Source organism: Akebia trifoliata, chromosome 5 (genome assembly GCF_017979445.1).
Source record: "Akebia trifoliata isolate Shusen 1 chromosome 5, ASM1797944v1, whole genome shotgun sequence".
Taxonomy (NCBI): Eukaryota; Viridiplantae; Streptophyta; class Magnoliopsida; order Ranunculales; family Lardizabalaceae; genus Akebia; species Akebia trifoliata.
In genome coordinates this window covers 7,658,436-7,795,994 of record NC_141379.1, presented here as the reverse complement: position 1 = coordinate 7,795,994, position 137,559 = coordinate 7,658,436, and the positions used below count along the sequence as shown (strand labels likewise).

At 34.7% G+C, this 137,559-nt stretch overlaps 4 protein-coding genes and 1 pseudogene across 8 annotated transcripts in view; 3 read left to right on the top strand and 2 right to left on the bottom strand.

Moving 5' to 3' along the window:
• The first annotated feature begins 16,912 nt into the window (after positions 1-16,912).
• Positions 16,913-31,725, top strand: LOC147401369 (uncharacterized). Its single transcript, XM_086442648.1, has 5 exons — positions 16,913-17,116; positions 18,074-19,414; positions 27,451-28,270; positions 28,438-31,243; positions 31,350-31,725. Exons 2-5 carry the CDS (start codon positions 18,094-18,096, stop codon positions 31,377-31,379), a joined length of 4,977 nt encoding a protein of 1,658 aa, XP_086298774.1. The 5' UTR covers positions 16,913-17,116; positions 18,074-18,093; the 3' UTR covers positions 31,380-31,725.
• Positions 31,726-36,700: 4,975 nt separating this feature from the next.
• LOC147401368 (transcription initiation factor TFIID subunit 8 pseudogene) lies at positions 36,701-41,677 on the bottom strand (annotated as a pseudogene). Of its 2 annotated transcripts, none has more exons than XR_015178449.1 (2): positions 39,908-41,677; positions 36,701-38,421 (listed from the first exon to the last, which is right to left on the bottom strand). The product of XR_015178449.1 is annotated as a transcription initiation factor TFIID subunit 8 pseudogene, transcript variant X1 (transcript). The 2 variants fall into 2 exon arrangements; XR_015178450.1 differs by lacking the exon at positions 36,701-38,421 and adding an exon at positions 38,433-38,779.
• Positions 41,678-45,370: 3,693 nt separating this feature from the next.
• Positions 45,371-53,562, top strand: LOC147401367 (actin T1-like protein). The gene is made up of 3 exons (XM_086442647.1): positions 45,371-45,610; positions 51,943-52,021; positions 53,329-53,562. Exons 1-3 carry the CDS (start codon positions 45,459-45,461, stop codon positions 53,395-53,397), a joined length of 300 nt encoding a protein of 99 aa, XP_086298773.1. The 5' UTR covers positions 45,371-45,458; the 3' UTR covers positions 53,398-53,562.
• A 3,269-nt stretch (positions 53,563-56,831) lies between these two features.
• Positions 56,832-59,262, bottom strand: LOC147401366 (transcription factor TCP5-like). Its single transcript, XM_086442646.1, has 2 exons — positions 58,978-59,262; positions 56,832-58,437 (listed from the first exon to the last, which is right to left on the bottom strand). Exon 2 carries the CDS (start codon positions 58,382-58,384, stop codon positions 57,224-57,226), a length of 1,161 nt encoding a protein of 386 aa, XP_086298772.1. The 5' UTR covers positions 58,385-58,437; positions 58,978-59,262; the 3' UTR covers positions 56,832-57,223.
• A 76,098-nt stretch (positions 59,263-135,360) lies between these two features.
• LOC147401365 (nuclear transport factor 2-like) overlaps positions 135,361-137,559 on the top strand; it is an 8,139-nt gene continuing 5,940 nt past the window's right edge. Inside the window, exon 1 of one of the 3 annotated variants that reach the window (XM_086442642.1) lies at positions 135,361-135,518. In XM_086442642.1, coding sequence (XP_086298768.1) covers positions 135,434-135,518 — 85 coding nt within the window. In that variant the 5' untranslated portion in view covers positions 135,361-135,433. Of the gene's footprint in view, positions 135,519-135,571; positions 135,677-137,559 lie in introns of those variants that run through there. The other 2 variants (XM_086442645.1, XM_086442643.1) reach the window with 2 other exon arrangements.

Sequence of the window (137,559 nt, the reverse complement as noted above, 5' to 3'; positions counted from 1 at the left end):
CATAAAGAAATGTTATAGTAAGTACTGTTGATTGATGTAATGTCAGTTTTAAAATATTTAGTTACTCATCCTTGATTATATGTACCAGTTAATCGTAATTTATTCTGTAAAATTTTATATTGTTAAAATGATTTAGTATACTTATTTGTTTATGCTAGGAGGGGTTATTGACAGAAATTGTTTGTTTTCCTACTGGGTAACCATTGTTACTCATCCTTTCCTTCTTCATTTTTTTAGTTTTAGATCCGAAGCTTAGCGAGGCAGGTGTAGAACACGAGTGAGAATCATCTGGTGGGTCAGATAGACAACTAGAGTCCGTCACCTGGTGAGTATTGAGATTATACTCGATTTTTCCAAGAGTGTTATAGATTTGTGCTGAGCGTTAGGACTTTTGTTAGAGTGAGGAATTTTTTGTATAATCCCGTATATAAATTTCTTCTTCCGTACTCTGATCTATCGTTCGTTATTAGATATATATAGGCTTTTGTTGTTATTATATTTTGTATATATATGCAGGTTAATGTATGTCGTTTATCAGGTGCAGGTTGAATGCTTTGGAATGTTAACATAAACAGAGGAGACCATGCCGAAATTTCGAGGTGTCTCGAGATCTGACATGGGATTTTGTGTTAGCGTTTGGCGGGGCGCCACATGAGACATATTTTTCTTACTAACTTTATAAAGACCTTAAGTCTTAGTCAGGGTTGTTTTGCTCAAATGGATTATCACATTAATAATCCAACACCATAATCCATTTAAATGTCATCGAAAAATTCACGTCCAAATTTTTTATTTTTTTCAAATAACAATATTTTTTGGGCTCGATCCAAGGTATTACCGTTGATTTCAATTTTTTTTTTTGTAAAGGATAAAATTCTATCAATTTTGAATAAAGAAAAAATTATTTTTCATTTTTATTTTTACAACAATTCTTCGTCGACTTTCATGGTATTGAATACATGAAAAATATATACATATTTTTATTTTATAGTATGATTATAATTTGTAACCATTATTAGCTTTACTTTTTAAAGGAAGATGGACATACAACATCGCAATAAAATAGCAGTCATGGTTATTGTGTTTTGTGCATATGCAAATTTCTTGCATGTTAGACGCCATAAATTATTCCAAAGAGAACCGATGTTAAATCGAGATTACGAAAGAGCCAATATCTTGAGAAAATTATATTGTGAGAGTGATATAAATTGTTATGAAAATATTTGGATGAATAAAATTATGGTTGTCAACAGATAGATATCTGATAAGATAGTGCTATATTCGAATTCAAATTCGAAAAAATAGTGATATCCGAGTTAGCAGTTGAATCCAATCAAATACCACTAACCGATATTTGAATTTGCTTTCGAATGAATAATCAGATATCCGATATTATTCGATTCAAATCTGATTAATATTTGAATTCGCATCCAAATAAACTATCGAATATCTAATATTATCCGATCGAATTGTGATATCCGATATTATTCGATTCGAATTCGATTGCAAATTAAATTCGAAAACTATTCAAAATTTAACTAATTTGTTATGTTGAAATATGATGTTTTTCTAATCAATATATCAACATGTAAAATAAATGGATAAAAAAAATACTTATAGTGGAATGATCGGCACAAAAATACCTGTGGTGTAACCTTGATCCATTCATCTACCACTTACTACAATTCAAAGTAAAAAAAAAAATATTTAACTCTAACGAAATAATTCCAAAAGTATAATAAATAAAAAAATTCATATTTGATTCAATTAGTAAATCAGCAAGCAATTTCATATTAGTATCCATTCATCAATTCAAATATTCAATTGTAGGTTGGCGAAGGGAATATACAGAAGAAATAAACGCAATTAATTAAAATGATGATAAGATCATTTTATTTGATCATACATGATTAGAGTCTGAGAAATATTACGAATATGCTCTAATTTGTGTTTCTTCTGGAGAGAGTTAACAACATTTCCAATATCTGTATCCTGCAAATTAAATAATCAAAAAATTAATTAAAGGAACTCTATGCATGCATGAGAAGTAATCCACCAACTTCTCTATACATCAAGGAAGGAAGAAATAAAAAAAAGAAATGAATTGATCAATTAAAGAATCCAATCCAATTTCTTAAAACAATGAATACAATTAAAGCAAATCCATATCAACAAACAAGATTTATTTTTAACAAAGGTTTTAGTTTTAGTTAAGGATCCAAACCTGGGGAGTCTAGACAGAGATAGCCATCAATTGAAGTCTCTTTAAGGATTTGAACAACACCTCATTATTAGACTGTTAACAACAACCAACAAAAAATTAGAACCAACAAAAAATTAGAACCTACAAAAAATTAAACTCGAAAAATTATGTGTGTACGTAGACAAAAGATAATAAAATCTTCGATCTATAAACAACAAAATTTAAAATTGTAACAAAATAAATATGGAGAATATTATTGGATATATAGACTAGTTAGTATATTTGTAAAGATACAAACCTCATCTTTATTATTAGATAGAAGAAGATGTTTTTTGATCTTCAGAACCTCCCTAACAATATTAAAATTTTCATCATTTGATGCCATGATCACTTGTTTCACATTCTTCTTCTAATTATGATTATGATCATCACTACTATCTTTCCTTTCATTATCATTCTTATGATCAGACACAACAAAAATAGAATTTAGTCATGAATTTGTACTTTGAATAATTATAATTAATATATGAAGAAAAATTATGATCACTACTACCTTAGACTAAGATAGCTCTATAGTATTAGGAAAATCTTTTTTGTCATATTTCAAGTGATTTTGACAGTTAGGAACCCCTTCTTTGTCAACAACAACTGATGTTTTATTAGCAAAATCGACAACATAATCCAATATAATAGCTGGTGTAATCTTGATCCATTCATCTACCACTTTCCTCCACCTACTCCAATATTCAAATTTAAAGTTGATCATTAACAGATAATTCAAGAATTTGAAAAAAAAAAAATGAATTAATAGACAAAAACAGAGTTTAATAATTAGTTAATGTAGTCTATTATGCATTAGAAGTAGTAGTCATTACATTAAAATTGAAGGAAATTAATTAAAAAGATATATAAAGCCTTAATTAGTTGATGGAACTCTCTTTCGAGAAGATGCTCTTTGATTCCATTAAAAATATATACATATTTTTATTTATATGTATATATTTTAAATAGATTTGTAACCTTAATTATTATTAAAACCAATTCAAGATAATAGTGTAGACACTACACACAAACGTTAAAAATATGATTTAAAATGCTAAGCTAAGAAAGTCCAAAAAATGTAAAGGGATTGAGCCACTCGATATAACTTTCGAAATACATCCAACATATTTTAGTATTTTTTGTATTTATTTTATTTACTCATTTCAATATTTATTTTTTCTTACTTCCCAAGGTAAGAAAAAAGATAACGAAATTTGTCAAACACCATCAAAAGTATATTGTTTAAAGGATATAATCATATTAAAACATCCTTAAATAAAAAAAAAATACAACATGTTCAAACTTTAAAAATACTAAAACAAAAAATTCATATGGACCTATAACAACATAACTCAATCAAATAAATTGATATCATCTGGAAAAAAATTTAATAGGAAGAATATGCACAATAAAATATAACACTTGTATTTATCCTTAAAGGATGACAATTAATCTTTTACGCAAACTAAGGCATCCACAATTTCGGGACTTAATGAAAAATGAGATTCAATGATTATTCAACCCCTACTGTTAAATGTTGATTCCGATGCTACAGTAGATACTAAAATCGCTAGGATGTCACGAGCTATCCTTGTAAATGTGAGAAATTTTGGACTACTGCTTTTCCACCAAAATTATATATTAAAACTATTTTCATCTTTACCCAATAGAAATAAGTCTTCATGTAGGTATTTATCCAAATTTTTTTTTTGAATTTGTGAATTTTGATAACGTTTTTGGATAAATTTTTTGAATTACTCTTACATCCTTGAGTTTCCAATATTAGAACTTCATTCACTAATTGTTCCCAAACCACCTCCAATTAAACCACTAGCTAGATCAATAAAAGAAACGTCTAAAATGACATATTTGAAGTATAATTCATTTATTGATTCCTTAACTTTCTTGACATGTGTATTAACATATTTTTTATAAATCCTAAAAACACAAACTTAATAAAGTTCATTTTATAACATGGATCAAGGATCACAATAATTCTCACTAACAAGTTGTTATTACTCCAATATTTATCAATTTTTTTAATTATTTTGAAAATCATTTGACACAAATAATCGTGTTTAGAGACAAACAACTAAATGATGTTATCATAAACATCACATACACCCTTGAATATAAGTTAGTCATTGGATTTTTGGCTTTTGAGAAATGAAGAGTAGTATTATAAAATACTTTAAAATAATCATAAATAACTCTCCCTACTTCCCATTTTTTGAAGATAATAAATATTTGTAATCGGGAGTCAACTCTGTTGATCGTTTATATGTTGAACGTATGATCAAAATACTATCAAGCATCAAATATGTAGAATTTTATCTATTTGATGTTAAACCTTTATAACGTGTGATCGATTGACCTCACGATTTTATGGTTTAATTACACAAGGATTCTATATAATAAAAGATATCAAGATTAAAATAATCATAATTTTGTTGAAATTAGATAGTGTTCTTTAAGGTTAGTAAGAAACTTTGATGGATATGAATCTTACTAAAAGAAAAATTCTAGGTCCTCAACCTTTATCTATGAAAGAGGATCGACGACCCCATATTGGTAACTAACTGAAGTGTGAAAAATGTACATAAAAAGAGAGTTTTAAGATCAGTGATATCTATCAATCACTATAACCCTAGCCATTCCACTTAGAGAAAACGGATAAGATGAGTATAGATCGCAAAGATCAATTAGATTGGGATTTGAAGGCTTTAATGACACGTGAATTTTAAGGCACACCTCCAACAATTTTGAATCAACGACTTTATGATGGCACAAGGTAAGTACCATCAACTTGATTAAATTGAATGAATAATTTACTTGAGGTATGTGATGGATTAGATTATATTCGGAATCATAGTTTATTAAAGTTATATTTAAGATTTTGAATATGTAGAATCTAACATTTGACACATTCTTATACACTCTTTTTTCAGTCAATCTATTATGGGCCACTAATGCACTAGCAAGTTCTTGACCTCTAGATGCGAAATTTTTTATAAATTTTACACTTTTTTTATCTTATTCAAAATTTTGTTGATCTTTTTTAATCCATCTTGAATAATTAAGTTTAGAATGTAAGCACTACATCTTTTATGAAACAAGTCACCATTAAGTAATAACCTCTTTAGAGCAAAATCAATCTTTTAGGTCTCTTATCATTACATCATTATTAGAATCATTATCAACTATGATTGAAAATATCTTTTTATCAATATTTCAATCCAATACTTTTGATTTTGATAAATCCACTAAAAGTTTTATTAGAATATAAACCTTGAATTAATTCATAAGATATGATTTTCTTATTTAATCTCTAATCATTATCTATGTAATGACAAGTCACGTAAGAATAATTGAGTTCTTGATGATCAGATGTTTATAGATTTGTTGTGAAATTATATCGAGAAGACAGTTGATAAAATAAGTTTTATAACCCAATTTTCATCTCGTTATAAATTTTCATTAAATCAGCACGTTTATATTTCTAGAATTGAAGTTAATCATGGGATTAACGTCATTGACGAACAACAAAAAAATACTCGTGTTCACCCATATTGAAGTAATAATAATGCTTCACAATTATTTTCGTAAAATCCATTATATTTTTTTCAAGATCATACTTTCAATTTCTTAATTTTGTGGATTTTTTGTTATATTTTGTAATAGACAACAATTGTTCTTTAACATTTTATTTGATATTCCTATACATGTCTTTGTATAATTTATCAAATGTGTAGTTCCTTTTGAACTAGAACCATTAAATGCATCTTATAGTATACAAAAATTGCTTGAATGTTTTCATCTCCCAACTTCTTTTCATCAAATTCTAACTATACTTTTGACCTCCTTTTTTTACTTTTAATTTCTAAAGATGTTGTCTCATCTATAGATTGAATTCTGAAATCATATTATTTGTATGTTCATCATCATTAAAATCGCCATCAATCACAGGAGAAGGGGCAAATGCAACACTAGGAGTTGTATTAGCTAATAGAGCAAACATTTTCTTTATAACTTATAAAATACCTACATGTATATCCTACTTAGTTATTTGTATTAATAATTGAATTATTGAACAAAAACTAATAATATTCAACAAAATGGATAAAGCTCAACAAATAAAATATCTTAAAGTGACACATACCATCATGAATATCAAAAAAAGATAATAATATTCAACATTATTTCTATTTCCTTTCAACAATTGAAAGCTATCACATTATATGATGATTTGTTATTCCCCCAACAAATAAGGATTTGAGTTTCGATACCGTTACGTCTTCGACTTGCAAATTAAATTTATAAAAAATTAAGAAAAATAAAAAATATTCCAACACATTATCTCTAATTTATCATTCCATCAAAAATCAAAGTGATGCAAATAATCCTGAATAGGAGTGATAATGGGGGTTGGGTCGTGTTGAAGTAAGGGTATTATAAAAATTTTATAAATCCAAACCCAACCCATATATAACTTATTTAATAAAATTTTAATCTTTATTTGAAAAAATAAATTCCATTTTCACTACCAAAAATAAAATATCATTACTAAAAATAAAGTTACACAATCGTGAATTAAGTTCAATAATGAAAAATAATTTTTTTATTTTTTTTTTCAAAATTTATAGAATTTTGTACTTTACAATCATGGGACATCAAATCATATTTTTGGATGACATAAGGTGATGTGGTAAGAAAACTTTCCTTAATTAGTAAGGAAAGTTTGTTTTAATATTATTATTGTTGGCTAAGCAAAGTGTATTTCACTATCACATGAGACATAATAACTTTACTTGAGAAAATTTTAAATCTTATTGAGAGTTATTTTGCCAATATTATAAATCAAACACTACATACCTCTAGATTTTAACGAAAAAATAGAGTAAAAGAATATAAATATAAATATAAATAAATAACTTATTAAGAAAAATATTTTTTCTTTCCCAAACTAAAGCTTAACCATTTATTAATTTAAAAATATTTTAAAACACCCTTTATATTTTATAGAAATTGTCAAATCCTCACTCAAATTTGTAATTTACTTGATTTTAACATATTATCAAATACCTGATATTCTCATTTGTTATCCATCAAACAATTATCTCAGAGCATCCTAATAACAATATATAGAACACTATATCACACACAAACTATTCAATTAAAATATAAAAACAAACTATTCAATTCAAATAGAAACCTTCTTCAAAGTACAACCCCAACATGAATACTTCAAATCATCCATAACTTCTCAATTAAAATAGAATTAACAAAATTATAAAATTAGGAAAAACTTACCAAATTTGTAGATGTGAGGTCAATAGAGCAAGTTGATATGTTCTCCAAATTAAGTCTATTGGGTTGGGACTCGAGATGTTCTCCAAGTTAAGTATACTGGTTGACAAACTTGAAAAAGTAAGGTTTGATCAACAAAATTCAAGAAACATCATAAAAATCCAACACAACCACTGTTAGGTGTGTTGGGTAAATCTTTTATCATTTTTTTTTAACAAAATTCAAGTAAAAAAAAAAAATAATTTAAAACATAACAAATAACACCAAAGTGTAAACAAATTAAATGAAATTATAGAATTTTCCTTTTGGTACGTTTCAAAATTGTCATCATTTGGTTGTATTACAGGTGATCATTTTCCATGTAATTTATGTTAATTTTTATCTAAAAAATATTTACAAAAATGGATAAATTATAAGTTCTACAATTAGTCTTAAATTTTATCTAGACATGTAATTGTTGAAAAGTTTGTCTGTTGTCAAAATAAATAAATAAAACGATATACTTTTAAGTTTTTGTCATTTCTATTTAAAATAACAATAATTTTTAAAATCAAATAACATAAATTGTAGATCCCGTGTTATTTGGAATATATCTTTTTGTTGCAGATCTTGTGTTTTTCTCATCCTACGACAAATATATTATCTATTATCAAAATAAATAAACAAGTGAAATACTATTAAAAATATAAAATAACAATTTATTCTAAAGGTTTTTTTTAGTTTTTTTTGTATTTTTTGAAAAAATTCTTTAAATGAGATTATCCCTTCTTCATCATGGAAGCTTAAGATCTCATCATTTTGTAGTACCAAAGAAGGACAAATGTTATTGGAAGGATTTCCAATTTTTTTGAATAAAAATTGAGACCGGAAAGATTAAAAAAATGGAATCAAAGAATATAAATCTAAGAATAAATTTCGTAATGGAATCAAAGAAAACACAGAAACATTTAAAAGAAATTTAATAAGAAAATCAAATAAAAAAGATAAATTTTTAATGGAATCAAAGAAAACAAATCTATATTTTTAACAGTCCTAACAATTATTTTGAAAACAAACAGAGAGAAATGGAGATAAAAAGAGAGAAATCTTTGATCTTACATCCTTACTTGTAAATTCTGATGTCGAAGACAACTCTAACGAGTTGTCGAAGTGAAGAGTAAGGAGTGAGATCGTGAGGTGAGGGGTTAAGGGCGTTGAGGGCTAAGGAGACTCTATCTCTCAAATTGAAAAAATTAATCATAAAATAAAAAATACAATTATTTTAAAAGAAAAGAAATTTATATTTATTTATTATCGAATCAGATCATATATTATCGAATTGAATTCATCGATATCCGAATCTATATCCAAAACTCTATCGGATATTCAAAATTACCTGAATCCAAATTTGATATTTGAAAATTTCGAATAATATTTGATTTTTTATATTCGAATTCGAATTCGGATTTCGACTATCCATCAATAGTCCTAAATAGAATGATATTTTGTAGATTATGTATTTATTTGAAAAAGCTTGGGTTAAAGGATAAGACGTGGGTAAATGTGTTATAATAGGTTGTTATTTTTCTCATTACTAATGGGCACAATTTGAGAAACATGCATGCAAAATTTAAATTCATAAGATTTGGAGAAATAATAAGCCGGCACTTTCATAATATTCGTAGAACAATTAACATGTACAACTTTCATTCAGAAATAATTCCAGATTTACAGATTGAACTTGCATCGATGATATCTAAGGCTTCCGATAATGAAATTGAGTGAACTCAAGTTCTAAATTAATCTACTCGATGAGATCTACGTTTTATTAAGAAGCTCCCAGACTTAATTCTCACTAGAATATTCTATAAAAACGTTTTAACGTTGCTGTCCCAACTTTCATTCAGAAATAATTCCAGATTTACAGATTGAACTTGCATCGATGATATCTAAGGCTTCCGATAACGAAATTGAGTGAACTCAGATTATAAATTAATCTACTCGACGAGATCTATGTTTTATTAAGAGGTTCTCAGACTTAATTCTCACCAGAATATTCTCTAAAAACGTTTTAATATTTCTGTCCAACCTTCATCATTTCATCATTTTCATAGGTCAATTTGAATCTTTCATTATTTAGGGGTCATCAAAAAGTGATCCTTAATTAGAAAAAAAAATGCAATACCCAAAATCATCTACAATCAAGACAAAAAATAAATAAAATAAATCCAACTAAATAATATAAAAAAAAAACTAGGCCATCTTGGCAATGCTCCCATACTTGGGGTTTTTCAAGTTTGATCCTCAATAGTCCCCAGTGGAGTCGCCACTGAAAGCACCCTCGATCCGCGGGGTGCGCGGATCCGCTTTTGACTCTTGAGGTTTGGGAGTCGCCACCTAGTTATTGTGGTCTAGGAACCAAACTGACTCTAACATGGATAAAAAGAACTAATCTACCACAAAAAATCTGAATTCGGGGATCATGTTACGGGGTTGGAAGGTGTTAGGCACCAACCCCGCCCGGCCAAAGCCGGTCTCTACTAACTTCTCAAATATATCACATTGCTAAAAATCTAGATTAAAATAAAAAAAAATTACATACCTTTCCGATAGCAAGGATTTTGTTCCCTCAGATCTGACAAAAAGAGCTCCTTGTACTGTACTCCCTTGCTTCGTTCTGTCTTCGAATTTGACTTCGGATCTCCTAGATCAAGGTATCTCCTTATTTTTGGATCTGAACTCTTCAAGTTTGTTGCGGATTTGGGAGTGTTTTTGGAGGGATTTTAGGTGTTTTCTAGATTAAAATTGAATGAGGGATGTTAGGTAAGGAGTTGGGACTCCAAAACTAGGGTTTATGGGGGGCTAGGGGAGCTTCTAAACCTACTTCTCTTAGGGTTTATGATTTGATACGAAAATAGGGTGTGAGCACCTCTATTTATAGAATTTCTTTAAGGTTGATTTGGATAGAGTTAGTGTTTAATTAGAGATCTTTTAATTAGAGTTGTGTTTTAGTTAAAATTGTTTTAGGTAGAATTGTGTTTTAATTAGAATTGTTTTAGGTAGAATTATTTTTAAGTTAGAACTCTATTAGATAGAGTTATTATTTAATTAGAATTCTATTATGACTTTTGGTCTTATTTAATTGATTTTTAATGTTTTGACTTTAGTCTTAATTGATTGACTTTTAATATTTTGACTTCAGTCTTGCTTAATTGACTTTAATTTTGACTTTAGTCTCACTTGATTGACTTTAACACTTTGACTACAGTCTTGCTTGATTGACTTTAAATTTTGGAGAACCCCCTTCCATTATTTCTTTAATTCTTTGGACCCCCAAATGGAGGGGTCCTTAAGGAAATATCCCACGAACCCTCAACAATTTTACCCGAAAGTCCGATTGATCGATTTTTTAGGTTCAAAATTTTAAATTAATTTCATCAATTTTTCACTTTAATTATTTAATATTTTATTTATTAATTTCAAATTTTTTAATTATGAAAATTGTAAAATTATATTTTTTCCCCCGGAGAGGACTTTTCATGTTTCAAGTCAGTTTTTAATGTTCTAGGATGTTTTAGAATCGGTTTTTCGTAAGGAATTCAATGAGAATGTTGGTTTGTGTCATTTATGAAAATTTTTATGTGAAATGATTGTGAACTTTATGAGGGGCATTTTCGTAATTTTGTCAAATTTTGTTAAAATTGGTGAAATGATTTATTTATTTCCGATTTTTCATTTTATGTGTTCGAGAAAATTTTCCTAAGCGTAACGTAGGCTCTAGGGTTGTTTTGAGGTTAGGGGTATTTTGGTAATTTGATAATTTTTTAGTGATTTTTATCGTGAAGTTTCTTTTTGATCTACAAGATGATGATTTCTATGTTTCTGGGATCGTATTTTCCTAGCGTAGCGTGGTTTCTAAGGTTTTGTCAATTCAAGATACCTCATCCGAATTTCTGAAACACATCCTGGTAACAAAATAAAGCAACGGAATACACATCCATCATTGGGAATCATTGCAATCGGATTGACGAGTTGATTAATCAGGCGAGTGCAAAAATGGGGTGTCTACACTCAGGCGGGTCGTTTGACGTGACCGTAAGCAATGGGTCTATTTTTGATTTGTTAGAACGTTCGACTACTACTAGATTGTTAGTGATCACTGACCAATCATCTTCATCTATGCCTATCAGGCGTGCATGTGATTCTCAAAATAAATACTACATTTGTATACGACCACCTTTACTATATACGTTCACTGGTAAGAAAGAAAGGAATGGACCCGAATTCTAGTTGTGACTTCACTCTTATACGCGTCCTATACCACGTATGAGCTTGGTAGTTCCTACCGCACATCCTAGGATAGTACATCCCTCCGGATGATGTGACGCACTATTCAGGCATTCACAGACCATTTAACAGCTCACAAAATAGTTATATATATATATATATATATATATATATATATATATATATATATATTGTTTTTCATTTAAAACAAAAGAGAAATTAACAGAACAAGGTTGAGAATGGATATTTAGTTCCTACCATGCAACTGTGGCCACTTGACTTAAAATAAACAACACTACTTAGACCTTCTGCACCAACATAAATTTAAATAAACATGTAACCCCTTCATTAATAATTGGATATCCTTTCACCAACCTACATACAACATACGATATAAAATGCAGACATCACCCCTTGGTATGATTCTGATATTTTACCGATTCATCCATTTTTCATTCTACTGTGTTTTTACTTCTCGACTTTTCAAACCAAATATTTCTTTTTCAAGCTTGTAAATACACTTTGATCATTCGATCGAAAAACTATCCAATTTTTGTTAAAACAGGGTCTCAATAGGTATGGGATGGCAAACTGTCAAAACTGGAAAAGTTGATGAAAATTTGGCTAAGTGTCGAAAACTCAAATTTTCAAAGTTGTCAAAATTAGAAACGAATTTTTGCAAATGAAGGTCCATGAAAACATGAAAAGGGCCATGAAATTTTGTAACCTAATTCAAAGTAATGCGAAAGATATCACGCGAATACTTGAAACATTTTCGTCGTGATGAAATTTTGTTTATTTTTTTCTTTTTTTTTTGAAGGAGTTACGGAGGGGCATAAGTAGTCATTTTGGCATGTTAAAAGCATGAGGAATCCAAAAAAAATATCAAAATTTTTTTTGGGCACTTTTTGATTTTCACGGTGGCACTGTGAATAGTGTACGATGGCACCGTGAATAGAGCACAGTGGCATCGTCAGAACGCTAGAAATTCATGAATTTTTTCATTTTTTCTTCGTTTTTCACTCGTTTTCGATTTTAATAACCCACCCATGAATTAAATATTTAAATTACGATAAAACACATCAAACATAACGATTTCTAGCATGAATTTGACATAATTTAAGCGACATTCTATAAATTTAAAACATACACAAGTTTCGAAACATCCCTAATTGTAATTTTTTGAAATCTATGGTTATTAATAAGAATCAAGAGTCTCTTACTTGGTTGTGGTTGTCGGACATGCTTAACTAACTCGAAAATCAAGGATTGGAAGCAATGAATCGAGGTTGAACGACTTCGGGGCCCAACGGTCGGATTAGTTGCAAAATCCTTTATGAAGGTGTCCCTCTTCCCTCAACAACGATGGATCACTCTTCTTCAAACTAGATGGAACTCCAAGTGGGTAAAATCAAAATCCCTATTGCTGGTTTTTAGTGGGAGCCTAAGAGAAAGAAAAGGAAATGGAGGTTGGATGGGGTGAAAACGTGGAGCTCGACAACGCCGACGATTTTTCCTTCTTCATCGAGGTTCAACTCAGACTCGTTTGCGATAGATCTTGATGGGAAGGGTTGAAACCCTAGGTTTAAAAGAATGGCTGAGTTGAGTTCTTTATAAAAGAGTGAAGAATTGAAATGAAATAAAAGAAAGTAAGCTTTCTTTTATAAGAGGGCTGAAGACATTTTTTACTTATTTTTATTTTTGACGAAATCTTGACCATTCGAACTCGAAAAATGACAAATGAGTATTCCATTTTGAATAATTTTTTGTTGCGGACCAAACGGTGAAGTCAAATTTTCTTGATTCTCGCTCTAACAAAATTTCACTATTTTGGATCCCACTTAACACGAAATTCGAAGATTTTATAACTTTTTCATCTAAACTCGAATTTGAACTTGGTTACAGGCTAAAGTATATATTTCGACATCTTTAAATCCAATGGCTGAGTCGGTTTTCGTTAAAAATGATCGAAATAATATCCCAGTGTTTTACTCTAATTTCCTTCTTTGACATTTTTCTCGAAATATCACCTTTTGACTTCTTCGAGATACGAGTTGAAAACCTGGGGTATTACACATATATACGTGTCATGGTCCATTTAGAATAATAAATTAGATACCGCTATAGAAAATGAGACATTCGTCAAAATGTATTAATAACTTATATGTTTGATATGAAATTTACATATGTGCTTGCTAGTTGGGATGACTCAACACATGATGGTAAACTACTAATAGATGTGGTAAGGAGTTATTGAACAGACAAACTTATTATACCATCTAGTATGTTAAATGATGGAGTATGTGATACAAAATTGTTTATTTTCATTTTAGACTAAATTAAAATAATTTATTTTTCTCCATATAGGAAGTATTACCTTGTGGATACTAGATTTGTAATTGTTCAAAAATTTCTAACATCATACCGTATTATAAGATATCATTTGAATGATCGTCACAAACGTGTCCAATCTAAGACTAGGAGATTTTTAACCATCGGCATTCTTCATTGTGTATTGTAGTTGAACAAACAATTGATCTTTTGAAAAAGAATTTCGCCTATTAAGAACTACTCCCTTTTTTCGAATCGACACACAAGTCAAATTGATTTTAACTTGTGTTATATTGCATAAATTTTTATTGGAGATTGACCCTACTGATTAATGTCAAGATGAAGATGAGTTAAATTAGGAGGAGCATAATAAAATGCCAATTGATGAATAACGAATAATTATTGCATCATCTCTGACATGGACTAAAAAAAGAAATGCATTAGTCGATCGAATGCAACTAGAATATGAATATGGACAACTATAGTATTTTTGTTACTTGTTGATTGATAAATACTATTAGGAGAATGTGTGAATTAATTACTTTTATTTTAAGACTAATGTGTTTAATTTTTTATTTGATGTGGATTAAATGATTAATAATTTTTTTGTATTGAATTTTATATATCTTTGAAAGTTGTTATTAATTTTGGTTGGTTTAATTATTTTAGATTTATATTCATCTTTATATAAGTCATCGCAAAATATAATTGCAAATAACAAAAAAAAAAGAGAAAAAGAATAAAGATCAATGACGATAGTAAGAAAAAATAACCCAAATAAGATGAAAATTTAAGATATACCGCATACTTATTGATGTCTTACTAGAGTAGCTTAGTGTTGGAGGAAAGAATACGGATAATGGATGGTCTCGTGAAGCCTTACACCGCAATAGTAATGTTATTACAATGAGAGTTAAAATAATAGTACATTCTTGAAATATTTGGAGTAGATTAAAAATATTTAAGAAATTATACTTAGTGCACAAAATGTTACAAATTTAAGCAGATTTGGATAGGATTTTGAAACAAAAATGATAACATCAGATGAACTAGTTTGGAAAGATTTCTTCGAAGTATGAGAATATTATTTTTGCATTTTATTTAGTTGATATCATTTTATATTTAATATTTATGTTTTAAACTTACTTAATTTTTGTGTGTGTAATTAAAAACATTTTAAGAAAGTAGAATATAAGTCAAAATATATCCCGTATTATGATGATCTTGCAAAAGTAATTAAAAATGATTAGATAGTTGATATTGCAGTACGACATCATTGGAATTAGATGAGGATATGTCATATCTCGATAAGAGAGGTTAGTTGCCATATATTTATTTATTTAAGATAATAATAATTTATTACATTATTCACATGTATCAACTTCTTGTATTAGGTAATCATAACACAATTTACGATCGTGATAGCTTAGATGATATCGTTGAAGAAATTGTTTACAATGTTATTGCGTATATTAATCCTCCCGTGTCTCGATTGGATACATCTTTGGAATGAAAGATAAATCATCGTGTTAGTAATCAAGATAAAACTTTGTAGAACTTGGCTGACACAGTTGGACGTATAGATGTTGCATCAAAGTCTAGAAATGTGTCAAATATAATTATTATACAGGATGAATTGCGAAAGATATCTGATATCTCTATTGATATTCTTGTGGATGCAATAGATTATCTTGAAAATAATCCAATTGTTGCTAAGATTTTTCTAAGATTGGATGGAGCATTAAAAGTGTCGTGGTTGCTTCACCGTCTATCACGTGTGGATCATTGAGATAATTATAACAACTTTTTATTAGTAGTTTATAATTATATGAACAATTGCTATTTCTTTTTTATAAGTTTGAACAATTGTTATTGATAGACATATTTTTAGTTTCATCAATTGAGAATGATTTATGTTATTATTTTTAAATTGTTGGTTTGTAATGTGATATAAACATATTTTTCCTTAATTATAGAGTTTTGTTTGATTTAATTATATATTATTTGTGTTTAAATATTATTTTTTTTATGTATCCTCAATGCTTGCATGTTAAAAGGAATTTTTTAATCCTATTTCATAAAAGCAAGTATTTCAAATTTTTTACAAAAATGATTTTATCATGATTTTTTTATATAATTATCACAAAAGTCAAATTAAAATGATAGATTTTTACTATTTGTTAAAGTAACTCAAACAGTAAAAATATTTTTCTATGAAAATTTTCATGATGCGTTCAAATAGTAGAAAATGATTTTCCTGATAAATCATTTACTAGGTAATATTTTCCCCATAATCAAACACATCCTAAGAATTTGATGTGAAAAAATAGGTGACAAAGATCCTTTTTCATGGAAGAGAATTTAGGATTTTTTCAAGAAAGAGTAATGATATTTGACTCTCCGAAGTGGCATACTCTCCTGATGTGGCATGTGCTAGAATCATAGATCTTTTTATCTCGTGATACGCAATTACACATATTTATAAAGATGTATAGATGTGTATCCCGAGGCAAAAGTATATGATTCTAGCACTTACCACGTTAGGAGAGTCCGATTATCACGACTGTTCGGCAAAATATTCGAATGGATAGAACGTACTCGAAAATTGAATAGACGATGTGCGCTGTAAACTAATAAGCGCATTTTAGCAACATGCGTAACTTGGTTTTTTATTCTCCACCGTTATTTATTTTCTAAATTATTTATTTATTTTTATAATTTCTAATTTCTAAATCTACTTTTACTCTATCTCTAAAACAGCTATTTTATTTTATTTTATTCACTAAAAAGATCAAAAGAAGAACTCACTAGGGTTTATCCTTCCATTTTTTCGGTCGCGAATCGAATTACGAATACGAACCCCATTAAAAGGGCTCAAATTTTGGATCCTTCGATTCTTGGTTTTCTGTTTTAAGAATCGAAACCACTCTTATCTGAGCTATCTGATCGCATTTTCACATTGAGAAGGTACGCTCACTTCACCTTCTTAGCTGTTTCTGCTTTTTTTTTTTTTTTTTCTGGAGAGTTCTTTGAATTTTTTTGGTTTAGTTTCAAATCTTATGTAACAATCAATCTGCTTTGTTCCTTGTTTAATTTTGCCCTAGGTCACGCAGTAGACGCATTTCGAGTGTTAGGGTTTTGGATTTCAGAAATTTGTGTATAAAAAAAGGTTTTGAAAGTATGCCCAAAAGTGAGGAATCCCTAATTTTTTTTTTTGGTTTGGGGTTTTGATAGGTGGTTTTCAATGCAGTTTTGTGCCCCCCCCCCCTCTTTGTTTTTTTTAGAGTGGTTTTGCATTGTTGAGTGCTTGGGGTGGGTTTCGAGTCATCTAAATTTTAGGTCGATGAATTGGTGTAGTAAGCAAGGGAGGTGATGTTTGGGTTCCGTTCAATGTCAGTGGCTGTAACTTAAATGTATAGTCTCTAAAAAAATGTTTTTTAATATTGTGGGACTGAATTCGATTGCAAATATTTATAGGTTTTGTTTTGGCAGAGTTGTATAGATTTTTGTTTTTAGTTGTGCATGTGGGAATTCGGATTGGGAACATTTATAGGTTTTGTTTTGGCAGAGTTGCATAGATTTGTGTGTGGTTGTGTGTGAGTTGCATAGATTTGTGTGTGTGATTGTGGGAGTGAATTCAGATTGTAAACATTTATAGGTTTTGTTTTGGCAGAGTTGATGATTGTGTATGTGTGTGTTGTGTGTGTGTGTGCGTGCGTGTGAGTTGCATAGATTTGTGTTTGTGTGCGGGAGTGAATTCGGATTGTAAACATTTATAGTTTTTGTTTTGGCAGTGTTGATGATTGTGTGTGTGTTTTGAGATGAATGGGCTTTTTGATGATTGTGGTGTATTGGAGTTATAATTATAAGAGTGATCGTTTCAGCTGTGTTTTGTGCATTGAAATTGTTTACTCCTGTTTGTAGGTGAAGTTCCATAATTCGAGATGTATGGGCAAGGGAGCTATGCTTCTCAGTTCGGGAAAGGTCCTCCGACACACCCACCTCCTTATCAACAAGGCCCTCCAGCTCCACCGCCACCTGCAATTCAGCAAAGCCCCTCAGTTGAACAACCTCATGTAGTTCACTCTGCCCCCCCTCCTATATACCAGCATGGCCCACCTGCTCCACACCATCTGGTTCAACACAGTGGAACTCCACTACCACCACCACCGCCATCTCAGTCTATAATGGTAAACGCTGGTCAACCGTACCTGCATCCACCACCACCAGTCTATGGGAGTTCCCCAATGGCACTTTCCTATCCAAGTGCCCAACAAAACGTGCAATATCCTTCACCCGTACCTCCTCCCCCACGGGCGCCTCTTACTGGACCAAGCCACCTAGAGATGATTCGTGGGCCGGTTCCTCCTAGGGTATTACCTCCACCTCCTTCACAAGGACAAATGTTTTATAGAACTCCGCTTCATCCACCACCACCGCCACCACCTTTTGGGAACAATCTTCAACATGGCCGGTTGTTGCCTCCACCACCTCTACCACCTTCTAGTTTCGTTTCAGTCACACCTGCTCCCAATTCTTCTGGTGCTCATACCCCATTTGAAGAGGCCCATCACCCCCCTTCGATGACACCACCCCCACCACCGCCGCCACCTCCACCCTCTTCCCCTCCACCACTTCCACCATCACCTCCACCTATCTCTTCTCCAAATTTGTACGCTAGGTCCTCTACAACATCACCCTTTGTGCCCTTGGACACTGATTCCGGGATTGATAAACTTTCTGGTGATGCGGAGAGAGTTGTTATTTCTGTTGGTAAAGTATTGGGTCCTGCCCAAACCCTAGATGATTTGCCTGTAAGTGATGATTACCCCATTAGTGGAACTAACTGTGATATGGATTCCATTAAAGAAGATGGGTTGTCATCCAAAATGCAAGTGTCTCCGGCCCTTCCTCCTCCTCCACCTAGGCCAGCAGATTATGATATTGTTCAGAGAATGGAAGTTTTGTGCCAGTTCATTGCTAAGAATGGGCCTGGTTTTGAAGATATGGCTCGTCAAAAAGAAATTGGAAATCCTAAATTTACTTTCTTATTCAGTGGTGCACCTGGAAGTGAAGCTGCAATTGCTCATGAATATTTTAAGTGGATGAAAAAGAAATGGTTAGTGGAATCTAAATCACATAACGTGTCTGAGCAAAATGATTCTTCAATGAGGCCTTCAGAAATTCAGTCTTCAACATTTCCCATTAGTTTCATAAATGAAGAGGCATCACATTCACCTGCAGATTCTGACATGGATATGGGAGGTTTGTGCAATTATTTATGTTGAATATCATTTCCTTTCTTTTTTGTTATTCCTTTTTAGTGATCTTGTTTCTTGACCTTATCCATTGTTTGAAATTTAAATTGTTGCGGACAGATTTTTTTTAGTCTACTCTCTGAAATTTTAATTTCCTATTTAGTTTTGAGTATATATATTTTTTTTTTTTGATAAGTATGTTGGGTCTATTGTTACCAATTTAGTTACTGTTAGTATGTATTTTTTTTTTCCCCGGTAAAGAAGTTTTGGAAACCAAGTGATGTAAATAGGATTGCCGACACTTATCTCAATACCTATGATCGAGTTAAGATGCGTAGAAGAGAGAAATCAGCGACATTGACTAAGTCAAATCAATCAAAACCGAGTCAACTTGATCCAATCTTTGACTGGTCCACAAGACCTAGTCCAACTTCTCTTAGGACTCTTTCTTTTATTGAGTTTCTATTTGTTAAATTGCTTTAGTAGTCTTAGTTAGTTTTTATTTCAATTTTAGAAAGTTTCTTTTCCTAGTTATTTATTTATGTTTAAAATTCGTTTTTATTTTTTAAGTTATAATTAGAAATCCTTTTAGATATCCAAATTGAGTTCTAATAGGATTAGAATGTTAGTAATATGTTATAGATAGAGTACGAAGTTACTTTTTAATATTTTAGAAGGTTTCTAAGTTGTTATGAAGGAATTATCTATATAAGGGGTTCCAATAAACAAATTCAGAAAGTTAGTGTTTTTTGAAGATTGGTTAATAAAAGAAAAAAGAAGAGACATTTCTTCCTTTTCTTTGTTTATCTTGAGTGTAAGAGCCTGCTATTGGTTCTTAATTTTAGCGTTTGCGATGGATTTCCATCAATTTCAAACTTAGATTAAAGTATCTAGTTTGTTTTGCTCGACATAGAAATTCTTCATTAATGGGGGAAGCTCTTTTACGTCTTTTAAACGGACTCTGTGGTTCTTAGTCCCTTTCGTGATCTGTTGGGGCATTTGGTTAGATCGTAATGGGTGTATTTTTGAGGGGAAAATTTATTCGTTGGATCGATTGGTGTTATCAATCTTGGAGCTTCTTTTCACTTGGAGCAAACTTTATATGGAATTTAAGGGGGTCTTCTTTGAGGATTTTGTGGCGAGATGGGATAGGGTTTGTTCTTTGTCGTGTTAGTTATTTGTAGCTTGTTTGTGTTTGGTTTCTTTATCGTTCTCTTTGTTTTGGGTGGGTCCCCTCGACCCCCCTTGTTTTCCTTTGTTTATCATTAAATTCATCTTTATCGATAAAAAAAAAATCTTTTTTGCATGAAAACATTCTATGTACTCTAGTATCTCGACAATGTTGAGCGTCTATTGCCTAATATTGGCAATTGATCTATATTTTGCTGAACAGAAGTTCATGCTGTTTTGGACTTTTTGTATAAATTGGAAATAACCTAATCTATATCCAGGTTTTCCTTTTCCCATTGCTCTAGTGAAGCTTACCTTGTTGCTTGTACCATAATAATTCTAACACAAACAGGGTAATTTGGAAGTTAAATCTTCATTGCTGATAAGGAAAATAAAGAGTGAAGAAACTAAGGGTCATGGTGTTTTGCCAACTTATTCAACCATGTAGTCGCATTCAAACACCATCCATCTTTAAATTAACCTTGGTCTTATTTTAGTTTGTATTCAATATTCTTAAAAGCTTGTTCACGAATTAGTTTTATTTATTAATACAAGGAATGACAATGAAGATGAAGTGCTTGGGAAAATAATCTTCGAGGTGCAAAACTGTGAGGGTCTTGTTTATGAAATAGTTCACACGACGCAGGAAATGATTGGGGGGAATCCCACATGGTTGGCCATAGAAGAACAATTGGACTTGAAACATAAGACTCAAATCTTGAAAATCCTTTTGGCCATCCTTTACGTGGGAATGTACACTAGACTTACATCCATCCCCTTCCTAGGAATGTGCACACACAGTCTAGTTTAGCACTTTAGCTAGGAAATCAGTCAGTTGACCTAATACTATTGCTTATACCACTGTATAATAGTCAATGGGTTTGAGCTAGTATCCAAATATAAACAAAGATATCTTACGGCTAGATTGGAGAAAAAAATGATAAATTTACCTTAGAATCACCTCACTTAATTTCCATGGCATAACCAAGTTGAGTGCACCAACTTTTAAACAAGAAAAACATAAATTTCTGTAATTTTTTTATTCAATAATCTGTTGTAAAATAAGATAAGGATGTCTTTAAATACTAAAACAAAATCCTAAAGATACATGACCCTTATCTTAAAGATAATTTTTTTTAAAATAGCCTAATTGTTGTAATTTTATCTCCCTTAAATTTTCAACTCATATAAATATAAACTTAATAAAAAGACATTAAAATTATCAAACTACCCCCAAACATCTATACTGGGATTATAGACTAATAAAACATAAAATAAGCCTAAATACTAACCCTAATCACTAAATAGACCTTCCTAAATATCAAAATAAAATAAAATAAAATATTAAATCTAAACTACGGCCCAAATTATGATAGGTCCATGAACTCTGAAGTCCCCATCAATTCTCTCAGACTTGGAAAATTTTGCCACTGTTCGAAATAAAATTATTGTAATTCCCCAATAGGTGAAGTCTCGATAGTCTTTGTGCGATCTAACCTTGCTTTGTTTCGTAATACAAACATATGCATCCTCCACACTCCAACAACAACTCGCATGTATCTTCCCAATACGGGGTTTTCTGAATATAATGCACTTGGTGTCTTTGAAATTTAATGCATCCCAAGGTGGCGTCTTCCATTTTAATTCATCTCAGAGTGGGGTCTTCAATTCGATTTCTTTCTAGATGTAGAAATCAATATAGAATTGCAAGAAATGTAGTCTTTGACGAAAGCTAGAGTTGATATTTTGATGTATTTCATGTATGGTATAAACCAATGGCTTCTCTTTGACATTCTAGACCTCTACTATATGATGGGATAAGGTCAGTGTAGGAGAAAAAAGATGTGGTGGTTCAATAATCTCCCTCCAATGCTTGTTCAGAGACTTTGTCAGGCTCTTTTAAAATTTAATGGTGCTCCATCCAATTTCTCTATCGATGGCTCAGATTCATCAGGCACATATTCTTCGTCAAGAGTTAACCTCACACTCATCCATCTCGTTCTTTGTGATGTCAGATTCATAGATTTCTTCCCAGATTTCCTCGTTACTCACTTTGTGTTTTCGCACATTTATTTCAATCCCATATGTTTTATTAATTTAGTTCAAGCACTCCAATTTATAGTGTCTAAGATGATTGTACTTGTAACGTAAGTTCTGTTGCTTGAGTTCTTCATCCTGTTGTAGCTTCCTGCACTCATTGCTTTCTTGCATTATACGGTCATGGACATAGTGAAAACATGCTTGAGAGTGGTGCATTCAACGTAAGTTTGATAACATATTTGTCTGTTCCTCTGATTAGGTACCTATCGGGTTCATCTTCCCTTGACACTATCTGTTGATTCATGTTGCCTGAACCTAGATTCTATTACCATGTTGATGCAGGACGAGAGAGAAGATGAAATAAGGGTTAGGTGAACCTAGTTTAGATTTGGGTTTATGATTTGAACTGTAATAGGATTATCGTAATGGTTTTTAGATTAAACCCAAGTTTTGTGTTGCGAGGTTTAATTACAACGTTTTGCTATCATGATATTTTGCAATAGGGTGTTGTAATTAGATATAGGGGTCTAAAATAATGTACATTTGATGGAGGGAAGGTTTGAAAGTTGTAGATGAATTGTAGATTTCATATGTAAGAATTGAAAGAGTGTGGATAGGTTTTAGATGCAATATGGCAATTTTAGATTGTTTTTTATGGACTCTCAAAAATGAACCAAAAAAACAAAGATGGATTGAAGAAGAAGATTAAGAGAAAAAAATTATAGGTTTACCTTGGAATTGCTCCGATGATTTCCATGGCTTCATCGAGTTGAATGCACCAACATTTAAACAAGAAATTTCTGTATTTTTTTTTTTCCATTTGATAATCTACTATAAAATAAGATAACAATGCCTTTAAATACTAAAGCAAAGCCTTAAAGAGCAAAATTCCTAAACTAGTAAACTACCATTAACATAAAGATAAAAAATTACAAAAATAGCGTAATTTTCTTGACCTTCTCCCCTCTTAAATTTTCAACTCATGTAAACTTAATAAAAAGACATAATAAAAGTATCAAACTACCTCCACATATCTATACTATGACCATGGTCTAATAAAAAATAAAAATAAGCCTAAATACTATACCTAATCACTAAAATAAACCCTCCTAAGGTTTTCTTTGCCTTCTCTCTATATTGGGGGCAATCTCAGCCTCTTTTTCCCTTTTGACTTAATGAAATTTTATACTTACAAAAGAAAAAAAAGCCCCACCTAAACACTAAAACAAAACATTAAGATTAAATTATAGCCCAAATACGATAGGCCCATGATCTCTGATGTCCCCATCAAATTCTATATGGAAGAGGTCCATCTTTAGGAATTATGGAAATAGTTTGGAAGTTAGGGATTGTGAGAGGTAATATTTGTATGGGAAGGGATGTGGAAGGGGTTCATGAAAGCTCACAAGGAGTTTCCTCAAGGGTGTGCAATGGGAAAAGGATTAGGTTCCGGGAATATGATAGGTGTGGTGTTGGGATGCTTTATGAATACACCAATCGTTTGTTAAAACTAGTATCAAATGGAGGAATTCTAGGGCATTAATGCTTTTCAAGATAATATGGCAAGATACTGCTGTGCCCAACCTCCTTTAGAAACTTAGTTGGTAGGGTGACCGAGAAATGTACATTGCTCTTGAGAAGATTGGAAGAAGCTTCTTTGCAGATCAAGTCAATTTTTGTTGCTTGTGCAAGTCTGATGGAGAATCTGTATGCCACATTCTTCATCATTGTGTGATTGCTTCGAAGATTTGGTTTCATTTCTTTAGCTTGTTTGGGGTCTTGGGTTGCTTCCCAAGGATGCTTTGGAATGTTTTTGACCGTTGGTCTTAGTGGGGAATGGGTTTATAGGCTCTTGAGAGAAAGTTGTGGACCCTCCCACCTTCCTTTTGCCATCTGTTGGGGATTGTGGTGTGAAAGAAATGCTAAGGTGTTTGAGGGCAAAGAACAAGAGATTCATGAGATTATTATCGACATTTTGGGTCTTTTGTTTCATTGGAGTTCAGTGTTTATTGAAGCAAAATTGATCTTTTTTGAATACTTCTTGGAGAGGTGGGATTGGGTTTGTAGTCTTTTGGGGAGTTCTTAATTGTTTTTCCTCTTTGTTCACTCTTGTTGTTCTCTCTCTGGGGTTTTAGGTCTTCTCAATTGCCCCATCACAAGAAAGGTTTTTTGACCTCTCAAAAAGAAAAAGAAAGGAAGAAAGAAAGATAGAGGGTAGTCATATTTGGAAAGATAGCTCTAATGGTTCATCTTAGTTTGATATTTTTACCAACAGATAGTTGGCTTTTGTGGGGCGATCTTTTTTTTATTGACAAGTGAATAAATTTTATTGAAGGAGGATGGGAAGGCTTCATAAAGGAATTACAAAACAAGCGACACTAACTCCTTCCCTTACAAACCAAATCTTATCTGAAATTTAAATCCTCAAAGAAACCTAGAATACAAATAATTACATCCTGGCACACAATTTCTTTCCCTTAAAAAATTCTTCTATTCCTTTCCTTCCATAAACCCCAACAAATGCAAAAGGAATGAGTTTACTTTTGTTCCCAAAAGCAAACTTTGTTTCCACTTCTCACTTTAAAGCTGGTGTGTTTGCCAAAATCAGAAACACTTCTAGGAACAAGGAAACTAGTTTTAAAGTTTCTGTTTGCCATGCCATCATTGACAACCAGCAGATTGTCTGCTATCTTTGCCCTCCTTTTCTGCCTCCCACCCAGGTTGCCGGGGCCTCAATATTAGTTAATGAGGAAAAAGACTTAAGATTTGTTATTGTTTTAATTTTTACCAACAGATAGTTGGCTTTCGTTGGCCTCAATATTAGCTAATGAGGAAAGTCAACATATCTTTTGTTCATTTGATCAGTTTTAAATACATCAAAATCTTTTATGGTTTTCACAATCTTGGTCACATTTTGAAATCATATTTGGAAGTGCTCCCTCATTGAACCTCACAAATGTTTAATTTGCACACTAAAGCTTTAAAGAATCCATTTTGATGCTAGAGACAATATTCGGAGGCATTTTTTTTTTTTGTTGGAAGATTTAAAAATATTTTTTTGGAAGATAGATTCGGAGGCATTTAATCTGGAAGCATCCATTTTTTATGCTAGAGGCACTGTATTATCAGGAAATTGCAAGCAAAGTTTGAAAATTTGGTTGCCATGTTTGTTTTTGTCTTAAATCCAGTGTAGTTAAGGGCGAAAGCCGCACTTGATGCGCAAAGGCTTCCTGGTGCATGGGGTGCAAGGCGAGGCGCACGTCTGAGTGAAGCAAAGCATAATACAATTATTTAATTTAAATAATGAAATATGGATTCTAGATGTATTACAATGATAATACGTATAAATATAAGTTTTATAGAAAGTTAAAGTATTCAACTCTTTAGGAAAAAGAAGAACGATTTACAATAACAGAAAAATTAGGGAGGAAGAAGAATAAAAGTAACGAAAGAAAAAGGAGAAGCTGAGCAACAACTCGTGTCGTTGCTGCTATGATACAACAACTAGGGTCAATGCTTAAAATGTTGTATTAAAAGAATGTTTTTGTCAAGGAAAAATCCAATATTGTATTGGTCGTCACATTTTCAAAACATTCAATACTTAAGGGTCAATGTTTCTTATCCGTCTTGGCCGATACTATTATGTATCGACTGATGCATTTTCAATATTTTGAACCATGATTAGGGCCATCAATGGGCAGGTTCAAGCCAAGCTTGGTTGAGCCCTAATCCGCCCCTAGAAAGGTAGGCTCTACCTTAGACCAGCTCTAATCCCTATCGGACCTAAGTCGACTAAGCCATAACTCAGTACTAATGGGCTCGAACCTATAAAAATGAGAATATAAAATTCAACGTCTTTAATAATAGAAAATTAAACTTTTTTATGTAAAGATCTAAATCTAATAGGAAATTGGTGTCTTATTTAAACAAAATGCAATTTTTTTTTTAAATTTTTAGTGAGGCGTGTGTCTGGTGTGCCTTGACTGAGGCACAGTCAAGGTGTGTACCTTGGTGCGCCTAACTTACATTGCCTCGCCTCACATGTTTTGAGGCACCTTCGGTGTGCCCCGCCCTGAGGCACATTAAGGTGCTCGCCTTGACTACAGAGCTTAAATCAGAACAAAATTTCAAATTTTGGCTGTAATTTGGTCAGAATACTGCTATTTTTTATGTACTTTTTGACATGTGTCAAAATTTTGGAACTATAAATTGAAATGATACGTTAAAAATTCTGATGGAATTTTGAGCCATGATTGCAAGTAAGTTATAAATATTTCCTTACATATTCCCCCAGCTTTCATCATTGAACTGCTTGTCAAAACCATGATCGTGTCTCATATTGATGATCTTTGGAAGTCATTCTCAGCTCCACTTTTTGAAGTGCTGGAGAGTGGAGACTAATGGTAATGGATGCATAACATTAGTTATAATTTTGTGTTGACTAATGTGGGGTCTGGGCTTGTCTTTTTCCATTTGAAATTGGACCCACGTACTTTAAGAACCTAGTCTTCCATTGCCTTGGTAGAAGCTGCAGTGTGATGTTCTTTTCTGCCTAAACATTGCTCCAAGATTTTTTAGTTCAGATATTTATGATCTTCAGACTGATTGTAATTTCATACTTATTTTCAAATACTTTATTTTCTTTTTAAGAAATGAATCATGAACTTATTAACAGCTTAAATATCTCGCTTCTGTGTTACTGCATGAATGGTCACATTCAGAACGTTGACTTAAATATTTTCTCAATGTTTACCTTGTCTTTCATTCCCCTCCCTTTTCTCTTCATTTGTATTGTGTTACATTTTTATTCTATAACAGTATGAGATTTTCCAGAAAACGACCAATCTACGCTTGCTGAATGCACCTTGGACAACAGCATCCAGAAATTTACTGAGGCCCTTATTGAAGATTTAAGTCCGTGCGGGGCTTCAAGAACTGCTGTATCCAATAGCTCTAAGGAAGTTCCAAGTCCACATATTATAGGTGGAAGCCCCTTCAGACTTATACAAGATTATGCTTCTGATGACGGTGCAGAATATGATGATGGACCGCCTTTTGAAGATGTCAGCCCTGTAAGGGTCTCAGCATCGGTTACAGTGGGTAGCCCAGGTTCACATGAAGATGTGGAAACCAATCTGGATATGAATGTTGGCTCCAAGAATGTTTCTGAGACTGAAAAGGGATTTTTATCTCTCACCGAGACAGGTTTGGTGTGTCCCAGCATGCCATCTAAGATGCTGGACAAATCTCCAAAATCACACGAAGTTGTGGAGCCAACTTCTGTAATATCTGCTCCATTGCACACTATTTCCAAAACTCGTGAGCTTCAGGTTGATGATCATGAAAATCAACTCTCTAATGATATGGGACAGAAAGACGCTTTACAAGGTGATGTAGATATTGATCCTCAAGGTCGGAAGTTTCACAAGGAAGAAGCGAAGCATTATTCTCCTCTAATGAAAGTTGATGAGTTCGGGAGATTGGTAAGAGAGGGTGCTGCCGACAGTGACTCTGATGGGGCACACTATACTGAGAAGCGTGCTAGGAGAGGCAGAAGCCGGAGCCGGAGCCGGAGTCGATCTCCCAGAGATAGGAGGAGGAGGAGGAGTCGCAGTCCAAGAAGGAGAAAGGAGAAGCGCAACCGTTCTCGAAGGTATAAATTGTCTCTTTAATTGTTTAGGTTCTCTTTGGCTTATAATACGGTGTTGGAGATTCAGAATATTATGCCTTTGTTATGTATTTTGTGTGGTTACTGGTTCCATATTTATTGAAAATTCTTGACCTCTGGAATATTTTCAAAGGTTTTCAGTTTTGTTTCAGCTGGTCTCCCAAGAAACAAAGCAGGAGCAAGTCCCCATCTGCTTTCAGGCACATAAGTGAGTTTGGTGGTGACAAGATGAGACGAGATAGGGATCACGTTCCCGATTGCTTGGACTTCCTTCGAGGCAGATGCTATCGTGGAGCATCTTGTCGGTTTATTCATCGTGGTTTGGTCACTGTTGATACATCAAGGCGTTATAGGAGCAGACATCAGCAGTATCCGGAAAGTCCACGGGATACGAGAGAGACTGTTGTGCATGGAGATTCTCGTTTATCTGTGGAAACACATGGGATTGATAATTCACCTGCAAAAAGGTTAGTTGTTGAACATGATACCTGTTTGATTAATGATGTCAAGAACACAGAGGTGCTTTCCCGGGATTTGTCTGTGAGCAGCTGCACTGATGTCCCAAAAGATTGGAGCTTGGTTGAGAGAACGGAATCAGTTTCTGCAATTGATGATGTGCAACGTGTTATTTCTATAGAAGTTGGTCAATCAGCAGATGATGTTATTGCTGAAGGCCCGGAAAAAAAACAAGTTCAACCTATATTGGAGGGTGACATTTCAATAGAAGTTCCTCGATTGACAGATGCTCCTTTTGGCAGAGCGGGTCAATGTGATTCTCAAGAGGTAATTGCTGAAGGGCGTGAAAAACAGCAAGTTCAACAAATACTGGAGGGACACACTGTTCTTCAAGAGAATGAGATTTCTAAGCAGCCAGAAGAGACTAGCCAGCCTTTGGTAGCTGACACTATACTAATTCAAAATGTAACAGATGCTTATACCCGGCATTTATCTGATGAAACTCAGCGTGAATCCCAAGCTGATGTGTCCCTATCTCAGCCTTCACCTGTTCAGACATCCACAACTTTACCAAATCAGCTTACCGTTAGTGACCCATATCCGAATAATATCCCTTCAACTCTGCCGTATCCAAGTTCAACTTATATTAGCCAGACAGGTTCGAACCAGATTGCTACAAGCCACCCTTTCCTGCCCGAGAGTTTTGCACCTCTACCTCATGCTTCTAAAGAGTTCCACCAAACCTTTTCATCAGGTGACTTTCACTTTCAGGCTCCCCACCTACCCCTCCCTCCTCCTTTTCCTCTCGATGTTAATGCACCACAAGTATCACAGACACCAAAAGATTACAACTTAACAGTGCCTTTACACACTCAGCATTCAACCCCAGCTTCATCAAAACCCTCTTGGACCTCCCTGCCCCCACCACCTTCATATGTGAATAACTTAACTCCAACTTCTGTCATCCACACCACCCCTGGTTTTCATCCATTGCAGTTTCAACAGAATCCCATGCCTCCAAGGAATGATTTCCCTCACCCTTTAATGAGGCCATACCCACATGAAGAACCTAGTCACTCTCAAGCTGTTGAGTTTCATCCTCAATCTTTCCCACCATCAGAGGTACCTCATCAACCTCCCTTTCATACAGAAGATTTCAGATCAGGGCCTCTGCCCATGGACAACATGCGTAGCCAACCAATGGGAGGCCCTATTTTCCTCAGAGACGAATGGCTTACACGTTCTGCAATGCCTCCGCAAGATTCTCATTCCCATCCTCACCCTCGGCCTCAGCTTCTAGAAGAACACCATCTGTCCCACCGGGTTCGTGGGGATGTGCAGAACTTCCCACCATTGCCAAACCAAAGATTTGCTTCTCAGTTTCCTCATCAGGATTTTATGGCATCCAGTTTCTTCACTCAGCAGCAACGGTCATCCCTTGGTGTGCAACCATCTTTGCCCGATAGTTTTGCTTCACATTTGGGTGCACATGGGAATGTTGATCCATCTATGTTGAGATACCAATCAAGCTTTCTGGATCACAATAAGTCAGCTCACTTGTCTGTTATTGGAGGATCAAAAATTTCAAGTTCAACCCACTATAACCCATTTGCATCTACTTTTGAACAGCCACCGGGAACCTCCCATCTCAATTCTTCTCTCACTGAAGAAATTGACAAAAATTACAGTAGTAGATATGATTCTTTTGGTGGTCTTGGAAAAAGACTGATGACTTCACCACGAGATTCTGTCAGGTCTGGAGGGCATTTGTTGCCTAGGTCGGGTGTTTCATTGCAGATCGCCCCTTCTGTAGAGTTGAACGATCCTGCACAGCCACGTGTGCCTTCTGGGGAAGTCTTTCCAGATACCCACTCTCACTTTATGAGGTTGTCGAGAGCCAATGATCGGTATGACCCACTGTTTGACAGTATCGAGCCATCTTCAAATACGTTCAAGAAGTTTGATCATGTTGAAGAACGAGACCTCTCTGGTGATGTTATTAATAGGCCTGTCACTGCTCATGTCACCAATGACTCGGTCACCATTTTGAAACTCAGCAGCTCACATAGGCTTTTGGACACAGAAGAGAAAGAGGGTACAGATGCGGCTATATCTCCACAAAATGATGAATTTGGTGAAACAGCTATAGATGCAGAAGTGGGTGCCGTCGAGAATGAGAGCCCTGACAATTTGGTTGATATAGGAAATGCAGCCATGGGAGATATTGAGATCGATCAGGTTCAGTCCAAAGGGAAAAGCAAGAAGAGCAAGGATTCCCGATCAATGAAGCTTTTGAAGATTGCACTTGCGGATTTTGTAAAGGAGGTTCTAAAGCCATCTTGGAGACAAGGTAACATGAGCAAGGAGGCATTCAAGACCATTGTCAAGAAAACTGTCGATAAGGTATCCGGAGCTATGAAGAACCACCAGATACCCAAATCACAGGCGAAAATAAATCAATACGTTGAGTCATCGCAGCGGAAATTGACAAAACTTGTGATGGTAAGTGCCTGTTTGCCAAACAGTCACAGTGGTTTTTTAATAATCTTTGACCTAGGGTAATCATTAAAGCATAAGCAACGTTCTTTTTGAAAATTTTGTTCTGCAGGGTTACGTGGACAAGTATGTCAAAGTGTAAAAGTTACGATTTACAATGGTGTTCACCAACATGAGCTCCTACTGAAAATGGTGGTAAAAGTAAAACCTAAGATTTTAAGCTCCTGGTGAGTAGAAATTCAGTGCTTAAGCTGTGACGATTTATTTTTTTCTTGGCACAAACAGGTCTTTGAGTGTATTATATACTTAATGAGGAAGATAATTGAAGCCTCAGCAAAATTTTTAGGGAGCTCCTGAACATGTATGTAATCCAGTTCTTTGAATGGTGCATTTTCCTTTTTTGTTACCTTTATCTGAGGAAATATCATACTGTTTGTAAATTATCTCATCTGACTAACATAGCTCAGTTCAGTTATTTGTTACCTTTACATGCCAGAAGTCTTCTTGATGCCATAAACACTAAATTTTTTTATAAAATTTCAGTCTTCCCAATTGTAAACATTGGTTAAGCATTTCTTCATGTATTTTTGTAATATTGTTATGCTTAGTACTGGAAATATCATTGGCAATTCTCAGAATATTGCACAATACTGAAACATTGGGAAATTACAGCACAAATACCCTAAATGTGAGTTCAGCAGGAAAAATATAATGGTTATAGGTTTAATACTTTAACATTCTTATTTGCATTTAAATATTTGATTAAGATAACCTGCTGAGGTGTAGGAACTTGTAACAGTGGGTGAGGGTGTAAACTAGAAGCTGTACATTTTTGGTAAAATGGGTATTCATTCTAACGCAAGAGCAAAGCTTGTGCTTGGAATAAAATTTCTCAATTATCGGTAATAGGATTTTTGTCTTCTATTATTGACTATGTGTAGCTATCATCCTTTTGTGTGGTGAAATGTTTTGAAAGTCTCAGTTCCCAATAACTAGATTAAAGTGTACATGTTAGATGTTTATTTTTGATGAGTATAAGTATACTATAGAAGAAAACGGAGGTCGAGAGATCTACCTACAAGAGAAACAACAAATCTGAAAAGAGAATAATCTTATAATATTATGAAATCCTTCAAGTACTAGTAATATTATAGAAGAAAACAGAGGTTGAAAGACCTACTTACAAGAGAAAGACAAATCTGAAAGGAGAATAATCAATTTTCCTAATGAAATTCTCAAAGTAAATACTTCTGAACACCTTGAAAACTTTGCTCCCCGAAAAAATACAAGTCTCATCAGGCAATGCCGACTATCTGGAGAGATAATTGTTCCTTCCCCTAAAAGATAGGACCTCCTGGAGACGGTGATCTTCTATGAGAAATTAATAGAAAATGATCAAAATATTAAATTCATGCAAAATACATTTGAATATGATCTTCTCTTCAATCAGGTGATATTGAATATTTGGCTCTGGCCAATTCTTAAATTTCCCATGGTATATTATTCATACAAGCGAAGGGGGAGGCAGGGCATAATAAATTGATAAATCAAAATGACTAATGCACTCACATAGTGTGAGGGCAAAACTCCTCGCGTCCACAGACAATTGATTTCCTACTGCTAGTACTGTTTTATCAATTGTAGTTCTTTTTTTGATCATGATCAATGAAGAAGACATTTATACGCAAGTTTACTGACTGAGATAGGTCATAACTCTACAAGTGCCAATTGTACAAATGAAATGCCCATTCTCATTTTCTCTTGTCACCATTAACTGAACAATTAGGCCTTCCATACACACATGAGAACCTTGTTCCATCTACATTGTATGTATGAATGATGAATCTTGTGTTCATGGACTATAAATAAAATAAATTTACATTAATCTGTGTGAAGGCGCTTATGCTTCTCTATGGACAATATAATGACTTGCTTAATATTGATGACTAAGGCGTGAGGTATTACAGCCAACCAACTTATTCATAAGGTGATTGATGGCATGTCAAGTGTAATGAAATTGGTATGCTGTTAAAGGAGAGAAACTTCATGACTTGGCAGTCATTTACTCGGTTACTCCACTGATTTTGGTTTTAGATGATAAAACATTCTAATATCTATGATTAACATAGTAGATGATCCAACTGATGAGTTATCAAATTCTAGAACATGAAACTATATGGTGTCATTATTTTGATTGATTTTCTTGACTCGATAGTGTTACATGTTTATCATGAAAACAATTGGGTAGTGGTGTCTTTGCCAATATCTGTGTGTTTATAGACTAGGTTTATCTCCTAAACTTTGGCAGATTTATTTGAGGACCCCCTTGTTAGTAGTGCGCACCATCAACATTTTTAATGATCTTGTTGAGAACATGGATAGATGGGAAGCAAAATATTTAAGAAGCACAACAAAACTCTATTCCACAGATTTGAGATTTGGTTGAACGAATCATGTTCCTTAATTCTACTTTTTTTTTCTTTCAAAAGTCTAGTTTTTTTGTTACTAAGATTGATTTCATATCTGTTCTATTATCTCCATCCTCAAGTATGAGCTCTTTTAGGATTTTTTTGTGGTATTACACAGATTTATGTGATTTACTTGATGATTCACTCTTCATAGAAATTCTTCTCTGAGGGTATTTCTTTCTAATTGCCCCCTTTATCTTGAAGGAAATGACTCGAATAGTCCAGTTATTTTCAACTTTTTCTTTTTTATGACCTGCACCTACTTTCAATTGTTGAATTTCACCATTCAATCATTTAGATCAACATTTTACAACCTTCCCCATCGTTTGATCATTGAACATGAAGGGTTGGGATTGACGATTTAAATGGTTTGTCTTTTATACAAAAAATTGAATACTAGTAGTGGTGGTTAAGCTACCACCCAAAATTAGGGTGCAAAAATTAGAAAGAAACCTTAGTGCAGGATCCATTGAGAAATTTTTTCCTTACATAACTATCTTGGAACGTTGTCCCACACAAGATTGGATTGGCTCCCCAAAACTCATCATCTATTACATTTCGATCAATTAAGAATAAAAACAATGCATGGGCACAAACTTATTGATCACATGTTAAACTTAGCTTTGTTAGCGAAAAAATATCAATCATCGTAAAAGGTGCTCTCTCTCTCTCTCTCCTCTCTCTCTCTCTCTCCTTTGAGGCAGTAATGGGTCAGGTTGTCGGGTTGAGTCGAGGTAAGAGTATTCTAAAAATTTACTTAACCCAAATCCGATCCATTTAATAATTGTCTCAAAAACTTAATTCTGAACCCAAACACATTTGTTAAATAAGTACCTTGATCTGATCCGGCGAGCCATTCAATAAAATTCTAATCTTAATTGAAAAAAAAAAAAATAGTTTTATTTCCACCCCTAAAACTAGTGTTGTTCATTTAAGTCGGACAAATTTGTGATAAAACTAAAACTAGCACAACAGAGAGAGAAGGCATGAGTATCCCAAAAAGAGATTGCCCAAAAAATCTAATATGCATATGATTTTGTACATCAAATAATTCTACTAAGGGCATGTTTGATTTGCGGAGAAAATTTTAGTTGGCAAATCTTGTTCAAGGTAAATCCTTTTCTACTGTTTGGGCACAACATGGAAAATTTAGTGAAAATTATTTTATTGTTTGAATTGCATAAAAAATAAAAAAATAATTCTAATTTGACTTTTGTGGTAATTATATAGAAAATAATGATAAAATCAATTTTTGGAGGAAAGATTTGAATTATTACACCCCAAGTTTTTTTAGAGAGCTACTAGTGGCACCTTACATTTTAATTATTCCACCCCAATTTCTTAAATTATTTATCACTCGAAAAAAAAAAAAAAAAAAGGAATTAAAACACATTCTTCAAACATTAAAAAGGTTTGGCTTAAATTATAATCTCAACATTATAACACTTGTTCAGACAATTTTAGTGGTTTACATTTATAATTAGGTGCATATAAAATCCTAAACCAAAAAAAAAAAAATAAAATTCAAATCTAACCAATAATGAGATAGTTTCTTTTGGCACCCCAACTTTTACTTATTATTTTCTTTTTTTATTTGGGGTGTAATCAATAAAATTCAGGGTGCCAATAGCAACACTCTAGCTTTATTTATAAAAAAAATATTGATATAATGTAAAATTAGTTATTCAATCAGAAATTTACAAAAAAAATAAAAAATAAAAAAATAATTCTAATTTGACTTTTGTGGTAATTATATAGAAAATAATGATAAAATCAATTTTTGGAGGAAAGATTTGAATTATTACACCCCAAGTTTTTTTAGAGAGCTACTAGTGGCACCTTACATTTTAATTATTCCACCCCAATTTCTTAAATTATTTATCACTTGAAAAAAACAAAAAAAAAAAAAAGGAATTAAAACACATTCTTCAAACATTAAAAAGGTTTGGCTTAAATTATAATCTCAACATTATAACACTTGTTCAGACAATTTTAGTGGTTTACATTTATAATTAGGCGCATATAAAATCCTAAACCAAAAAAAAAAAAAAAAAATCAAATCTAATCAATAATGAGATAGTTTCTTTTGGCACCCCAACTTTTACTTATTATTTTCTTTTTTTATTTGGGGTGTAATCAATAAAATTCAGGGTGCCAATAGCAACACTCTAGCTTTATTTATAAAAAAAATATTGATATAATGTAAAATTAGTTATTCAATCAGAAATTTACAAAAAAAATAAAAAAATAAAAAATAAACAGATCCATTTGGATGGTTTTAATTTTTTTTTTTATAAAAATAATTAAGTTTTAACAATTTAAATACTTATATTTTATAAATAAAATTATGATTTTTTTTTATTTCATTTTTTTTGTATACTTTTTTATTTTGTTTAATTTTATTTATAAAACAAATATTGATTTTGTTTGATTTGTTGTATGCTAGCAAATCATTTTTCAAAGGGGGAGGGGTAAGAAAATGATTTGCCGTTAATGAAGGAAAATTGAAGGTGCTGGTAAATCATTTTCCACGCAAATTAGAGTTTTTGATGCGTTAAACAATGGAAAATTGTCATTTTTCATGAAATTTCAATTTCTCCCTAATTTTCCGTGCAATCAAACATACCATAATTAGAAGAAAAAAAAAAGAATTACATAAATTATGAGAGAGAGAGAGAGATGCCTATCACATGTATAGTGGTGTTCTTATTAAATTGCATAGAGAATATGAAAAAGATGAGAATCACATTGAAAAAAAATAAGAATTTAGGTTTTTAACCATCATATTAATATTTTAGAGATGATTTTTCTAAACTAAAAGCTTAACCCTTAACTATTTGATAAATATATTAAGCACTTTCTATCTTTAAAAAAATCTATATAAAAAAAAATGTAGTATGAAAGCATCTATAAAGAAAATTCATACGAAATTCTCACAAAATAAAAAATTTAAAAAATCCTTACACAATTGCCAAATATTTGAGATACCTCTTATGTTTCATGATTTAAATGGGTTATATATAAGTCAGGTTGTAAGGGCGAACATGACACATTAGTGACATGATAACTAAACATGTCAAATGGGTTGACATAGCTAACTTAGATTCAGGCCATTTAATAATCGGATTAGATGGGTCGACATGATTACAACCAAAAACACAATTAGACTCAATCCAAACCCACAAACTTCATGTGGTTTTTGAGTCATGTTCGTGGGTTGTGTTAAGATTGTCACCCCTACTCTCTCTCTCTCTCTCTCTCACACACACATCTTCAAACTCAAGATTCTCTCTCCTTCAAAACAAGATATGATGAAGAGGATTGATCTTTGACTAGAAAAAATTGTAACAAGAGGTTGAAGAAGAGATCAAATAGGTAAAATGTTTTCCACATTTTAGCAAGAGACCATTGCAAAACTCAACCAAGAACATATAATGATTTTGTAAGAGTTTCCTGATGGTCACCACATAACAGTAAATTTTGCATTGTAATGTGTAACTGATTATTTGCAAATGCAGATGATTTCTAAATTTCGTTACTTATCAAGCAGGGCTGAGATGTTTTTGGTGGTCCAATGGCTAGACGTAAAATCAAGCTGATTAATGCGACATGGCATATTTTGGAGCTTCGATGAGGGTGTCAGTATCATTGTATACTTCTTGGTGTGAGCCCATTGGAGTTGGAACTTGTGACCTCAACGTGCGAACATCTCTATCCAAATCGCTAAAATAATGATAACTTTTAATCAAACATGATTTAATTAAGTTGATTAGGAACATGTATTTCCATGAACAATCCAACATCATTCAAATGATGTACTGAAAAATGCTCATACACAATATCCAATCTGCATTAATCTATGAGTACAATAACAAAGCCTTATCCCAAAGATTTGGAATCATTTAACAAGTTGTGTTCCACAATTTCACTCTGTCCAAAGCCAAATCTTCTGTTATTGAGAGTGAGTTCATAATTGAGTTTACTATCTCCTACCTTTGGAGTCTTCCATTCACTCTTTTTGGACTTTCAATTTGAATATTTTTCTCATTGGGGTTGTAATCGACCCTTGGACAAGCCCAAATCATATCCATCGACTTCACCTTAGTTTATCGTTTATTGGAGCTACTACAATATTAATACAGTTTCCTGGTTGTGTTCATTTCAAATTTTATCTTTCCTAATATTTCCACACATCCATCTCAACATCCTCATGCTCAATTATTAATATGTTGCTTCTCGACTACACATCATTCAGATCTATAAACCATAGCTTGTTTACTACCATCTTATAAAACTTTCCTTTTAATTTGATTGGTATGCAACAAACAACTGAACCTAAAAATGGAAGTGGTCTCTTTGGGGCATTTCTTGTACATAAATCGTAACGACACGTGTATGAAATTCTTACTCAAGTTACATCATGTATATTTGATCTTGGTCCCCACTTACTTAAACTCATGGTTTTTAAGGTATCTCTCTATAGTTCTAGCTTTGAATATAACCCCTCTAGTTTCATGCGTAGATAATAGATAATAAGGGACCTCGCCTCACAGAGAACCTCAATAATTGTACAGCCACATATAAATGACAGAAGTGTTACAGCTAATAAATGTGTTACTTAAAATAGCCTATATAGGCAAAGAAAGTAAAATGATAAGACCAATCCACCCCAGGAAAACTTGAAGATTGTAATATATTGGGGCAAAAGCTTCTGGCCTGTTTCGTATCAAAGCACATGAAAAACAATCCACAACCAAAGATCAAAATGCATCACATATATATACCATATAACTGATTAAGATTGCAAGGTGGACATATTGAAAAAATAAGATCACATGGCAGAACCACAGATACTGATAGATCTTAAGGGGTTCTTTTATTTCATCTATGCGGAAATGCAACATGTTTACCATCCCGAGCACTATGAATTTCCAGAATTATCTGAAAATGAACAAAACATAAATGATATTATTTCTACTTTCACTGTTGATGCTTCAACAAAACTTCTGATTGTAATTTCAAGATTATTGACTTCCATTTTTCGATGATGTGGCTGTGTTGTAATACCACGGACCTGTGATCAAAACCTTGGGTTATCATCTTTCTTACATGGTAAGGGACACGGAGACAAGTTTCCTCTCTGAATTGAGAACATGTCATTTGGCATGATCTTTTTCACAATCTGATTGGTAGTGTATCTTTCTAAAATATGTTTTGGAAGCATCATGTATTTCATTGGACCACAAAAGGAAACAGAGTTTATGGAAGCATGAAGTGATTTATCTGTAGATATAGAATTTTGATATATTTTTTTAAGTTACGAAAGGTGATAATTGTCCTTGAATTACCTTCAAATCTAGCAAAGTTACCACAGTATACCATCACCTAGATGCCCAACACCAACAACATTGATTTTACTAATGGGAACTTAGGGGTTGAAAATTTTTATTCCCTTTTCTTAAACCTGCTTCCCACCTCCCTTCTCCAGATATACACCAATGACAAGGTAGCTAGGCCCTCCTTGTTCCCCAGCATCAGCAGAAGATGAATGTTTAGATTTTTTCCCTTTTTGGATAGACGATGTTGAGATAATTTAATACAGTAAAAGCTTCCTCAAGGAAAGTTGAAATGATTTTCTTTTCAGCGCCTCTTTGTTGTCTAAATTTACCCAAGTTATTTCTTGTACACATTTCACCATGCTTTCTTCTTCTTCTTCTTCCTTTTAATCATGGTAGAACTATCTCCTGTAAGGCTGTAACTAAATTTTGTGATAATCACCTATATTGGCTAGGTATTAGTGAAATTGATGTCTTTTCACTTTTCTATTATCCACTATATCCCTTCTCGATATATGAAAGTAGAATACTCCCATGTGAAGGATACAATGATTTTGAACAAAAATGAACAATCAATATCCCATTTACATGCCTGAACGATTCCACAGCCATAGTTCAGTTTTAATCTTTGTTCATCATTCTAGGGAATACTCAATAACGACTTGATGAACATGGTTTTTTTTTTGATAAATTAACTAATGTACAACTTCTGTTCTCTTGTTCATTCAAATCTCATATACAGTGAACAAATCCATCTTACTGTATCCATTCTAATTGGACCATGGAAGAAAAAACAAGAACTTCATTAAAAAAGAATTGTTGTAAACAAGTACCCCACTCGATTATGTGAAGAGAAATTCACATACCTCGAGATCTTTAAGATGAGAACGTGAGGTACAATTATTCACCAGCAACCGGACGGATATCCATATCACAACAATAAGATGTGCTTTGACTTCTACTGCCCTACAACCCATTGTTGCAGCCAAATATTTGTAAGTACACAAATTTCCCACCTAGTTAATCAAGTCAATGAATTAACCTACAACTGGGTAAGTTCATCTGGGTTTTCCATAGATTCCTTCAGAATTCGCTCGGCTCTTCTTTTTTTTTCATCTTTCTCATCATCCCTCCCAAACCAAAAAGCCTCTTCTCCTACACCATTGTTCCGAAGGGTCAAATCCAGAGGAATCCCCAAGGATTTCTTGCCAACCCGAAATTTAAAGTTCACAATAGGTCTCTTATTTGGCAGAACCTTTCTCCCGCCATCCTCAGAATCACAAATTCCACTGTTTGCTGCTTTGATAACTGGTGCAAAAGTCTCCAACACCGAAACATGAGTATCAACAACTACTTTATTCGGCATCTTAATTGGAAGAACAACTCGAGACCCATCTTTCTCCCCAACTTGCAGAGGTGGAGAGAGAAACGGGTTAGTCTCTTCTACGTGTTTTGCTTTCCCTGCACTACTGGGGTCCAATATGGGAGGCAATTCTGAATCATTGCATGCCAACCGTTGCTGCAAACTCAACAACGACCGTTCTGCCCTCCTCCGCTGCCTTGCTTGTTCAATTTTATCACCACGAGGATCTGTTGTCCTTTCATTCCACATTGGGGTGCGGATATAAGTATGGGGATCAGGTAATGCGGGTAACCAAGGGGGAATGTGTTTGCCATTTGGTGTCTCACCCATTTGAAGAAAGCTTGGTGTTGGTTTCATGATTCTTGAAATTGGGAAATGGGGAATAGGTTGGGCAAATGGAATATCCTCTCCCAAGATCAAGTACTGTGTGATCTCTCCCAGTAAATTAACATCCAATACACCTGAAAAACCTTGTAAGGATCCCAAATCTTGCAATCCTTGGATAATATCAAACACATTACAATCCATTCTACCAGATAAATTAGCATAGAAATTTGCAGTTTTTCCTAGGTCACGAATGTAACAGATCACCATCTCCGAGAGCGTTTCAAGGGCAGATTGCTGGGAACTATGAAACCCAACATTCTCACATATCTGCGCTACAGAAATCTTCGCAATTGCTCGACTGAAATCGTCACCTCCTTCCAGTTTCCTCTCCAGACCTCCATCTCTCATATTAAACAAAACCTCACATCACTTCAGTGGAAGTAGAGTTTCAAGAAATCCCATTTTTTTTCATTGGGTTTACCCCAAAATCTCATTATTCTTCCACAAATCATCAATAACGATTAGATTTCCACAAAAAGATAATTCGATCATCCAAGAACAAGCATTCAAATGCCAATAAATCAAATAAAACCCTAGACTGTATTGCATTTCAAATCCAGCACCAATGAGAGGCAAAAAATCGGAAGAAGACTACAAAGAGTTGAAAAAATCGAAGGTTCTTGAAGTCTTGCCGGTGATTTACAGGGTTTTTTCCAAATTGAATCCACCTTTAATCGAGTAGACCTGAAACTCCAAGATCAATATTCATACTTGCATGGATAAACAAACCTCGACCCGAAATTTCTACGAGTTGGGGATTATAAAAGTTGACAAATTGAAAAATTAAGAATAAAAATGGGGGGAATTTGAAGATGTTTGGGTTGTCGAGAGCTTTAAACCCTCGTAAAAGCCAAAGCAGAGAGACAGACAGTCAGATGGGATCCATTTGAGTGTCAGATTTATAGATGAGGGAGGATGAATTGTTGTGAACTTCTATTGCCACACTAATTTTTTTCTCTTAACACACCAATCTTGAGAGATACCATTGTGTTTTTTTGAAACTGATGACCTACCCTTGACCTAGTTCTTATATGAGATATTAATGTAAATGGCATAACTACCCTCAACCTCAAACCCTAATCTCTCCTATACACCCTAAATTAAAAAAAAAAAAAAATGAAGGTAATTCAACCTTAAGATTCTATACCGAGTTTCAAACCTTAAGAACGAGATAAGTTTTTCAGAGAAGTAGATGGCTGGGGTTTTTTTTTTTGTTGAAAAAAAATTAGGGGTTTTTCTACAAGACATTGAAGATAAGATTAAGTACTTTAAAATATTTTGCCTTATAGAGATTAGCAGTTTGAAAATGATAGATTTGTAGGTAGCTTCGACTTTTAGATTCTATCTCCTTTAACCTTCAAACTAGAAGAACAAGGTATGATTTTTTTAGAAGTATAAGGATGGATTTCGAGTAGAAAAAAATATGGGTTTTCTACGATACATAAAAGACAAGGTTGAATAATATTTTACCCGTTGAAGATGATAGATTTTTGTTTTTGAGAAAATTAAAGTGTTTTCAACTAGAAGTTGAAGATGAGGGGCATTTAGATAATTTATTAACGAATCTTAGAGCAGAAATATATATAGCTGGAAGAACAACGACTAGCAGTACGAGGAGGCGATTCAGCAAGAGAGGCACACCTCCGCTATTGACCCGATCAACTTGTTTTGACTCGACAAAACCCAATCTACTCGTATCTGTTGATCCCCTTTGAAAATCGAGTTCATAAAATGAGTTTTTCTCTTTGAAAATGTTTCAAGTTTATTCCCTCGAGAATGAATTACCTAAGTTGATTACTTGGTAATTGGACATAAGATTGAAATCAACCTAGATCAGATTTGAGCTTCTTATCTGAAATGCCTTTGCAAGAAAGAAGGAAGCATGTGTAGAAGTCGAATGTCCTTAACTTATTGTAAGCTTGTTTAAGTTCTTTACAAATCAGAGCCATCTCACTCATTGGTTCATCTAGATCGACAACTGTAATACCTAATGCTAGAATTACCCTAAGTATTTCAATGATTTAACAACAACAAACACACACACACACACACACACACACACACATACAAATGACTAAATTCAAGATCCATGCTTATCTAACTATCTCATTTCACATGAAAGTAAAATTGAGGGTTGTCACATTTCACTCTGAATCGCACTTGACCTCGAAGCTTGGCAACACTTGACACTTGTCGTGTCTTTTGAACCTTCTTCATAATGGTGATGATCTATAGCTTGATTGTGTGGTTTAAAATCATTAAAATTAGTTAAATGATATTCACAATAATGATGCAATTTTCTTCGGAATTGAAATAACATTTTTCTTTTCTTTTTTCGTTCATTCATTTCAATCATGTGAGTCCCTTTATGGGGGACCTTCCTCTAAATGACAAAGAGAGATTCTATTGGGGCACACCAACTCTTACTTACAACATACTTATCATTTTGAAATTAAATTATGTATTGATTGGTGTGATTCTAGAAGTTCTCATGATAAACCATATTAATTTGGATTATCTTGTCTCATGCCATGTGTCATCATCTTACAAGCCCTATAGTCACCTCACAAGTACAATTAAGGGTGCAATTTGAGGTCAAATTGGAATCAAACCGACATAAGTCGGTTCTACTAAGTAAGAATCATAATCGAATCAAATTCCATTCGAACCAAACCAACCCAAACATATCTAAAGTCGGTTTCATTTGGTTTGGTTCTACGAATTGTCAATAATCTATAAATTGTAAGTAATATTTTTTAATGAAAAAATAAACATATAATTTCAAACAATAGTCATTAATCTATTCATAAAAAGTCAGGGCGGTTCACGGGATATATGTAAAAATGATTTTTCAAAATATGGGTTAGAGGTTTTGGATTGAGCTATTTTTTGTGAGGATGGTCTCTATGATGAGAAGATCATCCTCACAAAAAATTAGCTCTGAAACTTTTAAGTCCATCAAAAGTGATTTACAAATTATTGGTAAAAAATCGATGGTCCACATTCTAAATCATTTTTGATGGGGTTAGAAGTTTCGGATTAGGCTGATTTTTTTGTGAGGATGATTTTTTTACTATTATTGCATTGTTTTTACATATGTCCCATGATGTATCATATATATATAGGGATGGTTCGAGGGATGTCTCACAAACCGGTTGAGAAACATATGTTTTTGAGTCGTTGGATTTGGGACATTAGACGATCTGTATTTCGTTTTAAAACAAAACGTGCGGCCAGCTGGAAAACGTCTTTTGTTTTAAAAGAATTATTGTATTTACAGAAAACTCCCTCAAATAAATGAAATATAAAACTTGTTTTCGAAAAAAGAAAATTACGTTCTATAAAAAAGACTACAAACCGAATTCCCCAACCAGAGACCAATCGCTCGCAAATCAGAACCAATAAAAAGAGCTCCCATTTCCATAGAGGGAGGTCCCATAGAGTCCTTTTGTTGAAGTAAGATGGGTTCCAAAAATCGCAAACTAAAGCAGCCAAAATTACTATGAAACTCACCCATTGAAAGATTGTTAACGGGTGGAAATTCAGCTTCATGAATTCTTCTGGGAGGTCTTCTTCAGTGAAAGGGTCCTCTTCATCGTCTTTGTTCGGAGTCGCCAATAACCCATATTTCAATTGAGTCTCTTCTTCGTCAAGTGGGGGATCCATCAACCTCGACTTGATGGTCTTGGTCCTCCAAAAACTAGAATTCTTTCGTGATGAAACATTTGAATTACGTCTGGAGACCGTTCCTTTCTCACCTCTACTATAACTCAAATGCGAAGAACCCCAACTTTGATTTTGATGGAGATGACAGTCATCCTCCTCATCCGATGATTCATTGGATTGTCTTCTAATGGGTTCATTGGCAATCTCATCAGATTGTGGTGAACAGATTCTTGGAACGAGACTTTGAGCTCCTTTTGTGAAACTTGTTGATTGTTTGGGCTCTCTCCGATTGGACATCAATCTTTGTAATTTAAAAAAAAAAAAAAAGCTTAAATTACAGAGAAACAATGATGGGTGGTGAATGGAGGGAGTTTTTTTTTTTTTTTAAATATATTAATTCTTTTTTAAAGATAGAGGGAGTTCTCTGTAAATACATCATTTTTTTAAAACAAAAGACGTTTCCAGCTGACTGCACGTTCTATTTTAAAACGAAATCCAGACCGTTTAATGTCCCAAATCTAACAAAGCAAAAACATTTGTTTCTCAATCGGTTTGTGAGACGTCCCTCGAATCGTCCCCTATATATATATGCATTGAGATTCGATTTTTGATTTTGGTTCGGTTCTATACAAGCTTGATTTGAGAATCAAACCAAATTGATCGGCTCTCTATTTTCGTAATCCGGAACCCGAATCAGAACTTGTTCCAAATCGAACCAAACCACCCCCAAGTTATTGATTTGGTTCGATTCTCGGTTTGAATCGGACCAAGTTGCACCCCTATGTACAATTAGCTGACGTGTCCGGACACTTTGTCTCATGCCATTGGATGGATGATGTCTATGTGCGCATTACGCACGGGCGTAGGTTAGCAACCTGATCCAAACTTTAGTTGGGGCATGTAAAGAGAGGTTGAGAATCAAAACCAGCCAAGAACATAAAGATAAGAGAACGGATAGAGAGGTCTCATCAAGTAAGTTGAGTTGCAGAGGAAGAAAAAAAATGGAGAGATTTTTCGGAAATGCGTACCGTGGTGACCCGGGCGTTCCACACACCGATCCGGAACGATTCGTCAACATTTGGATCGGTTCCTTTGCGTTCTCCGCAATCACTTTCTTCAACCCCTACATCTGGCAGATCTCAAGTCAATTCAAGTAATTCTTATTTGAGGTTTTAGTTTTTGGTTTTTTTATTTATTTTATTTAACCCTTCAAATTCATCCTTGTTTTTCTAGGGTTATTGGGAATTTTGCTGCACGGTTTCTTCATTTTCGAGGTTTTATGATTTAGTTTTTCACACATTTGAATATATATTAGTGATATATGCAAAGAAATTTATTATATTGATTTGATTTGATTTGATTTATAAGTAAAATCTTGTAGAATATGGATTAATTAGAGAAAAGCCGACCCCAAAATCTTTGGAATAAGGCTTTGATGATGATATTGTAGGGGGGTAGACTTGATTCATAGAAAATTTATCGAATATCATCAAAATGAAGATGAAAAAATAAAGAACAAAGGGGAACATAAGATTTTGGACGGGGTTCTTCGCGAAGTCACGAACTACATTCTTGGGCTCGTGAGCTAATCTATAGCATTTTGCTGGATTTCAAATTCCTTCATGTGGTAGCCCCCCCCTAAGGCCACTTCTAAAATCATTTTTTTTTCTCCTTACATGCCTCTCCCTTAAATGGATAAAAAAGAAAACCTTTCATTCCTGCCCCTTCCAAACTATGTACTTGTTTTATACACCCTCAATATGTAATTCTCCCATTCATGCTCCTCCTTCACAAATGTCAACATTCCTATGCATGCCTTCGATGTTGTGATTCTTTCCTAATCATGTTTGTTACGTGTTCAACTGCAAACATGTACGATCTACATTAAGCATAATTTTAGACCTTCACAATTAGACCCCTCAGTGGTAGACCTCACGTGCTTGTGGTATGCTGCCTAGAAGATTGCTCACTTTTATCATTTATCAAAGAAGAGTGTTGATGCACATAGGGACACGATTTATCAAAATACGATTAAACCCACAGGATTTATGAAAGAATAATGCTGAGGTGACCTCAGGCTAGAACCTCATATCGCACTTCTTGACGTGAAAGTGAATGGGAACCATAGATGCTTTTTATCGAGATAAGAGTGAAAAAGCATCTATGGTTCCTATCCACTTTCATGTCAAGAAGTGCAATATGAGGTTCAGCTTGAGGTCACTCCAATACGACTCTTTATCAAAATATAATCGAACAAGATTTATTAAAACATGACCGGACCTTTAAGGTTTATCAAAATGCGACTGAATCCATATTGTTTTTTGTTTTTTTTTTTTTGTTTTTGTTGATAAATCAAAGATCTTTGTTAAAGGCATGGTCGAGGAGATTGAGCACTATTTATTGCGAGTCGAATCAATTTTTAGTTGGTTGGGGTTGAGGGCGATATTTGACTTCTTGGCAATTGAATTTGCTCTTATGGACTCTGGTGAGTGATCCATTGGGCTCGTCGAATTGGACTCGGATTGAGCTCCCATTTAGACCATTTGACTTAGCGAGTCAGATTTCTTGACTCAATTGACTCAGAGTATTTGGATGATTTAGTGATGGCTATCATTAATTCTAGTTTAAGGATTTGGTTGGAGGGGCCTTTGATGTGGAAGAGATTTTGGTCTCCATTAGAGACATAGATGACGATAAGGGTATGGGCTTTGAACAAGTTCTTTTTGGTTTGCTTGAAATCTTCTTGGATTATCATCAAAGGGAGTTTGATGAGATAGTGAAGGATTTCCATGAATTTGATTATTTGAATTGTTGTTCCAATGTCATTTTTATCTCTTTTATTTGGTAGATTCAATGGATGGATGCGATTAGATTTTAGAGCATTTAATTTGATTGGTAGTGTCCAAATCATCACTAAGACTTTTACTTCTAGCTAGGGAGGTTCTAGTATTTTTTCCTTAGTCGTTTCTAAAGAGCAAGGGGAATTTATTATCCATAGAATTTTTTTAGATGAATTGCTTATTACCAACAAATGCATGGATTCTAGGAGGAAATACATGTTCTTGAGGGCTGTTTGTAAGATAGGCATGGAAAAAACTTATCATTATAGAAAATGGGGACTGGGGATTCTTAGATTACTTATTAGGAGGAATGGGTTTTTGGGAGAAATATAAGTGATGGAATCAAATGATTTTCTTGGTCATTTTTTCCCCAATTATGGTGAATGGTTTCATCATTGGTTAGTTCAAGAGTTCTGGGGATCTTAGACAAGGGGATCCTCTTTCTTTTATATATATATATATATGTATATGGAGGGGCGTTTGAGGGACAAAGGCAAAAACAAAGTTTGTCACAAAGGTTTTCATTTGTTCGATGATGACAGATTGGATGGACAACTTTTTTTCCAGTTGTAAAGCACAAACCACGTGCTATGCAAAAAATTATGAGTTATTTACAAATAACTCCAGGCTATTTACAACCACCTCCCTTCCCAAGATGTTAACTTTTAAAAAACAATTCATTCTCTTTACTCTCTTTCTCTCTCTGTCTTTTTCTTTCACCACCATTAACGAACCAACAAACATCAAACAGTTCACACCCTCGAACAGTTCACACACGAAACCCTCTTTTTGTACATCATTCACCTATCAGATCTCATTCGACTATTCTCTCTCACTCTCTCATACTCTCCATTTACGAACCAACACCCTCTCTTTGTGAATCTCACTTGACTCGCTCGCTCTCTCGTACTCTTCTCTCTCTGAATCAAACACAAAAACCCTACTTCTTGAGTTGTTTTGATTTATGACTTTGTTCAGTTTTCTTAAATTTGAAATTGGCCTCTTGAGCCGATCTCTGTTTGATTTTTTAGTTTCGAAATGAGTTGTTGAGAATATTACCCATTTTTTTGAATCATGGCTTCTCTTTAATTTTGGTATTAGGCTCATCGATTGTTTTTAGTCGTTCAAGCAATCCTCAATTTAGATTTTTCATCATATAGGGTCTGAATTGACAATTTTTGCATTTTTTAGTGATCGCGTTGATACTATTTTATTTAAAACTTGAAACAGTTTCTTGAAAACTTTATATTTTGAAGTTGAGATTTACTTGTTCAGTTTGTGATTTATGTTTCGCATTTTAGTCATAATTAAAATTTTGCTCTTGACTGGTTTGCTTTCAATGTTGAACTAATTCCGTACGTTCAATTTTTGTTCTAGACTGGATTGAAAAGAAAGGCCATCCCTAATTATCTTACAATGTGTATTTAAAACATGGGTCTCCTTGATCTCCTTTAAAGCCTCTTTGGGCTGGTACAAATTTTTTAAAACATGTTATGTAATGTAAGAATTTTTGGTGCATTCAAACTGGGTCGACTATGGTATTTTTGATACATTTAATAGATGCTACTATCACAATGTTATCGACATAAAGAGACTGTGAACAACTTAATCTGCAACTCAAGAAACAACTGATGTTGAACGTAGGGCTGTTGGGACTCATTGGAAGTTTTCTTAGGGAGCCAAACTTCACCTGTTGGTGTTGGATTTCCCTTGAAACCCATGTTCTTCTAGGGCATGATTCGCAAAATAGTGCTGAAAAAAAAAACTGTACAGTTGTAGTAAAATGTCATTCCTTTCTGTGAAAAGGAGAATTGCAAATGCCCGCACTAGTCAGTTGGACAGAATGACAGTGAAATTAAGCCCCATGGACACTTAATCTCAAATGCATAATAGGTCACGAAATTTGTGGGATAAAAATGTATATTCCACAAGGGGTTATTCACAACACAGTGAATGGTTCCATAGTGACTAAAGACAAGTACAATAGCACTCTAATAATTTATGGTATGCTAATCCTCACTCCCTGATTACACAATCCCACTTGTTAACAAAATCCTCTAAAACATGTGCCCTGTAATTTCTTTGAAGGACCTGTACAAAAATAAAAGACAAAGATATTGATTATCACATCATGTTCATCTGCACGGTTTAGTTACTTCAAAAGTGCGGAGAGATAGAAAGGAGAGAGAGTTACTATTCGGTGCCGTCTTCAAATTCTTATCAACCAACTTCCTAAGATTCCTCAGATCGATTCTAGGAATCATTATCCTAAAAGTGTTGGGTTGTGTTTGATTCACAGAGAGAGGGTTTCATGTGAAAGGGTTTGAAGAGTGCTGGGTGAATGATGTACGGAGAGAGGGTTTCGTGTGTGAATCGTTCGAGGTTTGCTGGTTCGTTAATGGTGCTAAAGGAAGGAGGGAGAGAGAGAGAAAATAAGCCTTTTTTTTAAGTTAATATCTTGGGGAGGGAAGTGGTTGTAAATAACATGGAGTTATTTATGTGCAATCTCTTTCACGAATTCTGTTTTTTTTGCTTCTGTCCATCGAACGCCCCCTTTTTGTATGTATTATTTGTGATTGAATTTTAAGTAAGTTTATTTCCCTTGCATTTGATATTGGGGAGTTGAAGGGGTTTTGATGTAAGATGAGTTAATTTGTTAGGGTTTCTAATCTTAAATTTGCCGATGATTCAATATAATATTTTGAATCTTTAGTGGATCGGTTAGGGTTTCTTACAAGCCTCCTATGTTGTTTTGATGTTACATCAGTTTACACATGAACTTGGGAAAGAATACGGTCATAAGGGTGGGTGTCGAGGACACTTAGATCGTTTTGCATATGCTTTGGGATACAATAGTGTTTCCCTATGAAATATCTAGATCTTCCACTTGGGGCGAGTTATAGGTCTTAAGACTTTATGGGGTCCAGTTATTGAGAGAGTCAACAAGAGCTTGGCCTTGTGGAAAATCAATATTTATTTGAAGAGATAAGGTGGTTTTGATTAAGATTACTCTCTCAAGCCTCCATATTTGTAATACGTGTCCTTTTTACCATGCATTTTTGTGTTGTTTCAAGGTTGTAAACGTTGATCAATGATCTTTTGTGGTATTCCTAATATAATACATTTCAATATCACCCAATTAACTTCAAGATTGTTTGTTCCCAATTCATAACCTTAGATTTTTATATAGCGGAAGTGTGCAAATTGATAGATTCGACAGATTGTGTTCAATGGAACACTCAAAATCAATTTGAATCAATAGATTTAATTGATAAACAAACAATAACTTGAAAGAAAATAAAGCATATAGCTAAAAAGTAATTAAAAGAGAAAAGATAATTGAATTGATTGATTTTCGGATTTGGAGCTCCTTATACAGATAATTCCATTATAACAACTTGTAATCCTACTAAAATTAACATTCCTAACTATCTATAACATAATACTAACTTGCTAATTCTATTAGAACTCAAATTGGAGACTTCTAAGCACTACTAATTATAGCTAAATAAAAATGAATTTAAAACAAATTAGAAACTAATAAGGAATGGTATTCCTAACATAATTATGAAATAGAAATCTTACTCGAAATATAAATAAAACCTAATAGAATTAGAAAACTACTTAGAGCTGTAGATGTCCTACATGTTATTTTAAGAAGTGGCATTGGAGATTGGAAGTGGAGAATCAAAGTATTTGGAGAAGGGGTGGAGCTTTCAAAATGCAATTATAGGATTTTAGCTAAAAATTGCTGTGGATATTCACTAAGAACTTTTGATGGGGCATCAAGATTACTAGATTGTTGTATGGTGGTAGCACGTGGAGAGGTATCGTGATACTTTGTTATGAATTTGCGTAGCGTATTCATTTTGTGGTGGCAAGGGTGATAGAGTTAAATTTTGGGAGTTTAGACAATGAGTGGATTCCACTTTGATGGACGACTTGTTCTAACCCTTTTCTTTCTCTTGTAAGGATGCCCAAATGATAAATATGTTTATGGTTTGGGATGGAAGAATTTATTTTGGGATTTTGATTTCTGAAGAAATTTAATGATTAGGAGGTTGAGTCAATCTTTGGCTTCATCACCCTCATTGATGGTGTGTCCATGTGCCCCATGTTTGAGGATGATAAATTGTGGCCATAGTGCAAGAATGGATTATTTTCTGTGAGTTCATTATATTTTCTCGATTTTTGTTAATAGTTCTTTCTTTCCTCTTATGTTGCGAAGGGTTCTAAGATTTTCTTGCTGTTAATTTTTTTTTCTGGGACCACATTTTTTGATATAATTCTTATTTTTGGTTACCTGACTACCCAAAATTGGACAATGGTTGTCTTTTTTGCCATGTGGAAAAAGTCATGGGGAAAAAGAGAAATGTTCAGGCTTTTGAGGAGTGTGATCATTCTTTCTTCTCAAAAATTTCTGTGTCAATTTGTTGTGATTAGACCTCTCATGTCATTATCACAGCAAGTGACTCTGTCAGGTAGGATTGCATGTTTTCCATGCCAATCCTTTCTACATCTTAGCGCATGTGGTTCACTGGCATTTGATCATTATATCACCTAAGTTTAATACAGATAGAAACTGAGCAGACGTGCACATTTTTTTGGGTTTTTTTCCCTTCACCTTTTGAACTACCATTTGCAGCTGGCATGACAAAGCAATGCTGTTCGAGCAGTACCACTGGAAGAAAGCACTGCAGAAAAGGCAGCCATATAAGTTCAAGGTGAGTGTTTGACTTCTTATTACTGGGGTCCTTTGGAGCTCAATAGTTTCTCTTTCAAAGGGGAAAAAAAAATTCATGGTTACTTTATGGCCCAATCAAGCTCATAAACTTGCTGAGTGGACATGCTTGTCTGTCCTCTCAGACTTAGTCTATCTAGCCAATATTTTGTGTTAGATATAGGAGTAAGGCAAGTAAGAATTGGCTAACTGTTCAAAAGTTGCATTGGTGTGATGATTCCTTGAAGTTCATCTGATTCTAATACAAGTTGAATTTCTTCCACATACCCATTTCTCAATTCTCTGCAATTTCATATGATGGGTTTTATAATTGATCAAAAGCTAAAATGGGAAAATTTAAGCGTGATTTTATATACAAGCATGTGAATATTAGTTGCTAAATCCATTAATTATTTATATATTTTTGCATTTTTTTTTTAAATTTCAAGGATAAATGTATAATCACTCAAAATGATTTATGTTCAAATTTGTTTACTAACATGATCTTAAAAATAGTTAGCACAAATTTATAAGAGAACCTTTCGAAAAGAAAGCCTAGCACAAAACTACCTTTTAAACAGTTTTATGCCTACAAAAGAATCACCTTTAAACAGTTCTATGCCTGTCCAAAGGAAAAAAAAAAACCTTTAAACAAGCTCTCTGACACCTTTCTTCTTTCTCTTCCATCATCACCCCCCCCCCCCCCCCCCCCCCCCTTTTATTTCATCTATAAAAGAATCTCTTCCAAAGGAGTTTGGAAACTGAGGAAAGCTGATAAGATGAATGAGGAAAGGTTTGGTTCGCTTGCCTTGAAGCTGTTGAGCAGAAGGAAAGCACATAGGGGTTGACTCTTGTTGGTTTATAAGGTGCTCTAAAACCCATGATCCTATTATTGAGTCAACACCTCTAATCTTGATCATACCTATAATTTAAACACATTTTATGTTACTATCACCAATCTTTATCTCAAAATTTGAAGTCAGACCAAGTTTAGCACAAAAAAAAATCTCTTGCCAAATATTTCTCATTCCCGTTTGTTCAATCAATTTTGAAATGACAAAAACAAAACTTTTCCTTCTTGAACTTGGGTCATATCTAAACATGTCTACTGTGGTGCAAACCATCTATACTTACATGACTGACTGATCTCAACCATTGACCTATGGTTCCAAGATGATGGAAATAGCACCGATTGGATGATCCAAACTGTCATAACCAAATGTTGTTTGATACATGATATGGAATTCAATGATTTTTAACCTGAATAGGAACTCTTTCCTTGTTTTTTTTTTTTTTTTCATTTTATTGCAGTGGAACCAGTACATGGACAGGGAAATGCGGGATTCATACTACGACAACTGGCCAGTCTACTTCCCTTAGATGAGAGAGATTGTAGTATGTTGTGTTTAGATATTTTTTCTGCAGTGTTATACATTTTCTATGGACATCTGTCAAATTTCAGGTTGTAGATTTTCGGAACATGAACTTATTAGGTTATAAGTAAGTTACGGGGTTTAAGTAAATTCGTTAATATTTGATTTGCCACCATTGTTCATTATGATTGAATATGACATTAAACGGCAGAACCAGGTTTCTGTCATCAACAACAGTGTCTTATCCCCCAATGATTTGATCTGGATACACGAATGCAGAACAAGATTCATTTTGTTGATTACAGATAATTGGGATAAGGCATTGACGATGAAGAATGAGCCAAAGAGATCAACATTTACAGACAGAATCTTCCTTTCTATTAGAAATTGCTCTCAATCATATTCTAAAAATTTATATATTTGAAATGGTTATTGTCATCTGATGGAAATAGTTATTCCTCACTGGAGCTCGCCCGGGCTGTAAAGGGTCTGGTTAGGGTAAGGTAGAACTTGATCCAATCGTTAATAAGTGGGTATTGAACTAGATCCATTTATTTATGTTCGGGTCGATTTGTGCTAAAATAATTATATCCCATTTATTATTCAGAAATGGTGGTGTTTGGTTTCTAATTGGGTTGTTTTTACAAGTATGATATACATGTTGAAGGAAAAAAGAACTTCTATTGCCACATCAATATTTTTCTTCTAACACCAATTATATTGTCTCCCTTAACTCTTTTTCCAAGTTTCCAACTTGTATACCTCCATTTATGTCTCTCTTTCTCTCTCTCACACACACACACACACACACACACAGAAATTTACTAACCAAGGTCAATAGATTTAGGTTTAGTACAAAAAATCCTAAATCCAATCCATGGTGAAGATTAACATGTGGAGCGTGAAGGAGAGATCAAGTCTTAATGGTTACAGATCCAGTCGGTCCGCTTCCTTGCACCATTAATCTATGTCATTTATTGTATCCATCCTAGACCAAACAAGAGATGAAAACGTAATACGAATAGCAAAATTAGGAAAAAAAACCAGTATCAGAGAATGGGGTGAGATAATTTACAAAAAAAAAAAAAAAAAACCTTCACATCTTAGAAAATCATCCAGTTCTAAGACTCGTATGTTGTAATCAAATATTGTTGTAAGAATAGAAATGCTCTAATTACAAAATTAAAGGCCTGTTTATGTATCATTATCACAATCATCGATCAGAAGAGAGAAATGTTAATGCACTTCCAAATTAGAAGATTCAATCTTTGGTTTTGGCTCCAAATTTTGGGCTCAAACCCATCCCACCAGTCAAAATTGATTTTTTGCTAAAGGAATAGTCAACCCTAGATTTCAGCGAATCATGGTACGAGCAATCCCACAAAGTCTAACGAGGGGAATTTTGTAATTTGAAGATGCTCTCAAAGTCTCGAATAAATCAGATAACTCATCCAAGATGACTCGGTCTTATTTATGGACGAAACATCAAAATGAGTTTTAAAACCATGATGTAAATTCATGTGATTGGTGGATGTCAGATTCTGTGAGCAATTGTTTTTCCCAAGCAAACATTTAAATAAATGTTCAATAACATTAAATTATTAAAAATAATTATTTTATATATTAGAAAAAAAAAAAAAAAAACAGTTGACTCGGCCGGGTTTTTCTCTTTAACTCACTTGAATCCAAACATGCGTCAGGTAGCATGCATGCCTGTGGTCCAGACATTAAGCTTGTGGTCACCTTCTATGACAGTTGTTACCACAACCTCTAAAACCCCATTAATCTTTGGACAATTTATGATGGTGTCCAAGGAACCAATGATGTAGTGACACGTGAGAGGATGAAACAGGCTACCTGCCCAGCCATTTCCTCTTTTTTTCTTTTCTATTGGCACTCCAACTTTTACTTATTACACCTCAATCAAAATTAAAGAAACTAAGTAAAAGTTGGGATACCAATAGAAGTTCTCTCTCTCTCTCTCCAACATTTCTATAATTTTGAATTTAAAATTTTACATGAGCCTAATCATAATTATAAACAATTATTGAAATCGTTGCAACAGGGTGTTATAATGTTAGGTAATGTTGAGATTATAATTTGAGCCAAACCTTGATAATGCTTAAAGAGTGTACTTTAATCTTCCGTTTGAGTGATAAATAATTTAAGAATCAGGGTGTAACAAGTAAATGTTGGAGTGCCAATATAGTAGATCCCTATTTTTTCCTCAATTAAAACGGTAAAAACCTTTGAAGCCTGCTTCAAAATTTGGAAGGAACCACCTCCATTCCATTGGATTATAGGTGGGCATTTTTAAGGATGTATTTCAAAATTTGATGAAATATAAGGTCATCAAATAAATTCAAAGTGCCACGTGTCATGTAATGAGTAGGGTTTCTTCCCGCTTCAAAGCTTCAAAGTCGGACTCAATTAAAACTGGTTCGCTAGGTAACTTTAATTTGTCTGCCCCCACATGTCACTATCTCATTCTTCCATGGAAAACCACATCAGTAAACCTTCGTAGTCTTCCTTTTTTTTTTTCTTTAGTAAAAAAAAGAAGCAACAGCCTTTCAAGGACCACCAGCAACCTTTTATTTCTGCCCCTTTCATGGGTGTCCTTCGACCCAACAACCAACTTGCTATTGTTTGTTTATTTTCTTGGATCTTGTGAGATCTTGAGTTGGTCTCTTTCTTACACACATCTTGCACTGCTCTTACATCACTTCAGCTTATCTTCCATTTTGGGCTTTGTGATGCTTCCATTCTTGGTTTCAAGAGGAAAATGGAAATTGATGGTTCTCTATTAGAGACTTCTTTCTAACTTCTAGGGTATTGAAACTTAAGGTCTAGGTCTCCTTGATCTCCATGTGAAAAACAAATTGCATGGTGTAAATGAACATGGTTATAATGCTTTTAATCAAATTATGTATACATGCATACATGGGTATACTAGATCTTGAACCAATTCTGTTATTGGTTGCATGCTTTTTGGTTTCAAGGGATATTACATGGTTTTAAAAGGCTTGTGTGTGTGTGTGAGAGAGAGAGAGAGAGAGAGAGAGAGAGAGAGAGAGAGAGAGAGAGAGAGAGAGAGAATTATGTCACAAGATTGCAAATGCTATGTTCAAGGATGCAAGATCACTATCCAAAGTCCAATCTTAGTTGCAAGTAGGAATGAGATCAGAGGGAGGGATTCTGGTGTGGGATTAGAGAAGCTAGCGACGCTATTTCAAATCAGTTTTAGATTTCAGTTGAATTATTTTCAGAAGCAGGAGCTGAAGCTATATTCTGGACTAGAAGATAGAATGAGTGTGGCACCGAGGGTAGAAAGTTTCTGCAACTACCAGTCAAATAATCTAGGTTTAATTGGTTGGGGGAACCATTGGAGGAATGTATTTCATGAACCCAAAATTTGTGAACTAATGCAATAGATCATAATCAGACCAACTCCAAATAAAGACAATATACATCAAATATCAAATAATACTCACTGTTACATACTTCCTTGATAACTCATACATTTGAAGATGTTTACATCCACATACTAAGAAACATACTATAGTGTCCTACAACTTCTTTATGTTCATATTTGAAAACACTCTATGGTGCAATTTGACTTGTACCAAATTTGTTCAACATCGAAACCATGAACAATGTCGCCCAGATCTTGAAACAGGTAGGATGCCCTTCATTTCATGCTCACAAACAATACTTCTCTCCCTCTTCCATGCATCAACAACTATCACAATATAAAGCATATAACCATTGCCCAGGACCTTTTAGCAGTTCTCTTCTACTGACATGTGTTTTTTTTATATGAAGAGTGAGATATCTCATCCACAGAATGCCTTAGGATCGTTTTGAAAGGAAGTCGAAGCAAAGGTACTTGAAGGGCCACCATTCCCCTTATTTGATTGACTTTCATTGTTGTTTTGGGAATGGAGAAGCCTAGGACTAGGATTTATACCATATTGGAGAGGTCTCATTGGTGGGTAATTGGTTAAGTTGAGAGAACTGGTATGGAGATTTTGTGAAGTTGAGCTCAACATATGAAGATGGTTGATTGGTCTTGGATTGCACTCTACTTGTGAAGTAACAAATGGAAAAAAGAAAGAGGGTGGTGCTGGTGCTGGACAAAACAACAGCTGAGATGCAGATGGCAGAGACAGTGGGGATGGCATCGATATGACATTATAGTTATGGGGATCGTCGGTTTGGATCGAATATCCAGTATTTCCTAAACTTGATAAAGGGAAATTTTGATGACCCCAGTGGTAGTAGGAATTTTGTGGCATGACACTGTTTAACAAGCCTGAAAAGGAAGAATCACCAACTCTAGGAAGAGAGTTATGAGATAAAACTTGTGCATTTTGAACTTCAATACCTTGATTTTCATCTTCATTTCTGTTGATCCAATTTCTTTTTTCATTGATCGTTTCTTGTGCAACTTCTTTACATTTAGACCTCAAAGGAGAATTAATACGATTCCAATATGTAGACTTGGGTCTATCATCCTTAACAGTTGGTGAAGAGTGAGACCCAACATCCTTCACATAGTCTATCTTTCCATCTACACGGGAAGCAAGAGAAGTTTGCAACCCATTTGCTTCATAAGATATAAAAGACTGAGGGAATTGACCAAAGCTTCCTGGTGGTATTTGGAGTGGAGGAAGTTCATCAATCTCATCTTTAGCAGCATTAAGCAACCAATCAACAACTTTGCTAGGTTGATTAAGTCCAAGCTTGTGTTGAAGATCATACAATTGAATAGCAGTGGGTACCGAAAGCCTGACACGCCTGTCTCTCAATCCTTTTATTGTACAAACTTTGCTGTGTCTATCTTTTCCTCCAAAGGACCGTGAGACACGTACAACCCGAGGATTATTTAGACCCGACCAATATCTTGAACTAGATGAATCTTTACTGATCTTGTCTACAATGGTGTTGTCTTCCTTCTTCGCTGAGAGTTCTTTTTCTATCGAATTGGTAATCATCTTTGTCTTTCACCATTTGTGCCTTAAAATTAACTTCATTGCATGCAAGGGGACTGATAGAAGAAAATATTATCAGAGATTCCATCATAAGAAAAAAAGTTTCAACTTAAATATGGGTACTGAGTTTCCCTTTAATGTAACATATTGTGATGTAGTCTTTTGGCAAGTAAAATTAAGAAAAAAAAACTAGAATTACTATCTAGCTAACACCTATAAATCAGTTATAATTTCACTTTCATAGCATACATGTAAAAAAGAAGATCAAGGTAATCATTACTAAAGTATAGTTTTGAAATTGATGCTAAACATGGGTTTAGTTGAATTCATGTTTATATATTCAAGAATCGCAACTAGAATTCTGTGTAGCACTTGTGTAAGCATCTAAATTTAATGGAAAATGAATATGAATCTCTTTGATACTACTCATACCCATGAAATAGACAATCCATGAGTACAAATGAAGTAGTAAATTCATAAATGTATGCACCCTAGTTGGGAAAAATTGAAGCATAACACACATGATAAGGAAAAGGTAAACATAAGTATTACTCATCCTCCATGACTAGATCTATAGGGTTTTCTGATAAACTTACATGTAAGTGGAAATATCGGTACTTTTTGCAACAAATCGAGTTTCAATTACTGATAATTCAGAGTAGATGAGGGTGAGAATCCTGCAATGCCATTTATTGCCCTCCTTTGAATTTTGCTGTTGAAATCAACTGAACTTTGAGTAGGTTTCAAACTAGAAATCTAATTTCTTTGCAGAGAATAAACTTATTGAAGAAGTCTCCCAATTTGAGAAAGAGATCGAGATGCCCTAATTCCACCAACCATGTGCAATAGGAAAGAAAAGAAAAAGGTATGGAGCATTTGCATCCATGTGGCATACATTACACCTATCAAATAAGTTTCGCCGTGCGTACTGAGCTATCATCACCTCAATAAATAAGTTGGGTTGGTCTTCTCTACCCCTATGTGGCAATGACTTAATAATTGTATTATCATATAAACTAGAAGTGATTAACCATATATCCAAGTAAACAGAAGTTAAGAGAATTGTTAATGTCATAAAGAAAATATTCCGCGGTGAATGAATTGCAATCACTAGTACAAAATCAATCAGACAGTTAACTTCAGTTATAGTTCTAGATTAATTGTTTATTTAAAAAAAATTAAAAAAATTTACTGTAACCGATCATAACTATAGCCTGCAAACAACAACTTCAACTGCAAGAACATACCACCTATCTTAAAAGACAACAGTAAAGGCTTTATGGATACCTAAGGATAACTTTATGTAGCATATACGTGTCAAGGACTGTGGAAGGTGCCAACTTAGCTAAGTTGGTAAAGGCACGCATCTAGAGTGTTGATTCCATGACCTAGCTTCAAATCTCGTTGAATCCACCTTCACCTTGACTACTAACCAAATTGCTTGCCTAGTGAAAGAAAAAAAAAATCAAATGTTTCAAAGATTGTGTGCGAGTTTTATGACAATTAGAATATAACCATGTCATTAAAATAATAAAAATAAACAGGAAATTTTGGCATTTGAAGGATATACCAAGATTAGCAAAAATATAGTTCTTACTATACCATTTTCTTTACAACATGAGTTTAAACCAACATGTGACATGATTCTAATTAAGAGCTGAACTCAGTTAATAATTGGAAATATTTTCTCACAAACCTTATAACTAAATCATGATGCTCAAGATTAGATTTTAGATGATATATGATTTAAAGATGGGAAAAAAAAACTCATTTAGATAAGATCATTTCATGTGGATCCCAAAGTTGTAGTCTAAACCCTAAGAGCTTTTTCAGTTTTATTTGGAAGATAGCCACTAGGAAAATGAGAGGCCACTCTATAGGTGAGGGACCAACACACCTTTATAACATTACACTGAGTACAAAGAGGACCACTCTACTTTCCAGTGGTCATTGGGCAGAGAAACTTGGATGGAGCAAGTTGAAACTAGTAGCTGACACTGGAAGAAACTCAATTAAATTCATGCTTAAACTTTGTTCATCATCAGTTGGAGGTGGAGTGGCTATCCTCTCTCCACTCTCAATCCTAGAAGCAATCCCATAAATAAAGTTTCTTTCTCTAAAATCTCATATTATTTTCAAAACCCTAGCATTGTCACAACTAATTGCCTTGTACACACAACTGATTCAGTTGTCAATAAATAGAATTTCTTGCACCCATATCTCTTCAACATGCAAGGAACCTCATATGATTAATCTTGCTAATTTATTTCTCTAACATATCATATTGTGTTCAAAACCCTAGCCTCTTCACATCTTTCCTTGCATACACTCCTGAAAATATGGAGATTTGAGATGTTTCAGATATTTATAAAGGGAACTTCTTACACCTCCATTTCTTCCCTGCAAAAAATATGAAAAAGGATATTAGTATCTTCCACTTTGGGGTATAAATCAAAGGAGTACATCTTTTTAGGTAATTTACTCATTTGTAGAATGAACAAGTAGGAAGTCGGAGTTATTCCAGATGATATTCCAAAAAAAAAAAAGGTTGAAGTTATTGGGCTGTAATTGCACCAGTATAAGATGGGTTTGTAATCCATTTTTCTTGTGTGGAAGCAATGAGGCAAACTCTAAACCACAGATCCTACTTTCTCAAAATTTCCATGGTTTTTAAATAAAAAAGGCTATTGGGTCATCCATGGACCAACCAAACCTCCATTTTATTTCATTCCTTTTTGAAGAAAAGAGTATCCAAAACCCTTATCAGATTTCAGAAGTGTCCTTGTAGAGAGAGAGAGAGAGAGAGAGAGAGAGAGAGAGAGAGAGAGAGACTAATTAATAAAGTGCTAAACATATAATCACTTTTTATAGTTCTAACTTGAGAATTTTATCAAACTGTTTATGTTTCAGCATTGCATTGGTCACAGATACATAGCAGCACCCCATCGCTTCTTAATATAGGAGTTACTAAAACCCTAAGAATTTTTAATATTAGATCTTTAGGATTGCTAAAACCTAGAAGATTTTACTCTTCTATCTCTTTCTTAATTTCTCTGACACTGCAGATGATACAAAAAAAATTAATGGTCTCTACCTCCACAATGACCTAATTTTCTACATATTTTACAAACGAGTGCTGATTTTTGAACTCAACCTGACAGGGGGGGACTCAAAAACTCACCGACGTGGAATGGGCAAAGAACTGTAGATTCTGTCCCTCGGGATACACAACCAACCTACCTTCTGCAGTTGTGTATCCCGAGCGAAGTTCTTTACACATGACACGTCAATGAGTTTTTGAGTCTGGCTGTCAGGTTGAGTTCAAAAATCATTAGTCTTTACAAAATGCCTGTTTTATTTTACTTTGCTGTTGTTTAAGGAATTTAGGAAAAATGAGATCTTATCCATGCTTACTCACAGAATTAAGTTGACACAATTTCAGTCATACTTATCCATGGTTTAAACCATCTGTTTCATAAAAACCAAATGCCTGCTTGGTAGTACAGAAAATCATCATAAAATATATATTTGCAATCTTCAGGTAATTTATTGTCCTTCTGCAAATCACCAATTTTTTTTTTGGGTGCTTGATTTTCTTCTAACGACCCAAAAATCATGACAAATTTCCTTGAGAAAAATCACAAAACGCTGTGGCTGTTGTCGAAAAAATACTACAAAGACATCAAAGTTTTGTGAGTATACCATTATGCAAAATAAGAGAAAACTTTAGTCTCATGACATTGTAGCCCTTAGTTAAGGTTCAGATTTTAAAGCTCTAAAGGCCTAAATATGCCTCCTCTTTTTGGTTGTCTTGTAAACCCAAAGCAATTATGGGTTCAAGCAAATAGTCAATCTCAGGACATCGATCAAGTCATCGGAGTGACTAACAAATGATGCATCACCAATCAGTCAACAGTCTTTTGATCCAAGATCTGTCATAAATTATCAAGGTGAGAAGATTATCTCACCATTACCTTGATTAGAGTCAATGACCTAAATTTGACATATTTTATGAAATGCATTTTTTTGCCCTTTCTGTTGTTTAAGGAATTTAGGAAAAAATAGATCTTATCTATGCTTCCTCCTACTCACAGAGTTATAAGTTGATACACTTTCAGTCACACTTAGTGGACCCTATTGTTCAAATTATATGTTTTCATAAAACTAAAGGCCTACTTGGTAGGACAAAAAATCATCATAAAACATATATTTGCAATATTTCGGTGATTGGTTGTCCCTCTCCAAATCACCACACAATTTGTTTTGGGCTGGTTGATTGTCTTCTTATCCACTACAAATCATCACAAATTTGTGTTCGTCCTACGATTTTCCTTGAGAAATAGTACAAACCTTTGCTATTGTTGTCGAAAAAATCCAACTTGTAGACCTGATTAATAAAGTCTTAAAGTTCATTGAACCCTGTTAGGTAACTTCCCCATGGGTAGAGATGCCCACTCTTGGAGATGGATTTTTTTGGCTCTGGGTTTTGAGTTTTGGAAAATGGTGTTAGTTGTAGAGATACATGCTCTATCTTTGAGAACTGGAGCTACAGAGGAGTAAGAAAATTGAGACTGATTCGGGTATGGGAGTATCTTCGCAAATTGACTTTGCATCAATTGAATTGGAGGCTAATCTAGAAGGGCTGATTTATGCATACGAGAGAGGTTTCCATAATGTGATTATCTCATCAGGACTCTCAATATGCAACTAGATGTATTACAAAGGAGATAGAGGTTGCTTGGAGGCACCTAATCTTGGTCAGAAACAATGATGAGGTAAGGAAGAAGTTTCTCAATTTAAGAGTCGAATTTGCATGGAGAGAAACAAATCAAGCGGCTGATTTTTTGGCGAAAAATGCTTTGGGTTCAAATGGGGTGACAATTTTAGAAGATTATCTTTCTATTCCTCTTGATCTTAAAGTTATTTTAGACAAAGATGTAATTTCTGAATTCCACATTTGTAATCCCTCATTTTCTTTATATGAGGGTGGGGCCCTCTATAGCCCCCGCTTGCTGATCAAAAGAAAAAAAAAATTGTTGGCTATGTCTTCAAGGTGGGGATGAAGTGGTATATATAACTTTCAAGAAGGGTATGTAGTTTCCAATGGGGTTATTCATGTATTTAGTGTTAATGTAGTGTTTATTTTCTGGAGTCGTGATAGTCTGACTCCCCCACATGGCATATTCAAAAGACTCTTGACGTGGCATGTGCTAAAACCATAGATTTTTTCCTCAGGATACACACATACACATCACCATAAATATGAGTAGATGTATTCCTAGGCAAAAAGATCTATGGTTCCGGCACATGCCACATCAAGAGAGTACTTTGAGTATGCTACATGGGGGAGTTAGAAAATCATTACTCTATTTTCTATTGTAATGATTGTAGACACTTCAATTTGAATGGGCCCATTTGAAAAGGGCTAAAAAAATATATATTTTTGTTAAAAAATTGTCAACGGGCGTAAGAGTTTAAATATTCAAAATTTGACGTTTTATTCAAAATAAAGACCTTAGGACTTTCAAATAGTTATATGGGCCCACTACAAGGCTTACATAATTTCTTAAATTCACTATCATTTCTAATCTAACCTCAAGCCTAAGTTCTTACCAAGTTCAATCTCAACCAAACTCAATCTTATACATATCAAATCCAACCTAACCCCTAAGTCCATTGGACTTAAACCAATCCTAAATGCAACCCAATCTAAATCATTATCCAATCCTAAGCCTAAACCTTTATTCTAGCCCAAATCCAGACTCATGTCCATGATCATAACTAATCAAGATTCATATAACTCTTAATCATCAAGGTGAATACATGTCACCCTCACAATCAACCTCAAAAAAAAATGTTCAATTCTTTATTATTCCCACATCATACCACATGCCACTACTTAATCCCATCACATTTTCCTTAAAATACTCCATAAGTCATCTCTATACCTCCCACACTCTCATACCTCTTTAGTTATGCCATTATCTAATTCCATTACTTTCTTTTTCAAACACTCCACAAGTCATCTCTATACCCCTCACACTCTCACACCTTTTCAGCCATGCCATTACCTAATTCCATCACATTTTTCTTAAAACACTCCACAAATCATCTCTATACCCCTTATACTCCCATACCTCTTTAGCTATGTATCACCATTTCCTTCACCTTCCTAAAATATCAACAACTATCCCTCTTACGTAATCATTTTTCTAATCAACACCCTCACCCCTTAACTTCACCTAACACTCAACCTATATGGGTTGAGAGATCTAATCCATAAGGGTCAAGTAATTCATTTCAACATCTTTTTATTAAGTTTACCCTCCCCTAACCACAAATTCCCTATACTTTATTCATAAATCCCAAGTCATTTATCACATTTTTTTTTTAATTTTCACCCCATTTTACTCCTAAAAATCTATAAAAGCCCACGCCTCTCACAAACCCCTAAGGCTTGAGTCCCCTATCAAATTTCAATTCTCTAAACCTCCCTAAAATTATCTTAAACCCCTACTCAACTTTCCAAAAATCTAATAAAAATATTTCATTAAGAACAATTCCACCAATAACTCAAGAAGTAGAACAAGAAGGAAGAATATATCTTCAAGGTAGGGTGTAGTAGGATCATGTAATTCCCTCCTCTCTCACATCTTCATCTCCTTATCTTATTTCTCACCTTCACTTTTTTTTTTGGGTTTTGAAAGTTCATTTCCATTAAAAAGGTAAGCCTAGACACACTGGGGTCTCTCTCGTAATGAGGTGACCCCATGATTTGAGCCCAAAATAAAACCCCTATAAGTTTGAGGGTACACATTTTCTTTCTTTATCAATTTTCTCTCTTAAACTTTATAAAAATGAAAAATAATTATTTTTAAATAGTACCACCTATGATGGAAGGAATAGGGTGCCTAACATCTTCTACCCTTTAATACAGACCTCCTTACTTAGATCTTAAGTATGCTAGTACCAAATCCGTACGAGAATCACTACAAACAAAAATAATTTTTCAAAACTATATTTGGATGCCCATTCACACCTTATTAAAAAAAATGGTGGTGACTTTAAATCTAAGTAGAGATTGTATTTTCAATGAAAAATCCATATCTACAATGATCAATCACCAAAACATCAAAATTACTCTATAAAAGGCCAGGACGCCGATGAAGGTAGAGGAAAATAGATTTTGAGTGATGATTATTAACTTCTTTTGGAGTGAAAGACCATTATAAAGTGATTAGTGTGAGGTATTTCTCCACATTTTAGGTTGATTGTATTCTTGATATAGGTCAATTTGATCCTCAATTTTGTTAGGTTGAGATGCTCCTTAATATCATTAGGTTAGAGTCATTCCCTGAATCTATCTTTCTTCTATCAATTAATTTCTTTTAATTTTATTTTGTAATAGGTCTTTGGATTTGTTGTCTATAAATAAAATTTCAATTCTATTTGTTGTGTTTAAGTTCGTCTTGCATACTACATTATATTACCTTATCCCAAGAACTAGAGCTATTGTATTGTGTTCTATGGACTTTCACCCAAGTTATTCTTAGACTTTTAAGCGTTCCTTCATCTAATCTTGAAACCCTATAAAATATGAATCACACATTGATAAGCCAATTATTTGTACAAGAGAAATTATAAATAATAAAAAACATAGAAGCCCTTAGCATATCTTGTGTACGCATGCGTGCATGCCACTAGAAGCATCAAAGCATCATACACTAGTTGGACCAGGATTAGTGTGCCAAATGGTCCCTCCACTGATGAAACCCACAAACCGGTACAATCCTTATTGAAGCTAATTAACCTTAGGGTCTTGCATTTCATTTGTAATTAATATCCATTCCGGGAGATCTTTATATGTCTTAATTAAGGTTGTTTCTTAATCATGAATAGGGATATGATTGTTTATGAGATTTAATCCATCTATCTTGGTTAAAAGCTAACTGATAATGCAATTTGTGTCATGTCACATGTGGTAGCCTTGTCAAAAACTCTAGCTTGATCAACTCTCAAAGACTATTCTCACAAGAGTCTTGCCATTTCCATAAAATCCAATAATTATTATTTTTTCATAGAAATATGTTCAAACATTTGTTACTATTCTTGAGAAATTGTCATAGGAAAGTCTCTATGAATATGAATAAGTTGTTTAATAGTAGTTACATTGAAGAAGATATATCGATGACAGGAATGGTGTAATTAATGGAGCTTGAGATTTTATAATTTATCCTAAATTATAAAGAATAATGGTTTAAAATCTAATCTCGGGAGAATGTTTTGATCAGAAGAAAAAAAGAGAATATTCCAAACATCATAAGACAGCCCAAATACATATTGTGAAACATTCTGCCTCCTTGAAACCATATTGTTTTGACTGGAACATTATGATTTGGAACAATACTTAAAACCACGTAGATTTGTAGATTCTCAAAATGATGGAAAAATATTAATTTTTTTTATCATTAATAATTCAATAATATAAAAGAAGTTATTGGATCAAATAGACTTGGATGGCCCCACTACATCTTTCTCTCTCTCTCTCTCTCTCTAATAATTGTACCCTTTTCTTAGCCTTGTCCATACATGTTCTCTTCTCTCTCTTTTGTCTCTACTTGTTTTGCAGGCCTGCATAGAAGAAGAATCCCAGTAATGCATTTAAGAACAAAGAAAGAGAGAGAGAGAGAAAATTATTTGTTGGGTTGTGACAGAGAGGAGGTGCAGTTCTCTTTTCTCTGCCTCATTTATATTGTTTCACAGCACACATTTATCTTCACTGGGATTTGCACCATCACCGTCACCCTTTTAACTGCATCTGCATCCATGGCAAGGGAGAGAAACTAAATTACCTCCATATATATATAATGCTGAGTTTAAAATGGTGTTTAACCGTGATGATAGTGATAGTGATAGTGATGAAAGGGATGGTGCTGATGATGGTGATAGTAATCTACCAGTAGAAACACTTATTGGTGATTACTGGGCCCATTTGATAATTGCAATCTACCTAATTATTAAATAGCTCACTTATAGTTCAAAGTTGAAACACTATATATGATTTATATGATTCCATAAACATAATGTTTGTAGGTAAAAACCATATTTAACATAAAGATTTTACCGTTGGGAATTTGCAAAATAGAATGGCTATATAATGGTAATTTTGTTTTTATTAACTACAATTTGTACAAACCATAGAGACAAGCCTGACTATCTTAGTTACTAAGATTTCTATCTTAAAAAGGGTCGTTGGACTAGCATGGATCGCTACATTGACAATCCAACACCACACCCTTCTAGATTTCATGATAAATCTCAGATTTTAATAATAATAATAATAATAATAATAATAAATAAATAAATAAATAAATAAAAATAAAAAGATTGATCCTAGCTTTTGAAAATGGACTGACCAAATTTAAAATTATAATTCAATGGTGAAAAATAACCTTTCCTATTTTCAAAAGTTCATAAAATTTAGTGATCTACATCCCGTGGCATCTGATCATGATTTTGGATGCCACATGTAGATGTAGTCACAGAGCTTTCCTAAGTCCTAACTAACTTAGTAAGGAAAGTATTTTTCTAAACTATATACTTTGGAGGTGCCAACTTAGCTAAGTTGCTGAGGTGTGTGGAGTGTGACCTGGTTTCCAAACCTGTTGAACCCACTTTCATGCCGATTAATTAATTAGGATTTATCAGAGCATTTTGTTTACAAACCTATTGGGTTCTTATAATCAATAATCAAGGAAATCAATCGTATTCCAAACTTCCATAGTCACAACTTTGGTGAGTGGCGTTGCCTAGGTGTAGGTGAGAGTAGTATATATGCAACTTTATTGCTTGATCAGAGTTGATCATTGGTCATAAGAAAAGATTCAAATTATAGGGTCGTCAATGGTTCAAACTTTAACCGTTTTCTTTTAATTAGGGTTAGCAACGAGTCGGATAATATTTGCGTATCCCAATCATCCATCCTGACTTTTTAAGGACAGGTACATTTTTTTTTATATCTATCATGGATTTGGGTAGAATTACTAGTATTTATTTTATCCGAATTTTTTTTGGTAGTAAGATAGGATGTATGCCATATCTGATACAAATATTTGTTTATTTGAGTTTAAAACGGGAAATTCCCAATGAGATATGTGTTTAACCCAAAATTAATTAATGTTCTTCCTCAATCAACACAATGAGGTAGACATATCAAACATGGATATTTCCTCGAAATTTGGGTCTGAGTTGTGTACGGGTATCCTCTAAAATGTTTGTGGATTAACAAGTGCATTATAAATGACTAGGCTATTGTACTAACTTTTATTTCCATTGAAATTGATTTCTATATGGATAATATCTTCATAGAGCTGAATGCTATTCTTTTATCTCTGACTCTTTCTCAGAGGAAGAGTAATAATGAGATTGTGCTTACTTCAGATTCATTATATACAATCCAATGCATTAAAATGGAGATTGAAGAATCTTGAAAATACATGGAAGTAATCAAAGAAATTTAGCATGTGGCAAATGCTTTCGTGACTTGCAGTTTTGAATTTTTTTGGTGTGAAAGTAATAGAGCGGTGGATTTCCTTGTGAAATTGGAATCCTTTTAGCAGGGGTTTTTTTGTAGCTGACGATGCATCTGGCATACCCCATGAATTATCAAGAAATATGATCGAAGATTTATGTTGAAATTTCTCTCGTTGAGCTCTTGTAATCAAGGCAGGGCCCTTTAATCCCATCTTATCAATCGAAAAAGAAGGTTGATTTCTCAATTCGTATACTGAAAGCGCCCTCAATCCGTGGGGTGCGCGGTTCCGCTTTTGACCCTTGAGGTTTGGGAGTCGCCACCTAGTTATTACGGTCTAGGAATCGATCAATGACTCTAAACGGATAAAAAACTAATCTAGAACCGAAAAAAGTTGAATTCGGGGATCATAACACCTTCCAACCCCGCCCGGCCAAAGCCGATCTCTACTAACTTCCCAAATAAATTGCATTGCTAAAAACCTAGATAATAATAAATAAATAAACAAAAGTTATACCTTTCCGATAGCAAACTTTATTCCCTCAGATCCGACAGAAATTGCTCCTTGTATCGTACTCCTTGCTTCGTTCTGTCTCTGGATTTGATTTCTGATCTCCGAGGCAAGGTATCTCTACTTTCTTAGATCTGAACTCTTCAAGTTTGTTGTGGATTTTGGGATATTTTTGGAAGATTTTTAGGTGTTTCTTAGGCTAAAATCGAAAGAGGGATGTTAAGTAAGGAGTTGGGACTCCAAAACTAGGGTTTATGGGAGGCTAGGGGGGTTTTTAGACCTACTTCTCTTAGGGTTTATGATTTGATACGAAAATAGGGTGTGAGCACCTCTATTTATAGATGTTTTTAGGGGTTAATTTAGATAGAGTTAGTGTTTAATTAGAGTTCTTTTAATTAGAGTTGTGTTTTAGTTAGACTTGTTTTAGGTAGAATTGTGTTTTAATTACAATTGTTTTAGGTAAAATTATTTTTTAGTTAGAACTCTATTAGATAGAGTTATTTTTTAATTAGAACTCTATTATGATTTTGACTTTTGGTCTTATTTAATTGACTTTTAATATTTTGACTTTAGTCTTACTTGTTTTAATATTTTGACTTTAGTCTTACTTAATTGACTTTAGTCTCACTTGATTGACTTTAATACCTTGACTTTAGTCTTGCTTGATTTACTTTTAATTTTTGGAGACCCCTCCTCCATTATTTCTTTAATTCTTTGGACCCCCAAATGGAGGGGTCCTTAAAGAAATATCCCACGAACCCTCAACAATTTTACTTGAAAGTCCGATTGATCGATTTTTTTAATTCAAAATTTTAAATTAATTTCATCAATGTTTCACTTTAATTATTTAATGTTTTATTTATTAATTTTGAAATTTTTAATTATGAAAATTGTGAAATTACCGTTTTGCCCCCGGAGATGACTTTTCATGTTTTAAGTCGGTTTTTAATGTTCTAGAATATTTTAGAATCGATTTTTCATAAGGAATTCAATGGAAATATTGGTTTGTGTTATTTATGAAAATTTTTGTGTGAAATGGTCATGAACTTTATGAGGGGCATTTTCGTAATTTTGTTGAATTCTGTTAAAATTGGCGAAATGATTTATTTGATTTCGATTTGTTATTTTATGTGTTTGAATGAGTTTTCCTAAGCGTAACGTAGGCTCTAGGGTTGTTTTGAGGTTAGGGGTATTTTGGTAATTTGGTCAATTTTTAATGATTTTTATCGTGAAACTTCTTTTTGGTCTGCAAGATGATGATTTCTATGTTTCTGGGGTCGTATTTTCCTAGCGTAGCGTGGTTTCTAAGGTTTTGTCAGTTCGAGATACCTCATCCGGATTTCTGAAACACATCTGGTAACAAAATAAAGTAATGGAATACACATCCATCATTGGGAATCATTGCGATCGGGTTGACGAGTTGATTAATCAAGCGGATACAAAAATGGGGTGTCTACAGATGCCCCTTTTTGGCAGAGGGTTGAAGCAAACTAGATAGCAAATCTATTTTGGTAGATAGTGCGATATCTGAATGCCAAAGCTAGTGACAGTTCATTTTGTAGCCTGATTTAGCAATTCGTCAGGGTGTTCAGATCCTTGAGGGTAAAGCTCTCCCCGAACTAAAAGGTTGTCAGGTCCTTGAGCGCAAACTCTCACTGACAGTGTCAGATCCTTGAATTTTAAAGAATTCTCCCTGACTAAAAATTGCAAATGTGCAAGTGTGTGCACTGTGTGAAACTGAGTAAAATTTGAGTATAATTTTAGCATAATTTGAGTATAAACTGAGCATAATTGAGTAAAACTGAGCATAACTTCGAGAAAACCCTCGACGGTAACTGAACAAAATCCAAGATAACCCTTGGCGGCATCTGAGCAAAATCCAAGATAACCATTGGCGGAAACTGAGCAAAATCCAAGATAACCTTTGGCGGCAACTGAGCAAAATCCAAGTTAACCCTTGACGGAAACTGAGCAAAATCCAAGATTACCCTTGGCGGAAACTGAACAAAATCCAAGATAACCCTTGGCGACATCTGAGCAAAATCCAAGATAACCCTTGGCGGCAATTGAGCAAAATCCAAGATAACCCTTGGCGGAAACTGAGCAAAATCCAAGTAAACCCTTGGCGGCATCTGAGCAAAATCCAAGATAACCCTTGGCGAAAACTGAGCAAAATCCAAGATAACCTTTGGCGAAAACTGAGCAAAATCCAAGATAACCCTTGGCGGCAACTGAGCAAAATCCAAGTTAACCCTTGGCGGAAACTGAGCAAAACTGACAGAGGAATGAATGAATTTTGGGAAAGAATGAACGAATTTGGAGAAAACTAATTAGAACGAACCGGAGAACGAATAAATCTGGAAGATAATGAATCTGGAAGAGAAATGATCGATTCCAAGAATGATCGGATCTGAAAAGAATTTGAAGAACGAAAGAATGCCATATCTCCTTATGTGAGATCCAAAATGCTTTTGTTTGAACCTCAAGGATTTATCAAAAAGTTTTAAAACCTGAGTTTTTATTTCTTTTGAACCTCAAGAGTTTTTTGAAAAACTGTTATCAAGAGGGTTACCTTAAATTTGGGGTTCTCATTATCTCTTAGGATTAACATTGCTCAAAAGCAAAATGCCTCTAGTTTGACAATGACCATAGCCTTGAAAAGAAAGAAAATGCCTATTGTATGAAGGTTTGAAATAATTGATTACCACAAGCGCAATAAAGACTCAATTTTTAATTTTGATTAATTTTATTGAAGGTTTTTGAGTCAGGCTCAAGAGTACAAAATTATTTCCTTTCGAGTTTCATCATAGAATTCACCCTTATCTCCCTTGGTTCACTTGGGGGAGTAAAAATTTTCAGATCTATCGTAGACAAGATACTTGTGGCTTCTGAGTCTATGCTTGGTTTAAGCTAAGTATTGACCTTGATTATTCGAACTTCTAATGTTTCAGCTCAGACCGCTCTCAGCTTGGGATTTTCTTCTGTTTTTCTTTGTTGCTCTAACTTTTTCCTAGATCACCTTTTCAGATTTTCAATCTAGCGAGCTTGCTCTAGCTTTTGCCTAGATCGCCTTTTCAGGTTTTCGATCTAGCGAGCTCTTCTTTTTTTTCTTGGCTCTGATTGTTGCCAAAGTTGTCCTTTCAGATTTTCAACCTTGCGAGCTTGCCTTAATTTTTGCCTAAGTCGCCCTTTTCGGGTTTTCAACTTAGCAGGCTTCAATTTTTTATCTTTTTCTTCTCCTCTAAACTTCTGGAGTTACTGTCTTATCATGCTTTGCTATCTTCCTTGACTTTTCGCTCAGTACTTAGGAGGACTTTCATGGGTAGGCTTAGGATTGGGTATAAAAAGAAAGGAATTTTGAGGCTCAAAAACCCAAATGCCCCTTGTGTGGCATTTTCTTTTAAATTATTTAAATTTTTTTCCCCATTTTGGATGATATTTCTTTTCTTTTGAATTTTTTCTTGATTTTTTATTTTTTATTTATTATTATTATTATTATTTTTTTATTGTATGAGAAATATATTTTTTTATTTTGATGTGGTCGGGCCTAAAATAGCTTCTCAGGTTGCCTACGTACCCCTGAATTTTGGGATCAGACCAAAACGTAGTTCGAATTTTCCCTCCCCTAGGTTAGGTGATCGGGCTGAGAAAGAAAAATGCATCATTTTTTTTTGAAAAGGCTGCAAAGGGCTGAGAAAGGAGATAATGAACTGGGTAGCAGGAAAATTGATTCGGCCAAAGATGGCCTCCTTCAATGTAGTACCATTTGATCCGGTCAAGATTGGTTGACTCTGGTAGTTCACTTCCATCATGATCTTGAAGTCTGATGACTTTTCCAGACAATATTTCCTTAATGAATGAATTTCTCCAATTGGGTTCAGACTTTCTCCTATAGTCGAGGAGGAGTGTTCAATTTTTTTTGAAGTCTGATAGTTAAATCCTTAACTTGTAAATGATGAGCTTTGACCTTTTTGTCAAATGCACATGTGACTCTTCTTAGATAAGCTTGCACATGGTACAAGGCTTTAACTCGTTTTCTTCGATCAAGTTTAATTCTTCATACTGCTGACGAACCCAATTTGTTTCTAACAAATGATTTTCCAACAAGACCCTGAGAGACGAAATTTTCATTTCAACTGGCAAGACTGTTTCCATGCCATACACTAAGGAGTAGGGAGTAGCTCCAGTAGAGGATCGAATTGAAGTTCGATATGTCCATAGCGTGAATAATAATTTTTCTGACAAATCTCGATGTGATTGACACAATTTTCCTGATGATAGTCTTGAGACTTTTACTAACTGCTTCAACCGTTCCATTGATCTGAGGACGGTAGGGGGATGATTTGTACTTCCAGATCTTCAACTTTAAACATAGAGTAATGATTTATGCTTTGAAGTACGACCCATTATCAGATATCAGTTCAAAAGGTACCCCCATATCGACTGATAATATGTGATTTGAAACTCAAGATGTTGTAAGGATAATGCTAATACATTTTATAACATCTTCTTTGATTCCATCGATATAGACGAGTATATATTCCGTGTTGAACAACACCCAAGCTTGTACCTAACATACCCTCATATGATCACACGAACAAGTCTTTTGAAATTTCTGAGTAAATTCATTATCCCCTCGTGTTCCTTAGGGATAAGATGGTTTCTATTTGAATCTCTTTAGGAATTATTTTTTGTTTCGAGGTCAAAGACCTTTCCTTTCTCGATTAAAGATTGAGCTCGACTCTTATCTTCTTGTTCAGAAACGAAATCTATCAAATTATTAGTTCATTCGTTAATGCGCTCGAGGTATTCAAAAATTTTATTTATCCGATCAATTTCAGATGGGGCAACAGACACCTCTATAAACTCGATGAACTAACTTGACTCAATAGGAAAGAGTAGACTTAATCTAAGGAAGACATAACCTTACTGGAAAAAAGGACTCGAGCTAACCCAAATGACTCATGAAAACTTAAGACAAGTACCCACACGAGTTTGATTAGGACTGAGGACTGAGATATTGCTTATAACCGATAGGATTGAAACACTATGATCCTCAAAGAACAACTCGACGATGTTGAGAAATTTTGAGGTCATTTCTGACTGTTGATTTGATATTGACGTTTACTCTAACTGACCAGATTTACAACCCTAGCTAGATGATGGACGATTGAGCTTAGACACAATGATAACCCTTAAACCTCTTTGAAGGTGAATTTAACCAATTTCAGTGTCACCCCCTTGATAACATTTTAAATGAACCCTGAGATTTTATTGAATTTTGTGCACCAATCCATTAAACAATTCATTAATGTAATGATTATTCAGAAAAATAATTTTATTGCACTCTTGAAAAATATTGACAAATAATGTTTTCATTGAATAACAACTTCCACAAACATATTTCAATAAATTTTCATGCAAAAATAGATTTTTTGTAAACCATTTTTTTCTGAAAAATATTTTTATTCCTTTTCTTTTTTTTAGAAAACTTTTTGGGAAAGCATTTCCTTCTGAAAAATCTTATTCTTCCGGAAAATATTTTACTTTTGAAAAGTATTTCTCTTCTGGAAAGCATTTTTCTTCTGGAAAACATTTTTCTTCTTTTAAAATGGGTTTAAAATCCGAATCAGAAAAAAGTTTGAATTTCATTCTGATTCAAATGGCTCGGCCCATAATGATCGTTGGATCGAGATGGACTGGGTCATTATTGTAAAAGAATGGATTCTTTATTAGGTCGGTGCACCCATTTTAATTTTCAAAAATAAAATTTCTTTGATCCTTGAGGACAATTATACACTTTGATCTCATCATTCACATCACTCATATACATTCATCAATCAACAAGCTCCATTCAATAAACAACCCGAGAACACCCACGATAAGTTCGAGTCGTGACCTACAAGGAAGGTTTGTAGACTCTAAGCTTACTACGTGCAATGCATTTTTATCTGGCCACCCTTGCCCAAGAACACCTATATATACCTTTCGATACGTGGTGACTTGGTTTGATATACCGTATAGGTGATAATCTAAAATCTCAATTCACTTCTCTGAAGCCAAAAACAGCCAGTTTGATCTCCAGTTGAGAGGTGGCGCACAATGCTGAGCAAGGGCCCACTTAAATACCTTTCGTCTAGAATAGACGTAGTCTATCCCCCTCGTACAGTAGGGTACAGCGGGGCAAGATCTTGCTTAGGCACCGATTTTGACCAAGAAGTGCAATTGATATACTTAGATTATCTTTTATACCTATGGGTACGAGTCAAGAGTTGTAGCTTTCATAAATGGATTGGCATCCCATGAGGGGACCGGCCACGTACTAGTACTACGTTGGTAATCGGGACATGTGACTGTGTGGCTCACAATAGGTCAAAGGCTCAGGTCGCTCCAGCCTGGGTGCATCAATATATCTCTCAGAATCACCTGATCAGACGGTATTGATGCCCCAGTTTGATATACCCTAAGGTACGTGACTGGAGTTGTGGTTTTCATGAATGACTTCGCATCTCAGAAGAGACCGGGCCACGCACTAGTGCCACGTTGGCTATATGGGACGTGTAGGTGCGCAAAACAGTAAACGTGCATGTGGTGTGTGCAAAGCGGGGTGGGGTGTGCCCGGGGCCCTTTTTTAACAAATGGGCCCATGGGTCCAATTAAACCAATTACGAATTGCATGAATATTCTAACAAATCAAATACCATTCGAATCATATGAATAAAGATAAGCGTAACCAAGCATATATCGGTGGTAAATCCATTAATGAATATAACATGGAATAATAGATTCGTTTCAAAATTGAAACAAGCACCAAAATTCTTTTATATCCAAAATGGATCTCTTTTTTACGATCCAATCAAAGGGTTGGGTATCCCAACATAATTCAAAATCTCAAAAGAAAGTATTAGGTTAAGGGCGAAATGATGATCGTTGAGGTAGGGAACAATGGTTGAAAATTAAAAAAAAAAATGATTTTAGAATCCAAAAAAACTATTGCTAAAAAAAAAACTAATTATTTATTACCACACCAACTTGCTTGCAATCAAGTAAAGGAAGTATTGATTAATCATCGCGATATGATGTACTCTGTAAAACAAAAATTGGCGTGATAAAAATAATTCTAAATTAAACTTAACACACCCGCAACCCAAAACAGAACAACAATAATCAGCCCTAAAAAATCTAAATGAATTCTTGATAGAATCGACCTACAAAAAATTCGGATAGACATTCCTAAGTTAGAACGATACGTGTCCAATGTGAGGTCTAATCTCATTCTCAATTGTTACACAAGAGATTATTAATCTTATCTCCAGGTTATCGTAAAAAGGCAAAAATCCACTTAGCCGATAAACTCGACTCACAAAGTCTCAAAGCAGCAAGGTAAAACCCGAGCCTACCAAACCATTATTTTCTCCAAAAGAGAGAGAGATTTCAAATTAATTTTGTAGACATGAGATTTCGTCATTACGATGACCACATCTACAATGGTTTGGAGTCGCCACCATTCATATTAAAAGTGGGTGTAAATGGTCACCCGATGTGCATTTTTTGAAAAAGTGACATTTTTGACGTTTTAGTGACTCTCGATGGATAGGAACTAATCAAACAATGAGATTCGGGGTAGGTGGCTCGATTGGAGAAAATGAAAGGTGGTAGGCACCCTTTTCTCCCTACTAAAGAGTGGTAACCTCAACTCAACTCGATCATTTTTTATTTAAAAAGGTGTGAAAGACAACGTGCCACGTGGGTGCATTTGTACCCTAGATAGGGGTTAATTTTCGGTTTGATCATAGGGTCATTCCATTGATGGAAATGACCCTTATAGACCTTTAGCCTTCAGGTCCATTCATCCTAAAAAATAAAATGAAGGGGAGAGGGGTGATAGAAGAGGAGGAGAGGGTGTAGAAGAGAAAGGGGGGAGGGGGGGTTGCCTTGAACCCACCTTGTATCTTCTTTCTTCTTTTCTTCTTCTTCTTTGAGTCTTCTTGAGTCCTTAGTATTTTAAGCAAATACAACTCTTTTTTGGTTGAAGGAGTAGAGAAGAGATGATGAGAGAGATGAGTGTAGTATGTGATTTTTTTTATGAGACTTGGGGAGGATTAGTGTGAGGGAATTGATGAGATTTTTCTTAGTGAGAGGGGTGATAGTTGTTAGTAGAGAGAGAGTTGGGGAGAAATTTTGTAGTGAAAGTTGGGAGCCATTTTTGGGAAGAGGAGGAGAGTATTTATAGATGTTGAGGAGTTATTTTAGGGATAAAATGGGGTGAAGTGAAGAAAAAGGATAGAATGGTTATGAGTTTTAGAGAGAAGTGGGTGTAATTCAGAGGAGATTGGAGGGTATTTAGGGAATGGGGGTTAAATGGGTGAGTTTTGACCCAAAGGGTTTGGATCCTACTCAACCCATTTGGGTGGAGTGTTTGGTGAGGTGAGTTTAAGATGGTGGTTGTGATTAAATGGTATTTAATTTTATTTATTTTTTTAAAAATTTTGAAATCATTGGTTTAATCGAGATGCCACGTGTTGGCAAATTGGACTTTTTAGGCCCGTTGGTGAACTTTATTGAAAATTTAACGTTTTTGATTTTGGAAGCGGAGCGGTGAATATTGGGAAAGTGTAAGGTGGGCCGAGTCCTTTTGGTGGCCTCCTAAACCATTGAGAGGTCTTAGGGGCCTCGGTTTGGTCAAAATGTCACTTTTCAATGACTTGGACCCTTTCGAGTAGTAGTCCGTTCAAATTGGGGTGTCTACAGCTGCCCTTCTATGCAGGAATTGCTTGCAAAGAACTGCAAAGAATAAGCTAAACCCCTATTTGCACGGGAAAGAGAACTTTGTAAAACACGACTTCGAATTTCAGATTAAATGGATGAATTTTGTGAAAAATGGCGCCTCAAGCACGGGGTCTAACAGAGTTCTGCCTTATTAATTCCTTGATCTCGATGGCGTGGAGCTCGTGTGAGATCTTGGATTTGATGAAAATTTGATGAGTTTTGAAATCCGACTATTTCTTCGATCGTATTTTGACAAATCAGAGTTGAGTGCAACTCGAAAGATTTTTGAAATTCTTTTGATTTTTTTTCCATTGCCTTCTTTTGTTGATCTTGCTCTGTTTCTATCATAAGCTAACCCTCTCAATTCATGCATTGTCCTTTGATACCTTTGATCCTTTCAACGGTGCAAGCACTGAGGTTGTTAGCAGTCGCCACAAATCCAAGAGAGAGTTTTACAGTTGGAGTACAAGCAATATGGTTGTTAACAGCTGTTACTGATCCAAGAGAGAGTTTTGCTGTTTAGAGCACAAGTAATATGGTTGTTAACAGCTGTCACTGATCCAAGAGAGAGTTTTGCTGTTGGAACTGAATCGACCAAGACCTGTTGCATCGGTGCTACTCTCTTGCAGTATCAACATACTTTTTCGCACTTCTTGATTCACTATCACACCAATATCTCTAGCTGGCATGTTACTAGTCATAACACTTACCAGGCGTTAGCATTGTCAATCTAAGGTAGCAACCCATCACTTTGTTCCCAATCCAAGGTCAGAGTTAATCAGTATTCTATATGTACTGTGAACTGCTTTGTCATCCACTTCTATATGTTCGACCCATATGACCTCGGAGTGACCATTAGGCATTTCTTGGATTAACCACCCTGATGGCCTTCTTCGACACCTTGATATCGGGCTAGGACACAAATGATCCAAGGGAACATCGACCACCATTCAAATCCCCTCGGCATGTTGTTTACAATACCTTACAAAGAAATTTTCTCAAATCAGAACCAGAGGTGAAGGGACTTGAAATTCTGCTGTCATCACTTGAAGGGCTCCATTGCAGTTTTTTGCTATACTTGTTGATACGACCTAAAGAGTCATCGTTCTTGAAACAATGCTAGAAAGTACGGTGGACTACTGATTCACATCCATAAGGATCTTAACAAGGTTAATGTGATTCATGATAACAACGGCCGTTTCTCGAGAAGCTTCTGATTTCAATCCAAATGGTTTTGGCCCAATTCCCCTCGGGAATGTTTGCATGTACTTATCTTCACTTAGAATCTCATAAGCATCGTCAAGGCCACGCATCCATAAGGGTTTCCCTAGTTGGGTCATTCTTATAAACTCTTCTATTGCTGCAACTGCGAGTTCGATGATCAATGGTTTATTTATCTCAGTAGGCTCGGAGAGTTATCTTAGGAGGGGCTCGCTCGGGGTCCCTGCTTCGATGCCCTTTGCGTCTTGTCTAGTGAGTCATGATGCTTCGGACACTGAAAAATTGATGATGAGTCGGACTGCCTGGATCCGTGCTTTGTAGGAACGCCTTGACTCTTTTTTCATGATGTTTGATTGATTGCGTTGTATTAACTCTTTTTATATTTTCTTTTCATTATAAAATGTTGAAAGATTAATGCAAAAAATAGGTTTTGTACTTACTTGGCCTCAGGTGTATCTAATGCTTTGAAAACTTGAAGTTTGAATAAGTCCTAGAATCTTCATCATCGACCAAAATAGTAGTTTTTTTTTTTTTGAAATTTTATGAAATATCTTTATCAAATGAGTACGATAAATTCAAAGTTTGTAAAACCTTTGGTTGCGACGATCTTGATATTTTTGCCAACCACAGAGGATATAAGCGTCAATTGCTCTTTTGATTCCTTTAGAGTCATTCCCAGTGCCCTGGTATTGGAAGACTATTATCTGTTTGGGTCTCGGGATTTTTGAAAGATTTTGCCGTTCACAGTTTATACTCTTGCGGGCCAGGAGTTATTATTATTATTATATTATATTATTATTATTTTAACCTTTATTGCCCCTGATGCCAATTACAGTTTTCATCAGACCCGGTTTCCACTTTTTACGCATCGACGTCCTTTTTGGGATTTTCATCGTGCTTGTGGCTTTGATCTTGCCATAATCTGATTCTTTTACTCATAGCGCCCTTTCAGGTTTTCACTATGCCCTTTCAGACCATGCTTGTATTTTTCTAGATTTTTCATTACAATTCTGCTCGGAGTCTCTGTGTCTTTGTGGCTTGGTGACTTAAGTTGAGCTGCAAAATCGACGACTCTACTCTTGTAGTGGCATTTTTTCTTGAGTAATAGATCTAGATTCTCCTCTCGAGCTTGCTGACGACTATTCGTGGTTTGACAACTCAAGTTGAGCCGCGAGATCGACTGCTCTACACTTCGAATATTCTTTTTTTTCGAATATCCGATCTGGATTCCCCTCTCAAGTCTTCCAACGACTAACAAGACTTTGATGTCCGGACCAAGTTACAAGATCATTGGTGATGCCACTGTCGTTATGTTGCCCTAGAACATTTCCTGATAAAAAATGACTTTAAGTAGGATGAAACGTTGGCTTAGGCTTATGGTAGTGGAAGGTTATAAAAAGGTTAAGGTCTGGATTTTAGTTTATCTAAAGTGGAATAAACATGGGATTCGTCTATTTTTGTTTCGGAAAAGTGATCTATGTCTCCTCCCAGCGTCTCTCGAACTTGTTTAGGCTGGAGATTTGGATCGAGCCAAGATCAAGTGTTCGAGTTTTTGACTTTCTTGATTTTTTTTGTATTTTTAGTCGTTCACAGTTTATCCTCATGTGGGCCAGGAGTACTTTTGATGCTTTTGATTTTTTTTTCTCGTTTTGTAGTTGTTGACTTGCCCCAATCTTAGGTTAAGAAATGAACGTGATGGCTCAAAAGGGTTGACTAGGGTGTGATGGTTTGTTTGGGATAACACAAAAATGGCCTTTCGTCATCTCAGGGTCAGGTCTTAAGCGTAATATTTCTTAACAGTGTCAGCATTGATCGGTTGCGGGAAGACTTGTCTGTCCATTTCTGTGAGAATCAGAGCTCCTCCCGTCATTACCTTCTGTACGATGAATGGTCCCTCATAGTTCGGTCTGAACTTTCCTCTGGCGTCTTCTTGGATTGGCAGAATCTTTTTTAAGACCAGGTCTCCTGGCGAAAAATCCATAGGCTTAACTTTCTTGTTATAGGCACGAGTTATTCTTCGCTGATAGATCTGTCCATGGCAAATGGCTGCAAGGCGTTTCTCTTCAATCAGATTCAGCTGATCGAACCGAGCTTGAATCCATTCAGTCTCATCTAACTCTGCTTCTTTTAAGATTCGGAGGGAGGGAATCTCAACCTCTACGGGTAAGACTGCTTCCATTCCGTAGACCAATGAATACGGAGTTGCCCCAGTCGAAGTTCTGAACGAGGTTCGGTAGGCGTGTAGTGCAAATGGCAACATGTCGTGCCAATCTTTGTATGTAACTGCCATCTTCTCGATTATTTTCTTGATGTTCTTGTTGGCTGCCTCGACTGCTCTATTCATCTTAGGTCTGTAGGGTACAGAGTTGTGATGAGTGATCTGAAAGTCTTCGCACATTTTGATCATATCTTTGTTCTTGAAGTTCTTAGCATTGTCAGTTACCAATCCGCTTAGAAGTCCATACCGGCAAATGATGTTGTTCTTGACAAACTTCATGACGTTGCTCTTAGTGACATTGGCGTATGATGCAGCTTCTACCCATTTTGTGAAGTAATCGATAGCGACTAGGATGAAACGATGCCCATTTGTAGCTTTTGGCAAGATTTGCCCAATGACGTCCATGCCCCAGAGTGAGAAGGGCCAAGGAGTAGTCATATTATGTAGTTCTGAAGGTGGGGCATTAATCTTGTTGGCATATATTTGGCATAGATGGCATTTGCGGACATGTTGATAGCAGTCACTCTCCATTGTCGACCAATAGTATCCAATCCTCATGATCTTCTTAGCAAGCATATGACCATTCATGTGAGGTTCGCAGACTCCCCCATGTACAGTCTCAATTAGTCGTTTCGCTTCTGTTTCTGCCACACACCTAAGTAAGATCTCATGGTGCGACTTTTTGTACAGAATACCGTTGCTCAAGAAAAATTGTCTTCTAACTTCTGAATGGTCCTTCTATCATTTGGCGTTGCGTCTGAGGGGAGCGTTCGATCTTCAAGATATGCCTTGATGTCAGAATACCATGATTTTTCTTCAGCTTCTTCTACTTCGACGGGTAAGCAATAGGCTGGCTCATCTTGAATTCCAATCTCAATAGGGTCGATGATTAAGTCTTCCGAGATGTTGATCATAGAGGTCAGTGTAGCTAGTGCATCTGCAAACTGATTCTTAGCTCTCGGCATGTACGTGAATGAAATCCTATCAAAGCGCGAGCTTAGTTCTTCCAGATACTCATGGTAAGGGATCAGTCTCTGCTCTCGGGTCTTCCCTTCTCCAGTCGTCTGATAGACTACTAAGCTTGAATCTCTGAAAACATCGATTTCATCTACCTCGAGATCCAGTGCTGCCTTCAACCCTACTATGCATGCTTTGTATTCAGCCTCATTGTTGGAACATTGAAATTTTAGTCTGATTGCGATTGGCACGTGGGATCCATCTGGCTTGATCAGAACTGCCCCTATTCCGTTTCCTTTCTGATTGGCTGCTCCGTTGAAGTACATTTTCCAGCCTGGTTCATCATTATCGTCTTCAACCTCAATGATCAGTATGGCTTCATCAGGAAAGTTTGTTTTTAATGGCTCGTAGTCAGGCAACGGGTGCTCGGCTAGGTGGTCGGCGATTGCTTGTCCTTTGATGGCTTTTTGAGTAATATAGGTGATGTCAAACTCAGATAACAATAGTTACCATTTTGCAGTGCGACCTGTTAATGCTGGTTTCTCGAATAGGTATTTCAGGGGGTCCATCCTTGCTATTAGCATAGTTGAGTAACTCAGCAAATAGTGACGTAGTCGTTGAGATGGCCAAATTAATGCGCAGCAAGTCTTCTCAAGCGTTGAATATTTTGCTTTGTACTCGGTAAATTTCTTGCTGAGATAGTAGATGACCTGTTCTTTCCGTCCCGATTCATCGTGTTGCCCTAGCACACACCCATTGACGTTTCTTGCACCGAGATGTACATCAGCAAAGGTCGTCCTAGAGTAGGAGGGATTAGTACTGGTGGATTGAGCAGATATTGCTTAATCTTGTCGAATGCTTCCTGACAGTCCTTGTTCCACTTCTTTGGCGTGTCTTTCCTTAGTAGTTTGAAGACTGGCTCACAGATAGGCGTAAGCTGAGCAATGAAATGGCTAATATACTGTATCCTCCCCAAGAATGCCCGAACATCTCTCTCTGAAATGGGTGCTTTCATCTCGAGGATATACTTGGTTTTTGCCGGATCTATCTCGATGCCTCTTCTGCTAACGATGAAATCCAATAGTTTGCCCGATGTTGCCCCGAATACACATTTTGCAGGATTTAACCTTAAACTGTATTTCCTCAGCCTGTCGAACAACTTCTTTAAATTTACCAGATGATCTTCTTCAATGTCGGATTTAGCATTCATGTCGTCTATGTAGACCTCCATTTCCTTGTGGATCATATCGTGGAATAGTGTGGTCATTGCCCGTTGGTAAGTCGCTTCTGCGTTCTTCAGTCCGAATGGCATGACTTTATAGTGGAAAGTACCTCATGGTGTGATAAATGCAGTCTTTTCCTGGTCTTCTTCCGTCATTTTTATCTGATTATAGCCTGAAAAGCCGTCCATGAACGAGAACATGCCATGCCCTGCCGTACTATCGACTAGAGTGTCGATGTGTGGAAGTGGGAAATCATCCTTAAGACTGGCCTTGTTCAGCTCCCGATAGTCAACACACATGCGTACCTTCCCATCTTTCTTGGGTACTGGGACGACATTAGCCAACCACTCAGGGTACGTAGAGACTGCAAGAAATCCAGCTTCGAACTGTTTCATGACTTCGTCCTTGACCTTGAAGGTCCATTCTGGCTTTAATTTTCTCAATTTTTGCTTGATTGGCTTACTTCCGGAGGCAATTGGTAGCTTGTGCACAACAAGATCTGTGTCCAATCCCGGCATATCCCTGTACGAGCATGCGAAAACGTCCTGATAATTTCGTAAGAGTTCGACCCATTCTCTTTCTTTGCGACGTTAATAAGGCTCCGATCTTGACAATTCGTGGGTCCTCTTCGGTACCAAGATTGATTGAATCTGTATCCTCAATGTTTGGCTGAACACCTTTCTCGTGACGTTCTACTAAGTCTTTGATTTCTTTAAGCGGGTACTCCATTTCGTCCTCAGACTCTTCTTCGATCCCCATGAGGTCAAAGTCGAGTTCAAGATTGAAATCATACTCGTCCTTTTCAAATTCTGTTTTATCTGAGTACTCATTTGATTGAGACATATCCTTTGAAAACTCTTTTTTTGACTTTTGAAAAATATCTATTTTTTTACAACTTTGAAAGCTTTTTGATTTTTTTGACTTTTGAGAAATTTTTGATTTTTTTGCTTTTTGAGGAATATTTATTTTTTGTTATTTTTTGAATACCTGAAATAAGAAGAACAATCATGCGAATTCATTAATAAAGATAGGGAGCCCCCAAAACAGTCTTTACCCGAGGACGAGGGCTCGTTATGATCCTCGGGCAAACTAGATTCGTTTAACGGCATTTTTTTTTGGAGGCCTCAACAGCCTCAAGGGTCAATGGGAATTCCTCCCAATTGTTCAGAACTTCACCTTCTCTGAGGGGGTGGATGAGATGTGAAAGTGATGTGTTGGGTGATTTGGTTGGTGGTTCGGAGATAACCATGATCTCCGATTGATTTTTGTCAGATGGGGGCATAGTCCCTCCCAAATTCGGTCGGATGACGACTGATGCCCAGTTAATGCCCGTTGGAAAGGGTGATTTGTTCCCTTGGCTAGTAGTGATTTCCACTTTGGTTGATTCTGGAGTCGTTTCTTATAGACTTTCATCGGAATCCCCATTGAATAAGACATCAATGCATTCTATGAAGGATGATTGGGACTTAACGACTAAGTCTTCTTGACTGTGCACGGGTTTGAAATTTACCCTTTTTGGTCTTTTTGCTGGTAGAGGTTCCGATAGGCTGTCGGGTCTAGTATGAGATTTCGGGAAGCTAATGCTGATATGCGGAACTCTGCCCAGATTCCAGATATTTGGTTCACGGTTTTGCTTTCTCGCTAGTCGAAGCTCTTTTTTCTTTTCATTCATTTCTGCAATATCCCTTTTTGTGGGCTTGAACCCGAGACCAAAATAAGGAGTATGCTTTTTGGCTTCAACCGGTGTAGCGCTTCCTCTTCCTCCTGGTCCCGACCCTTACTTAGGTCGATAACCTGCCCTTTTCATGATCCGACCAACCATCAGATTTGGTCTTGATAGTTTTACTTTTACCTTCTCCTGCCCCTTTTCAATATGATTGACAGCGACGAATTGATAAGAGTGATAGAGTGTTTTGTCCTTCGTCATCTCAGTGTCGATAAATGGCACATCTGGAGCTCTTCCAGCCGGGATAAGATTTTCTGCCAGCACTGATATCATTCTCTGCCCCATGATGAACTTGACTCTTTGGTGTAGAGAGGACGGTACTGCCCCGGCAATATGGATCCATGGCCTGCCCAGCAGTAAGTTGAAGGTCGTCGGTATTTCTATGACTTCAAACGTTACTTCGAATGTACATGGGCCTATTGTAACAGGTAGATCCACTTCTCTTAGAGAATCCCTTCTCGAACTATCAAAACCTCGGACGACCTTATTGTTGGGCTTGACATGTGACCAATCAGCGTTAAGCTTTCGGAAGGTCTCAAGCGGACAAACATTAAGCGCTGAGCCGTTATCAATTAGCACCCTAGCAACCATCATGCCCTTGCATATGACCATGATGTTTAGTGGCTCGACGTGCCCCGTTCTTCCAGGCATAAATTCATCTTCAGTGAAGATAATGGGATTGGGGGCCATTATCTGGCCAATTGTTTGTTTTAGTTGCGCGGGTGAGGTAGTTGTAGGTACATGCGATTTTCCCAAACTCTCAGTAATGCCTCTTGGTATTCTTCTGATTTTTGCATCAGACCCAAGATATTGATTTGAGCTGGCTGTTTGTTCAATCTGTCCACTATATTATGCTCACTCTTGAGAATGAGCTTAATGAAGTCTGCAGCTTCCTTATCCGTCACTTTCGCATTCTCTTCTTTCTGTTCACTCTCATTCATTTTGTCCTTTCCTTTTACTTTTCTTTTCTCTTCATCCGTCATGCCTTTTGTTGTTTCTTCAGTCTCTTCCCTGATGCTTACCCCCTTTTTTGATATTTTTTTGTATCGCCCTGCCCTTGTCATATGCCCAATGTCGGCCACCATTGCTTTCTTCATAGTTTCAACCCCGGAGGTTGTGGTGATGGTTATCTCGTAACTCCAGGGAACTGCCTGGATAGAGTTATAGGGGAATGGTTTGGGTGAGTGTATGGTCATGGGAGGCGGCTCGGGTTTTACATTGAGAATAAGGGGTGGTGGCGATGATTTGGATGAAACGGTAGTAGGAGTAGTTGATGGAGTGTATGGGAGGATGAGTGGTGGACGTGAAGATGCGGTGTATGGTATGTGAAGGGGTGGTCGAGTCATATACTGAGAACCTTGCAATGCATATGGTATAATGAGAGGCGGTCGAGTAGTAGTATTGGGAGCTTGATGAGTGGGATGGATGGTGAGGTCAGACAACCTGAGAGGTGGTAGTGAATTTTGGGATGAGTTTGTCGTGTGGTGGTTGACTGTGTTAACCGTAGGTGCTTTTGGTTCCTTTGTTAAGTAGACCCTGATTTTTGCTCCGATAGGCGCTATTAACTCTGAGGGATTGAAGTCAAGTTCTCCACAGACAACATTTACCCTGTGCCCACTCCCCTCTCCATTGTGAGTAGGTAGGGGGTTTTGATTGATATTCTATTGTTGGGGCGGGTTGGCGGGTCCATCCAGGATGAGAGCCTTTTTATCGATCAGGTTCTGTACTTGATGCTTGAGTTGCCAACATTGATCTGTGGAGTGCCCTGGTGCACCCATGTGGAATTCACAAAACAGGTTAGGGTTGTACCCTGGCCCTTTTGCAGCCTCAGGATTTGGTGGACGTTTTACTAGATATTCGCCTCTGAGTAAGAGTGGCAGTAATTCTGATAGTGTCATGGGCAATCTGGTAAATACTCTGTTTACCCTGTTAGGTCGTGCCTGCTGGTTTTGCCCATACTGTGGTGCTGGTTGTGCTTGCAGAGGAACTATCTTAAAGGGATTCTACGGTGCTGGAGTCCAAGCAGCTCGAGGTACTGGTGGCCAAGGGACTTGTGGTGCCTGCGGCCTCTGAACTGGTGCCTGAATGAAAAGAGGTTGGCTGGGTTGTACATTGTTTACTTGGGTTTCCTCTTTCTTTTTGACAAAAGGCACGAACTTCTTCTGTGCCGATGTCCCTACCGCTGTACTTAGGGCTGTAAAGTCAAATATTAAACCAGTCCAGATCCCGTCCTCGACCCGGTCTGCCACTTGAACTAAATTTGAGAAGGTGCCTGTGGTGTGTCCAACCAGATGAGTATAAAAGGCATGCCCTAGTGTTGAGATGAACGTGGTGTTCATCTCTTGTTCAGTCATTGCAGGCCTTACTTGTGAAGCAGACTCCCGTCATCTCTGGGCGTACTCTTTTACTGTTTCCCTTTGCTTTCTAGTCATCTTGGCCATATCATTTCGATCCAAACCTACATCTGTGTTGAACCGATAATTATGCCAGAACATTTCAGCCAAGTCTTGCCAAGTTTTGATAAGCGTATGGTCCAATCCGGAAAACCATTTGAGTGTTGGCCCAGTCAAGCTTCTTTGAAACAACTGCACAAGTAACCTGTCATCTTCGCTGTATTGGCACATGGATCCGCAGTATAGTTTTAGATGTGACAGAGGACACCCCACCCCACTGTACTTCTCAAACTCCGGACATTTGAACTTGGCCGGCAACTGTGCATTAGGATAAAAGCAAAGGTCCCTGAATCTTGTCCTTCCTAAAGTATTTGTACCCTTCATCCGTCTCATTTCTTCTTGGAGAGACTCTATCTGCTGGGCCATTTTGTTATCAGTGGCATTTTTGGCCTCAGGCACCCTGAAGTCACACTCATCATCTGGGATTACCACCGGAGGTGGTTGATTCTGTGGGATGTAAAGTGGAGGGCCCTGATACATTGGCATTGTAGGAGGTGGGGTAGTCTATTGATCTGGTCGTGTCTGATCAAGGGGTTCCGAATTTGATCCAGATGCTTGGTGCTGAGCGGCTTGCGCTTGTAGGAAGTTAGTATTACTAAAAATAGCCATCAACATTTGTTCTTGTCTTTTCGTTGTTTTTATTAGCTTCGCTATCATTGCATTAGCTTCGGCAAGTTCACTTGTCGCAGGTTGTGGGTCCTCTGAGTTGCTCATAGTTGATGTAGATCGAAGGAAATACGGAGGCTTCTCAGCGTGTTTGTACTTCTTTCGTTTGGCCACCTTTGGGTATAGAAGACGAATCATTACTATCTTGTTTACAAAGAAAAATGCCTGACATTTTATTAGGTCAAATTTTAAAGAAAAGAATTTTTCGGCTTGGAGCCGATATTAATGTAAAGTTTGCATCAACACGAGACTGGCAAAATATTTTGAAAAAGAATTACATCAGCACGGAGCTGGCATCGACACGGAGTCGGTAAAATTAAAAACGATTTCATCAGCACGGAGCTGGCATCGACACGAAGTCGGTAAAATTTAAAAGTGATTTCATCATCACGGAGCTGGCATCGACACGGAGTCGGTAAAATTAAAAATGATTACATCAGCACGGAGCTGGCATCGACACGGAGTCGATAAAATTAAAAAGATTTCATCAGCACGGAGCTGGCATCGACACGGAGTCGGTAAAATTAAAAACGATTTCATCAGCACGGAGCTGACATCGACACGGAGTCGGTAAACTTAAAAATGATTACATCAGCACGGAGCTGGCATCGACACGGAGTCGGTAAAATTAAAAAGATTTCATCAGCACGGAGCTGGCATCGACACGGAGTCGGTAAAATTTAAAAACGATTTCATCAGCACGGAGCTGGCATCGACACGGAGTCGGTACAATTTTTTTAAAATGATTACATCAGCACGGAGCTGGCATCGACACGGAGTCAATTTTAAAAATGATTTCATCAGTACAGAGCTGGCATCGACATGGAGTCGGTAAAATTAAAAAGATTTCATCAGCACGGAGCTGGCATCGACACGGAGTCGGTAAAATTTAAAAATAATTTCATCAGCACGGAGCTGGCATCGACACGGAGTCGATAAAATTTTTTAAAAATGATTACATCAGCACGGAGCTGGCATCGACACGAAGTCAATTTTAAAAACGATTTCATCAGTACAGAGCTGGTATCGACACGGAGTCGATAAAATTTAAAAATGATTACATCAGCACGGAGCTGGCATCGACACGGAGTCGGTAAGACATTTTGAAAAAGAAGATTACATTTTGAATTTTGTACACCAACCCATTAAACAATTCATTTATGCCATGATTATCCACAAATAAACTGAAAGAAATTTCATTGAACTATTGAAAATTATTTGACAAATAGGATTTTCATTGAATCACAACTTTCAAATAACTCTATTTTACATTCTTTTACATGGACGCTTGGATTTGTTTTGATCGTCATCAGGATTGCTGGGACAATTAGGCTTGCTTCTTTTGGTTCTAACGACTGACTCTTTGAACTCTGCTGGTCCATCTGGATACCCTAAGGTGCGCTTGTTCCAAGCCTTCTCAATTAGATGCACTAACTTTTCAGTCAATGGTTCGGGAGAAAAAAATTGTTTGTGTTGAGGTGCGAAAACTCTATAGGTACTCCATACTGTTCTGGGATCAAAGCAGGTTGGTAAAAAGATGTCTCATCCAGTCCGATCAAACGGACATAATAGGATCATTTAGTACCTAAAATAGGGTAGTCCGTCATCCACCAAGGGCATCTCAAATCAATATGACGGGCAAGACGAGAATCCAATCATTTGCTTCAAGCCTTAACTGAGTTGTGACGCACTAACATGTTTCTCTTAGAAAAGTGCTCTGGCCTATACTCAAGGGTTGAAGGAATGTCCACAATTTTAAGACGATCGCAAAGTCACATATAAAGTAGGTGAGGGCTTCCTTTGAAATCCCTTCCATCACAATTTTTTATGGCATCCAAACCTGAGAAGGTTTCAGCTAGAATGATAGGTACAGGGTTGGCTTTTCTAGAGAGCTGGGAAGCTATGTCTATGAAAGACTCAGGAACAGTTTGACCCTCACTTTTGGAGGTCAGTATGTATTGGGCTAAGATTCCTAGACACAATCGATAGTCTCTAGTGGCTCTCCAAGCTTCTGATTTTACATTGATGGGATGATTACGAGAGTGGTATGGACTCAATAAGGGTACTAAATCTAATCTTCCGTTACGGACTAAGGCCTTGGCTTCTTCCTTTGAAATGTTTAGGCCTGTGGCGAGGTCACCGAAATATCTTGTCTTCAATGAAGGCCTGACTAGAGGACCTGAAGTAGATATCCCCATGATACCACAATAGTCTTCATGAGTAGGACACAAGTGCATATGCCCAATGTGGAAGATGTGAAGATAAGGGTTCCAACGCTTAGCCATAGCGTGCAAAAGATTCCAATCTATCTCAAACTCGTGAACGTACAAGGCGCATCTCAACATGAATTTTGCAAAGTTGAATTTCTCTACGGTGTGCATCCCCGTGATGGTTGTTTTGACCAATTGGTCGATTGGGTTATTGCCTACAGCTAGCATTCTGAGTTGACACAAGAAAATAGTTCAGTACATTTCCAAGGTCTATGTAAAATTACTTTTCTTTTGAAAATCTTTGTTCTTATGGAAAATACTTTTTTGAAAACACTTTTCTTTTTTGAAAACATTTTCTTTTCCTAGAGAACACTCCTACTTTCTGGAAAATATTTTTCTTTTGTAAACTACTTTTCTTTTTTTTTTGAAAATTTGATTTTCATTTTGATTTAAATGGCCCGGCCTATCATGATCATTGGATCGAGATGGACTGGGTCATTATTGAATTTTTACAAGAAATGGATTCTTTATTGGGTCGGTGCACCCCTTTTAATTTCTGAAAACAAAATTTTGATCCTTGAAGACAATCATAAACTCTGATCTCATCATTCACATCATTCACACATACATCAATCATCAGGTTCCATTCAACAATCCGGGAACACCCGTGATAAGTTCGAGTCGTGACTTACAGGGAAGGTTTCTAGACTCTAAGCTTACTACGTGCAGTGCATTTTTATCTGGCCACCCTTGCCCAAGTACACCTATATACCTCTCAAGCGTACTCAATCAGACGGTACGAGGTGACTTGGTTTGATATACCGTATAGGTGATAATCTAAAACTTCAATTCACTTCTCTGAAGCCAAAAACAGCCAGTTTAATCCCCAGTTGAGAGGTGGGGCACGATGCTGAGTAAGGGCCCACTTAAGTACCTCTCGTCTAGAATAGACGTAGTCTATCCCCCTCGTACAGTAGGGTACAGCGGGGCAGGATCTTGCTTAGGCACTGGTTTTGATCAAGAAGTGCAATTGATGTACTTGGATTATCTTTTATGTACGTACAGGTACGAGTCAAGAGTTGTAGCTTTCATAATTGGTTTTCGCATCCCACGAGGGGACCGACCACGTACTAGTACTACGTTGACAATCGGGACATGTGACCGTGCGGCTTACAATAGGACAAAGGCTCAGGTCGCTCCAACGTGGGTGTATCAATATACCTTTCAGAATCACCTGATCAAACGGTATTGATGCCCCAATTTTATATACCTTACGGTACGTGATTGGAGTTGTAGTTTTCACGAATGACATCGCATCTCCGAGGAGACCGAGCCACGCACTAGTGCCACGTTGGCTATTAAGGACATGCAAGCGTGCAATACAGTAAAGTAAACGTGCTAGTGGTGTGTGCAAATATGATAGGGTGTGCCCGGGGCATTTTCTAGATGAGTGGGCCCGTTTGGCCAGATCAAAGAGACCATAGTTTTTTTAGATAATTAATCCATAAGGGTCGCACAAAAACTATTGCTAAAATAAAAACTAATTATTTATTACCACACCAACTTGCTTGCAATCAAGTAAAGAAAGTATTGATTAATCATCGTGATATGATGTACTCTGTAAAACAAAAATTGGCGTGATAAAAATAATTCTAAATTAAATTTAACACACCCACAACCCAAAACAGAACAACAATAATTAGCCATAAAAAATCTAAATGAATTCTTGATAGAATCGACCTACAAAAAATTCGGATAGACGTTCCTAAGTTAGAACGATACGTGTCCAATGTGAGGTCTAATCCCATTCTCAATTGTTACACAAGAGATTATTAATCTTATCTCCAGGTTATCGTAAAAAGGCAAAAATCCACTTAGCCGATAAACTCGACTCACAAAGTCTCAAAGCAGCAAGATAAAACCCGAGCCTACCAAACTATTATTTTCTCCAAAAGAGAGAGAGATTTCAAATTAATTTTGTAGACACGGGATTTCGTCATTACAATGACCACATCTACAATGGTTTGGAGTCGTCACCATTCATATTATAAGTGGGTGTGAATGGTCACCCGATGTGCATTTTTTGAAAAAGTGACATTTTTGACGTTTTAGTGACTCTCGATGGATAGGAACTAATCAAACAATGAGATTCGGGGTAAGTGGCTCGATTGGAGAAAAGGAAAGGTGTTAGGCACCCTTTTCTCCCCACTAAAGAGTGGTAACCTCAACTCAACTCGGTCATTTTTTATTTAAAAAGGTGTGAAAGACAACGTGCCACGTGGGTGCATTTGTATCCTAGATAGGGGTTCATTTTCGGCTTAATCATAAGGTCATTCCATTGATGGAAATGACCCTTATAGACCTTTAGCCTTCGGGTCCATTCATCCTAAAAAATAAAATGAAGGGGAGAGGGGTGATAGAAGATGGAGGAGGAGAGGGTGTAGAAGAGAGAGAGAGAGGGGGGGTTGCCTTGAACCCACCTTGTATCTTCTTTCTTCTTCTTCTTTCAGTCTTCTTGAGTCCTTAGTATTTTAAGCAAATACAACTATTTTTTGGTTGAAGGAGTAGAGAAGGGATGATGAGAGAGATGAGTATAGTATGTGATTTTTTTTTATGAAACTTGGGGAGGATTTGTGTGAGGGAATTGATGAGATTTTTCTTAGTGAGAGGGGTGATAGTTGTTAGTAGAGAGAGAGTTGGGGAGAAATTTTGTAATGAAAGTTGGGGGCCATTTTTGAGAAAAGGAGGAGGGTATTTATAGATGTTGAGGAGTTATTTTAGGGATAAAATGGGGTGAAGTGAAGAAAAATGATAGAATGGTTATGAGTTTGAGAGAGAAGTGGGTGTAATTTAGAGGAGATTGGAGGGTATTTAGGGAATGGGGGTTAAATGGGTGAGTTTTGACCCAAAGGGTTTGGATCCTACCCAACCCATTTGGGTGGAGTGTTTGGTGAGGTGAGTTTAAGATGGTGGTTGTGATTAAATGGTATTTGATTTAAGAGAATGGAGGATTTAAAGAGGTGGTTGATGATATTTTGGGAGGGTGAGGAGATGATGCCATGTGTCAAAGTGGGTGGAAATGAAGGGTTGAGATAGGTTGATGGGAGAGGTTGAGTGTTTGACTTGAGAGGATGGTGTAGGTTTAGGTTGTAGATGTAGGTTTTGTAGGAAATGATGAGGGTAGATTAGGGGAGGTATAGGTTAGGGGTGTGGGTAGATGGGATTTAAAGTAAATTAATGGGGTAGGTAGTTGGGTGAGGGAGGTGAGATGGGGTGATGACATGTGTCATCTTTGATTATCAAGATGGTGATTGGTTGATGTGGGTAGTGGTTGATGGGTTAGGGTTGTGGGTTGGATATGAATTGGATATGGATTTGGGCTTATGGGCTTTGGAGTGTTTTGGGCTTGGGTATGGAATGGTTTTGGATTTTAGAATTGGTTGGAGGTTATTTTGGAATGGATTTGAGGGTGTAGGTTGGTATTAGCTTTTTAGGTGGTGTGAGATTGAGTTTAGGTTGGGGGGGAGGTGAGAAAATTGGATTTTGAAGAATTGAGGGTTTATGAGCCTAAGGTGGGTTTAGATTTTTTTGGATTCGGAGATGGAGCGGTGGAAGGTATAGGAAGTGGTAGGCATCCCAAGTCTTGTTTTTTAATTTTATTTATTTTTTTGAAAATTTTGAAATCATTGGTTTGATCGAGATGCCATGTGTTGGCAAATTGGGCTTTTTAGGCCCGTTGGTGAACTTTATCGAAAATTTGATATTTTTTATTTTGGAAGCGGAGCGGTGAATATTGGGAAAGCGTAAGGTGGGTCGAGTCCTTTTGGTGGCCTCCTAAACCATTGAGAGGTCTTAGGGGCCTCGGTTTGGTCAAAATGTCACTTTTCAATGACTTGGGCCCTTTCGAGTAGTAGCCCGTTCAAATTGGGGTGTCTACAAATTTCAGTTGAAAACAGACGATTAACCCATTGAATCTGATACTGAGAGGAACCGATCAATCAGTCAAAGGAATTCGAGATTATTTGGAACCTAGAAGATGGAAATTCCAGTGAAGTTCGACACCATTAAATCGTTGAAATCTGGGTTCTAATCCCCAAGGTCACCAACAATCAGCTCGAAATACATAAGCAGAAGCTGCAAGTTAGGATGGAGGAGATGTATTCGTAGAGATCCTCCAATCAAAACCACAATCACCGATTTTTGGATTAACTGATCTTGTAGTTCGATCGGATCAAGGAACGAAAACAAAGATTGGCATGATCACTGAGGTAAAAAATTCCTCTCGGGCACTAAATGAACCGCTCTAAGTTTGATCTCGCATTCAAAACTTTACTCGACCGGACCTGGTAAACCTCGAAATTTTCTTCGATGTTTATTCATTTTTTTTTTAAAAACGTTCAAACCAGAATCGGTTTCAAGAAGAGAGGATCATTCTTAGCTTTAGATCACGAAAAAGCAATGGTTTATGAAGTTCCAAATCGATTTGGACTGACTTCCAACTGATCGAATCAGAGAGATCGATTTTGTTTCTCATGAATTTAAACGGTGAAACCAGATGCATCCTTATGAAGAAGACGGTGAGATTTGAGTGGATCTCTTGAGGGGCCATTGATTTTCAGCTTTGTGCTTAACCATCGAAAAAAATCGGTGGTTTATGCGAAGTTTCAAGTTGTTTTAAGTTGATTCAAACCGGCTGAATGGAGAGAATGAATCGATCTCCTTTAACGACAGTGAACCAATGCTTTAAGAAGACGATGTGGGTATAGAAGAAATTAATTTTTCTTATACCACACCACTCACATCAGCACTGTTAATGCGGTGTGGAAAACATAAGAATCACATTTTACTTGGGGCACCCCAACTAAACCAGCACATTGTTGCTGTACAGAAACTCAATAGAAACCATTTTTTTTTTTCGTTTTATTTGCTGTCCATAGGCAGCATGTCTTGTCTATAAAAAAAAACTAAAACTAAACACCTAAAAAAAAACAAAAACAAATAAATAAAAACTCTTTTTTTTTTTTTTTATTTTTAAACATTATTAAGTAACATAACAAACATGTTCCCTAAAAAAAAATTTATCATCCAAAAAAAACGGATCGACCTACCTAAAAAAGAAAACCACTTTATTTCATTATTCCATACTCAATCGTCATTATTCCGCCCCCAATAAAATTATCCTTTGAAATTTAGTATTATTCAAAGTCACCCTAAGTGACCCTCGATCGAACCATATAAAAAAAAGTGCCACGTTAACATACTCGAAAATCGAACAAAAATTAATGATTGGGTCAATGAATAAAGGAACAAAAAAAAAACGGTGACCGGACAATAATAAGAAATTGACTAAGAATTAAATAGAAAAAAAAAATCTAGGTCAATGGCAATATTCTCATACTTGGGGTTTTTCAAGTTTGATCCTCAATGTCCCCAGTGGAGTCACCACTGAAAGCGCCCTCGATCCGCGGGGTGCGCGGTTCCGCTTTTGACCCTTGAGGTTTGGGAGTCGCCACCTAGTTATTACGGTCTAGGAACCGATCAATGACTCTAAACGGATAAAAAATTAATCTAGAAACAAAAAAGCTGAATTCGGGGATCATGTTACGGGGTTGGAAGGTGTTAGGCACCAACCCCGCCCGGCCAAAGCCGATCTCTACTAACTTCTCAAATAAATTACATTGCTAAAAACCTAGATAATAATAAATAAATAAACAAAAGTTATACCTTTCCGATAGCAAACTTTATTCCCTCAGATCCGACAGAAATTGCTCCTTGTACCGTACTCCTTGCTTCGTTCTGTCTCCGGATTTGATTTCTGATCTCCGAGGCAAGGTATCTCTACTTTCTTAGATCTGAACTCTTCAAGTTTGTTATGAATTTTGGGATGTTTTTTGAAAGGCTTTTAGGTGTTTCTTAAGCTAAAATCGAAAGAGGGATGTTAAGTAAGGGGTTGGGACTCCAAAACTAGGGTTTATGGGAGGCTAGGGGGGCTTTTAGACCTACTTCTCTTAGGGTTTATGATTTGATACGAAAATAGGGTGTGAGCACCTCTATTTATAGATGTTTTTAGGGGTTAATTTAGATAGAGTTAGTGTTTAATTAGAGTTCTTTTAATTAGAGTTGTGTTTTAGTTAGACTTGTTTTAGGTAGAATTGTGTTTTAATTACAATTGTTTTAGGTAAAATTATTTTTTAGTTAGAACTCTATTAGATAGAGTTATTTTTTAATTAGAACTCTATTATGATTTTGACTTTTGGTCTTATTTAATTGACTTTTAATATTTTGACTTTAGTCTTACTTGATTGACTTTTAATATTTTGACTTCAGTTTTACTTAATTGACTTTATTTTTGACTTTAGTCTCACTTGATTGACTTTAATACCTTGACTTTAGTCTTGCTTGATTTACTTTTAATTTTGGAGACTCCTCCTCCATTATTCTTTAATTCTTTGGACCCCCAAATGGAGGGGTCCTTAAAGAAATATCCCATGAAACCTCAACAATTTTACTTGAAAGTCCGATTGATCGATTTTTTTAATTCAAAATTTTAAATTAATTTTATCAATGTTTCACTTTAATTATTTAATGTTTTATTTATTAATTTTGAAATTTTTAATTATGAAAATTGTGAAATTATCGTTTTACCCCCGGAGAGGACTTTTCACGTTTTAAGTCGGTTTTTAATGTTCTAGGATATTTTAGAATCGATTTTTCGTAAGGAATTCAATGGAAATATTGGTTTGTATTATTTATGAAATTTTTTGTGTGAAATGGTCGTGAACTTTATGAGGGGCATTTTCGTAATTTTGTCGAATTATGTTAAAATTGGCGAAATGATTTATTTGTTTTGATTTGTTATTTTATGTGTTGAATGAGTTTTCCTAAGCGTAACGTAGGCTCTAGGGTTGTTTTGGTTAGGGGTATTTTGGTAATTTGATCAATTTTTAATGATTTTTATCGTGAAACTTCTTTTTGGTCTGCAAGATGATGATTTCTATGTTTCTGGGGTCGTATTTTCTTAGAGTAGCGTGGTTTCTAAGGTTTTGTCAGTTCGAGATACCTCATCCGGATTTCTGAAACACATCTGGTAACAAAATAAAGTAATGGAATACACATCCATCATTGGGAATCATTGCGATCGGGTTGACGAGTTTATTAATCAGGCGGATGCAAAAATGGGGTGTCTACATATACTATAAGAGACCCACTCACCCAGGGTGCACTACGTGAAAAAGGGTAAATTCGACATGACTCTTTAAAATACTATGTGAAAAAAAAAAAAAAAAAAATATATATATATATATATATATATATATATATATATAATAGTTAAATTCGATGGACTTTGACGTCGAATTTACCCCTTTTTCATGTAGTGGTGTCGATATAATTTAGTAAAAGAGAGGTAAGGATAAATAGTCAAATAAGGATATCTTTAACAAAATCAAATACAGAGTTGGATATAATATATATATATATATATATATATATATATATATATATATATCCAACTCTGTATTTGATTTTGTTAAAGATATCCTTATTTGAAGATATCCTTTTATATATATATATAAGTGGCGTTTTTTTGACAAAATCCTAGACAACATTCTAGACAAAGCATTTTGTCTTATATGGACTAAATTTTTTAGAATAGACTGAAATTTCTAACCTTAGTTTAAAAGAGGAAGAATTGTGAACCATCAATTTTTACCGTTAGTTTGAAACCACTTTTCATGGGGTTAGAAGTTTCAGGATTGGCTGATTTTTTGCGAGGATGATCTACTGGCTATAGAGATCATCCTCGCAAAAAATCAGTCCATTCTGAAATTTTTAGCCCATATAAGACAAAACTTTGTCTAGAATATTGTCAAAAGAACGCCACCCATAGACAAAACTTTGTCTACCTGAAGTTTTGGTATTTGAAAATACCTCCCAGCATCATAACACCCCTTTTTCAAATGAAAATGAAACATTTCATCTTCTTCATCTGATGCCCTAACCCTTCCCCCTTTCCATTGATTATTTTATATTTTCAACACTCATAAAGTTCCATCTTGATTTCAGTAGCTACTCGATCTCTATTTCGTCTTCTTCATAACACTATCCACCCGAAAAAATTTGCAACCACTCAATTTTCTTTCATTTACAACACTTATAAAGTTCCATCTTGATTTTAACAGCCACTCAATCTCTATTTCGTCTTCTCCATAATACTTTACAACCGAAAGAAGTCGCAGCCACTTGATTTCACTCAATTTCATCGGATTTAAGTGGTTCCAAACAAAGGTTCACAACAACTACTCAAAGGTTCTCACTTTTTTTAAAAAAAAATTTAATTTTGTATATGTTATGGTGAGCAATTGGGTTTTCAATTCCATTTATGTTGAATTTCTATTTGTTTTGAGTACCCTATGATGGATGAGTCCAACTCTCAAGTAATCCAAGACATCCTCCTTCCAAATAGGCCCTTATAACTTATTATTGTAATACTTATGCTATCAAACTTGACATCTTCTATTTTTACTCATTTCGATCTCTAGTAGATTTCAACATAACAACAAAAAAGAATTTATGTTACTGAACCCAAATTTTGTGGTGAGGCCCAGAAGTTGTAAATGATAGTTGGTTTTCTAGAATGGAAATGCCTATACATTGGTTGTTGACTATAGTGGATCTTTTCAGTGACTTTAGAGAGGAACTAGTCCTTCACCAAAAGAGAAATAGAGACTTATTGGAGATCAAAGAAACAAATAGAGGAAGAACATCTTATAGCAATTTCGGGTTCGCCAGAGCAGTGCAGTCAGGTCCAGTCTAATATCCATTCTCTATGTGTTTGCTTGCATGTTCCAGACATATCTCCAAGCCTACCAACTTGTGAACTCGGATATTCTGTTTGATTGTTTTATGATTAAAAAACTTCAATTCATACTAGTGTCCGATTGTCAAAGATTGGTTAGTAAACAAAAAAAACCATGTTTATTGTTATCTCCTTATTTAAATCTCAATGCATATCCTAGAGGAAACTATGATGGCCTGTTCATTTTATTACTGCCTAGATCAATGAGTTAGTCAAATGCATGTAAGGTTTGAGGGTAGGGTACTTGATTGTGATAGATCTCAATTCCATTATCAGATGGTCTCATATGGACAATGGTTTTCATTGGATAAGATCTTTAATTAGATATCCATTAATGGTGACACTTAACAACATGACAAGGGCCCTTCAAAGCTTATGTTCAGAAATGTGATGCTTATCTTTTTAGCTTAGGTTATCTCTTTTGTAGTTGTAATATTCATTTTTTTTTATAGTGCTGGTCTTGGTGTATTGATGGAAATAAAATTTTTATGTGCATGTGGCAAAGGAATTTGCCAAGTATGTATTTCGGGAACATTAAGAAATCCAAATCGTCATTACTTAAAATGTCCAAATGCGATAAGCCCAACTTATTTAACATGCACTTGGATAAAACTTTATTTGAAACTTTATAAATTCCTTTGTTCGTCTCTTTAGGTTGGAAATGACAATGGATGCGACTTTTGATTTGGCTGGATAAAGTAGAATGGTGTGGCTGTGGGTGCAAACCTTGAAAATTAATAACTACCACATCAAACAAAAATGACAATAAAGAGAAATTTTTTTATTGTTGTCATAAATCAACTATAAAATGGTGTGGTTGTGGATGCAAACCTTGAAATTAATAACTACCACATCAAACAAAAATGGAAATAAAGGGAAATTTTTTTATTATTGTCATAAATCAACTGTAAGATTTAGTTTAAAGTGAATTTTATTTTGAAATTATGTCTTCTTATGTGAATTTTTTTTTCAAACAAGAAAAAATGGTTACAATTTTTCATGTGGGACGAGGAGCCGAAGACTACTGCATCAATAAACGTAGAGGAAGGTGAAGAAATAACAACAGGAACAAAGAAGAGGTCGAAGACTTTTATGAAAATATTGTAGATCTCTGTAATAATTTGAAAGAAAAATTAAAAAAAAAAAATAGAAATTGAGGACTTGAATAATCTCTGTAATGTTAAAAAGTATGCAAATTTGATGTTTTTGTAAATTTATATTACTCTTTTAATTTTGTGAGCGAATAGTGATTTTAATTTAGAGACGAAGTCACTTTGAAGCTTGGGCATGTTGAAATTCGAAAGTGGTTCGAAGGATTCAATCAAATGGTAGTAGGTTACGGAATGTCACTTAAACCTATTAGCGGTATACTATCAAAATAGTAATAACTAAATTGGCTATGTCTGATCTAGTTATGGCCTATGGGTGTCCCAAAAGATTAATGTTGGGATGTCCCATAGGAATTGATAGGTATCCCTAAAGTGTAAGACTATCCTGACTAACTTGGTAAGATTTCAATTCTTGCATAGGGCCGTTGGGCACACATAGATTTTCCACATTGGCAACTCACAACACTCCAGATTTCACAAAAAACTCAGACTCAAAAAAAAAAAAAAAAATATTCAGTCTCAAATATACAACCGTTAAATGCAATTTTATTCTTCAATGGTCAGTCTTGAGTTGAGCATAGATTTTCCAACTAAAGCCAACCTTTTCTTTCATGGTGGGTTTAGATATTTGTTGGGGAAGCTGCTTAGATTTCTTTTGTCATTTTCTTTTGTTCTTCTATGGTTATTTGGAATTATAAATACACCACCACCACCTTCATCACGAGGAGAGATGCATGAATACAATTACATATTTGTTATCTATGATCACCTGGAAGGACTGTACTTTTAATGAAAAACTTGAGGAGATGCATAATATTCACTCTCATTAAACATTGATCTCAAATCTTCTTGGGACATGAAACTCAATGGGAACAAAACAAGGTGCCCCCATCACCGACTCTAATCTCTCCATGGGATCTGTTGCTTTTATCTGATCACCATTCTGATAGGACTAGCTTTTCTGGAGCTATCCCTAAATCAATGGTGGTATGCCCTAATATCTCTTTCCAGTATGTCATGCTTTGTCTGATCACAGCTGTACAGACAATCATATTATAATTATTCTATTATGGGGGAGGGGGCTTCATAAGAGTTTAGAATGTTACAACCAAGACTCCTAATGGAACTGAAACCACAAATGTTTTTCGATTTTTGCGATTGAGACAGTTTCTATTTTTCCCTATATCAAGATAATGCCCTAAGATGATATTTTAAAAAAAATGCATATTTTTTCACTATTGAAAAAGAAAATTCCTGAATAAATAATCTTAAACAAGTTCTTACTAACTCCATCAATATAATTTTGGTTTTTCCAACAGTAACATAAGTTCCATTTATCACTGAAGCTTCTACTCTAACAAAAAAAAAAAAACCAAAAAAACTCCACATCTAATTTCATAAATTCACTTCACTAATTAAAATATGACATTACGTTCAAAATTTGAAGTGGATAATATGGCAGGTTAAGAAAAAAATTGGTTAAGAACATTAATATTTAGAGCACTCAGATTTGAGAATCACCTATATAAATAAAAATGTAAAAAATGATTACAAACAAATAGAAGTTAGCACGTTCAACATAAGGTCATTACAACCAACTAACTAACTATAAAAAATGGCTACAAATCCAAAATTCCAAAAGTGATTTGCCCCCACAAAATCAACAACCCATAAAAAATGAAGGATCAATAGGATTTTCCAACATTCGGTCCTACGTCCCATAAAAAATGGATCAAAACAGACCAATACAAAATAGCTAAAAGTACAAAATTTTGAAATTGATCTAATGTCATTTACCCCCACAAAATTAGCAAATTTGCAATAAAACCATGATAAAAGTGGTTAAATACCCAAATAATAGCTTAGAAAATCACATAGTTTGTATAAGCAATGTCAACAAGATATTTTCGAAGGAACGCTCAGAAATATATAAAAGTAAATTTACCAAGTGTCTAATGTGAAGGGAGGCCTCGTGATCACTCTCCAAGTCTTGGTCCAATTCTTCTATATCATCATTTTTTTAGGAGAAAATCATACATACGACTAATTTATTCAATTAAATGCTTTAAACTAAGAGATTATTTTAAGAAGAAAATTATAATTGCCTTCAGTAGTAGAATCTATTCGTCTTAACGAATCCATCGAAGAATGCATTGATGCTTTCTTTACATCCAGTGGTATTCATACCAACAAAAAAAGTTGTTCAATTATAAATAGGAACATAGGACTCCTGTATTTCAAACAGGTGTTGAGCCATTCATTTTCTTCTAATCTATTTTCCTGAATCATGCTTTACCATTATTTTTTGAGCTCTTCCTTTATGTATGTTAATCAAATACATTTTTCTATCTTATTTATGAAAGTAGAAGTTTTAAAGTATTTATGGGACAACTTCTCTACAAATTTCTTCATAATATGCAAAATGCATAGACGATGTTGGAAAAAACTTTTGCAATTGCATTCCTTATTGCCAAATCATGATTTATGATTATCGAAATTGGATGTCGTCCTCTCATAACTTTAACCAAATCTCAAACAACCATACGAAAATAACCTCTATTTCATATCCTAGAAGAGTGCATCCAAATTGAATAAATTGAAAATAATGGTTTATTTAATTAAATAGGACGAATGGCATCTCGTACTTATTTATTCTATAAGTTGTGTCAAATGTTACATCATCAAAATATTCATATGACAATATTGACGTAGCGTCTATTAAAAAAGAAGTAATTGCTCTCTCATCGCCATTACACTATCTCGCATAGAAAAATTACAAATTTTTATTTTATTTTTCAATGAAGTACTTAAGTATACATTGTATATCGCCTCTTTCTAACTTCTTACGCCTAACATTCCTAAGGTGATTGTAACAGTCTCTACCATCAAAACTAGTCATATCCCCATGAAGAATTGATGTAACTTTATTAATTTGAAGGTTTTCTTTAAGGAATATTTATGCTAAATCCTTGACCACGCTTGGTATATTTCGATTTGATCTCATTTTCATTCTCCTCGATGGAGTGATTACCTTGTGATTATGATCATCGTTGAAAAATGGCACTTTCCATTTTACTTTATACTAGTCAAATACAATGCATATGTATACTTCACATCTACATTTAAAAGTAGAACAACTAATAATTCTCTTTTTCCCCCTTTCATTTTCATTTGTCATCGCATCTTCTTTCTCCTTCGATGTATGTTTGCCTTCATTTATGCAAACATATGTTATCCAAATCACCTCATTTGAACTTCTTATTGTCCTAAAACTACTTCGTACTCGAATGCAAAATCCTTCATGATGTACATAATCTTTATAATATTTTTTTACTTCTTCAGTTGAGTCAAAAAGCATCCCAACATATGATGTACTTAACTTTCAAACATCTTTGTTAGGACTAAGACAATCAACACATTTTCCAATATCTACTTAAATGGTTGAAGATGATCCCAAATTTTTATTAATAGATACACTCCAACACTTGTCAATCTTGAAAAATAGACTAGAAATAGTAATCAAATTAATAAATAAAGGAGTAGAACGAGTAAACAAATAAAGTACTCTCTTTTTGAAGGTATTTACACTGCGTTTGGATAGAGCTTCTTGATGACTTCTACTTCTACGGGGAGCTAGCAAACATTTGGATAGATTTTTGTTTTTGTGCGGAGAGGTTTTTTGCTCTTGCGGGGAGTGATTGATCTTTTGCTCTTGTGCGAAGAAGTGTATCCACACAAGCCCTTAATTACTTGTTCCTGTGGCAGAGAATATATATTTGAAATAACTCTAAATAGTACTTAATGGAATGCACAATCAAACCCATAATTTTCTCTCTATACATTTTTGACTTGTAGAAAAATTACTAGTTAGCAACAGAATAATATAAGACGAGAGCAAATCTATTACCTATATAAAAAGACGATTCATTGGAAGATTTTCTCATTTGACAAAAATATCCTTATTTAATATTTTATTTCCAACTATATCCAAAGACATTTATGCCCATTGTCTCTCTGTACCTCTTCACCTTCTCTCCAAACCCTAACCCTAATCCTCATCATCTTTTTCTACCTCTTCACATTCTCTCCAAAACCCTACTCAAGATAAGTTACTCCTAATAATTGCAAATTCAACAATTCAATCATTAACTCTTCACATTCTTATCTAAAATACTTCTCTCATAAAAAAATACCCTTTGGCTTTCATCTTCTAAATAATTTTGTCTTGTTGTGGGGTGATGAAGAGCTTAAGAGGATTTCTCACACGAGCACTTCTTTGATGAAGACGAAATCCTTAAGCAGAAGACAAAGCCCTTTGATTCTTTCATTGATGCTTCTTCTTTTCTTAATATCACCAAAATGAGTCTTTTGGGAGGTTATTTGATTATGGATTCTCTCTATTTTAGACAGATATGGGTTTTATTCAGAGGACAATGATTGTACAAGTGGAAGGTGGATTGTTTTAAGAGTGGTCTTGCTCCATCTGATTCAAATGGTAGGTACTTTCATGAGTCTTATATAAGGGGCCAATGAGTCTTCTATGAAGTATTGTTCTAGATCAAGTAAAAATATTTGAAAAAACTGTAATACGAAAGTAGCAGAAAATGTCGACCTCGGCCTTAGCAAGAAGGATCTCTAGCAGTTCATAAGGAGCCAATGAGTTAGACCTCTGTTGGATAGTCTTCACAGGTTCATGTTTGCAAAATGTCAGAAAAAAGGTTTGGCTCTCTTTAGGGTCTCTGAACGCCACCCTATATATATATATATATATATATATTATATATATATGAAAAATTCGACTATAAAACTGTAAGAAAATTTTTGGGGTTGGAAGGTGTTAAGCACCAACCCCGCCTGGCCAATGCCGGTCTCTACTTATCCCAAATAAAACTACATTGCTAACAAAAACCTAGATAGAAAAAATAAAAGAGATTTTACCTTCGAACGCAATAGTTTTATTCCCTCAGATTTGATAAAACTACTCTTTGTACCGTACTCCTTACTTCGTTCTGTCTCCGGATCTAATTTTGGATCTCCGAGACAAGGTATCTCTTCCTTAGATATGGATTCTTTGAATTTTATTATCGATTTTGAGGTATTTTTGAAGGACTTCTAGGTGTTTTTCAGGCTAAAATCGAAGTATGTGTATTAGGAAAGGAGTTGTGGCTTTAAAATTAGGGTTTGTGGCAGGCTAGGGAGGCTTTTTGACCTATTTCTCTTAGGGCTTTTCCTTTGATCCGAAAATAGGGTGTGGAGACTCCTATTTATAAAGTTTTTTAGAAGAATTAAGGTTTGATTAGGGTTTCTTTTAGGGTTTTGACTTTAGTCTTATGAGATTGACTTGATTAATTTAGATTAGGATTTTGACTTTAGTCTTATGAGATTGGCTTGATTAGTTTAGATTAGGATTTTGACTTTAGTCTTATGAGATTGACTTTAATACTTTGACTTTAGTCTTTCTTGGTTGACTTTTAATATCTTGACTTTAGCCTTACTTGATTGACTTTAGTCTTACTTGATTGACTTTAATTTTTGGAGAACCCCTTTTTATTATATCTTTAATTCTTTGGGTCTCCAGATGAAGGGGTCCATGAATAAATATCTTGGCAACCATCAACAATTTTGCCTGAAAGCTTGATTGATCGATTTTTTGGTTCAAAATTTTAAATTAATTTTATTAATGTTTCACTTTACATTATTTAATGTTTTATTTATTAATTTCAAAAATTTTAATTATTAAAATTATAAAATCATCGTTTTGCCCTCGGAGAGGATTTTTTACGTTTTAAGTCGTTTTTCAATGTTCCAAGATGTTTTGGAATAAGTTTTTCACAAGAAATTCAATGGGAATGTTGGTTTTTGTCATTTATGAAATTTTTTGTATGAAATGGTCGTGAACTTTATGAGGGGTATTTTCATAATTTTGTCGAATTCTGTGAAAAGGTAAAATGATTTATTTAGTTTCGATTTGTTATTTTATGTGTTTGAATGAGTTTTTCTAATCGTAACGTAGGCTCTAGGGTTGTTTTGATGTTAGGGGTATTTTGATAATTTGATCATTTTTAGTGATTTTTATCGTAAAGCTTCTTTTTGGTCAGCAAGATGATGATTTCTATGTTTCTGGGGTCGTATTTTCCTAGCGTAGCGTGGTTTCTAAAGTTTTGTCAGTTCGAGATACCTCATCCGAATTTCTGAAATATATCTGGTAACAAAATAAAGCATTGGAATAAACATCCATCATTGGGAACCGTTGCGATCGGGTTGACAAGTTGATTAATCAGGCAAGTGCACAAATGAGATGTCTACAGTGCTCAAAATGCAGAAGCAGAGTTACTATTCAGAAAGGGGAGCTTTGTTTTTTTTCCCCATTTTGTTAGAAGTCTGCAATACTCTTTTTGCTTGTATTTGATTTTTTTAGAGTTGTCATGAATGCATGAGGTGGTTGGAAGCCATGCAACCAAGGAATCCCAAATCTCAAGTACACTTACACACAAGGCTCGTGTACATAGAACATCACAGGTTCATGTATGCAAAATATATATGCAAACTACTACTCAAAAATAATACAAAAACAATGTTCTTTCAATAAGAAAAGACACAAACAGTAAGTTTTAGGATATTTTTTAATTTTTTTATACTCAGCAATAGTTTGTTTAGCTTTGTTTGTTTGTGTTGTAGAGTTTCTAAGGTACATCTTTTGATGAATATGTATTTGAATTGCTTAACTACAAAGTGACCTTATTGTGGGGATGATTAGTTTTTTTAACTATCCATTATTGGATGTCCCCCACAATGATTAGTTTTTTTAACAAAATGCTCAAATTCCAAACCAAAGGCTATGGTTTTCTTGTGATTCAATGCCAGTTAATTATTGTGTAAATCAAAAGTTAAAGATTTTAAGTCACTTTCTGACTTACCTCCCTGGATGTTAGCATTTGTGTGTGAAGTTTTAGATGTTAGCTTTTACTCTATTATCTATAGTTCCTTTGTGTTTTCACTTGCTAGGATTGATTGTGCATTTGTTGTGGTCTAGTCTTGCCCATTCGGAGTTATCAAGGGTTTTTTATGTGAAGGTTCTACTACTTGCTTTGAATTTATAAAAATTCTAAGGCTTCAACTGTCGAATTTTTTTTCGACAAGGCCCAATTCGATGGTCCAATTTGACGGTCGGGACTGTCGAATGGATCCATAATTCGACGGTTTTGGGCCGTCGATATTTGGGCATTTTCACATAGTGTTGACTGTTGTGTGCCATATGTTCTGATATTCTCCTTTAGTGCTTAGAAATTCATTTTTTTTAATGAAATATAGACATTGAAGAACCCTTTTAAGAGCCTCTTAACATAGCTTCCATGCATTTGATATTTTTTTTATAGGACATTTTTTTATATGCATTTGGCGTTTGTTGCTGCCTTTTTCCTATGGGGTCATGCTCAGTGCTGTTTGCAAAATCTTTGTAAGTTGGTTGGTTCAGATTCTATGGCTTTTTTGTTTTTGAACATAAGCTTATTTCTAATGTGAATTGCTTTCTCTTCGTGTCATTTTCCAGGTTTAACCTCCTAAGATTAACAATGTCCAGCGGCTATGAATTGCATAGCTGGTTCACATACTCCATGCTATTATTATTCCTTAGTACAACTGGATTTTGGGTAATAACTTATGCTATAATTTGTTTGTCATGTTTTGAGATATATTACTTCCAATGCCTCAATCATGTGGAAAATTCTATTTTATTTTTATCTTTTTCACTATTATTTAAAGCTCTCTCTTTTATTTTTGTGTTTGTATGCCTACATTATTGAACGCCGCCTTGAACATGATCGAGGTGAGTTAAGGATGATTAAGATTTAAAAAAAAAAAAAAAACTTCTCTAATAATAGGAACACTAATGATTTACATGAATTGGTTTTTTTTTTCCCGATTTGGTAGAGTTTATTAAGCTCTCTTAGGGTCTATAAGAGCAAGAAAAAGCCAATAAGAATTCTCAATGATGTAAGCGGTGTTATCAAACCTGGAAGGTAAACAGACTCAAAACAATTTGAGATTTGTTTTCTATTTTTTCTGTTTTGAAAAGAAGACTAATTAGCAATGTATGTCTGAACTGTCTGGGTTGACTCTACTTATCGGTTCTTCGAGTTTGGGGAAAATTACCCTTTTGTTAGCTCTAGCTGGAAAGTTAGAAAAGGATCTCAAGGTAGACCTGAATGACAATCTTATGGTTTCATAAATATAGAAGAGATGAGACAGAGAATTTTAATGGAAAGTAGGTTTCAGGAAGTGTTACCTACAATGGGCCTACTTTCAAGGAGTTTGTTCCGCAGAGGACATCGGCTTACATCGATCAACATGATCTGCATATGGGAGACATGATTATGAGGGAAACCTTGGATTTCTCTGCTCGATGTCAGCGTCTTGGTTACAGACATGGTACATCTTCCATCTCCAACAGATTCCACATTAAATCTTGCAAAAGTTTGTAGAAATCAACTTGTTAATGTTCTTGAAAAATCTTTGTGTAGATATTCTTACTGAACTTGCAAAAAGGGAGAAACATCAATCAATTAAACTAGACCCAAATATCGATTTCTTTATGAAGGTATAAAGGCTACCTCTGGGAAATACGTGTCGAAGTTCTGACGTGAGAAGACTGAGGCCCCTGGAGGAACGGCCCCGACCCCTAAACCTGAATGATGGGGTAGACAAGAAGATCATGGTGACAAGTAGCGCAGTGATGAGCTCAAGAGCATCCACCTGGTCATTCAAATGTTGACACACTTATTTTATATATTATGATTATGTTCTCCTCGAGCTACTACTAGTCACTAGAGGCAAATCAAACTGCCATATGTAGGATTGAGGCCTGAATGTGTTTTGTGGTTGGTTGAAATTAGAGGTGTTACTTTTTGGACTTCTAGATTGGGCGAGTTCTAGTTGGGGATCTAATTTTTTTTTTTTTTAAGAATACCCTATAGCGACAGTCGGTGACTGTAGCTAAAGGCTTAATATTTTTTTTTAATAAAATACCCTATAGTGACGGCCAATAATGGCTGTCGCTATAAGTCCTTGTACATAAATTCTATGGTTTTTAACCGCCGAATATTTTTTCAACAAAGCCCAATTCAATGGACCAATTCGACAGTTTTGGACCGTCGAATTTTGAAAATTTTCACGTGGTGGTTGTTCTTGTCATTTATCTAATTGGGTTATTCACTTATCATGTTTACGACTTTTGAAATGTTTCCTTTCAATTTTCTTGTGCAAGATTTGTTGAGAAATCAGTTCTATTAGTTTTGAATTTCTAAACTTGTGAAAAAAATTCTCTCATTTTATTTAAAAACTTAGGAACCCTTTTTTAAAATGAAAGAGAATTACAGTGAAATTAATAATTAAAGAAACTTATGTACCCACCCCTAACCTTGTGGGTATGGACCTATTGATCGAACCTGGGCTTAAGCAAATTCCAACAAATATCCTAGCATTAGGTCCATGTTGCATCACTTTTTACCTAGATAGCAATTTTAAATTACTTTCATTAGGTATAAAATGTCATGGTTACAAAGTTGTAATCTTGTGTGGTTCTAGAGCCATAGCTAGAAAGTGGTTTAAGTTGAAATTTTTTCATGTTGTCCATCTTAGAAATAACCATTGTCTTTTCTCCTATATGGGCTAGAATTTTTTGAAGACCCTAAAAATGAAGAGAATTTTTAAGGTAAAAATGAATTTTATTTTTCACAATTGATGATTTTTCATTGGGATTCTTAAATGGTATTGATTTAGTGTTTTTGTGCATCGGATTCACTCATTTTTTTTTAATGTTTTATGCTTATTATTTACTCATTTGAATCATTTTCTACATCAAGCTTGGTCCATACTTCCTAATTTGTTTTTGTGTTCATGAAATCGCCTTGACCCTTCTTCACTAAATAGTAGATAGGGGTCCGATTTATAAATGGGGACTTTTGAAAAATGGGAGTCGCCACCTAGTTTAGGTCTAGGAACCATAAATAACTCCAAACAGATATGAATCAGTCTACGGATCAAAGATATGGGTAAGGGGTCAGATTATGGGTTTCGGAAGGTGTTAGACACCGAACCCGTCCGATCAAGATGATCAGTCTCTACTACAATCCAAAATCATCCTAGGGTCAACATACAAAGACTACTGTCAAGGTTACAGTCCAATCATCATCATCAAGTCATGCTGGGTTTGCCAAACAAATCCCATGGCTAAAATTATCCCAATTATTACATGATCAATCTTTGAATTCCACAAACTATGGAAGGATTTGAAAAAGCCCTAATTAGTTCCATGACCTGAAATCAATTAAGAAATTTGACCTGCAAGTATTCCCTAAACTGTCCAAAATAGAAACTCACAAGAATATTCTAAATAGGAAGATTACAAATAGAAACCTGTCAAATTGGGACTTATAATATTTCCAAATTAGGAACATGAAATTTTCTAAATCAGAATTCAAGAGATATATGCTGAATTCCCAAATTAAAATTTTTAGAACGATACATTTTCTAAAATAGAACATTCCAAAAATATAAATTTCTAAATTTGAAACTCCCAAATTTCCAAGAACACGAAACTCCTAAATATAAAAATGTGGAATCTTCTAAATTGAAAAAATGCTAAAAAATGAAATTTCTGACTTAGAAATCCATGAATATATTCTCCCAAAATAGGAAACTATGCAATCCCATATTAGAAAGTTTTCAAATATGAATATTCTAATGATCCACAAATAATCTCCAAAAAGGAAAATTACATAAACAATGAAGTATTAAATTAGAAGATTATGAATTGGCCAAAAATCACCAAATTAGAAATTCACCCAAACAACAAAGAATCCAGGATATCATACTTACTAAAGTGGAGATTGCCAAATATCATTGCATAAAATTTTCAAATTTGAAAGAAAAATCTACAAGAAAATTTTCATGTTCATTGAATCTTTAAACTAATCAAAGAGCATGCATACGTGATTTTCGATTTTGTCAAAATAACTATCATTCAACAATATGCATATTTGACGAGCCAAAGAATGCATTAATTACATGGACGAATCTTAAAACGACATGAATAGTTCGACCATCATCATAGATTATGTCAATTGAATTCAAGCATAATGATCATAAAAAAAATCCTTTAATCCCATCGATTTTGTCAAAATAACTATCATTCAACAATATGCATATTTGACGAGCCAAAGAATGCATTAATCACATGGACGAATCTTAAAACGACATGAATAGTTCGACCATCATCATAGATTATGTCAATTGAATTCAAGCATAATAATCATAAAAAAAATCCTTTAATCCCACTAACATGCAAAATAAAAGAAAAAAAAGGCTTTAAAAAAACATTCTACCAATCTTATCAATATACAGAAAAAAAAAGAAAATTATAAAAAAAAATGGATAAATAAATAAAATGAACCATGAAGAACATAAGAAGAGGGAGAGAACCAAAAATAATAATTTAAACAATAAATAAACTTACCTATACGGAGATGACGGGTCGATTCCTTCAGGTACGGACCCCAAGACTTGTGAATACCCGCTGAGGAAGGTGAAGGTAGCGAAGGGGGACGCTCTGATATGCAATGCAACAAGGCTGTGGCAGTAGTTTGAACAGCCCAAATAGAGAGACAACTATATTGTGTAAGAAGGAACGATGGCTGAAAGTAGTGGCTACGGAATCATTGATTGAAGATAAAGGTTGAGGCGTCTCTATAGTTGTTGTAATGGTGGGGAATGAAGGGAAAATTATGCTGCAGCCATAAAGATGATGATTGTGGCTAGGCGTTTTGCAGTGAAGGGAAGAACAGGATAGCAGATTTTGGACGTTACGGATTTAACGGTGGCAGGCAGTGTTGCAGGTTCAACCAAAGATGAAGAAGAAAAGAGTGAAGTGAGTTGGCTGTTGTAACACGTTGGGCAGCAAGGGAGATGAGTATTGCAGCAAGATTGGGGAAGATTTAATGGGGGAGAAGGAAGTGGCAGCAAGGTTGGGACGTTCTAGGCTTTGCTGATTTCACAGCAGCAGGTTATGCTGCAGGTTCATTCCAAGATGAAGAAGAGGAGAGTGAGGTGAGTTGTAGGGGACTGTTGGGACAGCAACCAACAGAGAAAAAGGGAGGTTGGGGCATTGGCTGGGGGTGCTGTAGAGATGGCTGCAACAGCCACGTTTTGCAGAGAAGGCTGTTGCAACAACTTCGTTGGGGAAGAAGGAAGTCTGAGAGTGAGGGAGAGAAGAGAGAGAGAGAGCTTGGCGTAGTGAAGAAGATGTCTGTCAACCAGTCCCAAGAGCAGAGAAGAAGAAGACCCGCTCCCCTAGAGAGAAGACGTCCTCTCTTTTAAATAGCAAGTAAGTTTCTAAATTTTTTTCTTTTTCATTTTTTTTTCTCTTTCTTTTTCCCTCTTTTACACATTTTTTCCTTCTATTGTTTTTATTCCCTTTTAGGAGGATGATGAGCAATGTTCCTATGCTACTCGTACCACCATAATCTCGAGTTGTCGAGTTACGGTTGGTTGGTTTAATTTTTATTTTATCGATTTGGTTAATTTTGGTTTTGATTTTTTTGTTTGTTGATTAATTTTTTAATTTTAAGTTTTATTAATTGATTAGTTTTTATTTTGAGTTTGGCTAAAAATTTAATTTGATTTTAATTTTTAATTTGAGTTTTAATCGTTAATTGGCCATTTGATTTTTGATTTCGTTTCGTCGCTCGATTGAGTTGGGTTTGGAATTTGTTAATTTAGTTGGGTTTCGATTTATTATTTGGTTGGTTTTCAATTTTTAATTTGATTTTGATCAATTAATTTTGACTTTGATTTTTAATTTAATTTCGAAGAAATTTTAATCGGTTGAGTCATTTTTAATTTTTAATTTTCATTGAATTTTGATTTTTAACTTGAGTTTAATTTTTTAATCTTAGATTTGCTTTTTATTAAATTTTCAGTTTGATTCCCATTTGATTTTAATTTGAATTGTTTAATTTTTAATTTGAGTTTTATTTTTTTAATAGATTGGATTTTTAATTGGGTTTTGGTTTTTATTACATTTTCCTAGGGATCGGGATTTCTAAGTTGAATTTGGAGGTTGAGGGGCATTTCGGTCATTTTTATGATTTTTCTTAAATTTCTCTATTTTCGTTGGTTTGGGTCCCGTTAGACTCGAAATCATGTTCTGAGTGGAATGGAGGTACTTTCGAGGTCGTTTGGAGGTCCAAAATTTATGAGGGGTATTTTCGTCATTTTGTCAATTTTTGTAAATTTTTACGAATTTTAGCGTGAGGTTTCTTTCAATTCCAACATGATTATTTCTATATTTCAATGTCGTATTTTCCTAATGTAGCGAGTTCTCTAGATTGTCGAACGGTGTAGCGAACCTAAGCGTACGTGCTTGTTAAATCGGGTGTAACGTGTAGCGATCCTAAGTGTGCGTAAATTTCTATGTCGAGTTGTAACGAGTATGGGAGATAAAAGATTGAAAATAGAGGGAATCAGGGATAGTACTCACAAGCCTTCGAGTTCTTTGTGATCATCATTAGAAATTCGCAATAATTAGATGACGAATTGTCGAATTAGGCAAATGTAAAAATGGGGTGTCTACAGTTCATGCTAAAAATCTAATTATTTTGATATAATTGTATCATTTGCTACCCCAATATGGTGTTTTCAATTATCACATTCTTATCTATCCTCAATCCCTCTCCCCAACTTATTTATTAGGTTTGAAGTAGTAACTAGCAATCCAATTAATTATTTTTGCCAAGATAAAATCTCATTTGAAATAATGCGTGCAATTGAATACACAGTTTTTGGTAGTGCCTCAAGTGCATGAGAGTTGGATAATTGCTTTTCTTTTTCCTAGGATTTTCTCCTTTAGTATATTCAATTGCGTGTATCTGGTTTAAAAGTTGAAGATGTATGGGAAGAGCAAGGGAGACAGTGCAATGCGCATTTTGTTTGCCATCCTCTTGAATTCTTGGCTAACCATTCTTACTCTTTTAGAGAAATAAGCTTGACCTTAGTAGTATATACGTTGACTACCTGATCATATCGGCTGTCGTGATCCTTGCTCTATCCTTTTGGATAGATTGTTGAGAGCAAAGATGGTAGGGTAAGGTTATCAAAGGTGAAAGCATTGTACCATTAGAAATAGTGACTCTAACTTTTTCTAATTTTAGACTGACATTCAAGCTTCCTTTTCTTCATATTTTTCTTAAATGGTCAAGAACTTGTTAATAAAAGGGTTGTTGTATTACCATACAATATTTGTAACTAGACCATAAAATAAATCTCTTTTTTAAAATTCATTTCGGGAAAATGGATAAATTAAAAGCACAAACCTCTGAATTTTGGTGATAGTTAGGTATATTTCTCAGTGTTTTCAAACCACTGACAGAGCCACTTAACTCCATTCTTTCCATGAGAAACTAATGATAAATGAGCAAAATGTCCCCATCATCAACTTTATAATAAAATACCTTTTTAAAACCTTTTGAAGTTTGCTTTCAATTCATAATCTTTGATTTCTTGGCAAAAACCTATTAAAGGTCTTTAGACTCCATAAAACTTAAGCTTGGTCTTCAGGTTTGATGGTTGAAGATGGAATTTATTTTACCTTAAAAGTTGATGATGTTTTGCGGGATAAGTCATGGGTTTTGAGCAAAGGCGAAGGTTAAAGGTGAAGAGATTTCAGTCATTTTACATCATCCTCTCATGGAGACTGAAATCTGTATTCCATTGGCTATTTCTAATTTTCATCGGATCCTTGATGTTAAAGAAATGGTGCGATTATGCAAATCCAAAGTAGTCACTTTAGGATAGTCAATCCAACTATATGATTTGCATGTTCAACTTTTAGCAGCAACTTCTGAACTACCTAAAAGTTGGCATTACATGTGTATTCGGGTTTCAGAGAGCCACGTTCCACCAAACTGAATTAAGAGTGCTTTTTTATCACAATAGATATGACCATATCTTTTTTTTTTTTTTTTAACTCTCAAATAAAATAAAAACTCATTGGCGCCAAGCGTGAGGGAATGCTAGAAGTTTGGGAATTTCTCCTTCAACCAGGATGAAAGATCTCATTGAAGCAGCCAATCTGATGTAGACAGTATGTACATTTGTTGGCACATATTGCATAGTATCAAAAATGCCTATTCCCACCGGGGGAGAACATGCAAACCACAATAAAAGTCACAAAGAGAAGTAGTTTGAATGTAATAATGAAAATAAAGTTGGGGAGAATTACAGTGCACATCAACACCACCATGCCAGACTATTGTGAAAGAACGTGAGGCATAATGAATATGGTGGAAATGGGGAACTCATTGCTCAATGGTTGGGTTTAAGTTCGCATTTGAGGCCTGAAAATGCGGTTCAATTCGGGTATTAAAACATACATATCTAAGTTTTCATAGTTCATATTGAATACCCAAATATTCAAATACAACCAATATATAGGATAAGATTCAGGTTCACCTTTTGAACCAAATCAAAAGGTTATGTCTATCTGAATTAACAACCACCAGATGGGTAGAGACCCTAATGCACCACTACGGATCATTCACAATTGGAATCTCTAAACCTATGAAGAGGAAGTTGATTCATCGAAACAGAAAAAAGTAAGTTTAGTAAAGGAACCAAGTCTGACGTCATTTCTCGTTGATAGGAACAGGTGTCAGGAATTTCTGTCTCCAATGGCTTGCTTATTAAACAACACACTTAACCATAAGTAAGTATAAACTTCAAAATCAAAATTGCAATGTAACATTATATGCTATATATCAAACCTCTAAAGAACGTTAGATGAGGTCACAAATTTATATCACTCAACAAAGCATTTATGATGCATGCCATCGTTGTCGCATAACTCAAATATTGAAGGAGAATTACCAAGATGATACATGGTACTGATAAGCTGTTGGAATACACATGTAATGCCAACTTTTAGGTAGTTCAGAAGTCGAATTACAATGAAACAACTTCACTAACTTGATCAACAACCCGAATTTGACCTCCTGCAAATTAAAGAAATGAGGTCTTAAAGTACCCTCACTTTAGAATAAATTCCTTTTTTATCCTAAAATTTCAAGAGATTGAGCAAACAAGTACCTCATCATCTTATATACAAACCCTATTCAACTTTTTTCTCTTCATCAATTCTTTGTCTCCTCAGTTCCTCATTTTACAAATTCTTCATCTATAGATTCTCATAAATGAAGCGTCTCTCTTTCCATTTAATCTGTAGATTTTCTTCAATGGAACAGCTACAATTTAAAAAGTAATTGTTTTTATTTGGCATTTTTCTCTCCTCTTTGAATTCTGGAAGGAGGCATTGTCCCCTGCAAAGAGAGACACAATGAATCAAGCCACAAAGCAAGCGAAGATCTTAAAGCAATATGGAAATACCTACCTTGAAAAAGATCGATTTGGAGGGATTCTATCGGTGCTCATGCTGAGGCATTCTTTTTTTATATATATAACTTTTTTTTTCTATACATTTTTTTGTCGATTTTCCAACTAATAAACTCCAATTATCCAATCAATTATCTAAAAAAGAAGCAAAATTTTGATATCTCTAGTTGTTCATCTTGCAACTAGCTTTTGAATCTTTCATGTATTTTCCAAGAAATCTCTCTTTGTTATTTTTTCTCCTTCTATGTGATGTATTATTTCTTTAGTTTTTCTTTTTGGAATTTGTTTTTAGTCCATTACACTCTGCCCTATTGTACCTATATATTGAACAAACCTTAGCCATCGGAAGCGAAAGTATGTATTTTTTTTTATTACCCATTCATCCATTTTTACCTTTATTGATTCTAACTTTATTTCATCATATTGGGGGTCCTCTTTCTGTATTGTATGTTGGTGGTGATTGGGCAAGAGTGGAAGAGGATTGCAGTAATATTGTAAAATTTAAGCATTCAAGTTTTCAACATGACTTTCATTGTCCCAATAGAACCTAATCAATGCATTGTTGGAATTTAGAGAATTGAATTTTAAAACCCTTTAATATTCAATTAGTTCTAACCATATGGTAAATCAATGTGTTGGTTCACTATTTTATATATATATATATATATATGGGTAGCGATCCATGGCCAACAGTTTGGCAAACATTTTGGCAAACACATTTCTCAAAACATGGGTTAGAGGTCTTGGAATGGGCTGATTTTTGGTGAGGATGATCTCTACGGTGAGGAGATCATCCTCACCAAAAATCAGCTCATTCCAAAACTTCTAACCTCATCAAAAATGGTTTACAAAAAATGGACGGTTCACGATTTTTCAACTTGTAAAATGGGGCTAGAAGTTTTGGAATGAGCTGATTTTTGGTGAGGATGATCTCCTCACCGTAGAGATCATCCTCACCAAAAATCAGCCCATTCCAAAACCTCTAACCCATGTTTTGAAAAAGTGTTTGCCAAAATGTTTTGCCAAACTGTTGGCCACGGATAGGGACCCTATATATATATATATATATATATATATATATATATATATATATATAGAGAGAGAGAGAGAGAGAGGGAACAGATGAAGGGTCATATGAAAAAACATATGTAAAAACAATGTAACATTAAAAAATTTTCCAAATAGGGGTTAGAATTTCGGATTGAGTTGATTTTTTGTAAGGATGATCTCTATGATGAGAAGATCATCCGAAAAAAAAAATCAGTCCAATCTGAAACTTCTAACCCCATTAAAAGTGATTTAGAACGTGAACCGTTGATTTTTTGTCTATTTTTATTAATAATTTGTAAATCACTTTTGATGGATTTAGACATTTCAAATTGAGCTGATTTTTTGTGAGGATGATCTTCTCATCATAATGACCATCCTCGCAAAAAATCAGCTCAATCCAAAATCTCTAACCCATATTTTGAAAAATCATTATTTTTACATATGTTTTTATATATGGCCATGAACCGCCCCCTGTGTGTGTGTGTGTGTCTGTGTGTGAGAGAGAGAGATAGAGGGCACGTTCGGCTTACAAAACAAAACTCACAAAAATCTTCCTAAAGATAGCTTTTTTCTCTGTCTTCTTCTCCTTCTATACTCTCTCTAACAACAAAACCCTAAAAACCTAAATCTGAAAAAAGCTCTCGCAATCTTTTCTCTAGCTCTCGCATGAGTAGACTAAACGGATCAATCTTCACAAACTTGATCAAGCTTCACGAACAGACCTCTCACTCTCTCGAGATCAAGCTTCATGAAACTGAAGGGTAGAGTGCATGATCTGCTGGTTTCGCAGTTAACCAAGATCAAAAGCTAAAAGAACATTGAAAGCTAGAGGTACTTCATGGTGTCCTTGTTCCATATTTTCTCTTTCTGATTGCAAGCTGTGGTGGTATACTATATTTTCTAATTTGGGATTCTCTGGATTTAATAGTTTTAAAGTATAAAATTGCTTTACTTGCACAATGTCCTTGATTTTGAATCTTGAGGAACCTTTAATTCAATCAAAAATTTTTTTTTTTTTTTTGCTAGGATTGTTTTGATTCTTGTTTATGTATTTGCTACTTATTCGATAAAGAAAATATAAAAAATAAGAATCACAAGGAAATGAAATACCCATTGATGATAGTGTCTCCGTGGAGTTGGGTTTGAGAGAAAACTGTGAATGATTTAAAGATTGAGAATTTGTAATTATGTGTAGAGATTTTAAACCCTGAAACAGAACACTTGTTCTCTTTGTATGTTTGATTATGGTCTTCTTTAGGTATGTTTTTATATAGCTGTGTTGTACATTTTACACGTATACAACTGAACCTGTATCAATTTAATTTGGTCATCTACTTATCGAAAAAAAAAAAAATTAATAATAATAATAAGTTGTCCATTTAAATGTAAATTATATCTTGTACATTATTGTCATATTAAGTTTTGTTAGCTACTCTTCATGGCTGGTAGTCTTTCCATGTTTGTTTGTAATTTTTTTACTGGCCCATTTCATGTGGGGTTATTTCTGTTTAGTTGGGTTAATGGGTACTTATTTTTATACATTGTAGGATCTTTTGTTATTAGCCCAATTGGAAAGGAATGTACTGATCTGTGGCCTAGAACCAAAGGAAATTAATAAGAAAAAAAAAAGTTCCCTCTAGGAGTGGCAATCTGATTTAGTTACTTGGATATTAGTTTGGTTTATATTATTTGAACACCATGCATCTTCTGGCTCGAACAATTTGTTCGAGTGCTAGCTGTAGCTGCATACTGCCAATATATCTTGAGAGCAATTGCTATTAAGGCTTTGGAATCATTCCACAGCAATCAAACCAAGGCTTTGGACTCCAGGACTTTATAAGTCTTTTTTTTCGTTTTCTTCTGGTCTTTGTGTGTAAAGAAGGGATTCTGTTTATTATTTTTCTCTTTGCTTTTTTATCTTTCTCTTTGTTGGAGTAATAATTGTTTGATAATGGTGGGGTTGTGTCTACCATCCAAAGGTTTTCCTATACTTGTACACAAGGCTTGTGATTTAATTAATATGATCATAGGTTTGTTGGATTTTAGTTGATGCTAAAGAATGGGAAAACTGAAGTGTTAATTTGCTCCATATATGTGTTGTGCAAATGGAAGAGAAATGCTTCCACATCTGAAACCACCTTGTTTTAAATTTAAGCAAAAAAATCTCTAATTTCTTCAAGTGAAGGCAATTCTATCTCTGTAAATAGACCAACAACAAGAATGGAAAGCCACCTCAAATTTGCCAGCAAAAGAACCAATTTAAATTCTTTCACCAAGAACACCCATGTCGACAAACACCACAACCAGAATTGTGATCCTGTCCTCACTTATGTCATCAATCCCATCCTTGGGGATCAAAAGGATATCCTGTAGTCTTCAATCCAAATACATAATGCAATAATGGTGAAGTTACCCAAAGATTTTTTTTTAAAATTTTAAGTCATGAAAATTGATGCAAATATTTCTTTTTCATCAATATTTGCAGTAAGTTTGCGTAAAATGATCACAGATTGCTCTCAAAATAATATGGACGTTTAAAGATCTTTATAATATTTTAAAAGTTGATGACTTATTTTCTTTTAGGTGTGAAACTTCATATGACATTTGGAGCCCCCCTTGCCAGAAATGATAGGGTGTATAAAGTTTGATGAGTTGTTTGATACATGTTACTTTTCTTAATTGAATACATGAAGGTAGGAATAATTGCTACAGACTTAAGAGTAGGGCATTGCCTAAGCTTGGATGAATTTAATGCTTAAATTACGTCTAGTTAGAATTTTGAAAAGATGCATCACTTTTTAATGATCATTTATCCTTTGAAGAAAGGCCACAGAGATGGCTAAATGAAAGTTATTTTCTAATTCATGTTCAATTGTTTTAGTGGTCACCAATTCCAAACCCTTTCTTTGCTTCTTTTCATGAGCATGTGTAACAAGAACAATAACAGAGACACCACATTTCAAACTCATGACATAGACTCAGAGCACATAATCCAAAATAGTGGAGCACCTTGGAAAAATAGATGATCAAACACTCCTTCCAAGTCTCTTATATTATATAAACCAGTTATAAAAAGACAATTTACTGCTGTAATATAACTAATTCATCAAGGTCTGGAACAATCCTCCCAAGGCAGAGTAGTTATGGAAATCCCTTGCCTACTTGTTTAGCAGCATCCGAAACAAATTTGCAGTGTTATAACATAAATCAATATGGCTGCACCTCCCAGACTATGGAAGATTGCACAAAGTTTGTAGCGTTGATCATCATTGGTTTCTTCTTCAATAACAGAGAGATTATTGAAGAACCTTTTAGAGATTATAGCAACCGAGATCAGCATCTTCGAGGGTATCCTGATAGAAATCTGAGAGAGAGAGAGAGAGCAATTCCCACTTCTTCATCTTAGAGCTCAAGAGAAGCCCATTATTCTCGTTCAGAAGCATGAGGGATCAAGAGAAAGTACAAGATCTTGAATCAAATCTTCGATTGAGAGTGTTAAATTTGAAAGCGAGTGGGAGATTAGAGAAAATGAGACTCGAGAATGAGAGATGTTTGTTAAGCTTGATCGAGTTCGTGAAGATTGATTCGTTTGGTCTGCTGCTCATGCAAGAGCTTCAAAGAGAGGCATGTGAGAGGCTTTTTCAAATTTAAGATTTTAGGGTTTTGTTGTTAGAGGGTGGCAATGGGTTGAGTCAAGTTGTGTTGAGGTAAGGGTATTATGAAAATTTACCAAACTCAAACCCAATCCATTTAATAATCGTGTCAAAAACTTAAACCCACACCCAACCCATTTAAATATAGGTATATCTGACCCAACCCATACATAACTTATTTAATAAAATTTTAATCTTTATTGGAAAAAAAATAAGTTCCATTTCCACCACTAAAAATAAAATATCACTGCTAAAAATAAAGTCACACAACCATAAACTAAGTTCAATGGTAAAAAATAACTTTCTTTTGATTTTTTTTTTCAAAGTTCGTAGAATTTTGTCATTTACAACCATGTGGCAACAAATCATGTTTTAAATGCCATTAGGTGATGTGGTCAGAAAACTTTCTTACTAACTTAGTAAGGAAAATGTTTTTCAATAATAATGTTATTATTAGTATTATTATTATTGGCTAAGCAAAGCGTATTTCATTTTCACATGAGACATAATAGCTTTACTTGGTAAGATCTTAAATCTTATTGAGGGTCATTTTGCCAATATTAGGAATCAAACTGTACATACCTCTAGATTTTAATAAATAAAATGGATCAAAAATATAAATATAAATAAATAACTTATTAAGAATAGTGTGTTTTCTTTCCCAAACTAAAGCTTAATCATTTATTAATTTAAAAATATTTTAAAACACCATTTATATTTTATAGAATTTGATAATAAAAAATGTATTATGAAAAAGTTCTTGGAATTCTAGAAAAAAATGATCAATTTAAAAAAGTTCTTAAATAATTATTGATATATTTAAAATTTCAAGAATGTGTGTGACAATGTCATTGAGACATTGTTGAACATCGAAGGGAAGACAAAGGATAATCTGAATGTTCGTTTAACCTTATTGATATATTTAAAATTTCAAGAATGTGTGTGACAATGTCATTGGGACATTGTTGAGCATCGAAAGGAAGACAAAGGATAATTTGAATGTTCGTTTAACCTTGTAAGAATTGAAAGTAAGAAAGCTTCATCTAGTCAATATGGGAAACAAGACATATTATCCTCCTGCATGCTTCACAATGAGTTCCATAGAAAAAGATAATTTTTACAATGTCTTGAAAAGTGTGAAGGTTCTAGATGGTTGTGTAATGAATATTTCATGATGTGTGCATCCCCAAAAATGTAAGATTTCGGGACTCAAGTGCCATGTCTGTCATGTGTTGATGCAACTACTACCTTCGATAGCCATGTGAAGCACATTAGTTAAGCTTATGAGTGCAATCCTAATTGAGTTGTGCTCATTATTCAAGGAGTTGTGCTCCAAAGTTGCATAGGTGGGTGGTTTTGAGAGGTTACAGTCTCGCATTGCACTTATACTATGCCACTTAGAGAGAATTTTCCCCTCAACATTCTTTGATGTTATGATGCATTTACCCATTTATTTGATTGTTGAGGTAAAGATAGTCGGACCAATACATTATTGATGGATGTACCCCATTGAAAGGTGTGTGCTAATGTTCGAATTTATGTATTTTTTCAGTTTTATATACATAATATTATTCAATCTTATAATAAAATTGTTTTAATGTGTGGTCATAGGTAGATTCTCACACTTAAGTCATATGTGCGTAATCAAAGTCGACCAGAGAGTTCTATCGCAAAAGGGTATCTTGTCAAAGAATGCCTAACATTTTGTTCGGGGTTCTTTGACGGTGTGGAAACGAGGTTTAACCACCCAACACGAAATGACGACTTTGGTAATGTTATCTTAGGTCAACCATTGGGAAATGAACAAGTGTTTACTTTAGACAAAAGATCATGGAAACAAGCACATTGATACTTGCTCTTCAACTCCGATATACTTGTCCTATACTTATATAGTAAGAAGTCATGTTCGTCCAAAAAAAATTCCATTCATATTTTAATAAAATATAACATATTTAATTATATTTCTTGAACTCGAATATATGTAGAGAACACACGAATAAACTTAAGCAAAGCCATCGTCGAGTTAGTAATTATGAAATTGATAAATTGCACAACCAACTATTTCATGATTGGATTTTCAACAAGTCTTCTCATTCAAATGATTTTGCAATTTAGAAGAAATTCAAAAATTAGCAAAAGGTCCTGACAATGTTGCGAAAAGATACAATGTATACATCATTAATGGGTTTAAGTTTCACACCAAAGGTCGTGAGTGCAAGGGAAAAACACAAAATAGTGGAGTAGTCGTGGTTGCAAATACATCAAGTTTTGCGAGTGTCAATAATAGAAACCTAATTTAAGGAGACATTACATACTATGGTGTATTGATTGATATTACTTACTATGGGTGGAAACGCGTTCTATTGTTTAAATATGAGTGGGTTGATGTCAAAAAAGGGATCAAGAAAGATGACTTGGGTTTCACGCCCATGAATTTCAAACACTTGTCTAATACTGGAACAAATGATGATGATGAGCCATTTGTGCTAGCATCTCAAGTCATACAAGTTTTTCTTTACATTAATGATCTAGTGGATTTAAACTGACATACAACCGTGCAGTCAAAACCGAGGGACTTGTTTGAAATGGGGGGAGGTATTCCATAGAGGATATAGATGATTATTTGCAAAGCTTGTATTGCAATGATCAGAGTGTGGTGAAGACTTTAATCACTAGTGATGACAATGTAACTTGGGATAGGTCAGATGTTCCTAGAACAACGATCAATACACTTCTAATAGTCAGGATTCCTTTTACTTTCTCAAATGAGATTAGGGAGGATGACATGGACGAATCAAATATCAATAGTGTTGATGGGGACTGAGTTAGAGTTCAATGATAGCCTTGTTTATTTAGAATGGGGAACGTATAAATAACTTTTTGTGTATCACGTAACTCCAAAAATTGAGGTTCTATTAACATGGTGTAAATTATTTCAATAAAAATTATTGCAATAAAATTATTTTATTGTTTGAAGTTCTTTAATCGATATTTCGAGTTCAATCATTAAGACCTAAACACTGTCCTTACTAAGGGTTGTTTTGCTCAAATTAACTGCCACATTGGCAATCCAACACCATATGCCTTTAGATTTCGTGGGAAAACTTAGATTAAAAAAAAAAAACATTTGTTGGGCTTCATCCAAGGTTTTGATGATGAATGGCTACCGTCCACCTTACTCCCAAATTTAAAAAAAATTTCAACGTTAAAAGATATTTTTTTTAGAAATTATTTTTTCAAAGTTCATAGAATTTTGTTCTCTAAAACCTTGAAACATCGAATCATGTTGATGGATGCTACAAAGTGAGCCTAAGGACCCTTAATAAGGGTGAAATCCTTACTAATTTAGTCAGAGTCATTAGACTCATTTTATAGTAGATAGTAGTATCAGGCTAGCTTTAAGCTTTTATTAGTAGGATTTGAAGACTCACTAGGTAGCTCACATTGGATTGCCACATTGGCAATCCAACGCCACACCCTTCTAGATTTCATGAAAAAACTCAGATTCAAATATATATATTTGCATGATCAAAGGTGGGGGTGTCGATGGGTTGGTTCCAATTTTAGAACCACCAAAAATCATGGGTACCCTTTGGTTTCGGTTCTTAACCAATGGATAAGACAAAAAATAATCTCTGAGTAATGATAATTTTCTATTTTCTTTACATGCAAGCGTTTTTTAATCATATAAAAGGAAAAAATATCATGTACACTTATGACAAAAAGTTTCTTTTCAAGTACACAATATATCATCTATAAAAGAATCAATAACATAATTAAAAATTATTGTGGTGTCCCGCCAAATGCTAACACAAAACCCTATGACAAAAAGTTTCTTTTCAAGTACACAATATATCATCTATAAAAGAATCAATAACATAATTAAAAATTATTGTGGTGTCCCGCCAAATGCTAACACAAAACCCTATGACAAAAAGTTTCTTTTCAAGTACACAATATATCATCTATAAAAGAATCAATAACATAATTAAAAATTATTGTGGTATCCCGCCAAATGCTAACACAAAACCCTATGTGAGATCTCGAGACACTAAGTAGCGTCTCGAAATTTCGGCATGGTCTCATTTGTTTATGTTAGCATTTTAAGACGTTCAACCTGTTCCACTTGATAAACAACATTCATAATATCATGTATATGCATACCAAATATAATAATAACGGAAGCCTATATACATCTAATAACATACGATAAATCAAAGTACAGAAGGATAAATAAAATACAGGATTATACAAACATCTCTTACTCTAATAAAAGTCTTAACGCTCAATATAGGACCTATAATACTACTTGAACGAACTAATACTACTATGGGGTATATCCCTAATACTCATCAGGTAACGGACTCTAGTCGTCTATCTGACATACCAAATAGTCATCATTCGTTTTCTACACCTACCTCGCTAAGCTCCGGATCTGAAACTAAAAAAAATGGAGAAGGAAAGAGTGAGTAACAATGATTATCCAGTAGAGAAGCAAATAATTTCTACCAATAATCTCTCTTAACATGAATAATAAACATACTGAATCATTTTAAAATATGCAAAATTTTACAGAACAAACTACGATTAACTGGTACATATAACTAGGGATGAGTAATTAAACATTTTAAAACTCACATTACATCAATCAACAGTACTCACTATAACATTTCTTTTTATACAAATTTAATTGACCAAATGGAAACATTAAACATGCATTTCATTTTATATATTAAAATAAGGCAATAGATACATAATACACAATGGTGGAGTAGTGGAATTAGAGAGTTGTGATTCACGACTAGATCGGCCCCAGTCAGAATATGATGTTTCATAATAAAGTATTAGTTCCTGATTTTGTGGTTGGTCGTTGTTTACCACACTTGCAGGACCATTTATCTGGCTTAGATTGGCTGTTTGACATGACCGTAAGCAATGAGTCTCTTTTTGATATGTCAGAACGTTCAACTACTATAGATTGTTAGTGATCATTGACTAATCATCTTCGTCTATGCCTATTAGGCGTGCATGTGATTCTCAAATATACAATCCATTCATATACGACCACCTTTATATTACAAGTTCACTAGTAAAGATAGAGAGAAATAAATCCGGATTCTAGTTGTGATTTCATTTTCATACGCGTCCCATATCACATATGAGTTTGATTGTCCTTACTGTACATCGTAAGATAGTACACTACTCCAGATGATATGACGCACTATCCCTTCAGGCATTCACATACTCTTTAACAACTCACAAAATAGGTATATATATATTATTTTCATTTGAAAACAAAAGAGAAATTAACAATACAAGATTGCAAATGAATATCTAATTTCCTATCATGCAATTGTGACCACCTAACCTAAAATAAATAACAGAACTTAGAGTTTCTACACCAACATAATTTAAATAAACATGCAATCAATCATTATCTCTGGATATCCCTTCACCAACCTATACATAACACACAATGTAAAATGCAGACATCACTCCTTGACTGTATTTCTTACCTCATAGCCACGTGTCAGCTCATGGAGCATGTCATATGTAGCACTGCTATCACATCGCTATCACAACTGATTACGGGCCCAGTTTGGCACGTGCACGGGATGTGACATCCCATCTTTTCGAATGTAAAATGCAGACATCATCCCTCGGGTATGATTATGACATTTTACTGTTTCATTCCCTTTTTCCCATTTTTCAATTTTCGTAATTCTCAATCTTTCGAAAAAAAAATATTCACTTTCTGATATTCATCAACTCAATATGAGTTCACTGAATATTAAATCATTTTTCTAACTATGAAATTTATTTTTTTCAATAACATTGAAAAAATACAAAACTTAGATCAAAACGAGGTCCGAGCAGTGCACATGACCCAACTGACGGAAATAACCCAAAGAAATATCCTACTATGTATAATTTGTTATAAAATACAATTAAATATATCAAATATGCAAGTTCTTGCGTGAATTTGAAATAACAAAAAGAATTTTTTACAATCTCTTTACGAAATAATTGAATCATAAGTGCGGAAGTCGAGACGATTGGCATGAAAATCGAGACGATTCAAACTTCGAGGTGGTTGATTTTTTATTTGACCCGGTGATTTTGAAGATCTCGATGCCGTCGTTCTTTCTCCCTTTTGAAATGGAAGACGATTTGATTTCAAAACAGATAAAATCTATTGTCGCAGTTTCGAAACTCCCGTATCATTTACGGTTGATTTTTGATGATATGAGATGAAAAATGAGAGAAAACGAAAGGAAATTTAGTGGGATTGGTAGATAACGAGGCTGCGGACGATTTTTCCTTTTGTGTCGGAGGTCGAAAACGGACCGTTTGCAATGAATCGGAGTTTGAAAGTCGAAAAAAAAAAAAACAAAATTTTCTTTTAAAATGTCGCAGCTGTTTTTTACGAAAATATATGATGATGAATAGTGTTTTTGATTAAAAAAATTTATTTATATAAGTCCAGACTCTAAAAGTGACGAATGAATACTCTATGTTGTCTAATTTTTCGTTTCGGATCTAATGGTGTGGTCAAATTCTACCAATTATGTCTCTAACAAAAATTTACTTTTTTCAGCCCGACGGAACCTTAAAATTAACGTTGTTTTCATTTTTGACGATAATTCGACTTTTTGGGCACCAAAAATGATAAGTAAATATTCTATTTTCTATAATTTTTCATTACAAACTCAATGGTATAGTTGAATTTTAAAAATTCTTACTCTAAAAATGTCATTATTTTAGCCTGGTTCGATTCGAAAATCGAGGATTTTACAACTTTTTTGTTCAGACTCGCATTTGAGCGTGCTTATAGGTTAAAATATATTTTCCGACCATTTTGAATCCAATAATGAGGTTTGATTTCACTAAAAATGATAAGAACAAAATCCTACAGTTTTACCCTGAGTCTCACTTTCAAGATTTTCTCCAAATTTCACTATTATTTTTTCTCGAGACACAAATCAAAAACTCAAGGTTTTACAATTATTCTAACAAATATAAAATATTTTTCAAAAATTAAAATCCATCTTCTTTACTAGTAATAAACTTAGTAGAAAAATGGACTCATAATTTATAAGAAAATATGATTTTTTTATTATTAACTAATATCAATTAACTTTAAAAGATACAAAAACCTTCAACCATTTATAATATGAAACAATAGTAAACTAAATTGGTTCTGTATACCCGCCAAGTAGAACCCATTGGTTCAGGTTCCTATTCGATTCGATTTCTTTTAAACTTGACTCTAATCGAGTCTTGAAAATAAGGATCTAGAACTAAGGTTTTTAGTTCTGATTCCGAATAAATGGCGACACTCCTAATCAAAGGTGTTGAAAATGGACGGCTACCAAACTCCCAAATTTAAAATTAAAATAATATATTTTTAAAAGTTAATAAATTTTAGTTAAGTGCAACATGCCTAAAATACCCCCTCAACCATCCCCTTAAAATAGCCATTGTAACAGTCATCTTTTGTCTAATATAAAAGAAGATAAAAACACTTTCCTTTCAAAATTACTCAAGGATGCGTCTGTGACATCCAAAAACATGATCTAACTGAAAAAATTCTAAGAATTTTGAAAAAAAAATCTAGAAAAAAGATAATTTTTAATATATAATTTGGGAGTTCGGTAGCCTTTGATTTTCAACAGATTGGATCAAGCTCAAAACAATTTTTTTCTTCATGAGAACTAAAAGGCTGTGTGTTGGAATAATTCACATGGGCCCATAGAATTCTTAAGTTATTTTAAAATACTGCACTTCGACTGGCGTTTGAAAGAAGCTTTTTATTAAAATGAGTAAAACACAACTTGAACAAGCATTTGAGGTTTTATTTTTATTTTTTGCCAAAATTTTGATCTTCTAATTATGAAACTAGAAGGTGGTATGTTTGTTTACTTGTAATGTAAAATATTAATTAAATGATAATTTATAAGATAACATTGTAAAAAATATATATTTTTATAATTTTAAAAACTAATTAACATGATTTTATGGATATGCGATTGCAATTTTTTGGGTTGCTGACAAAAATGACCTTGATTACATCAAGTTTAAATGTTAAGATGAAGGCATTCTAGCCTACCTTTTCTCATTATATTAAAAGGGTTTATTTGTAATTTAAAATATTGATTAAAGAGTTTTCATAGATTAGATAGTAAAAAATGATAACTATGTAATTTTAAAAACTAAGCAGCATAATTCTAGGGTCGTGGATTGTAATTTTTTGAATTTTTGACTAAGATGACTATAATTATATTAAATATAAATATAAAATTGGAGTCATTTATGACCACTCAAATCTGGTGTTGAACCACTTCTACTCCGCCTTCTCTCATTATAATGGTAAAGATATTTTTATTAGGTTTTTATTTTTTAAAAGTGCCGTGCTGGAGTGGCCTCAAGATTGGATCTCATATCGTATATTTTGATGTGAAAGTGAATAAGAACAATAGATGCTTTTACACTCATATCTTGAGGAAAGCATATATGATTTTCATATACTTTTATGTTAGGGTGTGCAATGTAAGGTCTAATCATGAGGTCAATTCAGTATTATTCTTTTTAAAAACCTCATTTCTTTTCCAATAATTTGGACTCTATTTGAGTGCAACCTGAATTTATTACAAATTTAACCTTGACCCAAGTGGACAACTAGTTTGTCTTAATATTTGGTGAATCTAAGGGTGCAACTCGGTTTGGTTTAGAGTCCAATCAAATCAAATGGACCTAAGTCAATTCCACCAAACAAGAACTAGAATTGAATTGCCTGTAGAATCAAACCAAATCCAACTATAGCCAATTTGGTTTGATTCTATAAGTTGTCAATATCCTATAAATCTTCTTTGAAGCAATATATATTTTAATGAAAACATATAAATAAAGAGAACTGTTATTGGCACCTCAACTTTTAATTATTATAGTCCAATTAAAAAAAAAAGTGAATGATTGAAAATAAGTAAAAGTTGTATGTGCCAATAGAAACTCTCAAAAAAAAATTATTTTTTTGCCAGATTTATATTTTTGGATTTAAAATTTTATATGAGTCTTACAACTACTGAAATTGTTTCTACGAATTTTTCGTAATGTTGAGATTATAATTTAAGCCAAACCTTTATAACATTTGAAGAAGGGTGTTTTAATCATTAATTGGGGAGTAATAAATAATTGAAGAAATAAGGATGTAATAAGTAAGTGTGAATAGCAGTTATATAAATGAATAATAAACATAAAGTATTTCATATAATAAATAAGCACAATTAAAATAAAATCAATCATCTTCCACCTTTCTTCATGTTCCAATTTATTTATTTTATAAGGGTTCAATCTTGGATTTATTAGACATACAAGCCTCGTGTAGACACCTCAATTTCAATAGGCTCTAATAAAAAAAAGTTAAAAAAGACATATTTTATCTGAATAGGTCTAAGAGCTTAAAACTTTTAAAATAATGATTTTATTTCAAAAAAATGCCTAAGGTTCTTTGTTTGGCCCATGGGCTAATAAATGTTGTGGGTCACCCCTTACCACCTGTAGACACCCCATTTTTGCATTCACCTGATTAATCAATTTGTCAATCCATCGCAACGGTTCTCAATGATGGATGTTTATTCCAATGCTTTATTTTGCTACCAGATATGTTTCAGAAATCTAGATGAGGTATCTCGAACTGACAAAACTATAGAAACCACGCTACGCTAGAAAAATATAACCCCAGAAGATTAGAAATCATCATTTTTCAGACAGAAAAAAAATTTCACGATAAAAATCACTAAAAATTGACTAAATTACCAAAATACCCTTAACCTTAAAATATCCCTAGAGCCTAAATTACGCTTAGAAAAATCCTTTCGAACACATAAAATAACAAATCAGAATCAACTAAATCATTTCGTCAATTTTCACAAAATTTGACAAAATTACAAAAATGCCCCTCATAAAGTTCACGATCATTTCACACAAAAAATTTCATAAATAACACAAACCAACATTCCCATTGAATTCCTTACGAAAAATCAATTCTAAAACATCCTAGAACATAAAAAATCGACTTGAAACACAAAAAGTCCTCTCCGAGGGCAAAATGGTAATTTCACAATTTTCATAATTAAAAATTTTGAAATTAATAAATAAAATATTAAATAATTAAAGTGAAACATTAGTGAAATTAATTTAAAATTTTGAACTAAAAAAATCGATTAATCAGGCTCTCCGACAAAATTGTTGAAGGTTCGCAAGATATTTCTTTAAGGACCTCTCCATTTGGGGGTCCAAAGAATTAAAGATATAATAGATGAGGGTTCTCCAAAAAATTAAAGTCAATCAAGAAATACTAAAGTCAAGGTATTAAAGTCAATCAAGTAAGACTAAAGTCAAAATTAAAGTCAATTAAGTAAGACTAAAGTCAAGATATTAAAGTCAATCAATTAAGACTAAAGTCAAAATCTTAAAGTCAATCAAATATAACTCTATGTAATAGAATTCTAACTAAAATATAACTCTACCTAAAACAATTCTAATTAAAATACAACTCTACCAAAAACAATTCTAATTAAAATATAACTCTAATTAAAATATAACTCTAACTAAAAGAATTATAATCAAACACTAATTCTATCTAAACCAACCCTTAAAAAAATCTATAAATAGGGGTCCTCACATCTTATTTTCGTATCAAATCATAAATCCCAAGAGAAGTAGGTCAAAAAGTCCCTCTATCCTCCCATAAACCCTAGTTTTGAAGCCCCAACTCCTTACCTAACACCCATACTTCGATTTTAGCTTGAAAAACACCTAGAAGCACTTCAAAAACACCCTAAAATCCATAAACAAATCCGAAGAATCCAGATCTAAGGAAGGGATACTTCACCTCAGAGATCAGAAATCAGATCCGGAGACAGACTGAAGTAAGGAATACTGTACAAGGAGTTACTCTGTCAGATCTGAGGGAACGAGAACATTGTCTTCGAAAAGGTATAGATTTCTTAACTTTTTTTATTATTACTTAGGTCTTTTAGTGATGTAGGTTATTTGGAAATTAGTAAAGATCGGCGTTTGTCAGGCGGAGTTGGTGCCTAACACCTTCCAACCCCATAACGTGATCCCCAGACCCTTTTTTTCTTTTGTAAATTAGTAATATTTGCCTTTTTTTAGAGTCAGTTTGGTTCCTAGACTGTAATAGCTAGATGACGACTCCCAAACCTCAAGGGTCAAGAGTGGATCCGCGCACCCAGCGGATCGATGGCGCTTTCACCACCTCACTTCTCAACCTAACATAATCCTACTCTAATCAAATCCAACTCAACTTTTAAGTCCATTAAACCTAAAATCCAACTCAATATCATTATCATAAGTCAAAGTCTCAACCCAATAATCACAATCAATCACCAAAGATCATTACAATGGGACACATGTCACCACCACAACCCCCCTCCATAATTTTTTTAATCAACCCCATCATCACCCTCAAAAAGTAAATTAACCCACACCCATGTCACAACCTACTTCCATCATTCCCTCAACCCACATCCATTCTCTCTAATCAATTCACCTAACACACACTCCCACACCTTTTTGACACATGTCACCACATCCTCCACCCTGTAAAAAAAGTCTACAACCACCTTCTTATACCCCAATTTTTCTAATTAAAACTCACTCCATTCAACTCACCTAATGTTCAATCCAAATGGGTTGAAAGATCCAACCCATTTGAATTATAAGCAATTCATTTACACCCCCCTTCCACAAATATCCTTCCACCACCCTTAAATTACACATATCCTATTCATAAATCTCATATCATTCTACCATTTTTCACCATTTCACCCTATCCTACCCTTAAAAGTCACTTCTAAAATCCTATAAAATCCTTCATTCTCAACACAATCTCCTTCGATGTTAAAACCCTCATTAAGTCTTGAAAATCCCTCTAAAGCTTCAACTCTCCCATTTCTCTTTCTCTCAACTCTAAAGATTCTCTCACCCCTTCAACTCACTCTAGAATACCTTAAACCCCTACTCAATCTTCCAAAGTCAAGCTCATACTTTTCCCTTCAAAGGTCAAAAGACTAAATCAAAAAAGTCAAGTCAAGTCAAGAATAAGGTAAGGTGATGACTATAAAAAAAGGAAAAACGAAATAACATCCCCCTCCTCCTCTCCCCTCAATTTCCCCCTTCTATTTTTTTTTTTTTTTTAAGCTTTAAGATTAGATGAAAAACTTTTTCTACCCCTGGTAAATTGAGACCTAGCTCAATTGAAAGAGTGGAGGTTAAAAGAAAATCTTTTCAAAACAAACATTTTTTTAATCTCTACACCAATGCACACACCACAAAAATTTTGAGACTAAGGCCTTGGGCTTTCTCCTTATAAAAATGGGCCATCGACTAAAAAGTCTACATTTTTTCAAATTAGTTTAAAGGTAGAGACTATAGAAAAACATTTTCCTCAATAAAGATGTCATTCTTGGTTTAAACCGAAATCAAAGTCTCTTGTACTCGATGACACAAATCGATTTCTCAATTTTTTTTTATCTTCATTTTCAAGTTGTTACCACCAATGGTGGAGGGAGTAGGGTACCTAACACTTTCCCTACTCCTAATATGAACCTCCTTACCTAGATCTATGATAGATCAATGAATCTTATTCGTATGAAAGTTACTACTAAACGATTTTTTATAAAATCACTTTTCAGGTACCCATTTACACCATTTTCCAAAAAAGAATGATAGCGACTCCAAACCCAAGTAAGAGAGAATTTAGAACTCGAAAATCTCATATCTACACCTTGAACTGTGAATCGAATCGAATTGCTTGATTTTACATTTTCTTAATACATAATCAAATCCCAACTTGTTCCAAACGATGATTTTAAAACTTGTTTTGATGTCTCATCTCGTCCATGAAGAAGATCGAGTCATCTCAGATGAGTTTTTTGATACGTTTGAGTCGTTTTGTTCAACAATGAGAAAATAAATTGTGATTTTAAATCTCGTCCGATATGTTTGACTTGTCCATCTATCTTGTTGGTGGACGGTACCAAAATGTATTAGATGAGATTTAAAACCATGTTCCAAATTGAATCAAACCAGTCCAAAGCATCAGTTTGATTCGATTCTTAGTTTGAATCGGACCAAGTTGCATCCCTAGGTATTCGTACATCGAGATCCTAGGTTTGGGATGATGTGACTCGGTGGATTAAGATCGGATCGACCGGTTCAAACTGGGTTTGGTGGATCGGTACCGATCCGTACCCAAAGTCCGGTTTGAGTAAAGTTGATTTCTCGTGAGGGATGTTGACAGCTCAGACAAGCACCGTCAATGTCGAAATCATTTGACGGACGACAATTACCCCAATGCGTTAAAAATGAAGTACAGATTTTTTACTATGACGAAAATACCCTTAACAATTAAAGAAAACCCTCAACAAAACCATGTTGCCTTATTTAAGATCTCGAGGTTCATTGGCTTTACCTCCTCTATTCCCTCTGAGACTCAAATCTTTCCATAAAAGAGGAGGTAAATTTTATTTTTTATAATTATTTTTCTGCTTGTTAATTTACTATTTGATTAATCTTCTTGTTCGCCTTGATCAAAATTTTAGGTTTTGAAGATGTGGAATGTTTTTTTTTTTGATTGATTTTGGACTGTTCATCCTTGTATGAATAATCAAACTGGTTGGTGATTTAGATTAGCTGATATTTGTTCTTGAGGAAGGATATATTACTGAAATTATGATTTTGTTTGATTAATTTGATTCATTGGAAAGTCTTTGATTTCGTGTGGATTTTTTTTTTTTTTTAATTCTTAGGGTTTATTGTCTCATAGCGCTAAGCTTTAGCTATGGAGTTTCTCTGACTATTGTTGGATCTGGATCCTTCTGTTGTTATTGTTTTTTTATGGGATCGTGCTGCTTAGTTGATTGTTTTAGGGTTTTTAGTTATTCTTTGAGTCTTTAGGGTTTTTGGGTTTTTCTTTTTTCCTTCAAAACCTGGGTTATAGGGTATGAGTTGGTTTCTGGTTCCTAGGGTTTGTTGAGGTCTTTAGGGTTTCTTTATTCTTGGTCTCTTCCGTTTTAGATTTTTTTAGTTAAGTTAAATTAGTCGAGTAATTAACGGATCATCACTTGAGCAAAGCTCCTTGTTCTCTCTCTCTCTCTATGTTCAAATCTAGAATGATAAATCTTAGTTTGGAGTGCCTACCAACATCGTCACAAAATTTTGGAAAAATATGGTAAATGGGTAATTAGTCGAATTTTTTGGCAATTACCTTTACCATTTAAGGGTTTATCTGCAGTTTTTTTGTTTGTGTTTTTTTTTTGTTGCCAAAACCTGGTTTTTAGGGTATGGGTTGGTTTCTCGTTTTTAGGGTTTGTTGAGGACTTTACGGTTTCTTTTTACTTGGTCTCTTCCGTTTTAGATTTAAAAAAAAGTTAAGTTAAATTAATCGTGTAATTAACAGATCATCACTTGAGAAACACTCATTGTGTTCTCTCTCTGATGTTCAAATCTAGAATGGTAAATTTTAGCTTGGTGTGCCTACCAACATCGTCACAAAATTTGGCGAATTTCTCCAAAAAAATTGAAAAAAATATGATAAATGGGTAATTAGTTGATTTTTTTTTGGCAATTCCCTTTACCATTTAAGGGTTAAGCTGCAGTTTGGTTTTTTTCAAAGCCTGGGTTTTAGGGTATGAGTTGATTTCTGGTTTCTAGGGTTTGTTGAGGTCTTTATGGTTTCTTTTTTTCTTGGTCTCTTCCGTTTTGGATTTTTTTTAAAATGAGTTGAATTAATTAACGGATCATCACTTGAGCACCACTCACTTTGTTCTCTCTTTGATGTTCAAATCTAGAATGGTAAATTTTAGTGTGCCTGCCAACATAGTCACAAAATTTGGTGAATTTTCCCAAAAATTAGAAAAAATATGCTAAATGGGTAATTAGTCAATTTTTCGGCAATTCCCTTTACTTTTCGGTAATTCCCTTACCATTCAAGGGTTTAGCTGTAGTATACTTTTTTCTTGAAACATCTGAAGTTTGAGCTCTGACATCCACCTCTCTCCATCTTCCAAGTTTTTATAATAACCAAGATTTTCCTGATTTTTTCCCTAACCTTTCTTGGACCCCCCCCCCCCCCCCCCCCTCCCCTCTTTCTCTCCCCTCCAAAATGATTGCTGAATGTGAACTTGGTTACCATGTTCATTCACGTTTCTTTATTCCGGGTTTGGTTGATCATTAGGATAATAGTTTCTAAGATCATAAACATTAATTGTGAGAGCGTTGTTGATAAAGTGCATTGTTTGGGAACTTTTTCTTGCACTAGTTTGGTTGGTATTGGGTGTGTTTTTAACTTTTTGAAACCTTATCTTGCATTGGTTTTGAGTTGATTTTTTTTCCCCAGTAAGCCTGTTTTAATGAGATTAGTAACTCAATGTTGGTGGGATTGAACCAAGGTCCTTGGTATCATAATCCATTGACTTACCAACTATGCTAGCTGGCACCTTCTTGATTAGTTACTATTTGGCCTGTTTTTTGTAAATTTTGTTTACCTTCCCCTCTCC

Bases quoted from the DNA above. Each gene is read 5' to 3' on its own strand.
- LOC147401369 (XM_086442648.1), top strand. From the start codon at position 18,094: ATGTATGGGCAAGGGAGCTATGCTTCTCAGTTCGGGAAAGGTCCTCCG. The intron at 28,271-28,437 runs GTATAAATTGTC...GTTTTGTTTCAG, and splicing joins AAGCGCAACCGTTCTCGAAG to CTGGTCTCCCAAGAAACAAA. The intron at 31,244-31,349 runs GTAAGTGCCTGT...TTTGTTCTGCAG, and splicing joins AATTGACAAAACTTGTGATG to GGTTACGTGGACAAGTATGT.
- LOC147401366 (XM_086442646.1), bottom strand. From the start codon at position 58,384: ATGATTACCAATTCGATAGAAAAAGAACTCTCAGCGAAGAAGGAAGAC.
- LOC147401367 (XM_086442647.1), top strand. From the start codon at position 45,459: ATGGAGAGATTTTTCGGAAATGCGTACCGTGGTGACCCGGGCGTTCCA. The intron at 45,611-51,942 runs GTAATTCTTATT...TACCATTTGCAG, and splicing joins CAGATCTCAAGTCAATTCAA to CTGGCATGACAAAGCAATGC. The intron at 52,022-53,328 runs GTGAGTGTTTGA...ATTTTATTGCAG, and splicing joins GGCAGCCATATAAGTTCAAG to TGGAACCAGTACATGGACAG.